This window comes from Microcaecilia unicolor, chromosome 13 (assembly GCF_901765095.1).
Source record: "Microcaecilia unicolor chromosome 13, aMicUni1.1, whole genome shotgun sequence".
Lineage (NCBI taxonomy): Eukaryota > Metazoa > Chordata > Amphibia > Gymnophiona > Siphonopidae > Microcaecilia > Microcaecilia unicolor.
The window spans coordinates 52,851,917-52,960,917 of record NC_044043.1 but is presented as its reverse complement, the minus strand read 5'-3'; the positions used below and the strand labels follow the sequence as shown (position 1 = coordinate 52,960,917).

Genomic DNA, 109,001 nt, shown 5'->3' with positions numbered 1-109,001 from the left:
GGTTGGCACCGAGAGCCTTCCCTCAGTTGCATCCTGCCTCCTTTGATGCAACTTCTTGTTTCCGTGAGGATAGAATGTGGTTGAGGGAAGGCCCTCAAGACAGCCAGAAACAGCCTGCTTGCATTGCTGGCACTTCTGGTGACCCAGGGCAAAGAGAGGGGGAAGAGGGGAAGGAGAGAGCAATGCCAGACCAAGCAGAAGAGGGAGAGGGTGAGATGCCAGACCATTGTGTGGGTGGTGGGATGGGTTGGAGAGACAGATAGATGCTGGACCCATGGGAGCGTGGGAAGGTAAGGGAGAGATAGCCCAGCACAAGGTAGCATGCCTAGTGGCAGTTTTTTGTGCCCTCCAAAGTTGGTGACCCCCCTCCCCCCACTACGCTTACTGTGTTTACTGGGTTGCAGTAGCCCTGGGCTTAGGTACAGTTTAGGTGTGAGAATCTCTTTTCCTCTCACTTCAGCTGTATAACAACTTTTTTTTTTTTTTAATAGCCAGCAGCCTTTTGTGAAACTGTCAGCAGGTCTGTAGCAGGGCTTCCAATCTTAAGCACTAAAACAGCTTTAGAACACGTTCCACACAGAACTGTAAAAATTATTTAAAGTAAATTCAAATTTTCTTTATCAGTAGCTCACTCTCACAGATACAATACTCTGTGGTTTTGAGAACTGTAATGTTGGTCACCAGCGACACAAAACCTCTCAACTGGAAAAAACGTCACTTTCTTTCCCACAAAATCTCACTAAAGCACTAAACTCTCACATAAAATTACATTTCAGCATAAGTTCTCATACATTCAACCAATTGTAAGCTCAAAAATCACTCTTTCACCAGAGTCTCTTTCATACAAGTCTTGCCTGCTCACTGTCTTTTGTCTTTCTCCAACTGCAAAAATCTGGGGTGTCTTACTGTACACAGAGCTGCCTGCAGTGTTCCCTCTGTGAACTGGGCAGCCAAATTCATGCAATTATTCTATACATTCTGACTCTGCATGCGAACAACCAAAATGCCCAGCACATTTCTCAACAATTTCACTCTTCCTCCTAAGAAATCACTGTTACATATTTTTCTTTTTAAAACATTTACTCCCCATTCCATTTCTTAATTCAGTTATGACACAGTCAACTCACCACTTAACACACCATCCCTGTGCACCCTCTTACCCCTAACACCAAAACACTGATCTGGGAAGATAAAAACAAAAAGTATCCAATCTCAAGCTAGTATTCAACTATAGATCCTATATAACTACAGTTCTAAATTTATCTAACCAAAACTTCACATACATCTGTAGTTGATTCTACTCAAACATCACTTATTACTTCAAAACTAATGAGGACCTTCAGAGATGGACTTCCTTGAGAGAATTTTCTCTCATGAATGAGAAGTAGGTGTTATACCCAGTTCTTCATTGGTCCAAGTTCTTAAACTTTTGCTATTTTTAGTATATTTTAGTATATTTTATATATATGTTTTCTTTGAACTGAGTACTGTACTTACCTTATTCACTTCAGTAAAGGGAGATTCTGTGCATGTTATGCGTCCGTCTCTCCATTGTAGGGGAAATTGCTGTGCCAACACGTGTTTCGCCAAGCTGTATCAAGGCTGCCCCTATGAGTAGAATAATATCCATTTATCTGATCATTGTCTTGATCCATTTCATTTATACATGTCAATACTAACTAACCGTCTCGCCTCTATCCCCATGCCTTAATTTGCTTGTTGCTGACTTCTTGTCCTGCTGTTATGCTTAAAAGAGAGACGCTGGGAACACAAGTCAAAGATTGCCACTAAATCGGAAGAAGCCCCGTCAGTGAATCACTGGTGGGAATTTAATCACTGAAGTTGAGATATTAGATAGAGAATCATTGATATAGTATGGAGCGGGTGGTAGGAGGTAATTTAGAACGAAGATTGAACTACAAAGAACAATATTGGATACACAGATTAAACACAGTTGAATCCAGTGGGTTAAATAAGGAAATCAAATGGATGGCATTAATATAATCCAATGAACCAGGGTCGGGAGGTCAAAAGGATCATGTGACCCGGCGTCTCTCTTTTAAGCATAACAGCAGGACAAGAAGTCAGCAGCAAGCAAATTAAGGTATGGGGACAGAGGCGAGACGGTTAGTTAGTATTGACACGTATAAATGAAATGGATCAAGACAATGATCAGATAAATGGATATTATTCTACTCATAGGGGCAGCCTTGATACAGCTTGGCGAAACACGTGTTGGCGCAGCAATTTCCCCTACAATGGAACAGAAGGAGACTGAGCATAACATGCACAGAATCTCCCTTTACTGAAGTGAATAAGGTAAGTACAGTACTCAGTTCAAATAAAAGAAAACATATATATAAAATATACTAAAATATACTAAAAATAGCAAAAGTTTAAGAACTTGGACCAATGAAGAACTGGGTATAACACCTACTTCTCATTCATGAGAGAAAATTCTCTCAAGGAAGTCCACCTCTGAAGGTCCTCATTAGTTTGAAGTAATAAGTGATGTTTGAGTAGAAGCAACTACAGATGTATGTGAAGTTTTGATAGGATAAAAAAAAAACTATACTAATATTTTTTACCTTTAGGTTACATAAATAGCCCATTTTCTTCTCCAGCACGTTATATTTATTTATTTGGATTTTGCTCACACCTTTTTCAGTAGTAGCTCAAGATGAGTTACATTCAAGTACACTGGATATTTCTCTGTCCCTGGAGGGCTCACAATCTAAGTTTGTACCTGAGGCAATGGAGGGTTAACGGTTTACTAAGCCACAGCTAAAAGTGGCCTACTGCAGTGTGAGCACATCTTTTGGGTGCACGCCAGGCCAGTTTTTGCAGCGTCCTGGAAAAATGACCTTTTTTTCAGGGGCCAGAAAATGGACGTGTGGCAAGATAAAACCCAGCGTGCATCCATTTTCATCTTGAGACCTTACCTCCACCCATTGACTTAGTGGTAAGGTCTCAGGCGCTACCCGGGTGGTAGGCATGCAGCATGCATTCACTGCTGCTTACTGCCGGGTAAGCAGCACGCAGTAGAAAATAGAAAATATTTTCTACCTCAAGTTTTTGGCGCACACCAAATTCAGAATTACCGCCCGGGGCTCACGGTAGCGGGGTGGTAATGCTGATTTAGCGTGCCCTGGTATAGGCCTTTATATGCAAAAGGGCCCCTAAGTGACTTGCCCAACGACACAAGGAGCAGCAGGATTTGAACCAGCCACCTCTGGATATCAAGACAAGTGCTCTAACCACTAGGCCACTCCTCCACTCCTGAACCAACAGCTGCCTCCAGTCACAAGATTATCTGCCAGCCATTAGTCTAATCAATGACAACTGAGAGTTTTACCAAAATGCCTATTAACAGCACAGCAACAGCAACCATCACGGTGATTCCCCTCCGATATAGCAAGTCTCTAAATGGTAAAACCTCCTCGTCTGTAGCAGCAGCACAGGATAAGGAATCAGCTGGCAATGGCAACTGGTCCACAAGGTGTTCGTTCTTACTGAGATCAAACAGGTTCATACCATCCTGGAAGCCAGCTCCCTCTGCAAAACATTTGGTCCTTCATCAGTACTAGTTAAGACCAAGGAAAAAAATCACGAAATGGTGTAGCCTGCAGACTACAATGTCAATTAATATTTACCCTCAAATCCCGGCTTTATAGTGCCTTAACCCAACTTTAATTATACAAAACTTCCATCATCACCATACCCCCCAAATTTCCAGCTTTTCTAGTGCAGGATGCATAGTTCTAATAAACGAAAGAGATCTAAAAACTAAATCTGCTGTGGCAGCCTTTATACTGACATAAAATGTACTCTTACGGCAGCTAAATGCAAACAGAATAAGAACATAAGAATAGTCATACTGTGTCAGACCAATGGTCTATCAAGTCCAGTATCCTGTTTCCAACAATAGCCAGTCCACGTCAGGGGCGTGGCCAGACACCCAATTTTGGGTGGGCCTGGGCCCAAGATGGGTGGGCAGAAGAACCCCGCCCCATTCCACAGGTGATTTGGTCTCTCCTGCATGCCATATGGTCTCTCAAACATCCCACCTCTCTCTCACATCTTTTAAATAACAGATTTTCACCAGCGGCGAGCAGCAATTAATCCACACTGCTCATGTTGTTCCCACAGCCTTACCAGTGATGCAACTTCCTGTTTCCGCATAGGCGGGAGTACGTCAGAGGGAAGGCTGTGGGGGCGATGCGAGTAGTATGTATCAGTCACTGCTTGCTGCAGGCAAAGATCGGCTATTTACAAGGTATGCAGGAGGAACAGTTGTTGGGAGTTTTCAGCTGGTGGGACCTGGGAATCTCTGCCACCACATCATAAGTGTGCTGCTACTGGGTGGGCCTGGGCCCACCTAGGCCCACCCTTGGCTACGCCACTGGTCCAGGTCACAAGTAACTGGCAAAAACCTAAATAGAAGCATCAAGGTGAAAAGTGCTACACGTACCTGAGGGAAGCGTTGTCTTATCTGAGTTAGGATCTGAGTACAAATCGGTGGTCATTGGCCACTTCAAACCCGCTCGATGCTGAGCCTAGAAATAAATACATCTCAGTCAGTCTCAGTGGTGTAGCTACAGGTGGGCCTGGGTGGGCTGTGGCCCACCCAAATTGTACTCAGGCCTACCCAAAATTGTGGCTGTCTTGCTGTGGCTGGTGGGAATCCTCAAACCCCACAGCTAAAGATTTCCTCTCATCAGGCAGCCAGTGCTCTTCCAAACAGCAGCTAGCACCACACACCAGCCCCTCTGCACATGCTCAGTTTTCACTAGGCAGAAGCACTGAGCATGTACGGACTACTGGCAGCGGCATCAGCTCAAGTCAAGTGCTGCCAGCTTCTGTTTGGAAGAGCAGTGGCTGCCAAAGGAGGAAGAAATCTTCAGCTGGTGCTGTCTGGGGATCCCCACCAGCTCAGGTATTTAATATTTTGTGTTTAAAGATAGGGGAAGAGCAGAGAGCAGAGGGGAGGGGGAGCCAGGAGGGGTTGAATTCTGTGCCCATCCATGTTAGGCTCAGGCCCACCCAAATTGGCTGTCTGGCTACACCCCTGGTCAGTCTGAAGGTAGAGGCATCTGGGGACTGTGTTTCTCATACCCTGCAGAATTCAATATTTGGGGAGGGGGAGCCAGTCCCAAAGTTAAGTAAAAGTTTGGTGTGTCAGCCAGGAAAATCAAATAAGGATGGACAGCAGACTGCAGAAAGCACCTAATCCTCAACACAGAGCACCAAAAAAAACATTCTGATTGGAATTTTAAAAGTCATTGGGAAGGTAATTTTTAAAATCTTTTATGTCGTTAAGAAGAGACTTACCCAAATGACAAACGACTGAAAATTGCAGTTCCCCCTCCCCTCCGTGTGAGTAAAACATGTAGGGTTAGGTGAGGGGAGAGACAGTATGCACAGGGATTTCAGTTTGAAACCTTCAATTGTACTTTAACTTGCATAGTTTGCACTTGCCTCAAAAGCAGGTACAAATCATATGTAATGTAATGTAATATGAGTCTTCTGGCCTGCTAACTCCCACATAATGGTTCAAAGCAGGTTACAGTATTCTAAAAAAACAAAACAAAAAAAGCAAAAACATAATAACAGAACTAACTAAGGGCTTTTGGGAAAAGATAGCTCTTCAAGCTTTTACGAAAAGACCAGTATGAAAAAATCTTTTTAAGAGAAACAGGTAAAGAACACCAGAATTTTAACTGCCCGATGAGGAGAAGATAATTGTAGAGATGGGTACAATGTCAGCACCATCCCTAATTTACAAAGTGAAAGGTAGCTCATAGGCCTTGAGCGTCAAAACACATCCTGCAAAGTGATAGACAAAGAACTTTGTCATTTTGTACGTCTCATCATACTTGAGGGCCATTTTCAAAGGTATTTCTGCAGGTACAATAGCTTGACTGAAAATTGCTTTCCTTCAATGTGGCAAGCAGGACACATACGTTTCATAGTATGCTTTCATTGGTATAAAATGGATGTGCATAGTTTTAGGAGCTGGGATATCAACTAAGCGTATTCTATATACCGCGCCTAAAGAATACGCTTAGTCGGAAATGTTTTCCGTGCTGATTTTATAGGTGCCATATATAGAATCTCCCCCTGTGTGCCTGCTAATTTTCAAAGAGAAACAATGTAGGAAAAACTGTTAAAAGTGCCTGTGTCACTTACAACAGTATGGGTTATTTGAATATGAGAAACAAATTACCAAACAGTAGGGCCATTTTAATAAAAATTAGCACACACCAGCAGAATAAGCATGCACTTAAGGCTAAAAAGCCCACAGGTATAAAATGGGCTTCTTAGTATTTTAGAGTGTGCTAATGCCAGGGTCTTTTACTAAGGCACACCAAAAAATGACCTGCGCTGGTGTAGGCGCATGTATTGCACGCGCACAGGTCCATTTTTCAAGGCCTTTTTTTTGTGGCCGAAAATGGATGTGCAGCAAAATTGAAATGAGAATGAATCCATTTTGGGCCTGAGAACTTACCACCACCCACTGACTTAGCGATAAGGTCTTGCGCGTGGCAGTAATCCTCAGCGAATGTACACTGCCGATTACTACCCGGTTAGTGCTACACGGTACAAAATAGAAAATATTTTCTGCCATGCATTTTGGACATGCATCAAAAATAGAATTACTGCCCGGGGCACACAGTAGGCAGTTCTAATTTGATGCGCCTTGGATGAGCATAGGCACCTACATGCCTTAGTAAAAGGGTCCCTCCATTAGAATGCACTAAGCATTAGTAAAAGGGTCCCAATCAGTGGTGTAGCTAGGTGGGGCCACGGGGGCCTGGGCCCCCATAGATTTGGCCCTGGACACCCCTGCCAACGACCCTCTCGACCCCCCTCCCGCCGCCAACCCTCCCCCGCCACCTACCTTTGCTGGCGGGGGACCCCAACCCCCGCCAGCCGAGGTCCTCTTCTTCCAGCGCAAGGCTTCGTTCTGTTTCTGTGAGTCTGACGTCCTGCACATTGTACATGCAGGACATCAGACTCACAGAAACAGAATGAAGCCTTGCGCCGGAAGAAGAGGACCTTGGCTGGCAGGGGTTGGGGTCCCCCGCCAGCAAAGGTAGGCAACGGCGGCGGTGGGGGAGGGTTGGCGGCGGGAAGGGGGGTCAAGAGGGTCGTCAGCAGGGGGGGCAAAGTTGTTGTGGTTGGTGGTGGTTGTGGCAGCGGCAGCGGTGGCGGGGGGGGGGCTAAAATATGCCCTTCACCTCGGGCTTTGGACCCTCCTCCCGCCAAAGTCTGGCTACATCCCTGGTCCCAATATGAAACATTTGTTTGAAAAACATCTGTAATTTCATTAAAAACTCACAAGACTTAACAAATCTTGCCTTGTATACAGGTGACTTTGTTAAGCCATCAAGCAAATGAAATAATTCAAATGGGTTTGGCAATATATTTGTGACCAACTGAGCAAAAAGGTACCAAAGGTGAGATAAAGGCTATAAAAGTTTGGAGGGAAAACTTGCATATTTGAAAGTTTTGTGTACTATAGGAAATGGGACTATGCAATTTTTTTTTCACAACTTTGATGGTTTTCATGTTCTACAGCCTAAAAACTGCAGCTAGCTAAAGTGGGGTATGTGATTTCTGGGGTTAATTACTTTGTTATTGATAAACCTTTCTTATTTTTAAAGATGTAATTAGTCCATACCTGAGGCTGAAATTTTGCAGGATTATAAAGCTGATATCCCTCTATCTTGGGGTATAAATAGGTCACATACCCTAATTTCGGTACCTTTTCATTCTATGGGTCACATTTTGAGACCAGATCCGAAAGCTCCCATTCCCATGCAACTAAAGCTTTTTACTAAGGAATTATCTACGTGCTGGACATAAGAAAAAGTAAGTTTACCTGCATTGAAGCTTTTTTCCAATTTATTCTTAAAATATACACTACAAAGACGATGGCTGGAAAAAAGCCACAAGTAATCATTCCATACCACAGACCTGAAATGGAATAAATATTATTAATAGAAGGCTCTTATCACCAGTAATGCTAATCTGGGGACTCTGGGTTCAACTTTCAGACTTGACTGTGACTCCCTTCTTCAACTCCATGGGTTCATAGAGACTGGAGGTGCTGTAAAGAAAACCCTAGGTGGGCAGGAGTGCAATTCTATTCCAGGCTCAGGAGCCCATTCTTCCTGGGGCTACCCCAGTGGCTCAGATGATAACTGCAGTTCAGTACTAATCAGAAGGTCTCTGGTTCAGCTCCCAGGGTGTGAGCTCCACTCACCAGGGATGGGCCATAGTCACTGCATGGAAGTGACACCTAGAGGATCAGAACCAGGGCCCATGTTTCTAAGGCTCCAAAGGGAGCCCTTGCCCACCATAGCAGGTAGCATATGTGGAAGCAAAAATATTAAATTAGGAGAACAAATCTGTCCTGCAACAGCAGAAGGAATTAAGTCCACTTATGCTGGTAATCTAGGACGTATGTCTCATCATAATGTATATTGGGCTTCTGCATAGCCCCTTCAGGATCCTTAATATTTCAGAGGCAAAAGGCTATAAGTTCATTGTAGAGAATTTTTCACAAATCAGCCAGAAAGAACATTCTTCCTTCTGCCATTGCTGGGCAGAAATCTCTGGGGAGTGGAAATGAAGGCCTTGTTGCCAGATCCTGGCTTGCTTCCAGCTGAGTTGGAAACAAAAAGAAGCAGGAGAGAACTGCCATTTAAAAGTCAAAGATCACATTCTTGCCAATTTTTGGAGGGAACTATGATCGTGCCCACCAGCTAGAGAGGTTGTCCTGTGGCGACTGGAATAACTGGGAGGTCATGATAGCTTCTGGCATCTCAGCCCAGATACGACAGGTTCCAAATGAACTGAAAGTACAAAGTTGCAGGAGGAAGCCTTCAGGCTGAAAAACATACCATGATTTTCTAAAATACATGTAACCCACAGGGCCACCCTTGGGGGGATTGGGGGTGGTGGTGAGGCAAAGAGATATGACCACCCTGCACCCTAACCTTGCCCCAGTACTCTAATTTCCTTTCCATTTGGGGGAGGGAAAAGCTGAGAGGTGAAGTCATACACATTACCCATTCAGAGCCCCATTTCAGTTGATTCATCATGGACCCTATAACCACTATGGGCAGCCCTGATTATCCAGGCAGGATTCCAAAATGCTTTAGGAAAGCTTTCAAGGATACATGGGGATCAATATTAAAATGCCACAGTCAGCATTTACTTTAAACACTAGCCACGGTATTTAAATATATTGCATATATTCAGCTCTGCTATCCAAATAGCTGCACTAAATATACAATAAAGCATGGTGATTGCCACTTTCTCTATGGATAGCAGTGCTATTCAGCCACTTAAACTGCATAGCTATATGGACAGAGGATGAATAAGACCAATTATCCATACAGTTAGATGGAATGTCCATACTCCGTTGCGGCACTATCTGGATAGAAATAGGGCAGTCTCTAATGATTTTCTGTGGTGCATCACTGCTTTTGAAAAATCGGGCCCTTGCAGTTTTAAAGCCCCATAGTAATAGCATGCTAAAAAACTGCTTTGTTTTTTTTCAACCAGCATCTCTTTCTGGTGAAATCTCCTGAACATATCCGATGGGTAGATGACATTTAAGGATCGATCAACTGAAGATAGCAGCCCAATGGAGGAGTCATGGAGTCAATCCATGGCTTTGTTTTCAAACACTCAGATAAGCAAGTCCATCAAATGAATGCACATACCTTTTCCTCTGAAACCTCTTGTCAACCAATCCCATAGCAGATTGTGATCGCTTGGATGGTGATAATGTGACATTTGTCATGAAGTACCCTAATGATTAATGGAGGTACATCAGTGTTAATCCTAGTATTGATGATCTGCTTTGTGATACTTTAATGCATGGGGTACCACTTGCCCAGGCATCTGTGCTGTAGTATATGAGGGACTGATCTTTAACTGCCTTTCTCCACTGAGAAGGGTCAGAGTAGAAACTGATGATGTCACAGAGTTCATAAATTGAAGTGTTTAGGAAGGAAAATTGTCTTGTAACTCCTCTCTGCTGTAGGGAGCGGAGCCCAAGTTCCTGTGGACTGGACAAGGCCTTGGACAAAAAGAACAGGAGAAGATCTTATGCTTTTTTTGTACCCCTTCCTCCTCCTCCTCTCCAAAGTAGGCTAAGCAGCAGAAGTCTCAAGCCTTGTGGAAGATCAGGCCCTAAAATACCAAACCAATCTTGGGGAAATGAAAGAGAGAGGAGTTTTGGGCAAACTGAAAGCCAATACTCTATATCTGGGGATTGAGTTATAAGAAAGCAGGAAGAATAGAAACAGGCAGAGAAAAGCAATAGAGGACTCTACGTGCAGTCTAATGCTGTTCTAACTGTGCATATCATTACCTATTACACCCAGTTTGGCTGCGAATATGAGGGAAATTGCTATTGGGAGTCCAATAAGGTAATATCCAATGGCGTTCACCAGCGCACCAATCCTTTGCTTCCCAGCTCCTCTCAGGACTCCACCACACACACACTGCAAGAAAAGAACAATTAGAAAATTCCGGATGTGATTTTATAATCAGATCTCCGAATTGCCATGTGGAATAGTTAGAGACAGAGAACTCAACCTTTTTGCATACTCACAGCAGTTGATTCAAACAGATGGAAGATGATGTAAATTGGCATAACTCGAGCAACCAATGCAATTATGTCCCTGTTGGAAGAACAAAACCGAAAAGAAGTCCTAGTATTTTACACAATGGTGCCTTCGTACCTTAATCACAACACTCAGAAACCTTTTGCAGGGCCACAGAAGCAGCTGTTGTCCTGATCTGTAATTAACTTTGTCCTGATCTGTAATTAACTTACAAGCTGCTGAGTCTCTCTGGCATAGCCATGGGGAGGCCTCGAGGGCCTGGGCCCCCTCACCTTCAACTTGGATCCCCCTCTGCTTTAATGGCTGGTGGGCATACCAAGCCCCACCAGCTGAAAGATCTCCTCCACAAGTCTCGCCTATGCTGCTAGAGCAGCACTTCAGTCAGCAGGCACACTTTGGCCTCTGATGCCAGCTCTCAGCGACTGAACTGAGCATGCACGAGAGTGCTGACGTCGTCAGCTGAAGTGCGTTGCCAACACTGCTCTGGCAGCATAGGTGGGACTCACAGAGGAAATCTCTTCAGCTGGCGGGGCTTGGCAACCCTGCCAGCAAAGGTATACCTCAGTGTTGTGGTTATGGCTGCAGTTGTAGTGGTGAGGGGGGGGGGGGGGAAGAATACCTGGCCTCCTCAGACCACTTTGGGGTACTTTCTGTCCCCCAAAAAATGCATTTATGGCTACGCCCCTGCTCTCAGACATAAAAATGGACAGGTGAACAGAAAAATTTCCTTTCAAACAACCAAAAACACTATCAATAGAAAGTATTTCAACCACTTATGTGACCACTGATTCCATTTTGGATTCACTCAATTTCTTGCAACTGAAATTCAGCAAAGTAAGAGACAAAAGCTCCTGCTCACACCAAGAGCAACTCAAAAATTACTATGGTCACTTGCTAATATGGAAACAGGATTAGTCCATTATAGCAACCTCCCAAAGAGGTGCTGTAGCAAAGACGTTACACACCGAGGAGGTTTGACAGGAAACGGTATCAGCCTATCTAGCCCATTATCTGGGCTGAAGCCAATAGGTGGAGCTTGCCACCATATTGGTTTGTCCAAAACAATAGTTTTGGACAAATAGTTTTATTAAACCTCCTTGGTTTTGCATTCCCCTGTTGGGAGGGGATCAGGTGGGAAGAGATAAGGGGTGTTGGGGAGTTTTCGAGGGGTCTGTGAAGGGGGGAGGCTTATTTTCAAAATGATTCTGTCAGTGCTCCACAGCTTGCTTTGATATTTGCAATGCTGTATTGTGGATTTCAGTGCTGTGGGGTGTAGTTATCGTTATTCTTCTTACTGGTCCCCTTAAGGAAAGGAGCGATTGCTGTTGTTGGAACTGTGGCTGAGGTGCATCAGGTTGGGGTCCTAGCTAAAGCTTCCCCTTTCGGTGTCCATATTTTCTTGGTGTGGGAAAAACTGTGCCTTTATTATCGCTTTCTGCAGCAGCTCAGGTTCTGCACCAGTTCCACTCACAGCGCTACCATGCAGCCCAGCATTCCGCCACTGGGGAAGGACGAGTCACCGCCGCCAGAGATACAGGGCAGGCAGGGCTCGATGCCACACATGTGGTTGAGGGTGGAGATGCAAGCCTCACTGTACTGACTGTTCCTCTGTATACATCTGTATGCTGCACAAGCTGGCATGTTTCTAACTATAACTGAGATAAATTAGCAATGCACAACAACAATGTGGATGCAGCAGCTGATTGTTTTGGACAAACCAAGATGGCGGCTGCTGGGGGACCCGCCATCAGCTTTTTGACGTCATGCAATCTCTTGTCATTAAACCTGCTTGGTACACACCTCTGTCTCACACTGTATAATATGGGCCCTGTGACAAAGGCACATTCCTTCATAGCATTCCCAATGATGGCACCCACTACCAATATGATGGGAACATGGGGATCTGAACCAGAGATTCAGACTAATATCAGAGGTAGAGGAGCAGCGAGAAAGCCACAAAGACAAAAGGAAGTAAAAATCTGTCTTCTGAGGAAAGGATTAAGAAATGCCCTCATAGAACAAGGATTCCATCAGGGAAGGGCAGAGCCTTAATAAGGAGCAGAGAGACCGTTATTATGACTGTACGCATTGTAAACTGCCTAGATGTGTTACGATATGTTGAATATAAATTTGATGAAATGAAATGTGTCTAGTTTAGCTTCTCTGTCCCCCATTCCATGCAACTGAGCTTTCTTGCCTTGATCCTGACTGCTAGACTGTCCCCCTGGATTACAACATCTTATTAAGAAATCACCAGGTTTGTCACCAGTCCAAATTCTTTGGCTCTGGGGACTCCAGCCCCAACTCCAAATATGCTGCAAGAACTTCAAATTCTTAGACTCCATAGGAGACATATACATAGTTCCATAGGAGATAACGTTTCAAAACAACAACTGGGATTGCTAAATTCAACATAGGTTATCTTCCCAAGACACAGTGAAGGAGTTTGCTGGATATTCAGGTTGCTCAAGCACTCTGAACCCACACAATTGGCACCAAAGCACTGTTCTAGGTGTACATTACCAGTACAGGCACAAGCTAAATCTACTCTCAGGCAGGGCTGGTTCAAGAGGTTGTGGCGCCCTGGACCAACATTTATTTTTGAGCCTCCCTGCCCACCATGCCCCTGCCTCCCACCAGTCACACCCCCTGCTCTGCCCCTATCTTGGGGCCAATGTGGGGACATGAGCTGCACAAATTCCTTCCTTATCCCCCTTCCCAGAGCAATTTTCACAATTCCAGCCTCACCTCCTCACTGCAATTTTCACAATTCCTCCTTATAATTCCACCCTCACCCCCCCCAGCAATTTTCAGACTTCTGCACTCACCCCCCCCACCTCAGCAATCAGCAAGATTCCTTATTGCTCCCCCACCCCCAATAATATTCATGATTCCACCCTCCCTCTCTCCTTCCACCAATTAGCAAGACAAGCATCTAGGTTCCCCCCTTCACCCTTACCACCACCTCCACCCCCAAACAGCAACTTCAACAGTTCCACCCTCACAGCTCTGAACAAGATTGGGCCCCTTACCTGCCCAAACACTAAAAATGCTGCCTCTCTAGTCCAGGCAGCAGTGATAGAGCAGTGGTGGGAGGCAGGGGGCCACGGTGGTGGTAGACATTGGTCACGAGGTGGTGGCAAGCAGGCATGGTAGCAGAAGGCTGGCGGTGGTGGTAGAGACAGGCAGCAGGCTCTGGTTGGTGGCGGTAGAGCAGGGAAGGCCAACCCCCCCCCCCCCCCCCCCCACGGTAGACACTGAAGCAGTTTAAATGCTTCAGCTTTCCACTCCTTTGTGCAAGGCATGCCTTGCATCAGCGTGTCTTCTGGGGTGGCAGGGGCTGTTCTATTGTGCTCTGTGCACTTATCAGAGGGCCTGGGAGTAATGGGAGTTGGGACCGGGGACAGCTGCTGCTGAGTAGAGCATAGTAAGGAGCAAAAAGCTAAGCTTAAACTATGGCCCAGTGACATCATGGACTCAGGCATTTGGCGCCCTGGGCCAGAGCCTCACCTTGTCCATAGATTAAAATGGCCCTGCTCTCAGGGTATCTGAGAACACACCTTAATGCACGCTGTGCCTGAAAACAGTCTGTGAGCACAAAAATTACACACTAAACTCTGCTCTGATTATGTAATAGTTTAGCCTAACAACCTTCATTTAATTTGCCTGATGACAAGCTATTAAAGAAAAGCAAACTTCTTCTAATTTTCAGTTATGGTTGTTTATTTTCTGAAATTGAATTACCTACTTGTCGCTGGTGAAAATGTATGCCACCACATCCTTCAGGGCTGCTAGTACGATGCTGTCCACAATGGTGAAAGAAGCTGAAAAATACACCAAGTGCACATGTATTGCATGTGGAAACACACCAAGGACACAGACAATACATGTGAAAACACACAAATATAGTGGTACTGCATAAAAAACGTATCAAGTGCACAGGCTCTGTATGTAAAAATCCATCACGTACAGATACTGTATGAGAAAACACACCAAGTAGAGGCATTACATGTGAAAACATATCAAGCACACAGCCACTGCATGTGAGAACACACCAAGTACACAGGCCCTGCACAGGAAAACATCACATACACAGGCACTACATGTGAGAACACACCAAGTACACAGGCCCTGCACAGGAAAACATATCAAGTGTACATACACACCAAATGCACAGGATTTATACATGGAAACACTAAGCACACAGACAGTGCATTGGAAAACACACCAAACCCAGTGGCCCTGCATGTGAAAACTTATCACGTGCATGGGCTCTGCATGTAAACACACATCAAGTACACAGGCTCTGCATATGGAAACATACCAAATAAAAAGAATAAGACAAATAAAAATATATATTGATATCTTAGTTCCATTGCAGTATGGTTTGTGTGTTGGAGAAAGGGGCTTGGGTCATAAAAGAGTTCTCTGTCACAGGATTTTCTGGCTCTCCGAGTAGTTCAGCTGGTTTCAGTCACTTGCTTATCTCGATAAATAAATATGACCCGTTCCCTGGTCTGATTACAATATTGGGCCCTGTATACCAAAAAACGTATGCAATCAGCATCACTGTTGACCACATTAGTCTTTTAAATAATGTATTCACCCTGTTATGGGCATAATTTTATATGTACACTATACACATAAAACTTATATATGTACACTGGGAGGCGAGATTAGGGGGTGGGTGAAGGCCAATACAAAAGTTATACATAGGAGGGCTAGATTCTATGTATGGCGCCAAAACAATCAGCACCGATAAAAGCGCTATTCTGTAAGCTGTGCTTAAAGTTAGGCGCAGTTCAGGGGCGTAGCCAGACCTTGCGGTGGGAGGGGGCAAGAGCCCGAGGTGGGGGGGCACAATTTAGTCTGCCACCCCACCGCCTCGCCGCACCCTACAGCAGCAAATACCTTTGCTGTCGGGGGTCCCCAACCCTGGCCAGCTGAAGCCTTCTTCAGCGCCGGTCTCCGGTGCGCCATGTTCGCTGCCCTGCTCTTTGTTCTTGCTGACGTCCTGTGCACGCTTCTTTAAGTGAAACTGAGCATACTCAGTTTCACTTAAAGGAATGTGCAGGACGTCAGGAGGAAGAAAGCACAGGGCAGCGAGACCGGCGCTAAAGGCTTTAGCTGGCGGGGGTTGGGGACCCCCGCCAGCAAAGGTATTTGGTGCTGTGGGGTGCAGCGGGGGAGCGGCGGCAGTGGGGGGAGGCAAGGAGACCGGCACTGAAGAAGACTTCGCTGGTGGGGGTTGGGGACCCCCACCAACAAAACCAGGGGCTCGGACAAAATCTGGGCAGGGCAGGCCCCTGTGGCCCCACCTAGCTATGCCACCGGCACAGTTTATAGAATAGCGCTTATGCCCAGAAATTGTGCCTAACTTTAGTCGTGGCCATTTGTACCAACTGAAGTATGATGTAAATGTATCTGCCTACATTAGACCCGTATCCCCTTTATTCTATAACAATGCGCATTAATTTTAGGAACAGCCCTATTACTCCCATGACCCTCCAATTTCTATGCCCTCTTTCTCAGATCACATGTAAATTTAATTTATGCATGCAAATGCCAATTAAATCTAATTAGTGACAACTGTTAAAAAGCCAATTTGTGCTAATTCATTATTCAATTAAATTGTATGCGCAAATTGAGCGTGTACCCAAATTTGTGCACGCAATTTTTAGCGATTTCTACAGAATTAGAGGGAGAGCAATGAAATTCAGCCACTCTTTGTATAAATTATACATATAAAATAGGCCTGCAAAAATTCAATTCTAATTTATGTGTACGAGCAGTGGCACAGTCACTAATTGTATGCACACTCAACGATGCCGTTCAAAGAGCCAGCATTGCTGAGCACATGGAGTTAAGCGCTGGCACTTAACTTTATGCAATGGTGATCACCTTCAATATCAGCCCTTTTACATCTGAACAAGAAAAGACCCAGTGGCAGGATAAATCAAATTGTAACACAGAGATCTGCAGGCTCATACAAGGCAGAAGCATGAAGGAGGCACTGACCTGTGACCAGCAGAGTAGTAATGGCACTTTTCTTGGCCTGTTCTATGTCTCCAGCACCCAATGCATTTCCCACTCGAACACTGGCAGCTATGCTAAACCCATAGGGTACCTGAAACACCAAAGAGCCAAAGCTTAAAAGGTTGTTTTGGGGAAGCAAGTCACTGTGGAGAACCAATACTTTACAGACGTGCCACTTAACTCCAAATCACTAGAAGCCTGGAAGCAGTCCTCATATCTGATCTTTTGACGTTTCCTGGACATTTGTACACCTAAATTATGAACTGGCACTAAGAGGACTACAATTCCCAGAACGCCTATATGTTAACCTGGACTAGAAGAAGTCCTCTCCAATACTTTTTATCCTTCATGCCTCCTCCATTTCTTATCTTTCATATGTCAGTCCTGCTCCGGGCCCTAATTAAAAATCCCTTTATTATACTGCCATTATCTCTCTCCTTTGTGCTCTGCTGGCCACACAGCAGATACTCATTCCAAGAAACATCAGGAAAGCACCAGAGGATACCTTGTTTTATGGAACCATATCCACATTTCACACTGAAAGTTTTATAGTGCTTACTTAAAGTGAATAAGCTAAACATTTTAAAAATAAATGTTGTGATGCTTGAGTTATAAAGAAATACCAAGGAAAGGGAGCATGAGTCAGTGAACAGCTGACGTGAAGGACAGCCCTTCCCATCCTCTGACTGTTACATCAAGGAGGCCTACTAGAGTGAGATCTCAGTGCCCATTTGCTGACACAAATGACCAAAAACTCTGCAGTACACAGCCCCCTGGTCATATGCCTATGGATGCATGCCCAAGGGATGTGGTCAAAGGGGCATGATTGGCCCCTTTAGAGCCACTGAGTAGCTACTGAAGAACCACAAGGAATACTTGGAGGAGTTGGTGGTCGACTCATTACTGATACTGTAAGTATTCTCCTGTCAACAACTTGGTGTGGAGTGTCATAAGGTCATCTGCAGGTACTATTTTCTGTTTCTTTTCTCTTCCTATGGGAACTAAAAAGGCAAAATCGCAAGACATAAACTAAAGCAAGGTGACCTGATTCAGGAATCTATGGATTCATTTCTGTTAAGAGCCCTTGGTGAGAGTCAGTTCCTGTGGCCCTGTGAGGATTTATTTTACTTATTTATTGATACCATTTATAGCCTGCTCGATCTAAAACTCCTCAGTAGGTTACAATTAAAACATACATAATCAAAAATATATTAAAACAGTTCAACATAAGAACAGTCAAACAATTTTACTTCTTCATAGCCATCAAACTCCATCTAAAAGACTCCATTAATAACATTAATCAATGCCTAGACTCTCGTTCACCGTCTCTACCAGTTGGTGAGGATAGTACAATGGATTCCCCTCTGACCAGTCCTGGGGACAAGATAAAGCCACAGGAGACTGTAATTCATATTTCCATGGACAACAGCAAAAGGGATATAAGAGACTGAGTTTTTCTCATCAGTTTCCCATCTTTCTAAAACAATAGTTGTCCCTGATGCTAAATCACTACTTTCTATCTGCTTCTCCCCCTGTTTTTTTTTCTAGCTATTATAGCTTTGAGATCTAGAGAACTGTAACCAAGATAGAAGCTGCACACTCCAGGTGTCTACCTCAATTCTGCAAATTTTCAGGAGAGGCAGTTCATAAATTATCTGAATTGGGGATGGAGTTGTATAATCAATGTCAGAGGCTGGTAGATCAGGGTAGGAGAACAGAGGTACTAGAGGCTGCAAACACCTCATTGGACAAGGGTAAACTAATATTAGAGATCAAGTTAGAAAAATTGGAGAATGTTCTATGCTCAGTTATTTTGAGTTTAGAACTTTCTGTAATTTGAGTTCTGCAAAGCAAATATTGAAACAATATATGATTAATATTTTACATCTAGAGCAGTACACCTAGCCAGTTAGGTTTTCAGGTTACCCACAATGAATATGTATAAGATAGATTTGCATACAATGGAGGTAGCACATAAAAATTCATCTCATACATATTCATTAGAGATGGACAGCCAGAAAATGTTTGTGCCATATCGTTTCTTGTCAGGAAGAGGAGGAGGTGGAGGCCTTGGTGTTTTCCTTCTTCCCCCCTCCCATCCGGTATTTTAATTTAGTTTTTTTTTCTTTCTGACGGTGTTTGTTTGCACTGCTTCTCTGGCCCCCTCCCCCTGGCTTCTTTTATAATCTGGTTTTCTCTGAGACCAGCTAAGAGCAGGCCACAAGCAACAGTGGAGAAAAGTGGAGAGGCGAGAAAAACAAGTGTATGTGACCCCAGAGAAACACAGTCACTTGTTGGGACCTCTTTATGTGAGGTGCTTTGTTTAATAAACATTTTACATCCACAACTGGCTTCTGGAGGATTTTGGTCCACCTCTATTACTCTGCACTTGCATATCGTTCCAAGAGTGCATGCATGTGTGAAACATCACACGTGCACGCTTTGTTGTGCATTCTTTTTTAGAGCACACGCTCCAGAGGAAGGGTGCACCCTCTTCCCAAATAGTGTGCTCTCTGTGCAAATAGGATTAGATTCTATATACAGCACTGCAGAAATTGGCACTGAAAAAAAAAAACCACCCACTTAGCGCTGTTCTATAAACCTTGCCTAAAGTTAGGCGCAGTTTATAGAATATGTGTAGCGTCTGTTCCTGCGACTAAATTTAGTCATGGCCATTTATGCCAACTAAAACCTGGTGTAAAAGTGCACAACTAATTTAGTCACAGATCGGGCATATTTCTATAACACTGAGTGCAAATTTTAAGAGTGCCCATGATCCACCCATGCTCCTCCCACGGCCATGTCCCCTTCTGAGAGCCTCGCAGACCGATTAGAATATGCCTAGCAAGCTATGCACATAATTAGTGCCAATTAGTACTCATAATTGCTTGTTAGCATCCAATTATCAGCGCTGATTGCCTTATTAACCAATTAAGTGCCATGCACAAATCAGCTATGCATGCGGATTTGCACGCAGAACTCTAATCGCCATATATAGAATCCGAGGAATAGTGTGTACTATTAGCGGAGAATGAAAAAACATAATAGGTGTTTTTCAGCTCATTTTCATTTAACGACTTGCAACAATATGGCATAAGTTGTTGACATTTCCTATGTCATTGCAAACAACAGCCCATCCCTAATATTCATTGTGGATATCCTGAAAATCTGCCTGGCTGGGTGTGTTCTCAGGACTGAGTTTAGAACCCCTGATTTAGACCCTGCTTCTCTTCCCCTGATAGTTAAATTGCGTTATATTTCGGTTATAGTTAAGAATATGTAGGGACGTACAGTGGATTTAGTTCGAAATGTGAATTTAACTGCTCTGTTTGAGATCACTACTCAAGAGACCACTTACAGAGCTATTATGGTGGCCTCCTTAGTCAGAGATTTGGTATTATTTGGTTATTTTAAGGAGAGCTTAACACATTTCCTTGGTCATAGTATTCGAGTCTATCCAGATATCTCTCCTAGTACTGACAGTATCACTAAGGGATCTTTGCACTAATGCTATTATTAAGGAGATCATATCAATAAGGGGATCCTTTCTTTAACAGATGTAATCAATAAGGGAATTCTTTCTTGCACAGATGTTATGAGTAAGGGGATCTTTGAACAGATGTCATCAGTAAGGGGATCTTTGCATTAATCATATCAGTAAGAGGATCCTTCCTTTCACAGTTGTGATCAGTAAGGGGATCTTTGCACAGATGTTATCAGTAAGGTGATCCTTCTTGTCACAGATGATATCAGTAATGGAATCCTTGTACAGATGGTATCATTAAGGGGATCTTTGCAAGACCATATCAGTAAGGGGATCCTTCCTTGTACAGATAGTATCAGTAAGGAGATCCTTACAAGATGATTTTGGGCAGTCTTTACAGCCTGGTCCCTCAGGGGAGCAGAGATCAGTTCATAGGGTGAAGGTGATCCCTCAATAAAACCCTCTTACCATATATATCATGCCGACCACTTGATAGATTACAGACTGTGCTCCCAGCTCCACCACACTGATTAAACCTGAAAAATAGTACAGCAGATTGTTTACATTTCACAAATTCAGAAACAGCCACATACTTTCTTGAAAACAGCATGCTCCAGAAATTTCTGTCCTCCTTGTTTTCCCCAGAGCTTTCAATAAATAAAGTATAAAGCACCGTGTCAAGGTGCCTTCCATAGGCCACCAGCTCACATTCAGTTTGCTTCACAAGCCTCTCATGTGAGCCTCAAATGTTTCTTTTTTAATAGGAGATTTAATCTTCTTGCTTTGTTATGATTATAGTGGCATCACATCCCCAGTGGATCGAGTAGCAGGACACTGATACTCCTACATTGTACAGCTTCTCAAGCTCAACTGAAAGACCCAAAATGGACTACCTTCAACTCACAACTCAAATTTTACATTTGATATTCACCAAAAGGCCACAAAGAGATCAGTGAGGTACCATCCTTTATATCATGAGAGACAGTACTCAGCTGTTTGTGGGAAACCCTTGGGCAGCCTGCAGACAATGTCATGCAAGACAGTGGAGCTCTCCACAGGAACGTATTCATTTGTAAAACTCTAAGGGTCAAATATTTAAAGAACCACCAATTCTATAATGTTATACAGATAAAGTCATTTGTATAAAATTATATGAATAAGTGCCACCACCAAATATAAACTGCCAACTGCTGAGTTATGCACAGGAGTTTCTGAGCGTCTTCATGGAGATCTTCAGCTGAAGGGACTTGGAGATCCCCACCAGCTCAGGTACTTAGTTTCTGTTAAAAGTTGAGTGGGGCAGGGCACACCTCAAGGGGGTAGGGGTGGAGGACATTTCATGCCCAAACATTTCCCCCTTAGGCCCACCCAAAATCTGCTCTCTGCTTACGTTTTTGAACTGCAGGCTTGTAAATGTGAGGCAGGCCATACCATACTATGCTAGTATTCTGGGCACCCAGAATACCCATTATAGGATAAGACCTCACCACATGGCATCAGGGTGCCTAAATGGAGATACCCGCTTACATAGTAAATGTCAGCAGATAAAGACCTGGTTGGTCCATCCAATTTGCCCAACAAGGAGGCCAGAGTTGTTATCTGGCATTCTGGGCAGGTTCCACTTCATGATTAAACACTGGCAACATAAATAGAGTAGTTAACATCTTGCCTTGACAAACTCATATGGGCAGTATGATGCTTTCAAACCTAAGAATGTCTTCCCCTCACCCATTGCTGACTAGATAATCACTCTCCATAGCAGCCTCCATCAATGTGAGTTATGCAGCTTAATTTATAATTCAGAACTGTTATCTTGTTTAAGCAAATTTCTCCTGTACCAAGATCCTTCTAAAAGATACCTCTCGCTTGTAACATGATTACATTACCTGTATTGTAAATAAACCCTTTTGAAGCTAAATATATGGTCTTTTCTGTTCTGAGCACATGCTTTTAAGTCTTGCAGTGCAGGTTAATGTAATTTCACAAATATAATATTTAATTCCCTCTTTTTCTTGCAATTGTAAATCTTATTACCTTTTAGGTAATTGGTGGAGAATAGAATCAAAATATATCTTAAAACTTAGAAATACAGCACATGTTGCGACCACATGCTCTGAGCAATTCCCTCTATTCTTAAATATTATATTAGAACTGTAACATATTCTGTTCCTATAGAGAAATATAATATATAAAATATTTTATTTCAACTCAAATAACATTTTAATTGTAACATTTTATTGAGTGGAGGAGTGGCCTAGTGGTTAGGGTGGTGGACTTTGGTCCTGGGGAACTGGGGAACTGAGTTTGATTCCCACTTCAGGCACAGGTAGCTCCTTGTGACTCTGGGCAAGTCACTTAACCCTCCATTGCCCCAGGTACAAATAAGTACCTGTATATAATATGTAAGCCGCATTGAGCCTGCCATGAGTGGGAAAGCACAGGGTACAAATGTAACAAAAATTAAAACAAATAATTTATTCTACCCCTCCCCCATAGAGATACGCAGCACCTGCAATCGTAGCATCATATCTCAAGCTCTCATTGCAAATTTTGGGGCACCTGAAGCACTGCAAGCCTGAAATTTGGGGTGCTGATAGAATTGCCTCCCAGTCACCTATAAAGCCAAAAGTTTGCATTTTTTTGAAAAGGTCCTTTAGTATTTCTACATGACTAACCTGTAAGGAACGTTCCAATCTCATAGGTCCACCATTCAATGCACAGCATTAGCATACTAGGAACAGCCAATCCTATGTAAGAACCCCATTCTTGAAGGCATTCCCATGACCATCCTGTGTGGAGAAAAACAAACAAGAATAATTTCTGGAGAACACAACAGAAGGGTGAGCCATGCTCCCCATTTCTGTGAACAACATAGGCCCGATATTTAGTAGGACTTATTTGGGTAAGAGCACTTCTACTCAGATAAGTGCTGCTCACTGGGGCCAGCCACTGATTTTTAGTGGCATTATTCAGATAAAATCTTTACTGGTCACCCCAACACTACCCAGATAGTACTGGGGCAGCCAGGAGGCAGAGCCAAGACAGAGCTGAAAGTTATTCAGGTTCCACCAATACACAGATAATCATCTGAATAAGTTAAGGCCGCAAAATGCGTATCTGGATAGTTAATCTGGTAGTGGAACAGAATATTTCATTTCATTTATTACCCAGGGCAGATTGCAAACAAACACACATAAGCATAAAACATATAAAGCAATAAACATTATATTGTAAACAACTATAATAGCCAGCCATGCCATCAATAAACACCCACAAATTCAATCGTCATTCAATCACCACAGATAATTTCTGGCAGCCACCTTATTATACCCAGGCATTCCATGCTGGTATCCAGGTATGTCACCTATAATAGTCCAAATGTTTAAACAGCAGGGGAAATAGCAAATCATTACATCAATGTCCCAATGCTAAGATTACTGGGGTCAATATTTAGCCACTGAACACAAGCATTTTGCTCACTGCTGATGAAGTTATTCCTGGGTATTCAAAGCCAGGCCCTGTCCTAGCTTTGACTATCTAGTTACTTTTGAGCCGGCGAACACATAACCACTTAAGTCAATATTCATCACTTAAGCGGTATCCAGGTATGGCCTGACATTGAATATCTGAGTATAAATTTAAACACCGTGGTCAACATTTGAGTCAATGCTGACCATGGTGTTTAAATGCTACCTCCCACACATGTGTTACACACACTTGCATACTGTTGTCAGAAAGATTCTTAAAGTCTCAGCTGTCTGCGTAGAAATATTCCCCCTAATTCCGTATATGGTTCGCAAAAATTGTGCATGCAAATTTAATTGAATGAGCCAATTAGCACTAATAATTGGGTGCTAATCAATTATTGGCACTAACTGGCCCTAATTTGAATTTGCGCATGCATCTTTGAAGTCGGTATTCTATAAAGATGCACATCTAAATTTTATGCATGGATCCAAAAAGGGGCCGTGAACATGGGCGGGTCAAGGGCCTTTGTAGAATTTGGGTGCGATGTTATAGAATAAGGCATATCCGCGCCTAATTTAGGCACGAGAATTGACACCAGGTATCAGTTGGTGTAAATCTTCATGCTTAAAACTGGGCACGGACCCTGGTGGTAACTGGTGGTAACTGCTGTTCTATAAAGGGTACCCAACTTTGAGCGCAGAATAAAATGATGCTTAGTGCATATTTTTTTTGGCGGCCAAATAGGGGCGCTATTTATAGAATTTACTCCATTATGGTTTCACATAACTGTCTATTTTTTTCTGGCCTGTGCATGATAAATATGTGCAAAAGATCCTTATGTTTTAAGGTGTTGAAATTAGGGGTGCTGCAGCCTTGCATTCTTTCTTCCCAAGAGTGCAGCCTTCCAGTATAGATAGTTAATACACTAAAAACAGGATTCCAACTTCCCCTGATTATATTAGTATTACAATGCAGAAAACCCCATGTTCCAATCATCGTGACCTCAAACAAAGTGTTTAGTATTATATCATAGGCAGGGCCGCTGGGGGGGGGGGGGGGGGGGGGGGGGGGGGGGGGGGGGGGGGAGGGGACAAGGATTCCCCGGGCCTGGCCTCCAAAGGGGGGGGGGGGGCGGCACCAGCAAAGTTTCAAGGGAACAGAAGCTTCTTTCTTCCTGCCTGCTTCCGGGTCTGTCTCTGTCCTGCTCCTGTGTGCCAGGACTCAGATGATTGTGTTAATGTGATAACCTGGGTCCGAGCACAAAGGAACAGGAGACAACAGACCGAGGGAGGAGCAGACACAGGAAGGTAAGGGGCAGGGGCGGTGGCATGTGTGGGGCGCCGTGGTGCCGCAGCAGCCCAGGTGGGGGGGGGGCAGTCCTCCTGGGCCCCGGCTGTGTCTCTCGGTGGCCCTGATCACAGGTGTGGAACACAGCAGTCAGCAGAATGAAATTATAATGCAATCTGAGAGACAAGGCAATCTCCTTTCCACTAGTGAGGACTAGGCATCCTACACAGAGCAGCAAAAGATCCAAATTCATGCTTTACAGAAATATAGATTGTAACCAAAAGTGACAGAGTATATAAGAATGAGTGTTACTGTACCTCCCCAGGTCTCAACATGGAGTTTTCTTACTCGAATATATATAAACAGAAGAAGGGCCTGAGAGGACTGGGAAATGGTATTAGCCCAAGCAGATCCTCTGTAAAAAAAAAAAAAAAGAAGTGGGAAAAAATTGGGCTTGATTACTTTTCTTTGTGAATTAACCCCCTAATTCTATCAAACACGCCTTGAGATATGCTTGCAAATCTGGGCACGTACCCAAATTGACAACACATCTTAGCGCCAATAATTGACTTTTTTACAAGCAATTATTGGCACGAATTGGAATCAATTATGATGTATGTGCGTAAATTTAGATATGTGATCTACGCCTAAATTTTACTTGTGCCCCAGAAAAGGGGAGCACAGCAGTGGAAAGGTCACAGGTGGTTCAGGGCAGAGTATGGTGTGGATTTAGGTTACATGCGCAATTGGGGCAATGCGCCTAAATTTAGCTGCCGGCATCTGCACCACAGTTTCCTTGGTGCAAATGGATGCGCCTGAACATAGGTGAAACCCCCTATGCTTAAACACTATTCTATAAACCATGTCTAACTTTTAAGCATAGCTTATAAAATAGAACGCAGCATATTTTTTTGGCACTGATTTTATTCAGCGTCATATATAGGATTTATCCCTAAATGTGTATATATAGGATTTACCCCTAAATGTGTTGTAGACAAAAATTGTTAAAATTAGAGAACCTTACAACCTGTCTATAACTTTAATCATGTGATTAATTGAGATTACAATGTTTAATCTTCCTGCAGCCCTAATACTACTACTAATAAAATTATTATCCATAGGTGCTCATTTCAAAGCACATAGACTTACAAAGTTATATGTCAGGGCATTTTCAATATGACTTCTAAGTCTGACTTTGGATGTTTTGCTCAAAACATCCAGAATCCAAGTGGTGAATATAACCATTTTTGAAACAGCAAAATGTCTATATTTTTTCTGAAAATGGCCACATGCTTCATGTTTTTGTGCTCTGTGTGTTTATCTTTTTGGTCCATTTTTGAAAAAAAAAAAATCCAAGTGAAAAACGCACAAAATCGAGTCATTGGGTTGTAGGAGGAGCCAACATTCTTAGTAGATTGGCTACACAGACATCCCAGCAGAGCAGTGGGGCACCCTAGGCTGCAGTGAACTTCACATAAAAGGTCCCAGGTACACATCTCTGTTACTCCCTTATATTGTATGGTGAGTCCTTCAAAACCCACCAGAAACCTACTGTACCAACTGTACACCACTACAATAGCCCTTATGGCTGCAGGGGTCACCTATATGTGGGTACAGTAGGTTTTTGGTGGGTTTGAGAGGGCTCACTCTTTCCATCACAAGTGTAACAGAATGTTATATGGGCCTGGATCCCCTTCTCTACAGTGCACTCCACTGGCCTCTAGGCTACTCCAGGGACCTGCTTGCTACTCCAACAGGATTGGCTATAACATCTGCAAGGAGAAAGAGAAGAAAAGAGGGAAGAGAGCAGAAATAGCAAGCACTAATGTAACTACTCCAAAGAAAAGAAATAAAGGAGGGAGAGTAAAGTAGACTACACAGAAGAAAATAGAATAACACAGCCAGAAAATAAATCCAGAGACTCCCATACATGCTTAGGATAGGATTGTATTTGCTTATATAAGCCGCATTAAGCCTGCCATGAGTGGGAAAGTGCGGGGTACAAATGTAACAAAAATAAAATAAATAAATATAAATGTTTTAGGTATATCATTAAGAGGCTCATTTTCAAAGCAGATATGTAACTTTGTAAGTCTATCTGCTTTGAAAATAAGTTCCTAAGTCTCTTGTATGTAGGACATGTCCGCCAGGCCTAATGCCATTCACTGGTGTAGCGGGTTTAGAAATATTTTGTCCTAAGAATGTGCGTTCAGATATATTTTAAGAGTATTTTACTGTAATTTTCCATGGGGACAGTCCACTAATCAATAGTCCCCTTCCCTCCAAATGAACTTCATGCTCATTAATTGTAACACGAGGAGCACATAAGTGTCCTAGATGCACCCACTAGAAATCTGGAAGCTTTACTCAACTCCACCACACCTGTAAATGGTATTAGATACTCCTTATTGGGACAAAGAAGAAGCATCAGAATCCATGTAGAGGTGTGTGGGGAGGGAGCAGGAGGAGAGCAATCTAATCATTTGTACAGGGCAGCAACGGCGGAAGCGTTTAATGATACCAAATTGGTCAGAGATTTGTTATCTCAGTGTAATTGACACTCAGATATGTGAGCTCATACAAGGAGTATGATTCATTCTGTTTTTTTAACATTGCACCTTCTTTATGGCTTAAAAGAGTGTGAGGGTTTTATAACAATATAATATGCCATTATTTGTCCTATTCTGGATTATTGTAATGTGCTATATCATGGTTTACCTGATTCAGCGCTGAAGAGCACTATAATTGGTTCAAAATGCACATGCACATCTTCTAGTTGAACGTCATTGCCCATAAATTTACACTTGCAGTCCCTATTTTACCAGTGGACCACACAGTAGAGAAAAAGAGAGGAGTTACTGGGCTACAAGGTTGCAAGAAGGGAGGATACCGAGCATGGTGGAGCCATGTGGGAGAGACCATGAGGGTTGTCAAGGAGATAAGTGAGAAGAGGATGGTGACTACAAAGGGTAGCAGTGTAATAATGGGTGGGTGGGTGCAAGGAGGTTTAAGAGGAGATGGCAGGAGTGTGCTTGGCCCATTATCTGGCCTGAAGCCAGTAGGCAGAGCTTGTCACCATGTCAATTACATTGGTTTGAGTGTACCAAGATGGTGGTGGCTGCATTGGGGAAAATTAAAGCCTGCTTGGGTGGAGTGGCTTCAGCCACGCTATCTCATATTAATCATACCTTCTTGAGTGGGTGAAAGAGAAGGGAATAGAAGGCAAGGGACGGAGTGAGATAGGAGAGCTAGGGGCTCTACCACAAGGCTCTAAGATGATCTGTATTAGTCATAACAACCTCCCCTGAATTCTGCCTCCTTTACTATGGGGGGAAGAGGTGGAGACTGGTAAGACCTTATTAGCAGAGGTCCATTATTCTTTTGCAATGGTGTAAAGAAGACAGTTAAGTATGCCTTTTTAAAGTTATGCCTGCTCAGACGACTGTTATACTCTATCTTCAGGACTTTCACTCAGTCCTTCCGTCTCTAGTTTGAAATGGTCTTGATTATTATAATCCTATTTTTCAGTGAGGTCCAGAATGCAGCTGCCCATCTCGTGCTGGGAGCAATGATGTTTGAATCTATCACTCTGAAATTGATAGCTATGCACCAATTGCCAACAAAGCATTATGTAAAATTTAAAATAGACATACTGTCTGCATACATACTAGGGACCAAATATTATTATGTTTTCCGGAAGCAACAAAGCTAAAGTCAAGTAAACATCATTCTGCATCTTTACAATATCAAATGACATCAATACGAAATGGGTTACCTTTCTCACTTAGGACCAGTAGACATTATTTGAAATTCCGGAAACATTTGAAAGCACTGGTTTTTTTTTTTACAAATCTGGCCTTTCAAACTTTGATTCTAAGTAGTATGAATTAATATGTAGTTTACTTTTAGTGCCATAAAAATTCCACCAGAACAGCGCAGAACAACGTCCTAATGCTTAATGCTAATGAGATGCACTCACAGCATTGAGAGTTAAGGAGTTCGGAGGGAGGATTGTGTTTGATGCATGTGCAGAAGAGTTCCACGGTAAACTCTGCTCCTGTGCCTGGTAAAACCCAAACGTGAAGCACACATTGGCATTTGTTTTCTGCGGCCTAAATATATGCTTTTTTTTTTTTTTTTAGCTTGGACGCTTATATTTAGACACAAGAAACAGACGCCAATGTGTGTTTTCACTTTGGGTGTTTAAAAATTTTTTTTAGCATGGCTGCTTTAAATTTAGATGCAGCCAGGAAATAGACGCCAATGGGTGCTTTCATTTGGATCTGCTGTTTCTCACAACCAGCGCTTAAGGGCTTGCACTGGCTTCCTTCTGCTTCCAAAATCAATCAAAACCGAATCATAAAAAATCCTCTTTTCCAACACCGTAACGCCTGCTCCGACCTGGCATTATTTTTTGCAGCGGAAAGGCAGTTTTGTTTCGGGCAAGGAATACATAATGAGCTCATTTACATGAGCTTGACCATATTAGCATGCTACTTGCGTTGTTCATCTGCTCGCTCGTTTGTTCCCGTGGGCCTCTGAACATTCTGTGCAGGTAAATGCGGACGGTAGTATGGCACTAATGGCCTCTGGTTTATTTTAGCGCATCAGGGCCTGAGCGTTTTATTGCATGAGAACAATAGTCAAATTCAATTACAGGAATGAAAGGACTGTCCAAAATCTGCCCTCCCTCAACGCTGCTGAAAGTACTGCTGTGTTCTCAGGGCTGTTTAGGGTAGAGGAGAAGAATTGTATCTGTATACTGCAAGTTCTAATTTGCACGCATTATTTTCCATGAAACATCTACTCTCAGGAAAAGCAGTATGCCCATGCATTTTTTTTTTGTACCGCAGCAAGTTTTAAAAGGAACGTAGGCGCGTATTTTTACTTTGAGAATTGGAACAAACCCTAGGGGTATAAAAGTATGCATGGGTTTCATGCCAATGTGCAGTTCTTGAACATCACCCCCAATAAAGTCTGGTTGTACTCACACCACTCCCAGCTGCAGCTGATACAAGAGGACATAGTTCACAACGGCATTCATGATGTTGGCTACAAAGCCGGTGATGATCTGAGGCCAGATTATTCCCTAAAATAAACAAGCATTAGAAGAGAGACAGCAGGTTTGCTTCCAGAAACATTTTCCCTGAATTTCACAGCATAAATTTCCCTCATTATTTCTACTTATTCTCATTTATACAACAAAACACATTTTAGGGAATCTCTGCCCATGCATTGTGTTAAAAGGTAGTGAAATGCTACACATTTGAACAGGAAGCCAGGGCAGTCCATGACTAGAAATGTAAACTGAGCTGAAAATTACCTTCTCCCCCCCCCCCAATATGATTGAATGTGCATTTCATGTCCCACAAAGTACCTGCTTTTAGCCGCATTTAGATGGGAAGTTGCTAAGCTGTGATAAAATACATGCAATACCACAGGTTAGTGACTCCTATGGTAAAGGAATAATGTTATTTGTGATTGACCTCACAAATTGCACTATTCTGCTCCCACAGCCCTTCTTAAAAAGAGGCCAATGCTGCGCTCCTCTTCCCACATCAAAGACTATGCCCAAAACATACCCTCAACCCACCCCAGATACCCTACACCCTACACCCTCCTGAAGATGTATTTACGGCATGTGACTATGCGGTTTACAGACACAAATATTCGTACAAGTACTTTCTGTCCCAAATGGGCTCACAATCTAAGTATTATTTGTACCTGGGGCAATGGAGGGTTAAGTGGCTTGCCCAGGTTCACAAGGAGCTGCAGTGGGAATTAAAGTTTGCCTGTGGTGGAGTTGGGACAGAGAAGTGAATTACTAGCTGCTAGGAACATGCATGTGGTGTGAGAAGGAGAAAGGTGACAGCAGCATCTGACATCATCTAGAGTCGCTGGAAGAACTCAAAATGAAGTAGGCCTTGGGGTGCACAGCAACAGGGGCATGGCCGAAGAGGCGTGCTCAAAGGGCCATGCCAGACCTCTTTGGAGCCCCTTCAGGGCACTGCAGGAGCCGCCCCTGCCTATTTCTTCCTTAGTTCCCTCTGTTGGAGTGTTTTCTCATGAAAATTTGTCCTCCTTGGAGGTGGTGTCTTCTTCACCTATGACTAAGCCTTCTACACTCACCCAAGATATAACAAATCCAATATCTGAAGCTGTTTCTTTTCCCCCTTTTTCTGGAATGACTGTGGAACCTATCCCCCTCCTCTATATTTGGGGGGTTGTGACTAGAATTGAGGGCTTGCTCAACTCATCTATTTCACAGCTTTGTGATTTCTCACAACAACTATGGAGAAGTTGATGGAAGTTGATAACAGATGTTCTTACTTTGAGAATGTTAATTTGCAAGCTGCTAGTGTATCAGCTATTAAGGATAGTTTAGTTATCCACAGGCAAATGGGATTGTTGGAAAACATGCTTGTAAACAAAAACATTGTGTTTCTTGAATTTTCCTTTCTTTTGTCTCCAGAGATTTTATTGAGAAGTATTGCTTTTGGAAAATTCTGATGAAATAATTATACATAATTGTTACTATTTTGGGAAGTCCCGAGTTGAAGCTGTGAAGGTGGCCAAAAGGGTGGCTGATGTCGATTCCCTTGATTTGACAGCATTTTTAGAAACTTCTCAGGATGTCATTTCCTTCTCATCTATAGGGGAGAAAATGTAACTTTTGGAAAAAGAATGTTTCATTTTGTGGTCAGCCCATTCAAGTTTTTCTTGATGTGGCACAGGACACACAAATGTGTAGGGAAGGGTTCCTTCGGTTAAAAAAAAAACTGGGCTTTTACAGCAGAAGCCTCTTTTTCTTTTCTTTTTTTTTTGCTTAGGTGTCCAAGCAGGTGCCTGGTTAAGTACCGTGATGTTCAACATATTTGTTTGGATCCCACACAACTTAAACATTTTTTTTTTTTTACAAAGTAGTGTTCCCATGGGGGTGGAGAGATAATTAGGGTTTGTTAAAATGTCTGGTAGATTGGAATGGATTATATCCTTATTCTTGTTGCATAATTGATAATATTGGGGAGGGGGGTGTCACTTCTCTGCCCTTGTTAATACGGACTTTGTCCAAATGTGGACAGTTTGAAATTCTCTCCCCCCCCCCCCCCCCCCCCACTGGTGTCAGTGCTTTACCCAAATAGGCTTCTACAAAACCCCTTCCCCCTGTTATTCTGAAAGAAGTATGCACATTGCGTGTACGCTTGTTCTTTTAACTTCAGCCAGCAGGGGGCAGGTGCAGGGTTTGTATTTACACACATACCTGTGAAAATTCCAATGTATGCATCTAAACTAACTTTGTGCACCCCCAAAACCAGGTATAAAAGTGTGCAAATAAGGTCATTTTCAAAGTGTAAGTATGCACAGATTTTTGCTTTGAAATTCTAGCAAAATCCACATCGAAAGAAGTATGTATGTGCTGTTTACCCATGTTGTAGAAATCAGGCCCAGAAGTGAAAATTACATTCTGCACAGGCCATTTTTCGGTGCAACTTAGTAAAAGGACCCTTTAGTTCTTAATGTCCTCAATCATTTATTGTCCAACACTTGCAAACATCTATAACTTTAGAAACCAAATTTATTCATAGTTATTTAAAGGCATCAACCTTACAATGTCTTAAACATCAAAAATGCATCAAAACACAAACAGCGATCAAAGAACAAAAAGGAAGCACTTAGCTTTCAACAAATGGTGGCTGCTATCATGTAGATAAACTCTGATACATTTTTGATATTTAAGGCATTGTAAGGTTGACTCATTTAAATGATTACGAATACATTTGATTTCTAAAGTTATAGATGATTGCAAGTGTTGGAGAGTAAATGATTGAAGACCTTAAGACCTAAGGTTGCAGGGCTTGGAAAGGGATGTCCCATAAGAGGCTCCATAACCTAGCCGAGGTCTTCATGAGACTGTTGATACTCTGATGCTCTCCACATTTTGCTCATTTTGGTATTTCGCTGAGCAAGGTGGATGCATGTTGTACCGTTATCCAATTAATTATTGTGAGTATTGCTGGTTGTTGAGTTAAGCTGTTTACTCTTATTTTCTGGAAATATATAAGTTATACATCTGCACAACCCACAAAAATAGAAGGCACAACCCAAAACATCTTATTTTAAACATTTCAAGTTATACATGGAAAATGTGGAAGTTAAATATCTCAGGGATAATATTCAGGTCATGACGATAGGTAGCTACCAGCCGTGGGCTGATCTAATCCCAGATATTCAATACCAGTATTGAATATCTAGGTATGTCCGCTAATTGGAACGTTAATCAGGCACCGGCCAATGTTCAGATTGGTGTAAAAAGTTAAGGCGGCTGTTTTTCTATCCTAACTTTATTCACTTGGGGGGGGGGTCTTTTACTAAGGCACGCTAGCATTTTTAGCGCACGCTAATAATTAGGACACGCTGAACGATAGAGATGCCCATTTATTCTTATGGGTGTCTAGCATTTAGCGTATCAATCATTATCACACACTAAAAATGCTAGCACACCTCAGTAAAACACCCCCTTACTTAACTGGTTAACAGACTGAATATTGCCACTAACCAGGTAAGTTGCCCCAGGCCCACCCCTAACCTAGCTGGCTAGGGTATGACCGGTTAGTGGTGATATTCAAGGGTACTACTCAGTTAAGTGCTGCTGAATAGATCAAAGGGCTTTAACCAGACAGGAGTCTCTTTTGAATATTGACCCATTCAATTATACATTTGCATTTGCTATGTTGTCAAAGGCTTATTACTCGCTAACTCTCTTAATCAAGATTCGAGGTGAGTTACGTTAATTAATATAAGAAACTGATACAATCAGCAGCGAAGGGCGACTAAAATGATAGCGGGGATGGGACGACTTCCCTATAAAGAAAGATTAAGGAGGCTAGGGCTATTCAGCATGGAGAAGAGACGGCTGAGGGGAGACATGATAGAGGTATATAAAATAATGAGTGGAGTGGAACAGGTGGATGTGAAGCGTCTGTTCACGCTTTCCAAAATACTAGGACTAGGGGGCATGCGATGAAACTACAGTGTAGTAAATTTAAAACAAATCGTAGAAAATTTTTCTTCACCCAACGTATAATTAAACTCTGGAATCCGTTGCCGGAGAAAGTGGTGAAGGCGGTTAGCTTAGCAGAGTTTAAAAAGGGGTTGGACGGTTTCCTAAAGGACAAGTCCATAAACCGCTACTAAATGGACTGGGGAAAAATCCACAATTCCAGGAATAACATGTATAGAATGTTTGTACGTTTGGGAAGCTTGCCAGGTGCCCTTGGCCTGGATTGGCCGCTGTCGTGGACAGGATGCTGGGCTCGATGGACCCTTGGTCTTTTCCCAGTGTGGCATTACTTATGTACTTACAGTATGTAATCAGAAATTACATTTAAGCTGTAAAAACATACTGAAAATCACAATCCTCCCAATCTAGAAAAGAGATGAGTCTTCAGAGCTTTTCAAAATAACAAATAATTATTCATTAATCACAACTCTGAAGGAAGATTATTCCAATAGCGAACAGCTGAAAAAAAAAAAAGAGTGAGAAAAGGCAGCTTTAAGCTGTATAACCCTTAGTTGAAGGAAATGCCAACATCAAATAGTTACAGCTACTGGAACTTGTCCTAAAAATTTTAACATACATAGTAACATAGTAGATGAAAGCAGAAAAAGACCTGCACGGTCCATCCAGTCTGCCCAACAAGATAAATTCACACATTTGTATGTATCCTGGCAGCTCCAGGGTTAGTCAAGAGGAGGAAGACCTGCTGTTCTGCTCCTCTGAATGTGACAAGAGAAAGAAACAAGGACAACCCCTAGTGCACAGCAGACAATGAAGCCATCCCAGTATCTGTACAGGAAGAACAGGTGGAGGGGACTGTACCTGATTCACTAAGTATCTTGTCTCTAGCTGGTAAAGAAATGTTGCCTGCCAGAAAGACAAAAAAGTAACTTGTGACAAACTGAATTCATGTTTTTATTCAAATGACATTAGCTGGGCCACATTTGTATTGTATGAAAATAAATGCTAGCTCAGCGGTAAAGAATGACACGAGACAAAGTTTGTCCCTGTCCCCACAAGCTCAGACCATAATGGCCAATCTTATATATATATATATATTTGGATTTATTAACTGACTCTATAAAATGATTCACTCAAGGCGGTGTACAGTAGGTACAGTTTAACATAAAACTTATAATGTTAACAGCATAACAATTTTATTTTTTATTTATTTATTGCATTTGTATCCCACATTTTCCCACCTTTTTGCAGGTTCAGTGTGGCTTACAATATGATTTGAATGTTGGAAATACAATTTGTTACAGATAGTTAGAGATTATATTATGCAGGGTTAAGCGAAGCAGTTGAGGTGTCGTTAGGGATGTACTAATGGGACATAGGCATTGCAACTTTGGAAGGAAACAATGGTAGTTTAGGGGCGATAAAAAGACATGAAGTCATTTGGTATATAACTTTCTGTGAGTAAAGGTATGAGTGATGTGATAATTTGGGAGTGGGAGTTCTGAGATGAAGTAAAATAACCAAGAATAAGCATAAACACAATAAATGAGGTAAACCTGAAAACAGTAAACTGAAACCTAATAATAGAACTACCGTGAAACAGTATCAAAAATATACACATTTAACTGCACTGGAATTCAAATACCAGCGATATTAGCATAATACTAATGATACACCTAATAAGCATGCATTAGAACATTCAGCTAACATAAATACCGTATTTTTCGGACTATAAGACGCACCGGACCATAAGACGCACCTAGGTTTTAGAGGAGGGAAATAGGAAAAAAAAATTTTCCTCTTTCCCTCCTCTAAAACCTAGGTGCTCCGGTGCGTCTTGTCCGGGTTTTAGACCTCCGTCCCGTACTTACAGGATTCCATGTTCCCTGGTGGTCTAGTGACGTCGGGGCAGGAAAGAGCCCCCTCTTTCCTGCCCATCGCGCTGCTCTCCGTGCTTCTCAATGCTTTCTGACGGTCTCGGCGAGATTCAAAATGGCCGCCGAGAATCTCGGCGGCCATTTTGAATATCGCCGAGACCATCAGAAAGCATTGAGAAGCACGGAGAGCAGCGCGATGGGCAGGAAAGAGGGGGCTCTTTCCTGCCCCGACGTCACTAGACCACCAGGGAACATGGAATCCTGTAAGTACGGAACGGAGGTCCAAAAACGCTACCTTCGGACTATAAGACGCACCCCCCATTTTCCTCCCAAATTTTGGGGGAAAAAAGTGCGTCTTATAGTCCGAAAAATACGGTATGTATTAGTATCTCTCTCTCGCGCACTCTTTCATACACACATATAGACACGAAAATGAAAACAATAAGAAATGATAATACTGTAAACAGAACTCAAATGATTCAAGGATATCTTGTACTTCATGACCATGTAACCCAAAGCCTTCTGTAAAACCAAATGTATATCCTTTTCTATTTCCAGTATCCATGATATATTGTAAGCCACATTGAGCCTGCAAAGAGGTGGGAAAACGTGGGATACAAATACAATAAATAATATTAAATAATATGAGTGACCTTCAATGAAGCACACAAATACATATAAACATGAGTCACAGCATTTTGCTGACTTTTCTTGCAAATACATTCATGCTGGCATTTCAATTATTTAAAAAAACTATACATTTGTTATGTACAATGACGAGAAAAACATATCATACAAAACAAAAAAAAGAGAACTCTATTAAAGCTCCAGCTGGTTTTCTGGCCCATTGGTTTGCAAAGTTCATCAGTGGTCTTGTTCTCAGATTTTTCCACACATTTTATCTTACTACCATCCACCAACAGAATCACCGCATTACAGAAGAATTACTAATGGCTTCGGGAAAAGATCGATCACCAGCAAGTGAAAACACTAACCACACTACACACTGTTTAGCCCAGAGAACTCTGGGCCCCTTTTACCAAGCTGTGACGAAAGGGGGGCCTGCACTGGTGTCAGCATGTGTTTTTGACGCACCCTGAGGCCCCCTTTTACCGCAGCGGGTAAAAGGTAGGTCTTTCAGGAACTGGCCACGTGCAGCCATTTCGAGGCGCGCGGCACTGCCCTATTACTGTCGGGCAAACACTGGCGCTACAAAAATGAAAACTTTTTGTAGCACCGGATATGATGGTACAGGGGCATAGCCAGACCTTGGCTGGAGGGGGGTCCAGAGCCCAAGTTGGGGGGGGGGACATTTTAGCCCGCCTCCCCCAGCCGTCAACCCTCTCCCACCACTTTCGACTCCCCCGCCACCGACGCCGACCATCCCCCCCTACCAGGTAACTTTGCTGGCGGGGGTCCCCAACCCCCACCAGCTGAAGTCTTCTTCAGCACCATTCTCCGATGCGTTCACTGATCTGTTTCTGTGAGTCCTGACATTCTGCATGCACATCCTGCACGTTCCTACGGCACTGAAGAAGACTTTGGCTGGCGGGGGTTGGGGACTTCCGCCAGCAAAGGTACCTGGCTGCGGTGGGGAAGGGTCGGCATTGGCAGTGGAATTTTCCCCAAGTCCATTTTAATAATGGTCTATGGAATTTTCCTTGATTTAATGGCAGTTTATTAACCCCCTCCCCCGTTTACAAAGCTATGCTAGCGGCTGCCGCATGCGGTAATACTGACACAGCCCATTGAAATGGGCTGTGTCAGCATTGCCGTGTGGCTTTGTAAACAGGGGGATAAGGGTGATACTCATAATTTATTAGTGTAATGGCAACCAAAATCCAGGAGCATAAAATCTTACTTCTCCATTTAGTACCAATTAGGTGATTAACAACAGGTAACTGAGAACAGGGATACTGTCAGAACTATGATTTATTTTATTTTATTTTTTATTTTTGTTACATTTGTACCCCACGCTTTCCCACTCATGGCAGGCTCAATGTGGCAGGCAATGATATACAGACCACTGCTTATTCCCAGAAGGAGCTATCCAAGAGTTTTGAATCTAAGGGCATCTAATCATTGCTGTATTTTCCTCACCTCTGTGCCTCAAACTGCACATGTGCCTTACAGGGAGGACCTGTGACCACAACCTGAACTACAGCAGTTATTAGAGGGCTGTGAGTGGCACAGTTATCACACCTTTCCTGGCACTATGGCATCCATTTCTGAACAGCTTATTGTACATATAACATGACGGTCCTTAAAGATGAGAAAAGCCACGAAGGGTGGGGTTGGGGGGAGACTGGATAGGATGTGAAGGTTTGGAGTAAGTTCATCAATGCACAGCCTTGTCTGGGGTCGTCCTGGTGGATGGGAAATGTGTGTCAGAAGGAGTGACTGACAGGAGTAGGAGCTGCCTAAGGAAGGTCACCGCATGTTTGCAGACCACTGGAAATACAAGACCAGAGGCAGTCGCCCCTGCTCAGCGCCCCCTGCAGTGAGGAACGACACACAACATATCTATTCTATTACAGTGTGGAGAAAGGGGAGATAGATGAACAGTAGCATCAACTTACCGGAAGAGCAGGAATGAAAATCATCACATAAACCTGAGTTAGTCTGGGGGAAAAAATGGAAAATAAAAACCATATACATGTATACATATATTATAGCCTCAGCTTTAAAAAAAAAAAAAAAGCCAAACCTGCTTGCCTCTACATGCCTTCCCCCTTCCAGGGCAACCCCCCTCCCCCAACCATGTTAGAATGGCACATAGCACAACTGCTGGCAGATGGTGATGTATCACTAGAGCTTAGCATCACATCTAGTAACAGTGGCAGCAGAACTTATAGCCATGTGACTACAACCAAGAACTAACATGGCAACTTCCAGACCCCAAACCAGCAGGAGAATCAGAAACCCTTAGGTTTGCTGCCGATTTCCCTCCATGAATTACTTCAACCCTGCCTGGTCTATCAAGGCAGAGTTAGGATAGACCAAGGGCTAAACGACTAGCTATACAGATAGCAGCGATATTCATCCACTAGTCATAGAGCTTAAGTGATTTACTTAAGGCCTGTAAAAAAAGTAGGCCGCTTAGCTATATGTATAATGGCTGAATATTGCCACTTTAAGAGCAATTCCATAAATGGGTTCTACCATTTATTGTGCACTTAAATGGTTAGAATACTAGCACTTATGCATGTATATGTGTTCATACCTGTGTAAGTGCTAACTGGTTGTCTAAGTGCTATTTTAAAATAGTTGCTTAACTTAAATAGTACATATTTGCAAGAGGGGGTGGAGCATGGGCAGGGCTTCAACTTACGCACATAACTTACAGGACACTGTAAGTTATGTATGTCTCTACCACGTTTACATACTAATTCTCCCCCCTTTCTCTATTTCTGTGGATGGCACTCTTATTCTCCGTCTCACCTGCTCGTAACCTTGGGGTCATCTTTGACTCCTCTCTCTCCTTCTCTGCTCACATTCAGCAGATTGCCAAAACCTGTCGTTTCTTTCTCTATAACATCAGCAAAATCCGTCCCTTCATCTCTGAACACTCTACCAGAACCCTTATCCGCACTCTTATCACCTCCCGTGTTGATTATTGTAACCTGCTTCTCACCGGCCTCCCTCTTAGCCATCTCTCTCCTCTTCAATCAGTCCAAAACTCTGCTGCACGACTCATTTTCCGCCAAAGTCGCTATGCTCACATTAGCCCTCTCCTCAAGTCACTTCACTGGCTCCCTATCCGTTTCCGCATTCAATTCAAACTTCTCTTATTGACCTATAAGTGCATTCACTCTGTCGCTCCCCAGTACCTCTCCACTCTTGTCTCTCCCTACGCCCCCCCCTTGGGTACTCCATTCTGTTGATAAATCTCTCTTATCTGTCCCCTTCTCCTCTATTGCTAATTCCAGACGCCGTTCCTTTTATCTTGCTGCACCTCACGCCTGGAATAAACTTCCCGAGCCTGTACGTCTAGCCCCCTCTTTGGCCGTTTTCAAGTCCAAACGAAAAGCCCACCTCTTTACCACTGCTTTTGACTCCTAACCACTGCTTACTTGCTGTCCTTTATCCTCACCTCTTTATTCCCTTACCCTTAATTATTCTGTCTGTCTGCCTGTCTTATCTAGATTGAAAGCTCTTTGAGCAGAGACTGTCTTTTTTGTGTATGGTGTACAGCGCTGCGTATGCCTTGTAGCGCTATAGAAATGATAAGCAGCAATAGTAGTAGTAATTCTATAATGGAACCTGAGCACCCAGGTTCCATTCTAGAACAAGCGCCTACCCTGCAGCCTTGGGGCATCTAGATGGAGGCCCCTGTATTTACAGCTACTGGTGGGAACTGCATTATGGACTAGATTTATTACATGGTGCCCAAATGTGGGTATAAAAAAAATTAAAATGCGCACTGATCGCTATTCCATAAATGACACTCCAAGTTGGGCACCACTTATAGAATAACGGTTAGCGCCAGGATCCGTGCCCAAAATTTACACCAGCTGAACCCTGGTGTAAATCCCCATACCTAAATTAGGCGCGAATCCCCTGAATTCTATAATAGCGCGTGGATCTTTAGTGAACACCCCTGACCCGCCCATGCCCCACCCATGGCCACACCTTCTTTTCATAAAACTTTACGCATGCATCTTTATAGAATACCACCTAGCAAGATGCCTGCATACATTTAAATTGTTGCCAATTAGTGTCATTAACTGAGTACTAGCGCCCAATCATTGTGCATGCAAATTGGGCACACTCAAGCTTGCGCCATTGTTAGAAATTGGGGGTATATGCATTTTCAATGTGGCCACCAATCTGTAGTGAAGTGCTGAATATACGCATTCTTTTAAACATTGTAGACACTGTTTTTAAAAAAATGCGATCATCACTGCCACTGTATATGTTTGGTGGGGGGGGGGGGGGGGTTAGTGATGAAAGATGCTTTTTGTGATAAGGAGATCTGTGGGAGATTCTCTGACCTATTTAATTGACTTGGTTTACATGCTGAAAAATAATACCCTATCAATAATCAGCCAGTGGCAGCCAGTGTTTATTTTTTTTAAGCGCTGACTATGGCTGGCTAAATTAGCCTCAGATATTTAATGCTGGGCCATGCCTGGGCTTTGGCATTGAATATCCAGCTCTCACTGGACATGTGGTAGCCTCCCAAACTTATGCAAGTCCAAGTTGTATATCAGCTGGGACCCCATAAGTGGATCAGTCATTCTCTTTCCCATAATTCCAATCTTCTTTCATGAACCACCCCTTCCTAAGAACAGATCTTGAACCCTATCCATGTGAACAGAACCCCTCCCTGCAGGCAATCCCCCTAAAAACCCCTCTCCTGAACATCCTTCCCCATCTGTAGGCCCTCCAGGGCATTCCATAGGCTCCCCGATGGTCCAGTAGGGTAGTCCGGGCAGGAATGATCCCCACTCGCTCCTGCCTCTAGCATCTCCATTTATAAAATGGCCACCACAAGCTCTAGCAGTAGTCTTGTGGTACTGCCATATATTGAAGGCTGACCTCTAGTGGTAGTCCTGTAACACTACCACTAGAGTTTTTGACAGACATTTTACAGATGGAGCCACTAGGGGCAGGAGCAAATAGGGATCATTCTTGCCTGAGCTACCCCACTGGACCACCAAGGAGCCTAAAGATAGGACCGGTGGGGGGGGGGGGGGCTACAGGTTGGTGGGTGAAGGAGATTCCTGCAGGGCTGATCTGTTTGCAAGGGAGGGTTGGTAGGAGTTTGATGGGGTGTCTGACCACGTTGGGAGGGGATTTCAACCATATCTTTGACTGCTACTTTGAAGCTATGTGTGTACTGGCTTGTATTTTCCTTGTCCCTTATTGTACCCATCTGCCCCTACCTTACCTGACCCTTTTCTAATTGTATATGTTTACTACCTATCGTACTTGACATTCACCACTACGGTATTTTGTAAGCCACATTGAGCCTGCTAATAAGTGGGAAAATGCGGGATACAAATGTTACAAATAAATAAATATTCAGTTCTAGCACATGCCTATTATTTATGTGGTCCTATTTGGTCACTTAGATATGAATATTCCTGGCACTCGCATAATTCCCAGCTCCTCTCCAACACCCCTTTCCTGCCCACTTTTAAAATGAATATTGGACCCTACATTTTTACTGCTCAGTCCAAATAGATTATAATACTTAACCTGTACCCATCATTCAAACAACTGAGCTGGATTTTCTGAGGTACTCTACCACATTAGCATACTCTAATCCCATTAATGTACATTATTAATAAATATCTTCCACTGCATAAAATGCAACCTGCAGTAAATAATGTATGTTGATGCATGACAGCTGTTAATAAGCAAACTAGAACAGAAGAATCAAGTGAAAACCATGGTCGACCTGATCACTGCCGGGTCTTGTCTGAACAGTGAGAGGATGTGGCCGGTGTTAAGGAAAACAGCCCAGCAGGGGAAGCAGAAGAGGAGCTGAATAAGGATCCCCCTCTGCAGAATAACTCCCACAAGTTTCAGGTTCTTACTTCCAAAAGTCTGCAGAAACAAATGGACCAAAAAAGTACACTAAGATATTTTGCTGGATCCCACACGCAAACCCCATTCCAGCTCCTACCTACAAATTCTTACATTACATAGTATAAAAATGGCGTACTTTTACACTAGTGCAAACTCACTTTATTGTGTTAGTCATATTTAGTGGTTCCAACACGATGAAGCAACAAAATAAAAATCACCCTTAACTTCACATTGTATCACCAAAGAGAACAAATGAAACATCAAAACGATCAGAAAAGGCATCAGGGAAGTCAATTACTTAGGGGCTGTTTTATTAAGTATAGGCGCCTACGCGGGCCGAATGCATTCCAAATTGGAGTTACCGCCCGGTTGAGTGGCCCTTGCGATAATTTTAATTTTAACGTGCGTCCGCTACGCGCGTCTGAAAAACATTTTTTATTTTCTGGTGCGTAATAGACACACGTCAAGTGGCATTTGATGTGCGTAGGTCATTACCACCCAGATTCTTTACTGCTAGGTCTATGGCTGGCGGTAAGGTCTCAGACCCAAAATGGACAAGTGGCAATTTTCATTTTGCCGCACATCCATTTGAGGCCTTTTTTTACAGGCACGCTAAAAAATGGATCGGCGCACACCCAAAACCCACGCCTACACTACCGCAAGCCATTTTTCAGCGCGCCTTTGTAATAGGATGCCTTAGTGAACTGTTTGCAAATGACCCCTATGTAAGAAAAAGTTTTAGATGTGATGAGTGGATTTCTAGGACCCCCCCCCCCCTCCCCACACACATACACTCCTACAAATATGCTAACATAAAAAAATGTAGGTGTACCCCTACAGAACTCTGCAGGAGAAACCGTTTTAAAGAGTGGTTCCTCCAAGTCATTTTCAAAGCACCACAGATCATGAGCTACGTTGCTTCTCCTACCTGGGAGATAAGAGTGTCGCAAGCTGAGGACAAGCCGATTCCCACAGAAATACCTGTCACCACTATTACCTGAAACACAAGTTAAAATGGTGAAGATGCCAGCCAGCCACACAAGAGCACATGGCAGGGAAAGGCGGTCCAAGATGCAAGAGCTAAGCAATATTAACCTCAACATTTTGAGAGTTTTATGGCCAATTCCTCCCAGGCTATTTTCCTCACTTCTGTTATTATACAGTGCTATAGTAAAGGACTGATGTTTTAATCCTGCTACATTCTGTAGGAAAAGTAAAAGGGTAACCTTTTGAATGCCTAGCAGTAAATGTTTTGCTCAAGCTGGCAGAAAATCAGAGTTCTGTTAAGATCAGGCGGGGCTGGGAGCACTCTTACACAAGAACATAACATATGCGTTGCCATAATGGGGCAGACTGCAGGACCATCAAGACCAGCATCCTGTTTCCAGCAGTGGCCATTCCAGGTCACGAATTTTATGCTTCTTATCCTAGAAGTAAGCAGTGAATTTTCTCAAGTTCATCTTAACAATGGCTTATGGACTTTTCTTTTAGGAAATTATGCAAACCTTTTTTAAACCTTCTAAGCCAACTCCTTTTACCACATTCTCTGGCAATGAACTAAAGTTTAATTACATGTTGAGTGATTTCCCCACCCCTAGCTGTCTGTTCGTCTGTCCAATTTAGATTGTAAGCGCTGTTGAGCAGGGACTGTCTTTTCATGTTAATTTGTACAGCGCTGCGTAAGTCTAGTAGCGCTATAGAAATGTTTAATAGTAGTAGTAGTAGTAGTAGTGAAGAAATATTTTGACCAGGTTTGTGTTAAATTTCTACATAGTAGCTTCATTGAGGTACTTTATTCAGTCCTAGCTGGAGGAGGGAGAACAGAAGATGATTAGTACTGGCCAGGACTACTGTTAGACATACTGAAGCCCAGGACAGAAATTTGAAAAGAGGATCCAAAGTTTGACAACAGTCTGTGCCTCTTTCAGCATCAGAGAACAATTGCCCTGGTTGCAACCCTCTAATCCTGGCCCTGCTACCTACTGCATGGGTTACCCAGCCAAAACGTGGCCTGGGTTATAGTTCTTTGAAGAGCTGTGTCCATCTCTCTCAACTAAAGGAACTGGCTGATATGGTTGGGCTAAATAGGCAAAGGGTTCAGAGAGGATTGAAGGATAGGAACAATAATGCAGCATCAAATATACAGCAGTAAGAAAAGAAGTCTGACAGGAGAAAATGCACAAAAAAGAAAAAAATGGAGATTCAATTATTAGACTAGTACTTACAGATGTTGCAAGGGTAACTGCATCTAATTCCACCTTCCCCAGGTGTCCACAGAATATGGAGCTTACAGTAATTATCATGAAGGTCATTAGCTGAGACAGGAACTGAACAGATATAAAAGCAAAACCTTGAATTATCCACTTTCTGTAAAGAAGATGTTAACCGAGCTTTGAATATCTTATAGAATACACCAGTAAAACCATCAAGACCAGGGGATTTGTTAGCTATAATAATTTCTTTGCTTGCTATATCCTAATCTAGGTGGCAAAGATTATCAATTTGTATCCTAGAGAACTCCACCTCACTTAGATAATTTGAGATTATACCAATTTGTACTAGTTGCTTGATTTTTCCAGTGCATTCATAGATTGCAAACATTTACACTCTTTACACTCTCTCTAATACAAAGCCCTTAGGAGGAAGTAGTGTCTGTCTGCCACTGGCTGGCAGGGTGCACATAAGCAGGCTGAAGACAAAGTCTGTTCCTATAGGTGCAGAAGATGGGATGCAGGAAAGGAATGAGCAGCAGCAGTTACTGTGGGGCAGTGCCATCAGACTACCCCATGAAGCAGTGCAGGGCTGCCAAATTGACTTACTATATGAAACATGAGAGTGAAGGGTGTAAAATAGATGGGAATGAGTGGTACAATGAGATTAGTTTCATTAGGTGTGGGTGTCAGCTGAGCAAGCTGGGTTAATTTCACCAGGCATGAGTTAATCTATATAATAGTCTGTGTTCCATATTTCAATTTTCATTCATAGCATTGCTTAAGTTTGCAAAACTTATCTATTTTATCAACTTCCCCTCAATGTTTGCCCTGTGCTGTCACATTTTTGTTTTAACGTTTTCCTTGGTCCTTTGGCCACTATCATTCAAGATCTAGGAGTCAGTTCTTTCTTTCATGCAGATGACATTTTGTTGATCACATACACAGATCTTCTTGCTTCTGACTTGTGCCAAACTCAACAGTGTCTTAATTCAGTTACTATTTAATTGCAAGATAATGGTGTGGTGCTAAATCCTGAGAAAGCAGTGGCCAGTTGGCTGACAGATTGTGACACCTAGATGTAGTCCCATTTCAGCCTGGGTGTCCAATCACATTAGTTGATTTCAAATATTTGGGTGTGCTTATTTATTCCCACCTATCATTTGATCCTCAAGTTTCAGCAGTGGTTAAGAAATGTTGGCGGGGGGGGGGGGGGGGGCATTTTGTGCTAATTTCAGGCTCTTCACAATTCTTTAGACTGGATGCTCAACATGTCTTACTTCATGTTCCGACTATGGCAATGTTGCGTATGCTGCTATAATCTTCTCAGAGGTTAAACATACAGGTAATTCAAAAAAACCATTGCTCATTTGCTATGTTATGCAAATAAATATGATCATGTGACCCCTTTATTCAGCTTCATTAGCACCCAGTCTTCTATCAAATTCAATTTAACTTTTTAGTTCTGACCCATAAAGGGCTAGATTCTGTAAATGGTGTCTAAAAAATAGGCCTGTCAAAAAATACGCTTAGCACTATTCTATAAACACACAGTTTCTAGAATAGTGCATAGGGCTGGGGAATGCATCTACATTTAGGAATGGTCATTTATGCCACTGAAACCCTGGTGTAAATACCCACACCTAAATGTAAGTTCATTCCTCCGAATTCTATAATCACGCACGTAAATTTGAGAAATGCGTTGACAAACCCACACACCTCCCATGGCCACACCCCCTTTTCAGCTACACGTGATAGAATTTACATGCACTTCTTTTTAGAATACATCTAAAAAGATGCACAAGTACTTTCCAATTAGTTATTGGTTAATCATCACTGATTGGTTCATTACTCAATTAAAGGTGCATGCATTATGCATGACTTGCCACACCTTATATAGGATTCAGAGGAAAGTGTTTCACACTGGTATGTCAGTTACATGTCTTCTGCTGTAATTCCACACATATCTGCTCATGCCCTCCACTTGTTACACAATTATTGTCTTGTCTTTCCAGCCATTTCTTGGAACTACATAGAATTTACCATGCAAACTTACTTCCCTCACCCGTAACTGTCTTGTCTGTCTGTATTACTTAGACTGTAAGCTCTTTTGAGCAGGGATTGTAAACCACCTTTATATTTTTATGAAAGGCAACATATCAAAATGTCCATGACTAATAAACAACCTGAAAAGATTTCAATTGATCTCCAGCTCATCTCAGCAGGGCTGATACTATGGGGGAACAACCAGGGCTGTTGCCTTGGGCTCCAAGCCTGCTGGTGGGCTTTGGGAACCACCCTCAAATTTCTGCCCTGGGCCCCAGCATGTCTAACACCAATCCTGCACCTTAATCAGTAATTTTCTTCTTTTCCTTTTCTGCTCATCCTGTAACTTCAATACAAAATCTCAGGACTAAGAACCCAGAGAAAGAGAAGCTGCCTCTCTCTTGGATCCGGATTTAGCTCACACCTTTTTTCAGTAATACCTTAAGCCATTTTCCATTCAGGTATAGTAGTTATTAGAGAATGAAACGGTCCCCATGGGTTCGGTCCCCTTCCCCACCCAGTCCCCGCAAGTTCTGTCTCCATCCCCGCAGGCCCTGCTCTTTACCCCCGCCCCGTCCCCGCAGCAGGTTCTGTCCCTGTCCCTGCGGGCTCTGTCCTCATCTACAGAAGCCTTGAACATTTAGGATTTTATATTTAAATCTTTTTAATAAAAGTATAAAAAGGAACAATATGCTGTGCAACTGTTGTGTATAAATTACAAATAGAAAATAACACTGAGCAGCTATAATAACCCTCCTTTCCACCACCACCCTCTACCCTTTCAACTAGAAAATGACACAGGGACAAAGTTTGTCTCTGTCCCCATCCCCACCCCCACCCCGTCCCTGTGGGATCTGTCCCCATGAGCTCTGTAGTTATGTTCCTGTCTCCAGAGGGCACAGAAGCTATGTTTGTGTCTGAGGCAATGGACAGTTAGTGACTTACCTAAGATCACAAGATGCAGTAGCAAGATTTGAACCCTGGTTTCCCAGTCCACTACTCTAACCATTGGGGTGAGGGGGGGAGGATAGGATGAGGTTAAGTTCCACACTTTTATCCTACTCTTTTGGTTTTCCAGCTACACTAGAACCAGGGCTAGGATGTCATATCAGGATCCTTCACATGCAGCAACTGACCAAATCTCATTAATTATATCACTGCTAAATAATAAAAACTTATATAAAATTTAAGAACACAGTATACAAGCTACAAACTCACAAAACTTAAATACAAAATAATAAACTAACAATCAACATAACTACATTATAACTAATTAGATAAGTAGGAAAGCACTGAAACATCTTTTTTTCAGCCTTTTGAATAAGATCCAAGTGTAGAGAGTCTGGTTCATGAACTGAGGATAGTTCCTTCTAGGTCTTTTGGCTAAGACCCAAGCAATATATATCAACTATGGCCAAAGAAGGAAGCTTTACCCTCTTGTTAAAAGGTCCAACATCAGCAAGTGCTATGCTTATGCTGCATCTTCTCCATGTGACACTTACTACCAAGCCTTCTCTGGAGCAACCACCGCACAGGTACAAACTCAGACTTTGAGCCCACCAGGGACTGAAAAATACCTACTGTACCTGGAAGCTTCAATGACTTTTGGGCTTGCAGGCAGTATATAAGAAATTAAATGTTTTAAAAGCCCCACTCCCAGAAAGTCTTGGGTTAAGCAAAACCTCTCTCTAGCTCAGGAAGCAAGGACAAACTCAACTCTTCTCCCAAGCCCTTAATGGAAGAAAGTCACACACAAGGACTAACATCAGCTGCACATACTGTAGCAGAACTTGCTTTATCCACTTCTGCTCTAGCGGAGATCATTTTCCTGCACCTTATTTTCTATTTAACTCAGATTACTCTGTCTATATGGTCCATTTGCACCCTATGCTATTTAGCTGTTTTAATGCATATTATGTTGATATTGTGAGTACTATTTGAATATTTGTTCTGTCTTACTGCCTATGTCCTGGCTTATTCTGTTGTACACTTCCTCAGGTGAATTTCTCAGAAAAAGCGTAACTAGGCCCCCCCCCCCCCACCCCACCCCAAGAACTCCTGAGGCCCCTCCTTCACTCTCACCAGCGGTCCCGCTAAGGAGAACAGTGCCTTGACTTCTTCCCACAGGTGCACCGGCATCAGCTGCCAGAAGCGCAGAGAGCAGCGGGAGAGCCGGTCCTGCAGCGCCACCTTCCAGCAGCTGCTCTTCCTGCCTGGGCTCTGGCTCTCACCCTCATCCATTCTGGGAGACGTCCTGCGCCTCTGCTTGCCCTTAAGTGGCTGCTCTGAGGCCTCTTGTGCTATTTAGCCCCGTAAAGAAGGCAACCGTAGTGAACTTCAGTCAGAAGGCTTGTACAGCAGGCTGCTCTGCATCCTCCTTCCCTTCCTGGCATCAGTCTGTATTTAGTTTAATTAAAAGTTAACAAATTAATGTTTCCAGACCAGGAATTAGTCAAACTGCAGTTAGGAAAGAAAAGGGAAAGGGAGGCTATGAATATATTACTAATTCTGTTGCTGTTCTATCAGTTTCTCCCCCCTCCCCCAATAAATAAAGAAATCTGCAGCCTTCCTACAAATTAATTAAATCCACTGCCCACAGTTCCCTGGGAGATTAGGACATTTCCCTCTCTATTTGAACAGATTCCTGCTTAGATGCTTCCCAGCTTATTACTGTTCAGTTCCTATAATCATTTTTCTCATCATTCTGCTGTTTTGAGGTGCAGCTACCCAGTAGTACTTAAGTTGTGGCTTCATCATAAATTTTCCCGAGGAGTCTTTCATGTTGCCAAGTGCCTTTTGAAAATCCATATACAATATATTGACCGTCTTGCTTTAAGTTTTTTATTTACACATCTTACTGGAATATTACTGCCCCATCCTTGACCATCTTTAAATCTAGATTGAAAGACCACCTCTTTAACATTGCTTTTGACTTGTAACCACTCCCCCACATTAATTGATTTGCTTGCTTTATTTTTGTCTATTAGATTGTAAGCTCTTTGAGCAGGGCCTGTCTTTCTTCTATGTTTGTGAAGCGCTGCGTACGCTTTGTAGCGCTATAGAAATGCTAAATAGTAGTAGTAGTAGTAGTTTGGGGTTGTTCTGAAGCCCAAGTGGCAGTGTTAAGCACTGGTCTTAATATTTCCTAGCCACTAACTAGGTCCGGAAATCGAACAAGACCAGGTCCTTATTAAAGAACTTCCCTCATCCGTAGCCACTGTATGACAGCTTTTAACTGAAGTTCTGGTCTACTGTACCTTCTATTACATTTATATCCTGTCTTAACAATCGCAAAGGATGGTCCAGAGCAACTTACAGCAAATGCAGATGTAAATCATAAACTATTCTGATTCTGTGTAAAGACCACAGATTTGGAAGGGCAAATTGACCTTGTTAATATTTCTTCTACTATACAAATGCTTTCCTAAGCACTTGGCTTCAGTCTTACACCTGCAGGAAGAGCTAGTAGCAGCTGCACCTCAACCTAAACTAACCCCTGAATGAGCTCATGTGAAAAGTGATAGGAGCAATTCACAGGTGATGCCAGAGAAAGTTAATGGTTACTGACAGTTAGAACAGCAGTTTTATCTTAAGCCAAAATGTATAAAAGTTATAAACTAGCTTTTTCTGCAACCCCTGAACTCTTTATCCATTTATAATTGCATAACACTTTAGCCTGAATTTCTTAGGCAAAGTTCACTCCCCTGTGCGATGAAAGATTAGGAATGAATCAACAGAGGCTTGATGTGAGTAAAAGGTGTCAGCTTAAAGCCCCACTAACAGGAAACAAACTAAATCCTCCCATTACTACTTCTTGATAAAGCCTCAGGGACTAATGCAGAAAGCTTGTCCAGGGGGAAAGGGAAGGAGATGAACTGCCTTTCTATGGTTACAATCAAAATGTTTTATATTTAGATACAAGTAGCGAATGACACAGGGACAAGTAACCGCGAGGATGGGGCAGAGCCCACAGGGACGGGGACAAACTTTGTCCCTGTATCATTTTCTAGTTGGAAAGGTAGAGGGTGGTGGTGGGAAGGAGAGTTATTAAAGCTGCTCATTATTATTGTTTTCTATTTGTAATTTAGACACAACAGTTGCACAGCATATTGTTCCTTTTTATACTTTAATAAAAAGATTTAAATATAAAATCATAAAGGTTCAAGGCTTCTGTAGATGAGGACAGAGCCCGCGGGGACAAACTTTGTCCCCGTGTCATTCTCTAGATACAGGTACTTATTTTGTACTTGGGGCAATGGAGAGTTAAGTAACTTGCTCAGAGACACAAGGAACTGCAGTGGAAATCGAACCTGGGTCCCCAGCCTCTGTACTAACTAGTAGACAGTAGCATGAAATCCGTGCTCAACTTTCTGGGTGTTCATATAAAACCTTTTTTTTTAAGATTTGCACATAAGCAAAACATCACCTTAGACACCAGCACTGAGCATTAGAAAAGGGAGGCTATTACTTTTCACCCCCAAGCAGAGAACTGCAGCAGAAGACTAAGGCAAGTAGAATATGGAAACCCTGAACATCAGATTTGAGGAGAAGTAGAAGGGTTAAGATAGTTATTCCATCTTGATGCCACTGCTGAAGAAAAACAAAGAGCCCCTGATCCTCCAACCTCCCATCCCAGAAAAGACCCCCTGCTCCAATCCTCCACCCCAGACAGGTCCCATGTCCATTGTCCCCCTTCCCCAACACTACAGTGCAGGTCTTCTCAACCAAGGGCATACCAAGTCCCATTGAGCTTTCTGGATATCCACAATGAATATGCAGGAGATAAGTTCACATACCAAGGAGGAAATGCAGGCCACTGTTGGAAACAGGATGCTGAGCTCGATGGACCTTTGGTCTTTCCCAGTATGGCAATATTTATGTACTTATGTAAAAATGGCTCTTACAGAACTTTATCCTTTTGCTTCAGCATAGCTATGTGAAACCAACTTCTCTGATTTAATAGTTCTCAAATGTAAAATGAGAAAAACACTTTTGTCCAGCAAGTGCCCTGATTGTGGAAATCAGTACACCGAAACAGATTCAGAATGCTTATTTCATCCAAAAAGTCCAGATCTCTCATTAAAACTGTAAATATATTTAACCACATTTTAAAGACAGTCCACACTTTCAGTTACATAGTAACATACATAGTAGATGACGGCAGAAAAAGACCTGCACGGTCCATCCAGTCTGCCCAAGAAATGTGCCACTTTTTTTGTGTATACCTTACCTTGATTTGTACCTGTCATTTTCAGGGCACAGACCGTACAAGTCTGCCCAGCACTATCCCCGCCTCCCAACCACCAGCCCCGCCTCCCACTACCAGCTCTGTTATCCAATCTCGGCTAAGCTCCTGAGGATCCAGTTTTAATTGGCTGTAGTTGCATTCCCTGTGTGTTCTGAAGACAGTTTCTTCTTCTATGTCATTACTATGTGCTATTTATTTTAAATTTTGTGCATAGAAAGGTGCCTTGGTTCATTGGGGCCCATTTACAAAAAAACAAAAACTACTTCACAAAAGTGGAGAACTTGCCCATAGTGACCAGATTTCTTGTTTCATTTTCCCAGAGAAAAGATGAAACAGGATTGGTCACTATAGACAACGTTTGTGGAGAACTTTATTTTCTCCTGTTTTTATAAATAGGCCAAGCTAAGTCTCATTGTTCATTTTTACTCAATTTGTAAGAACACAGCACCTATCAAAGGGCCAGATTATGAGAATGAAATATAACATGCCAAGTGTGTCTTGGGCTGTATGCCAGTTACAGTAAGCTGTATGCGTTATGTATGTTGTTTAGTTACCTGTTTAACAAAATCTCTGCTGCTCGGAGTTCAGGGGTATTCGGTTTGAAATTTGTTTGGCTTAGGGGTACTCGGCTTGCATTACATCAATATCTCTAATTTATCTTAGCTGGCAGAAACTAGGGTGGAAACAATGTTAGGATTTCATAGATTCAGCAATGCTGACAAGCCATTTCCATCAAAACAATTATAGCTGCAGTAAATAAGGACAGAGGATTTATCATATATGAACGACAGAACAAAATGAGTAACCCAAACTTTTTTCCACAAAATAAAAAATAAGGTAAAGTCTAGAAACAATTCCTGTTTCTCCCATTGTTGTAAAAACGAGACAGCAACACGCTTCCTGCTGGTTAAAATCTCAGTGTGAGGACTGGGAGACAGGTGCCGTCATGCGGACTAATCTCCGAATAAGTGAGCTATTAAGAGAATTAAGTGATCGTCTCCTCACATGATAGAGCTCTGTTCCCTGGCACTAGTGTTTACTGAATTCATAGGTTATCTGATCCACAATTTATTACAAGGTTTATGTGTTTACAGTGGTGTTTCCACACTCAAGACTATACATAAGAATAGTCGGCTATAGTTGAAAGAGACATACTGGAACTAAGGCACTCTAGTGTGACATAGCTGTAGAGACGTTGATATTATGATGAGCATTTCTCTATCCCCTGAAGCAGCTGTGGTGAAACGGATAAGTTCTGGATTCTTTTTCTTTATTCGAGTTGTATAGTAACAAAAATTGCTATAACTGTTGGCTACATCAGTCAAGTGGTCACATGTATTGGAAGAAGGTGCTATAATGTATCAGTTGTAAATAGTCAGGTGCAATGACATTTTGCAATTTTTAAATTGTAAGTGGAATAAACTTGGATTAACGCAACTTTGGGCATGAAGTAACTTTTTGAATCACATATACATGTTTTGTAGGAGGTTTTTTGACCAATGATTATAAACGGGGTCTGAGTGTGAGCATTAGTAGATTCAGTCCAAATGCTTCCAGAGTTGAGTTTAGTGATCTGTGGTGATCTTCAGCATCACTAACCGCTTAAGTGTGGCTGAATATCAGCGGATAACCCAGAGCAAGCGATTTAACCATCCAGAAGTCATTTCTGTCTGGTTAAATCGCTTTGAATATCAACCCTTCAAAAGCTGAAAACTACCTTCCTCCATCAGCCATTTTAGCTTATACACACACACTTGTTTCTCAGTTCACACTGTTTATTTCATGATCAAACCTGAGAAGTGGACCAACAAAATACTGAATGAGCAAGAACAGTTAATATAAGAAGGAGTTAGAAAATGGGTCCAGTCTTCCCTACAGCACATACTGAAGGACATGAAATAAAACAATTTTGAAAAAAAGTAAAAAAGGCCCATCTCATCCACACGACTTTCCTAGTGGTTTCTGTGCAGCATTGCTTCACCAGAGCCCGCATATAGGGCTTCCTGGACACCAGTTGGAAGAGTCCATGCCAGCTTCCTGAAGTTTGACTTCTGTTCTTTCTGTGTCCAGTCAATGTTCTTTTGTGGCAAAAATGCCACCCTACGTCTTATTTTTCCCTTGCTCTGCCTTCAATCATGGTTCCAGCTACCCATTGCCAGTCACAAACCTTATCAAGAGTCCCGTCAATAGGGTAATAATAGCAGCCACCAGAGCGAGGAGCCGACGGAAGATGAGCTGACCAAGCGGTAACATTTGCCCCACTGTTGAAACCGTGCAAGGAGCAAAGGAGTCATGAAGGGCCATTTCGTCTGTGTGGCTCTCTCCAAGGGCAAAGTCACTCAACACTTCATCTTTTAATTCCTGTTCCACTGCACAAACATACAGTTACAGAAATATTATTACTGTATTGTTACACTACACTGAAGCGCTAAGAGAGATAAAGTTGTGATGTGTGTTATGGGATCAGCAAAAAATTATTCAAAGATGCTATTAAACTTAAAACTTTTCAGGGATACCTTTGAGATCACACATTCTGTTTGGCATCCAAAGCATGGAACTATTTATTTCAAATTCTGCTATTTAAAATAGTTGAGTTCAGTGTATTGTATTTTCAGCTATGTGTTAAAGGAAGCAAAATATCAATACATAACAAGCATCTTTGGCTAAATTTTCACAATGCACCAGAAAGTCAGTCCTTTCACACATAGGGTTAGTGAGGCAAAAAAAAAAAAAAAAAAAAAACGCCATCACTTGGCAGGGTTACTAGACTGGAGAGGGAACAGATCTAGGGCAAGGCAGAGTTCCATACTCTTTAATCAACAAAATATTGATCCTGCTTTTAATGTCTTGTGAGAGTGATCCAAATATCACTGAAGTATGGGTATGTACATATCAAATGTAAAAATTGATCAGCACACGGCATCACATACCTGAGGGAGTGGCTTCTACTGGAGTAGCAGCATTGGAGTTCTCATCTTTTGGTATCACTTTCAATCCTGCCCGAATCTGAGCCTACAATTAAAAAAAAAAAAACCCAAACATATACTATCAAGGACAAATCAAACTCTGGCATACATATCAAGTATCACATACTATGTAAAATGAGTTTATCTGGTTGGGCAGACTAGATGGACAGTACAGGTCTTTATCTGCCGTCATTTACTATGTTACTATCTACAACCAAATGAAAGTTCATTCAGAGTACAGAAATATACATTCACCAGACACTGCGTAGGAGGTAATATAATTATGCCGAATTCCAAAACACCTAACAAAACAAATCCACATTCAGAAAACCTAAATCAGAGAGTATTTTGCTAAGTCTTTGATCCAGATAATACTAACTTAAACAAGTAAAGCTACTTGAATTTGTGAATCAAGGCCTATTTTTCAAAAACATAATTTAAATTCCTCCCCACCCTGAAAAAGAGATTAGGATTCAATCTGGGATTTTCAGTAACCCACTTGAGGGATCTGGAATTGATTTTCTCTCTGTGGCGAATACCGGCATATGGTTAGTTTAGTACACACTGTGTCAATTCTATAACTGGGGACAACAATTTAGGGACCTACATGCCACCCCCAGCCCCAATTCTATAACAGAACGTGGGTGCCAAGATTCCAATTAGCATCAATGCCCCTACATTCAGGCACACTCACACCATGCCAATAGCAGGCATAAGTAGACCACGGCCACCGAGAGAACAAGCAGGACCTGGGGCAAACAATCTTGAGAGTGCCCCTTCCCCGGCACTAGCTTACTGCTCGCTCAGTCTAGACCAGACTCTATTCATACTTAAGTTTTTAGTGTGACTGCTCCCACCCTGTGGAATTCTTTAAAACTACCTCTAAGACTAGAGCTCTCTTACTCCACCTTTAAATCAGAATTTTAAATATTCTTATTTTGAGATGCTTTGCCACCTGAATAAATTGGTCTGCCTTGTTTGAATTGGGCACCCTCCTTCCCACGCTCCTCATCTGTAGGGTCACCATATTTGCAGAGACAAAAAACCCCACAAAAAATAAAATGCCACCCTGCCATCACCTTGATCCCCCCAAGAAATCCAGATTCTATAAGCAGTGAAAATATGGGAATAAAAGTAACAGAAATGCACTTTCTTCAGTACCCTGCTAAACACAAAATTAGAAAATATGTACATTTCCAAAAAAGCAAACATCCATGAGCAGCATGTCCCCCTCTCCTCGTATTTCCCCTTTTTTCTTCCCTCCCCCTTCCATATATGTCCCCATCACCAATTTTTTTTCTAGCCCCCTCCTTGCACCCAAACTCCCATCTTTTTTTTATTTTAAACAAGCCCCCTCCCCTCCACCCACCTACATATGACTCCCTCCATCCTCCCTGAACCTCCTGTAACGTCCCTGGTGGTCTAGTGGCCTCTTTGGGGCAAGAAATAACCCCACTCTTTCCTGCCGCCACTTGAAGTCACGGTAGCTATTTTCAAGAAGCGGCAGCAGCAGGCAAGTCAGCAGAAGCAGGAAGAAAAGAGGTTCTTTTCTGCCCCGAAGAGGCCACAAGACCACCAGTGTGTGTTATGGTAGGTTCGGGGGGGGGGGGGGGGGGAGAGAAGGAGAAGGCCAGCCTGCCTGTTCCCCCTCCCCCAAAGAGTCCTATGAAAAGGAAGATGATATGTCCGGGGAAATACAGATGTATGGTAACCCTACTCACCTCCTTACAGCTGCATGTTAAGCAAGTTGCATGCATTGTGTGGCGAGCATTCAGCTAGCACTTATGTGCATTATTTATTTGGATTTTGCTCACACCTTTTTCAGTAGTAGCTCAAGGTAAGTTACATTCAGGTACACTGGATATTTCTCTGTCCCAGGAGGGCTCACAATCTAAGTTTGTACCTGAGGCAATGGAGGGTTAAGTGACTTGCCCAAGATCACAAGGAGCAGCAGTGGGATTTGAACCGGCCACCTCTGGATTTCAAGACTGGTGCTCTAACCACTAGGCTACTCCTCCACTCCATTAGTGTGAACGTGTCCATGTAAGCGCTAGTATTCTATAAATTATGCACACAATCGGAATGGAAATTTAGGCACTGGGTTATAGAAAGAGTGGGATTCTGCTCAGAAGGAAAGAGCTGAAAAACAAAGTGAATTTACCTCCTCTGAAACTTTCTTCCAGTTCATTTTTAGCAGAAACGTTACATAGAAGGTGGCTTGAAGGAAGACACAGATAATCAGTCCTGCCCAGAGACCTGTGAACAGAGAGAAAGCTCTGCATCACATTTCCTCCAAGGATAATTCTGATAAAATGAACGCTGAAGTGTAAGGTACAGCACACCACACATATCACAGGGAAAGTGTTTTAAGATTTGGAATTATAAAATGGAAGTTATCGCAAATATATTTGAATTACAAAAGACCGATTCACTTTGGACAGCATTGATAATCATATAAAATATTTCAACTGTCAATCAAAACAGAGCTGTCACTGCAAGTTGGTGTATAAAAGTTAATCTTCTGTGATGAGCAGCAAAAATGAGGAAGAAATTGAGGTAAAGAGGCGTCACTCACAGAGCATTGCATTATCAATATTAAATCAAGTGAGCCAGATCCAAGTTAGAAACTACCTTTTACTCCGAGCTTCGCCACAAACATCAATGAAATCCCGATGGGAAAACCAACAACATAATATCCAACAGCATTTAGGATTGCCCCAATCTTCTGTTTTCCTGCTCCTCTCAGCACGCCCCCAGAAACACACTTCAAAAAAAAAATGCAAAATTAAGACAAGATGCTACAAGAGAAATTTTCAAGCAGCCTAGTGATCCAGTCAGTAAGATAAAAGACAATTTAAAAAGCACATATACTCTGTGGTAATAAAATACACTTGAGTTAAGATCGATATTAATGTATTACAAATTCTTTGCTAATTCTCACCACTCTCACTCCTACAACATGTGCAGTAAAGGAGACAGAAAACAAAGTTACAAATTGATCACAAAAACAGACATGCCAAAAATATCACCAAACCAGCTGAATTACCCTGCAGTACAGTTATAACTTTCCAATCCGCTCTCCTTCAGCCTTTGGAGGTTCAGTTTGGTTCTGTGAATGATAACAAGATGACCTAGGATAGAGACTGATGTGTCGATGCTCGAAACTAATTTAAACATCTGAGAAAAGCTCTTAGTCGTTTAAATCACTTCTCTAAGGTGAACCAGGCATATTCAGCAGCACTTAACTGAATACTGCCACTGAAAATGCCCTGTTAGCACCTAAGCTGAAATTCTGTGGGCAAAGTCAGCACTTAACTGACTAAGATAACTGCATAAATAAGACCACATAAAAGTCAGTACTATCTTTCTGCGATTCACCTTAGCCCAGTGGTTCCCAAACTTGGTCCCGGAGGCACCACAGCCAGTCAGGTTTTCATGATACCCATAATGAATATTCATGAGAGAGATTTACATGCACTGCCTCCACTGCCTGCAAATCTCTCTCAGGAATATTCATTGTGGGTATCCTGAAAACTGGCTAGGGTGCCTCCAAGACCAGGTTTGGGAGCCACCGCCTTAGCTGGTTAAGTCCTGAATATTGCTCTTAACCAGCTACATTTTATCCAACTGTGTATGCCCAGATATTCGAAGCCAGTATCTGGGCATGGCCTGGGTATAAAGTCAGCAGCAACCAAAAAAATGCTGACTGCCATTGGTTGAATATCTACTACTGACTCTCTAGCATGCCCAGGGCAGGGCGGGGTATGCAGATCAGGCTCTGTTGCTCCCCTGCCACCTCGGACATCAACTTCCTGTTCCGGGGCAGGGGAGCAGCAGAGCAGACAGCTGTGTGCCTGCTCCACTCACCCCCCTGCTTGGAGGTGGGGGTGTGCTCCGCCTGAGTGGGTGGGTGGGGGTGCGCACTGCCCAGGGATGTGTGCTCCGCCCCACCCTGGCTGGCATATAAAAAGGTAGGTACACCACTGATCTGACTTCATTTATGAAAACTGGAGCACCGAAACCCACTAGAAATATCCCTTTTAAGAAAAAAACACTCAACCAAGCACCCAAAATACTTACAGCAGCAGCATCAAACAGATGGAACGGAGCAAATATCAGCATGAGTTGTCCAACCAGTGCCACAATCTCTCTGATAGGAGAACAGAGGAATCACTCAGCAATGTAAATAACATCATACAATTCATTTAGGATAAGCATAAATGGAGGAAATTCAATAAACAGCGTTGAAACAATCCAGTGCTAAGCGCTGTTCTATAAATGGTGTCTGCCTTATGTATAATAGCTGTTTTTCTAGGCACTGGACTTACACCTGCTAAAACTTGGTGTAAATGCCAGCAACCGTTAGGCGCAGTTAGGTGGTGTTCTCTAACTCTGCAAGCAATTTTTCAGAACGCCCCTGACACACCCCCTTTTAAGATAGGTGCTGTGCCTTATAGAATAGTGCACATCCAGACACATGTACAAATTTTTATGAGTGCCAACTGACATCAATATTTGATTGTTAGCACCTAATTATTGATGGTTCAAAGCTCATTATCCAATTTGTGTGAGAATCTTGGAAGCACACCCAAAAATGGGTGCACAACTCTGGGTACCACATACATAATTCTGGGGAGTGTGGGTAATTTCTAGCAATATTATTACAAATTGACTTTTTTAAAGTGCAATAAAGTTTTGCATCCGTCATGATTTATGGTAAATATTAACCTGTGGTAAGTGCAAAGGCTGTGTGGCGATTATTGGGGGTGTGCGCAGCACATCCTCTACAGTTATGACACTGAAAAGTTCTTTACTGCACATTAAAACTATTCACAATTAGCGCACATTCACTTATCACATCGTCTTGTGGTATGTGCACCTGTGCGAACTGTGATAGTATGCAGTACCATGTGCTAACTACAATGTGCAGTCTACCCCATTTTCCGGCCATAACCTACCCAGGTCTCATCCCCTAACACAGCATGCAATTAAAGTACAAATTAGCATGTGCTCTCATGTCACCGTGTCAACACCACTTTAGTACAAGGGCCTCTATGCCTCTTAAGCCAGGGCCACTGGATCAACTTTTGTGGATAAGCCCCTCCCCTTGATCCAGGTCCCAGTGCTCCTCTCACCCCCCCCCCCCCCCCCCCCCCCCCCCATCCTGCAGCATAGCTTACTATACTTCCTGGAGAATAAAAAGTGACAAAGACATACAACCGCCATCAATCCACATCACTGATGACTCAAGTCCTGCCCCTCAGAAACAGGAAGTAACATCAGAAGGGGCAAGACTAGCAGAGCCATCAACAGCCCAGACTAACAGCAGCTATGCACTTTTCCACCGGTTTTTACTCCTGGGAAGTGGCTGCACCAGGTGAAGGGAAGATGCTGGGCCGCAGTGAGTCCTGTGCTCAGGGCCTCTTTTACTTATGAGACACCTGTTAAGCTGGGCCTGTGACAGTCGTCCCCTTTGCCCATTGGTAAAATGGCCCTGCTTATAGCACGGGATGGTTAACACTTGCATAGTCGGCAGAAGGGCTCTGGGCAAATAGTTTGAAATCCAAACATGGGAGAAATAATACTGTCACACAGCATGTACTAATTTATTACCACCCAGCTATCAGTTCCTCAATTAGAGGTGCTCTACAACAGCTGGGGTGTTCTAGTTTGTAAATATTTGTTCCAGGGACCAGTCCAACTGCTGCTCCAAGTACAAACAGGGACATTGTGCATGTCAACTGGCACCATAGAAGCTGAAAAGCCCTCGGTGCTCTACAATTCCAAAGGGAAACACACTTGGCCCTGAATATATTCTTGTGTGAAAAACAGTCACTATTTCACCTTGAAAGTACCAAGAAAACATATTTTATTAAAACTGAATATTTAAATCCCTCAACCTTTGCCACCTAGCATCACTTATTTACTTCCCACATACTACAACAAGTTGCAACAACTGTTCAATGGTGTGCCTCTTGCTGCTGGACAAGAAATAAGAAATAAGAATCACCCGGGAACTTTAAAGTGCATCATACTTTTCTGTTTTCCGATTACCTGTCACTGGTGAAAATATATGCCACCACGTCCTTCAGGGCTGCCACTAAACTGCCCATCAGTATTACAATACATCCTGGAAAACAATGAACACAAGTCTTTCTTTCATTTTTATCTTTTAAATGATACTTATTCAAGATATTCTTACAAGTGTGTGCAAATCTGACTGAAACCTATGTTTCAATCATCCTATCAAAGAGGAAAATGTTGTGAATTACAGGGTTATTTGTTAAATATTTAATCTTGAGCTTTGAACTGTCTTGAGGGAGGGATGGAGGGGGGAGGAGTTGGGTGGTAAGTTGTATCTTTATCTCCGTTGAATATTATGATTTTGACGTTTCAATAAAAAAAAAAAAGATTTTCAACATAATAATGGGCGATTTCAATTACCACTCGCACTAGGAATCAGTAGAATTTAAACCACCCCAAAAAATATAACAGATTCTACATAGATAATCTGTATCAGAAGGATTGCAAGTGTTCTAAAAGTGGAGAAAAAAAAAAAAGAACTCAGTGAACAAACAAGAGAGAGAGACACACACACTTGTAAGGCAAGCCTTCAATATATGGGCGGCTCACTATAATCATCAGTCATAAAAAAACCCTCCACTATTACATATAGACCAAGATTAATATAGTGATTACTTAATTTTTTTAATTTTAGTTACATTTGTACCCCGCGCTTTCCCACTCATGGCAGGCTTACATGGGGCAATGGAGGGTTAAGTGACTTGCCCAGAGTCACAAGGAGCTGCCTGTGCCTGAAGTGGGAATCGAACGCAGTTCTCCAGGACCATGTGGAGGTCGGCCCTTGCAGATCACCAATGTGGCCGCACAGGCTTCTGCTTCTGTGAGTCTGACGTCCTGCACATACGTGCAGGACGTCAGACTCACAGAAACAGAAGCCTGCGCAGCCTTCTACATGGAATGTTGCTAGTGGAATAGTAACATTCCAGAATCTCCAATAGTAGCAACATTCCATGTAGAATCTCCAATAGTATCTATTTTATTTTTGTTACATTTGTACCCCACGCTTTCCCACTCATGGCAGGCTCAATGCGGCTTACATGGGGCAATGGAGGGTTAAGTGACTTGCCCAGAGTCACAAGGAGCTGCCTGTGCCGGGAATAGAACTCAGTTCCTCAGGACCCAAGTCCACCACCCTAACCACTAGGCCACTCCTCCACTAGAGATAATGATGTTTATGTGGTTGGAGTAATGAGCTGCAGGTGAAAAGTCGCTATTGTAAGGGAGGGGTGGGAAGAGGGATAAAATAAGGAAATAACTTGAAGACAGATTGAGTATTTGCCTGTCATTGTAAAGTTGTTCCATTTTACTTTTGTATTTTGAGACAAATTTGTGTTGAAGTACCTAATTCTTTTGTACTGTTTTCAATAAAACGTTGAAATATAAATATAGACCAAGCAGTCCTTATATAGCAATAACACTTACAGATACAGAATATAACGCTCATTAACAAGAGTTATCAGTTGCAAGTATACATACTATTTCACAGTACTTATCCTGGGAAAATCCAAAAGTGTATCACTTCAATCCCTTAGGAGTCAGCATTCAAAATAAAAAAAGATCAAGGTGTCATTGTAAACAATACACTGAAATCTTCTACCCAGTGTGTGGCAGTAGCCACAAAAAGCAAACAAGATGCTAGAAATTATTAGGAAAGGGATGCAAAATAAGACTAAGATTATTATAATGCCTCTGTAGCGCTCCATGGTGTGACCTCACCTTTGAGTATTGCATTCAATTTTGGTCGCCGTATTTCAATAAAAGATATAGCAGAATTAGAAAAGGTTCAAAGGGCGACCAAAATGATAAATGAGGAAAGGCTAAAGAGGATAGGGCGTTTCAGCTTGGAAAAAAGAAAGACAGCTAAGGGGAGATATGATTGAGGTCTACAAAATCCTAAGTGGTGTAGAACGGGTAAAAGTGAATCGATTTTTCACTCTTTCAAAAAGTACATTGCCCAGTGAGAGAGATGGGTGCAACATTTCTGTTAGCCTATCCCTGTAAATGTGTTGTAAAATATATGGGTAATAAGTATATTTTCTATGATCCTAATCAATTGCAGATTTTCGTAGATAGGAAAAGCGGTATAAAGATATAACAAGGTAATATCAGATGTTAAGCCACTATAATGGACATTTTTGTCCTTTGTTTGAGGATTTCCTTTTTGTTTCTTTATTTCTAACCACTCCTCTCTTTTCTGTACATATATTGTGGTCTAAGAAAGAGAGCTATTGTTACCTTTTGGAGCCGAATTAGGTTCAAGATTGCTTTATGTTAATTTCTCTCTGTGTTTCAACAAGTATGATCTTTTTTGCAACTTGTATAAATGATTAAAGTTAATTAAAAAAAAAAGTACAAAGACCAGGGAACACTCAATGAAATTACATGGAAATACTTTTAACACAAATAGGAGGAAATATTTTTTCACTCAAAGAATAGTTAAGCTCTGGAACTTGCTGCCAGAGGATGTGGTAATAGCAGTGAGCATACCTGGGTTTTAAAAAAAGATTTGGACAAGTTCATAGTCTGTCATTGAGATGGACATGGGGAAGCCACTGCTTGCCCTGGGATTGAAAGCATAGAATGTTGCTACTAACTGGGTTTCTGACAGGTACTTTTGACTTGGATTGGCCACTGCTGAAAGCAGGATACTGGGCTAGATGGACCATTGCTTTGATCCAGTATGGCTATTCTTTTCTTATGACTTTTTTTTTTTTAACATACATACATTTTTTAAAGCATGAAGAGCAAGAATTAAAAGTGTCTGTAAGAAGTAAAAATCACTTAAATAATTACAAAACAGAAAAATGTGGATCTATGAAGAGTTACATTGCTGAATGCCTGCCAAGTTTTCTGGCTAGATGCACTTTGAGAACACGTCAAAAATTACTCTGGCTTACCCTACGAGCCAGACCTGCTCATGAAGCCTGAAGCCAAGGTGCTGTCTGCTCTTGATCTGAATTCGGATGCCAGAACAGAGATAGGAGAGATGCCTTACCTGTGCATATCATGGCAACCTTACAGGAGGTCTTCGCTTGCTGAGCATTCCCAGCTCCCAGGGCATTCCCCACTCGGACGCTGGCAGCCACACCAAATCCAAGAGGTACCTGCACCACAGCACAATTACTTCAACTCAGTTCACATCACTTACTTGATCTCGGCCATTTATTTACATGGCACCTGCACTACCTTTCCTCCTAAAAGACAGGCTGGTCTCAACCAAGCAGGGCACACTTTGGCATGACAGTGTAGAACAGATTCAAGTCATTCTGGCATTAGCAGGTCACTGGAACAGACCTGCTTGTTTCAGAGGCCCAGCTACACATTGCCCTTGTGCATCCAAGAACATAGTATCACAATAACAATTTTTCTCTGCATAAAATTCTGTTTATGCACTCCTAATCTGCTGTTCCTGCATTCTTAAGTGTAATGAAACATCTTATAACAGAGGTTAGGCTTATAGTTGAAATGTGCAGATTTTCTTTACATCTAGTTACTCGAGGGCATTATAGATAAATGTCTACTGCAACGCTGTACATGACATTTAGAAACGCAAAAGGTTCATTTGGAAATTTTTGCAAGGAGGCAGAATATTTCCAGCTGCCAATTGCCTTCTAACTGATTTGTGTACAAGGTGGATGAAGCACTCTGTTTACAATGGACCTTCAGGACTGTATAACATTCTAGGCTAGTATCTCAGTGTCTGCTGTCTTTGGGAGATTTTTCTTCTATTAAATTTTTTAAATACAACACAGAATAGAAAGTCACATAGAATGTGCATATGCCTATTCTATCTTCAGGGCTTGCAAAAGTACAGTTGACAAGCCAGGACCAGTAATTTTTATGTTAATATAGTCCACAGGGCTATCCTGGTTTAGAAGTGAAGGTCCAGGCACTGACTGACCGGTCAGAAAGAACCTCCATGGGTGAAACATCTGAAAGAGTAGAGATGGCACAAAACCTTCACCATTACAGGAAATAAGGGTTCCCAGCAAGCGTAAAAGAACTGTCTAGCTCTGAAACTTACCATTCATCCAGGAGACTATATTCATCTGTCTGGAACAGTGATCACCAAACCGAGTTCCACAAACTCTCTTCCATGTCATTCCACTGACAAAATGCCTGCCAGGACTTCCCGCAGCAGACTCACGAGACTGCCACTGAAGGTCCTGGCAGCCATTTTGAGATTGGAACTGACATAAGTATGAAACACTATGGATCGCTCCTACCTATGTTGGCTCCAATCTCAAAATGGCTGTCGGGCCCTCCAGTGGCAGTCTTACGAGTCTGCTGTGGGAGGTTCCAGCAGCCATTTTTTTCAGTGGGCACTGCTTCTGTCCCCTCTAGACCACCAACAATAAAATAGGCCCGGGAGGGGGGTGGGGCTTACGTGTGGCTCCAGAAAAGGTAGCTCCTTGGTGTATGAAAAATATTTTAGAGGTTTCGCCATAGAAAAAAAAAGTTTGGGAATCACTGGTCTGGACAATAAGCCCCCTTGACTTCTAAGCATGAACAGGGATATTTTTCATGGAAAGAAAAAACTGGTAACGCAAGTAAGTGGATTTTACCCTGGTCTACTATTCGAGAGACCTTTTCTAGGTCCATTAGCAATACTTGAATGCTTGCAAATACTGGAGGTCTGCTGTGACAGTCTAAAGGATCTTAGAGACCGATGATAAAGGTCACCTGGCTGGTTAAGAAACAGAGGACAATTTATAAATCTGAGCTTTTACAAATTAAGGGTTATAGACTAAAAGCACGTACCATGTAGGCTGCAGTGGCCAGTTGCAGCATTATAGCCTGAGCTCCCAGTTCAACCACACTCACTATGCCTGGAAAAACAGCAGAAGTAGCAAATGAAATTGTCACTTGAAAAAAAAATGTTTCTGAAACAGAACATGTGGGTATTCAGGATATAGTGGAACCAACCTGCCAAAAAGCCTCCTATTTCAAAAGTCCACCATTCAATGCACATCATGAGCAGGCTGGGAACAGCCAACTGAATAAATGCACCCCACTCCTGGAGACATTCCCTAGACCATCCTGGATAAACAAGAAACAGTAACTCTTTTTATACCTCTGTATTGGATGGCTCCAATGGTCAGCTATACCTGACAAAGAGAGCCCCCCCCCCCCCCCCCAAACAAACACTCACACATAACTTCCAGGTTTTGTAACAAGGCCTGACTGAGGCTTTTTAGTCATTTGTTTGTTTTGCAGGAATTAATGTTATTTTGTCATTTTGATCCAGCTATTTGATTCCGTACTGGACAAGAGCACAAGTTATAAAGAAGGACTCGTTTAACCATATCACTAACTATTACTAGAATCACCATGACTAACAGAAGGAGGAAAAACTTCAGAAGCTCAGCTTAATTAATGCACTTTTTAGACTTTTGTCCAACAACTGAGCTGTTTCCTCATTAGTCAGAAAAACATCCCAATGCATCTAATCCGTGATTTTTCTTCTTATCCCTCTATATTAACCATTCATCAACAATTGAATTTTCAAAGGCAAATGTTTTAATAATCAGATTTTCACAGCAGAATAGCGACTTAATAAAGATGGCACCTTGAACAGACATTCAAGCAGGAGCCCCGTTCTGGAACTGTGCCTGGCTGCCTGCCGAGAGGCAAGGCGTGTGGCCCCGACCAACTACCCTCCTGGATCAGTCTACAGGATCCCAAGCCGAACAATCACTCATTGGGCAAACTCCGAAGGGGAGCCGGTAGACAGGGACAGAACACCGGACTCTGAGTGAGCTTGCCTGCAATCGCCTTGCCCGGATCAGTTCGATACCCGGAGGCCCAATCGGAAAACCTCCTGCAAGAAGGGCTCAGGACAGGAAAAGCAGATCGGGCGCCGTGCTCGGGGCGGAGGAAAGCGGTCGAGCCGAGGCAGAGTCAGTCAGAGAAAGTTCGCCAAAGGCAGACCGTTCATGAGCCCAGACCCTACCGACCCACAGTTGCCGGATCACGTGGCCTCCTGGAGGCCCAATCGGACAGCCATCCAGGTGGGCAGAGATTCGAGACGGGAGAGGAGAAGCGGGCACAGAGGGAACAGTCGAAACGAGGTTGAGTCAGCCTGTAAAAAAAAAAAAAATAAAAACTCACCGGCAACAGGCCGAACCCAAGCCCTACTGACCCGTAGACGCCCAACCACGTGGCCTCCCGGAAAGCGTATACCCATGTGGAAGACTCCGGCCGCGTCCTGAGTCGCCGAGACAGCGATGTAGCATGGATCGGAAAGGAGACAAGCTACGAGGCACATCCGCCGCATAAGCCCCGGAACCAGCCAGCCATAGACAACAGGGCTCAAAAAACCTGAGACCCCAGCATCTCTCATCTCTCCAGCACTCCATCTAGAGCCTTGTCACCTGCAACAACGGGCTCCAAAACCCCAGCCAGCCTCAGAGAGCAAATAAAAATTACAATTTACAAAAAAAAAAAAAAAGGCTCAGCATGGATTCTGCTGTGCCTAAGACAAAATAAAACAAACAAAAAAGGAGTTCAATCACCTGTTGCCCAGGACTATTGGAGCCTTTACGCCTTGGATATCACACCCAATCCTCTAACTGTATTTACCAACCTCCAAACTGACACCAAAACGCCAATATGAATACCGCCAAGCTGCTCCTAATAATCTATCCCTAATTCACCACACACTAGCCACCCCTCTCACAGATTCCAACATTATACCCACATTACACATACCCTGCAGATTACCCAGACATAATACACTTCACCAAAAGAATAACAACCAAAACAACGGAAGACTTACCACACATGGACAAAACCAACACAATGGAAAGAAAGGACACAACAAACCCAGACCCAATGAGAATAGACAATTAATAAAAATTAACACAACTTCAAACCCAACTGAACAATTCAAGTGGGATACATTAACGCCAGATCAGTAGTCAATAAAACAACAACAGACTGGATTACGACAGACAATCTCAACCTTCTATTTATTAGTGAAACCTGGATACATGATCTTAAGGACCCCATCATTTTAGATCTATGCCCTCCAGGTTACAAAAATCACACACTGGACAAGGATTGAAAAAAAGAGGAGGAGGCATAGCTTTAATCCACAAATCCCACTTCACCGTAATAACAACAGCCGAATCCAACACCCCTACTTGAAATCGCCTCAGTTAGGATCAACCACACTAACTTGCTCGATCACCTAAACGCTGTCCTGTTTTATAGACCACCAGGCAATTGGCATGAATGCAACCTCACTTCATGGATTTCATAATTGAGCATATGTGTATCTAAACTCCAATTCACTAATAATAGGGGACATAAACTTACACCTAGAAGACCCTAACTCAACTAACGCACGTGAATGCAAGGACTTCCTCCAACTATGGGACCTTAATTGGCCAAATATGCAAACAACCCATGTCAAAGGACACACACACTTGACCTCTTCACATACAAATTGTCCTTTGACTTAAACCTTGTATTAACAGATACAAAATGGACAGACATACCATGGTCAGACCACTACGAATTAAACCTATCCCTACAATGGCGAAAAAAAAACCCCACACCACAACCAAGAACATTCAACCTATACCACGAGAGGCCAAATTGACGCTGAAACATTTTGGCAACAAATCTATAAGAATGAATGGACAGCACATACAGACTCGAAACACTATCTCCAAGAATGGGACAACAGATGCAGAAGTATACTAGACAACATTGCACCACTACAAACTAGAACCTCACGAAGATACAACTCAATACTATGGTTCAATGAAGAACTAAAAAAAACTAAAAACACTAGTTAGGAGGCTTGAACAAGCAAGGAACAAAAAGAAAGATGATCTTACATTCAACGCATGGAAATCAACACAAAGAAAATATAAATATACAATCAAACCAAAGATCATACTAGAAAACTAAAATAGGGCCAGACTACAAAGACATGCATAAACTCTTCCAACTCGTCAACAAATTAATAGATACCACACCGGTTATTACAACCAACACAGAAACTCCATCAGCAGACAACCTTGCTAAATACTTCAATGACAAAATCATAAAGCTACGACTTACTATACCACTCAATACCACCGATCATGAACAATTCATTGATTGTCTGGACCCAGCACCTGATGAATATCCAGCAGACCAAATTTGGACAAACTTCGCCATACTTACCGACGACACTATTTCCCAAGTGATCAACAGGTTCACCAAGTCCCAATGCAAACTGGACATCTGTCCCAATAACCTAATAAAATTTGCCCCTCAACAATTCACAACAGACCTCACGACGCACCTGAACTATATGTTGCAACACGGACTCTTCTCAAAAGACAAAGGAAACATTCTACTAACCTCAATACCTAAGGATTCAAAGAAAAAAAAAGTGATATAACCAACTACCGCCCGGTAGCATCTATCCCTCTGACAACCAAACTAACGGAAAGCATGGTAACTAAACAACTTACCAACTACTTAAACAAATTCTCAATATTACATGAATCCCAATCAAGATTTCGATCCAACCACAGCACCGAAACAGTACTAATCATAACCAAATTCAAACAAGTAATTGCAACTGGCAACAGCATATTTCTCCTACAATTTGACATGTCCAGCGCGTTCGACATGGTAAGCCATATAATATTATTAAACATCCTAGAGTACTTCGAGATTGGAGGAAACATTCTCAGCTGGTTCAAAGGCTTCCTAATCGCAAGAACATACCAAGTGATATCTAATTCGAATACATCAACACCATGGAAACCAGAATGTGGAGTACCCCAAGGATCACCGCTCTCACCGACCCTTTTCAACCTAAGGATGATACCTCTGGCCAAATCATTATCCAACCAAGGCCTCAATCCATACATCTACGCAGATGATGTCACGATCTACATCCCGTTCAAAAAAGATCTACAAGAAATCACTAATGAAATTAATCACAGCTTCGGCTGACGCATTTCAATTAAAACTTAACACAGAAAAACGCAGAAAAAACACAATGCCTCATCCTATCACCACAACATAACACAAACAAAACCACCACTATAAACACCCCAAAACACACCCTTCCTGTTTCAGATAGCCTGAAAATACTTGGGAGTTACAATTGACCGAAATTTCACACGAGAAAGTCATGCGAAAAACACTACCAAGCAATGTGGAAACTCAAAAGAGTAAAACCTTACTTCCCAATGGAAATATTTCGCAACCTAGTATAATCAATGGTGCTAAGTCACCTAGATTACTGCAACTCATTATATGCCAGATGTAAAGAACAAATCATCAACAAGCTCCAAACAGCCCAAAACACAGCAGCCAGACTCGTATTTGGAAAACCTAAATATGAAAGTGCCACACCCCTAAGAGAAAAATTACATTGGCTCCATCTAAAAGAACGTATTACATTCAAAATCTGCACTCTGGTTCAGAAAATCATTTATGGAGAGGCCCCAGTCTACACATCAGACCTCATTGACTTACCACCCAGGAACACTAAAGATCAGCACGCACATTCCTGAATCTCCATTATCCTAGCTGCAAAGGTCTAAAATATAAATTAACACATGCATCCAGCTTCCCCTACATAAGCACGCAGCTATGGAATGCCTTACCAATTGCCGTGAGAAAAATCCGCGACCTAACTTTCGAAGATTACTGAAGACCAACCTGTTCAAAAAGGCATACCACAATGATACAGCTTAATTACCAGTCAACGAAACTCAAGCCTGAACTACATAAAACCCAACTCTCTATACTAGACTACCAATGACTACTCTACCATGAATGAACTTTAACGCAACACCACCCTATCCCCAATTCCGAATATGAACTCTTTATACCTGACTGTTTAATCTACTATGCCAATAATGATCTTTAATCACTCACTCCGGAAATGGCAATCGCCATGATGGATTAATGTAAGCCACATTGAACCTGCAAATAGGTGGGAAAAATGTGGGATACAAATGCAACAAATAAGTAAATAAAATAAATAAAAACTTAGCTTTAAAGTTGACTTCTGTCAACAGGGTGCTTCCATTTCACTTTCTTTCTTCAAGAAGCTGTCAATCAATTGTTGCCAACTTGACTGCCCTGAAAGCTGAATACTTGTATCTCTCTCAGCAAATTGGAATTTGCACAGCAATATGCAAAATATGGAGGGATAAGAAGAAAATTCACTATTATATGGGTTAGATGCATTGGGAGGTTTTTCTCACGAGGAAGCAGCTCAGTTGTTGGACAAAAGTCTAAAAAGTGCATTAATTAAGCTGAGCTTCTGAAGTCTTTTCCTTTCTGTGTTAAAATTAGTCACGGTGGCTCTAGTAATAATTAATTGATTTCAGCTTGCATTTACTGGTTATGTGATATGATCAAATTAGCAAGTCTATAGCTATCCTATATGGCTATAAACTTGCTAATTTGATCATATCAAATTATCCTATATGTAGTCATTTAACCATATAACTTAACAATGCATGTCAAGTCATCGTAGTGTTAATACAAAGCAAGTTCTCAACACCAAACTTACTCCTAGCACTTTCTTTCCCCCCCCCCCCCCAGTTGATTCTTATCCAGAGAGGAAACAGAAGAATGCATCAAGTCCTACGTGCTTGTGTCACATTCTCTCTCCCCCTTCTTTAACCCCCCCCCCCCCCCAAAAAAAAACAAATCACTCCCACAAACTCAAACATAACCCCCCACTCCCCAGGAACATCTCTTGGTGATACTCAAGATGCATTGCCTTCATCCATACCCGACATAGCCAGGGGATTCCCATTCTAGAATGGGAAATGCATGTATAAATTTTTAGCCCACCCTAAACATGTCCTTTCGAATTCTTTGCATCCCAACCATATCCACATGTAAATAGCTGATTTCTCAAACCACCATTTACATGTGTAGCCTGCTATTTACATGTGGATATGCTTTTAAAATGAGCTCCTTTGTGTACTCAGCAATCGACACAAATGGTTCCCCCAAAAAACAAAGAAAAATATAGAAACACTTGGTTTAGTAAAATTACAGAAGTTGGAATATAAACGTACCTGCCCAGGTTTCAACGTATATTTTTTTCAAATAAATATAACAAAACAGGAGACCAGACAAGGTAAACTGAGAAATGGTGTTAGCCCAGGCAGATCCCCTACAAGGAAAGGAGCAAAAGCAATATTTAATTTTGCTTCCATCTGAAGCTCTTGACTTTCCCTTAGTCTTTGGGCCTTTAACATATAACAGTATGGGACAGAACAAAATTAAGACTGACAAGAAAGGCAGGAGCAGTTTACAGCTGCCATGTACCCTAAGTCAGAGGGCAGTTCTTCTTTAATACTAAGGGACCCTTTTACAAAGGCGTGCTGAAAAATGGTCTGTGATAGTGTGGATGCATGTTTTGGGCATGCGCAGAATAATTTTTCAAGGCGGGCGCCTGCAAAGAACGCCTTTTTAAAATTTTTGCCAAAAATGGACGTGCGGCAAAATGAAAATTGCTGCGTGTCCATTTTGGGTTCGAGTCCTTACCGCCAGCCATTGACCTAGCAGTAAAGACTCACGCAGTAACCGGGCAGTAATGAACTACGACCATCAAATGCCACTCGGCCAGCGCCCAATATGAGCGTCCAAAAATAAAATTATTTTTCAGATGCACATATTGGACCCACGCCAAAAATGAAATTACTGCAAAAGCCATGCGGTAGCCCGGCAGTAACTCCATTTTGGCATGCGTTGCGTGCGCGTAGACGCTTACGTGGCTTAGTAAAACAGCCCTTAAAAAGGTTGTTGGACACAGAATTACTTGTTGTTAAGTGGCAGTGTTAACAGTGCTGGGTTCTGCAGTCTAACAGATGTGCTAGTACTGCAAGACTACCACTAGAGGCCTGCAAAGGCAAGTTCTGGATTGGGGTCAGTGGTAAGATAATATATCTTAATGATAGCGCACATTAAACAGCTATCCTCCTAGCAGACTTCTATGGCCAAAAGTTGTGTGTAAGCATCAGTAATGTTTTTAGAAAAGCATCTAGATGTTTCTGCTTTACTTGAGACTTCAAATACTGAGGCGGCCCAGCCGACCACTCTCTTAGTTACTTTTGCATTGGTTTCGGACAAGACTGGGTTCTGCGTCTGTATTTCAAAACCCAGGATAAGACTTTGTTTGAATTATAAAGATTCATATCTTTCCAGACGTGTCACGTGACATGCAAAGGAAGAGGAAACAATTTCTGCAGATGAGACCTGCAGTTGAGAGTGTTTTTTCTTAAGTACACTCCAGCACTACAAAAATTTGGGCGCTACAAATATATATTTTTGTAGCACCAAGTATGACGGTGCACTAGGGATGGGAAGTACCGCTGGGCTGCTGCGGTAGCCCAGCGGTACTTCCTGTTTAGCGAGTGGTTGGCCCATGTTGGGCTTACCGCCACTTAGTAAAGGGGGGCCCTAAATTTGCGGAGGTTTTATAGGTAATGTACCTTTTATGTGAGGGCAGACTTTTTCTATAATAGCAGTAATTTTGGTCCTCTAGAGCTCTCTCTCCTCCTCTGCTCCCCACGGCTATTCTACTAGTAGTGGTGGGTTAAATTTAACCCCTCTCCCACTCCTCTTTGAAATCTTCTTGTTCCCCCCCACCCCACCACCCACAAGTTATGTCAGCTGGCCAACACAAGACCATGAGTGAGCTGTAGCAGAACACCATTTCTTTCATAGGGTGCTTGCCTTTAGGCCTCCTAGGAAGTCTGCCCTCTGAACTGTGGTTGGTGGTGGGGGGGGGGGGGCATGTGATACAAACCAAAGACATGCCAGACCTTCTACTTACACCACTCCGAGGTTCAGCACATACAGGAGAACTGCATTAACAACAGCATTAATGACATTTGCTGCAGCGCCAGTTATAACCTGAGGCCAAATGATTCCCTGAGAAACAAAGATAAACTGTTTTACACTCATGCCAGGAAGGCTCTTCCTTAATGTGACTGCCAAAACTTTTTTTTTTAAAGGGTGCTAATATTCAAAGCAATTTAACTGGCCAGAACGACTCCTAGATAGTTAAAATCGCTTGTGCAGGCTATTCACTGATATTCAGCAGGGAGGTGGTGGAGAAAAAAAAAAAACTATGGCAGAATTCAAAAAGGCGTGGGATGAACACAGAGGATCTCTAATTAGAAAATGAATGGTATAAAACACAAAACTTAAGGGTTGCATATGTGTTTGCATGTCAAATGGTGATTAGATGGCAACTCTGGATGTATCAACTAAGGCCAGTACTGGGCTGGTTTGTATGGTCCGAGTCCTGCATATAGCAATCTGGTTGTAGGATGGGCCGGAGAGAGCTTTGACAGAAACTCCAGTAATTTGGAACGCGAGGACAGTGCTGGGCAGACTTTTACGGTCTGTATCCTGCAAGTGACAAGATGGATTCAGATAGGCTGAAGTGGGCTTTGACGGCAACTATGTTAGGCCACATGCAGTATATCAAGCATGTGAAAAAAACAACAAATAAATAAACAAACAAACAAACAAACTCAAGTAGTGGAACATAGCCAGGCGGACTTCTACGGTCTATGTCCCAAAACACCAAGGAAAGACCAAGATCAAGTATATAATATCACATTGTCGATTTAATCTTGAATTGATAATGAATGTGACTATTGGGCAGACTGGATGGACCGTTCAGGTCTTTATCTGCTGTCACTTACTATGTTACTTAACCAGTTAGTCCTGCTCACTATCACAGACTGCTAAACTCCAAGACAGCTATTCTGTGGGAGGTCCAGGGACAGAGTCGGTACTTCTGTGGTTAAGGGCTGATATTCAGCTAAGTGGTCATACTGGACCACATAAAACACACAGTCCTATTTTTACACAGTGTCACTTAGGCGGTTAAGTTGTGAATATTACACTTAACTGCGTAAGAGATAGCCAGCTGCAAGAACCTGAATATTCAATGCTGGTACCTGGACAAGGTCCAGCACTGAATATCCGGGAATAACACCCGCAGCAACTACAAACACTCGCCGCTGAATAATCGACCCCTTAGTTTCTTGAAACCAGGCATCAGCCAGAACCTCTCTGAGGCAGGGACCTGTAGTGTACAGCACTGATAAATGTATATATTGTGCGTATAGAGATATTCCATCTGTCCCATGAAACTCTGCTGCATGTCTCACCTTTATGAAGATGACAGGAGGCATTCAAAGATTTGTTCCCCCCCCCCCCCCCCAACTCTTCTTTCTGTCAGCATTTGACTTACCAGGGTCAAAACTACCTTGAGAGTTAATTATATTTGGGCCCTAGGCAAGGCATATGCTTAGTTGCCTATGTCTTAATCCCGCCCTGCTGAGGAGAAGAAAAAGCTACAAAAACTAAGGGGATCAATATTCAAAGCAATTTAACAGCTGGATAAATCACTGGTGCGAGGTTATCCATTGATGCTCAATGTTACTTAACCAGTTTGTACCGGTAAATATCACCACTAACTGTTAAAGCTGTAGCCGGCTATTTTGTGGGCAGTCTAGGGGCAGAGTCAGCACTTATGCAGTTAACTGCCGAAATAAAACTCTGTTCTATCTTTTTTTTCAGTTTCACTTAGGCGGTTTAGAGCTGAATATCACACTTAACCGGGTATGGTTAGATGGCTGCACAAAGCCGGTGATTGGACATAGCCCAGCCAAAAAAATGGAAGCCACCGTCAGCTGAATATTTACCCCTAAAACTTAGCAACAGCAGTAAATAGGGTTAGGGTTGGGGTGGTATTAGTAAGTGACGGAGCAAGGCTGGCGGTGGACAGCCTCGAACGCCTCTTGTCCAAGACAATGGTACTCCCAGATTACTGCTTGCATCATTCCATACTGGAAGAACAGGATAGGCAAGATCACTTATCTAGATCCAAAGATCAGTGGACACTCAATGAAATTATATGGAAATACTTCTAAAACAAATAGGAGGAAATATTTTTTGACTTGAGTAGTTAAGCTCTAGAATTCGTTGCTGGAGGATGTGGTAACAGTAGTTAGTGTATCTTAAAAAAAAAAGATTTGGACAAGTTCCTGGTGGAAAAGTCCATAGTCTGCTATTGAGATAGACATGGGGAAGCCACTGTTTATGCCAGGATTGGTAGCATGGAATGTTGCTACTATTTGTTTCTTCTGCCAGGTACTTGAGACCTGGATTGGCTACTACTGGAAACGGCTAGATGGGCCATTATTGGTCTGACCCAGTATGGCTATTCTTATGTTCTTCACCAGAAGTGTTGTTGAATACTTAGAAGTTCTGGGCTCAACTCCTCCTCTGAAGATGTAGGAGTAGGGCTATAGATTGGCTCTCTTCATACACAAACGCTTTCTGGCTCTGTCCAGTAGTACTCTCAAATGAAGTACTCAGCCACATAGTCAGCTGAGTGGCAGTGTCCCATCAGACCCAGTATCTTAAGGGCCCTGGTGTAATAGACAGTAGCATTTGGGGCACGAGTCCCCATATGCCAGACTAGTAATGCTCATAAAAGTCAAGTCATAAAAGTTGGTCAAATGGCAGTGAATGGTACCGCCATATGGAGGATTTGGTTAGCAGGTCAGGTTTCCTGGTATTGGTGATACTACAGAGCAAGTGTTCATAGACCCTAGAAGAGGGAATCCATCATCATCATACAAGTGGCATTTTGTGGCCAGAGCCAGGGCCCATGATTGCAGGGTTTCACCATTTGAGTACTGTCACTGTAATGAGTGGACTAGGCATAGTGAGGGTAGGAAGGGGATGTTATAAAATAGGGGAAATTGTTGTATTATAAAAAAATGTTATATCAGTGGCATTCACTTCCAGTCCAAGAGCCACAATGGAATAGAGATTTGCATGCATACTGTCACACATTCCTTAGAGGTATCCTGAAAACCTGACTCACTGGCAGCCCTTGAGCCTGAATTCAATAGGCCTGCTTAGACAGGGTGCACTTTGATTTGGCCGACATAACATATAGTAGGATGACGGCAGAAAAAGACCTGAACGGTCCATCCAGTCTGCCCAACAAGATAACTCATATGTGTATACCTTACCTTGATTTGTGCCTGTCTTTTCAGGCACAGACCGTATAAGTCTGCCCGAGCACTATCCCCTCCTCCCAACCACCAGCCCCGCCTCCCACCACCCGGCTCTGGACACAGATCATATAAGTCCTGCCCAGCACTATTCCCGCCTCCCACCACCGGCTCTGGCACAGACCGTATAAGTCTGCCCACCACTATCCTCGCCTCCCAACCACCAACCCCTCTTCCCCCCACCGACTCCGCCACCCAATTTCGGCTAAGCTTCTGAGGATCCATTCCTTCTGCACAGGATTCCTTTATGTATATACCACGCATGTTTGAATTCCGTTACTGTTTTCATCTCCACCACCTCCTGCGGGAGGGCATTCCAAGCATCCACCACTCTCTCTGTGAAAAAAATACTTCCTGACATCTTTTTGAGTCTGCCCCCTTCAATCTCATTTCATGTCCTCATCGTTCTAAACCGCCTTCCCATCTCTGGAAAAGATTTGTTTGCTGATTAATACCTTTAAAAATATTTGAACGTCTGTATCATATCCCCCTGTTCCTCCTTCCCCAGGGTATACATGTTCAGGTCAGCAAAGTCTCTCCCCTCAGACTCCTTGGAACGCAAATCCCATACCATTCATGTTATCACCTTTTTTAAAAGGCTGTCCAGGTCAATTTTTAGCCAGCAGCGGTCAGCATTTAAAAATCGTTGACTGCAGCTTGCTAATTAGACCCAGATATTCAAGTGCCAGGCCCTAATTCAGGCACTGGCCCTGTATACCCAGGTCTTTGCTCAAAAGCTATCCAGGTTCGGGTCATATTCATTGCTAGTTCGGCAGGGCCAAAATGCCCAGTTAGCGTATGTGAGCAGTGACTAACACTAGTGCCCATACAACTCCTGGTTCTGCCCTGGCACTAACAGCGAGTGCACAATGCTCAGAGGCAGATACTCAGGTGACCATTATCCAGTTAGGTGCTGCTGAATTCCAACTCCCAACCTACTTAGCACAATTTAACCATGCAGAAGCCGCTCCTGCCCGTTATGAATGCATTTCTTCTGGGGCAGCTGTGAATCCCAGCCCTGGTTCTAAAGGACATGGAAGCAAAAGCAAGTTGCTAGGCTCAGACAAAAAAATATTTCTAGTTTGTAATACAATAATTTGGTTTAACCACAACTCTTTATAAAGTCTGTATGCATCTAACAACTGGGGTAACTAGAAAAGAAAAGATTTTACAGTAATTAAAACAGTACCTGATTCTGTAAATCTCTGTCTGCAGCTGGAAAAAGGAAAAACCCGCCTGTGGAGCAGAACCAACATAGGATAAAAAACCCAGAATCAATGCCATGGAATGGTCTTAAAATGACCAGTTTAAGTGGAGTGCTGCCAAAGGACCTAAGCTTTGAATATTCACATTGTTTGGCTTTATTCATAGATTCTCATCTGCTCTTACCTGTGCTCCATCTCTTAATAGCTCCTTGATAATCTGCTTACTTTACATCCATCTATTTTATAAAGGAAAAAGAAAGGGGGAAAAAAAACCCTTCCTTTCTTTCACTTGCAGAGCTTCTGGCCTCTGAAAGTTGTTATATCTCTGTCTTCATCCTGACTAACTGCAAAGGTATAATTGCTCACTTGCACTGTGTTTAAATATTTATGCTTTTTATTATCAGAACTGTGTTTTTATAGCTTCACTCTACTGCAGTGTTGCCTATGATTTTAATCTAATCAATTTGGTTCCATTGTGTCTGGTGACTAATAGATTGTGTGCCTTTAAAGGTGGGGCAGCTCTGTAGAGAGTTGGTAAATCCTGAAAAGAGAACACTTTTTTGCTTTGGAGTGCTGCCAGAAAGCTAGGCTTTGAATATTCAGATTATTGTTTGGTTTTGATTTATAGATTCTAATCTGCTCTTACCTGTGGTCCTCCTCTTAATATCTCCTATCTACCTACCTTACCTCCATCTATCTATAAAGGGAAAAAAAAAAAGCCTCTCCCTTTCTTTTCATTTGCAGAGGTTCTGGCCTCTAAAAGGTTGCAATATCTCTGTCTTCATCCTGACTCTATAGTCCCCACCCTACCAGTGGTGTGCTGGAGCCGGCTCGCAAGAGCCGGTTGTTAAATTGTCTTCCAACTTGCAGCCGGTTGTTAAAAAGCGTGAGCTGGCTCTCCTCCCTCCCTCCAGATCTGGTCCCTCACCGACTTGACTCTGAGGAGTCAACCCTTGTCCTTCGAATTCTTTGGGGCAGGCAGTCTTGCCTGCCTGCTGCCAGCGCTGACTCTCCCCCGCTGCCGTTCGTGCTTTAAAAATGGCCACCGAGACTTCCAGAGGCAGCCCTCGCGAGACTTCTGCTGAAGTCTTGGAGGGCCGCCCTTGTAAGTCTCGGTGGCCATTTTGAAGCGCAATCTGGTGGCGGGAGAGAGTCAGCGCTGCAGCGGGCAGGCAACACTGCCTGCCCGAGGAATTCGAAGGACCAAGGCAGGGTGACTCAGAATCAGGTCGGTGAGGGAATGGATTCGGAGGGAAGAGGGAGGAGAATTCGCTGAACAACTCGGAAGGGGGTGGCAGGGGAGAGAAGGGAGTCGCTGGGCATGGGCTGATGGAGGGGAGAGAAGGGTCACTGCTGGACATGGGTGGATGGAGGGCAGGAGAAAAGGAGGATCACTGGACATGGGTGCACGCAGGCAGGGGAGAGGAGGGTCGCTGGACATTGGGTGCATGGAGGGCAGGGGGAGAGTGATGAAGGAGATGAGGGAAAAGGAAGAGAGGAGAAAAACTGCACATGGATGAAGAAAATAGGCAGAAGCTGAGGACCAGAATGAAGAAGAAAGGAGGAAAGGAAAGAAATAATGGAAAGGAAGCCTGGAAACGAAGTTAAGAGGACAGATAGCAGCAGAATCGGATACTGGGCCAACATGATCAGAAAAAAACAGTCACCAGACAACAAAGGTAGAAAAAAAATCATTTTCTTTATAGTGTTTGGAACATGTTCACTTTGAGAATCAGGTGCTCAACATTAAAAGTTTATTTATTATTTATGGCATTTTATCGCACATTAAACATGAATTAGATTGGAACCTGGGATCATTTAAATTTTCTTTTCCTGGAGTAATGCATTGCCAACCCACCCCCCCCCCAGGCTCTCTCCCCGGCTATAGCCAGCTCTACAATTTGGGGGGGGGGGGGGGGGAGGCGCAGAGGGGGACTGGGGAGAGAGCCTGTTAAACATTTACCAAGCACCCACTGCTCCTACCACCCCAGTTAACTCTCCCTATATAAAAAAAAATCAAGAGACAAATATCTTCAATACACCTCACACTGATCAATCCTTACTATTCATATTCATTAACACATTTCCACCTTTTCACACTGGTGAATCACAAACAATATGACCTTCCCCCATTCAATGCAATTCGTGTTGTGCTTCAGTCCTAGGGCAAAGCACCTGGAACCTTAGAGCTTGCCCCATCTGTCTCCAAATATCATTTATGAAAGATGAAAATCAACAACTTTAAGAAGGAATTGGCTATGATTATCCAATTCCTAGCCAATTTTCCACCAGCCCTACCACAGAGAATAAAGCACAGAGGAATAGATGAGGCACAGTAAGCTCAGGTAGATTACGACCTATGACACAGAGGACACTCAACCCTCTAACCTTTGCCCCCTATATAATTCCTTTGCCTCATTGGATCATTATGATGCTGAGAAACTATGTACTGATGTGGAACCAGAAGCAATGAATCTAACACAATCCACCAAAATAACTATAAATTGGTGCAAGCAGAAAATTCTTACTGCTAGGAGACTCCATTATCAGAGGCATTAACTTTGGGAACATAGGTTCAAGGGTCCCAACCTAGTGAAATGCCTTCCGGATTCTTAGCTACGAAAGTACCACCAAATACGGAGCATTAGCAGAGAAGAGAGCAAGCATTCTAATACCGATGATGTATACCACCCGGGACAAATGACCTGTCCAACATCAGCAAGTTTAGAGCACAGAGAGCATTCCCAGAAGCCAAAGATAGCCAATAGAGTGGATACCCTGGAGGGAGTAGAAACCATGAGAAGGTATCTTCAAACAGTGGACGAATGGTCAGGGTTGGGCAGTTAAAATTTAATATATCTTGTTTCTGAAGGTGTCTCTGATAAATACCGGTTTCTTGTACTTAAAGTACCAAATATAGAAACCTTCCACTCTTATTATTGTTGAAATAAATTTATTTATAGTGTATAGTGCTCAGAACAGAGTGCATACCTTGATCTGGAAACCAGTTTTATGACAGCTATCTACAAAACTGGTTCCCTAATCAAGATACGCACTCGGTTCTGAGCACTACACACTATACATAAATTTATTTAACAATAATAAAAGAGTGGAAGGTTCTATATTAGTTTGGTAGTTAAAATTTAATCAGCAGGAGTGGTCTATTTAATTTAAGTGCCCCTGTGATCTGGTCTCACATTGATCAAACGACTAAGAGTCGTAACACGAGAGCTGATCCGAGCATCGTTCCTAGCCTTAAGCATTGTAAAAGGAAGCTCCCCTATCATTCATACTGAAGACTCAACATCACCAGTTTTGACATGTTACAGTGTATTGTACTAGAGCAATCTCAGCGGAGTAGTGACGTTGGTCATGCTTTAACGGCAGCTGGAGCAAAAAGAATCTTTTACTTTAATTCAGTAGAAACCTGATGGGCTGAATGTTCGGTGTGAGTGGTCCGTCTTTTTTTGAAACTGGACTGAAGTGATGTCATACTACAGAATCTTCAGGGATTGGTGGTTTTGTACAGAGTGGGTGGTGCTTTATTTAAGTGGTGTATCCTTTTTTTTCAGTGTACCCCGACTTAGTTTTGGGATATAGCGGATTGGACAAAGGATCGTTACCCCTGATGCAGCTCTCGTGAAACGGGGCCTTCCTGTTGGGTATTTGGATTAGTTGACCAGCTGGTTATGCTATCTGTATTGGAGTACTACATGAAGTGAAGAAACAGAAAATAAGAGAGGTGATTTTGGTTTTGTCACCAGCTTGGTTGAATTGAACTGAATTTAACTGAACTGATTTGTATTCTGTGTTCTACGGTGTGTACACACGTTTGCTACTTTGTCAGAGTTTTGGATTATTTAAGCACGTTGGATTAGTGGAGGTTTTTTTGGAGCCGTATGATGGTGAGCTGGGCCCACGCTTATAACTTGATATTTCAGGTTGGCTGGGTGGTGTTACTGAGGCTTTTTTTCTCCACTTTGATTGCTGTAATGGGGTCCTCTGTCAATGTATCAGCATAATTGCAGATTTTGAACTGTTTCTTGATTGATTTTCTGGTTGAAGTTGAAAGCTTGGGTGGATTTTTAGTTAAAATGTAATGCCAAGAAGTGTAAAGTGATGCACTTGGGGTGAAGTAATCCATAACAGATAGAGAGATTGGTAAACTCAGCTCACGAGAGGGATTTGGGGTGATGGTGTCCGAGGATCTCACGGTGACGAAACAATGCGACAAGGTGGTGGCTGCGGCCAGAAGGATGCTAGGCTGCATAGAGAGGAATATAACCAGCAGAAGAATGGAGGTGTTGATGCTCCTGTACAAGTCATTGGTGAGGCCCCACTTGGAGTACTGTGTTCAATTTTGGAGGCCGTATCTTGCTAAGGATGTAAAAAATTGGGAGTAACACATGGATCTGCCCTATGCCCTATTCTAACACGCATGCCTAAATTGAATAGTGCGGAATTCCAAAAAGGGGCATTCCCAGAATTTAGGCACGATATTACAGAATACCTTCATTTGTGCACTCAACTGCCATTAGTAGCCATTGGCAGGAGTAAACCCTTGCGCCCAAGGTTAAGTGCAAAATGCGCACTGAGCTAGTATTCTATATAGGTCATTCCACACAGAACACCTTTGACAAGGTACCTCATGAAAGGCTACAGAGGAAATTGGAGGGTCATGGGATAGGAGGAAAAGTTCTATTGTGGATTAAAAACTGGTTGAAGGATAGGAAACAGAGAGTGGGGTTAAATGGGCAGTATTCACAATGGAGAAGAGCAGTTAGTGGGGTTCCTCAGGGGTCTGTGCTAGGACCGCTGCTTTTTAATATATTTATAAATAATTTAGAGATGGGAGTAACTAGCGAGGTAATTAAATTTGCTGATGACACAAAGTTATTCAAAGTCATTAACTCGCGACGGGATTGTGAAAAATTACAGAAGGACCTTACGAGACTGGGAGACTGAGCGGCTAAATGGCAGATGACGTTTAATGTGAGCAAGTGCAAGGTGATGCATGTGGGAAAAAAGAACCCGAATTATAGCTATGTCATGCAAGGTTCCACGTTAGGAGCTACAGACCAAGAAAGGGATCTGGGTGTCGTCGTCGATAAAGCGAATGCTACATACCTGTAGAAGGTATTCTCCGAGGACAGCAGGCTGATTGTTCTCACTGATGGGTGACGTCCACAGCACCCCCTCCAATCGGAATCTTCACTAGCAAAGACGTTTGCTAGCCCTCGCGCGCCCATGCGCACCGCGCATGTGCGACAGTCTTCCCGCCCGAACCGGCTCGTGTTCGTCAGTCCCGTATGTAGCAAGACAAAGACAAGGGAAGACACAACTCCAAAGGGGAGGCGGGCGGGTTTGTGAGAACAATCAGCCTGCTGTCCTCGGAGAATACCTTCTACAGGTATGTAGCATTCGCTTTCTCCGAGGACAAGCAGGCTGCTTGTTCTCACTGATGGGGTATCCCTAGCCCCCAGGCTCACTCAAAACAACAAACATGGTCAATTGAGCCTCGCAACTGCGAGGACATAACTGAGATTGACCTAACAACTTATCCAACTAACAGAGTGTAGCCTGGAACAGAACAAAAAATGGGCCTAGGGGGGTGGAGTTGGATTCTAAACCCCAAACAGATTCTGAAGCACCGACTGTCGCATCGGGTATCCTGCTGCAGGCAGTAGTGAGATGTGAATGTGTGGACAGATGACCACGTCGCAGCCTTGCAAATCTCTTCAATAGTGGCTGACTTCAAGTGGGCCACTGATGCTGCCATGGCTCTAACATTGTGAGCCGTGACATGACCCTCAAGAGCCAACCCAGCCTGGGCATAAGTGAAGGAAATGCAGTCTGCTAGCCAATTTGATAATGTGCGTTTCCTCACAGCCACTCCCCTCCTGTTGGGATCAAAAGAAACAAAGAATTGGGCGGACTGTCTGTTGGGCTGTGTCCGCTCCAGATAAAAGGCCAATGCTCTTTTGCAGTCCAATGTGTGCAGCTGACGTTCAGCAGGGCAGGAATGCGGACGGGGAAAGAATGATGGCAAGACAATTGACTGGTTCAGATGGAACTCCGACACCACCTTCGGCAAGAACTTAGGGTGAGTCCGGAGGACTACTCTATTATGATGAAATTTGGTGTAAGGGGCATGGGCTACCAGGGCCTGAAGCTCACTGACTCTACGAGCTGAAGTTACTGCCACCAAGAAAATGACCTTCCAGGTCAAGTACTTCAGATGGCAGGAGTACAGTGGCTCAAAAGGAGGTTTCATCAGCTGGGTGAGAACGACATTGAGATCCCATGACACTATAGGAGGTTTGATGGGGGGCTTTGACAAAGCAAACCTCTCATAAAGCGAACAACTAAAGGCTGTCCTGAGATCGGCTTACCTTCTACACGGTAATGGTATGCACTAATTGCGCTAAGGTGAACCCTTACAGAGTTGGTCTTGAGACCAGACTCAGACAAGTGCAGAAGGTAGTCAAGCAGGGTCTGTGTAGGACAAGAGCGAGGATCTAAGGCCTTGCTGTCACACCAGACAGCAAACCTCCTCCATAAAAAGAAGTAACTCCTCTTAGTGGAATCTTTCCTGGAAGCAAGCAAGACACGGGAGACACCCTCCGATAGACCCAAAGAGGCAAAGTCTACGCTCTCAACATCCAGGCCGTGAGAGCCAGAGACTGGAGGTTGGGATGCAGAAGCACCCCTTCGTTCTGGGTGATGAGGGTCGGAAAACATTCCAATCTCCACGGTTCTTCGGAGGACAACTCCAGAAGAAGAGGGAACCAGATCTGATGCAGCCAAAAAGGAGCAATCAGAATCATGGTGCCTCGATCTTGCTTGAGTTTCAACAAAGTCTTCCCCACCAGAGATATGGGAGGATAAGCATACAGCAGGCCTTCCCCCCAATCCAGGAGGAAGGCATCCGATGCCAGTTGGCCGTGGGCCTGAAGTCTGGAACAGAACTGAAGAACCTTGTGGTTGGCTCGAGATGCGAAGAGATCTACCAAGGGAGTGCCCCACACTTGGAAGATCCAGCGCACTACTCTGGAGTTGAGCGACCACTCGTGAGGTTGCATAATCCTGCTTAACCTGTCGGCCAGACTGTTTACGCCTGCCAGATATGTGGCTTGGAGAAACATGCCGTAACGGCGAGCCCACAGCCACATGCTGACGGCTTCCTGACACAGGGGGCGAGATCCGGTGCCCCCCTGCTTGTTGATGTAATACATGGCAACCTGGTTGTCTGTCTGAATTTGGATAATTTGGTGGGACAGCCGATCTCTGAAAGCCTTCAGAGCGTTCCAGACCGCTCGAAACTCCAGGAGATTGATCTGTAGACCTTTTTCCTGGAGGGACCAGCTTCCCTGGTTGTGAAGCCCATCGACATGAGCTCCCACCCCAGGAGAGACGCATCCGTAGTCAGCACTTTTTGCGGCTGAGGAATTTGGAAAGGGCGTCCCAGAGTCAAATTGGACCAAATCGTCCACCAGTGCAGGGATTCGAGAAAACTCGTGGACAGGTGGATCACGTCCTCTAGATCCCCAGCAGCCTGAAACCACTGGGAAGCTAGGGTCCATTGAGCAGATCGCATGCGAAGACGAGCCATGGGAGTCACATGAACTGTGGAGGCCATGTGGCCAAGCAATCTCAACATCTGCCGAGCTGTGATCTGCTGGGACGCTCGCACCTGGGAGACGAGGGACAACAGATTGTTGGCCCTTGTCTCCGGAAGATAGGCACGAGCCATCCAAGAATCCAGCAGAGCTCCTATGAATTTGAGTCTCTGTACTGGGAGAAGATGGGACTTTGGATAATTTATCACAAACCCCAGTAGCTCCAGGAGTCGAATAGTCATCTGCATGGACTGTAGAGCTCCTGCCTTGGATGTGTTCTTCACCAGCCAATCGTCGAGATAAGGGAACATGTGCACTCCAAGCCTGCGGAGCGCTGCTGCTACCACAGCCAGGCACTTCGTGAACACCCTGGGCGCAGAGGCGAGCCCAAAGGGTAGCACGCAGTACTGGAAGTGACGTGTTCCCAGACGGAATCGGAGATACTGTCTGTGAGCTGGCAGTATCAGAATATGCGTGTAAGCATCCTTTAAGTCCAGAGAGCATAGCCAATCTTTTTCCTGAATCATGGGAAGAAGGGTGCCCAGGGAAAGCATCCTGAACTATTCCTTGACCAGATATTTGTTCAGGGCCCTTAGGTCTAGGATGGGACGCATCCCCCTGTTTTCTTTTCCACAAGGAAGTACCTGGAATAGAATCCAGCCCCTCTTGCCCGGTGGCACGGGCTCGACCGCATTGGTGGCTGAGAAGGGCAGAGAGTTCCTCTGCAAGTACCTGCTGTGTCTGGAAGCTGACAGACTGAGCTACCCGGTGGGCAATTTGGAGGCATGGAGGCCAAATGGATGGGCGTAGCTTGCTGGACTATTTGAAGAACCCAACGGTCGGAGGTTAAGAGGCCACCTTTGGTGAAAAACTTTCAACCTCCCCCCGACCGGCAGATCGTCCGGCACGGACACTTTGATATTGGCTATGCTCTGGCTGGAGCCAGTCAAAAGCTCGTCCCCTGCTTTTGCTGGGGAGCCGTGGGGCCTTGCTTGAGGCGCACGCTGCTGACGAGAGTGAGCGCGCTGGGGGCCTTAGCCTGGGCCGCAGGCTGTCGAGAGGGAGGATTGTACCTACGCTTACCAGAAGAGTAGGGAACAGCCCTCCTTCCCCATAAAAACGTCTACCTGATGAGGTAGATGCTGAAGGCTGCCGGCGGGAAAATTTGTCGAAAGCGTTAACCCGCTGGTGGAGCTGTTCTACCACCTGTGTCGACCTTTTCCCCAAAAATGTTATCCGCTTGACAAGGGAGTCCGCAATCCGCTGCTGGATCCTATTCTCCAGGTCGGAGGTACGCAGCCATGAGAGTCTGCGCATCACCACAAATTGAGCAGCGGCCCTGGATGCAACATCGAAGGTATCAAATACCCTCTGGTCAGGAATTTCCTACATGCCTTCAGCTGCCTGACCACCTCCTGAAACGGCTTTGGCTTGCTCAGAAGGGAGTTTGTCCACCAAGTCCGCCAGCTGCCGCACATTGTTCCGCATATGGATGCTCGTGTAGAGCTGGTATGATTGAATCTTGGCCACGAGCATGGAAGAATGATAGGCCTTCCTCCCAAAGGAGTCTAAGGTTCTGGGGTCTTTGCCCGGGGGGCGCAGAAGCATGCTCCCTTGACTCTTAGCCTTCTTCAGGGCCAGATCCACCACACCAGAGTCGTGAGGCAACTGAGTGCGCATCAGCTCTGGGTCCCCATGGATCAGATACTGGGATTCAATCTTCTTGGGAATGTGGGGATTAGTTAGTGGCTTAGTCCAGTTCGCCAGCAGTGTCTTTTTTAGGACATGATGCATGGGTACTGTGGACGCTTCCTTAGGTGGAGAAGGATAGTCCAAGAGCTCAAACATCTCAGCCCTTGGCTCATCCTCCGCGACCACCGGGAAGGGGATGGCCGTAAACATCTCCCTGACAAAGGCCGAGAAAGACAGACTCTTGGGAGGAGAAAGCTGTCTTTCAGGGGAGGGAGTGGGATCAGAAGGAAGGCCATCAGACTCCTCGTCAGAGAAATATCTGATGTCCTCCTCCGCGTCCCACGAGGCCTCACCATCGGTATCAGACACAAGTTCACGAACCTGTGCCTGAAGCCACGCCCGTTCCAACTCCGTGGAAACACAGCCACGGTGGAAGCGTCGTGAGGTGGACTCCCTGGCCGGCAGCGGCGAAGCTCCCTCCCCCGACGTCATCGAGGAGTCACCTGGGAGGTAGCCGAAGCCGGTACAGCAAGCGGTACCGGTACCGGGGACCTCACCCCGGGCAAAGGGCCAGCAGACGCCTCACTCGACGGCACCGGTGGCGCAGGCACCCCCATACCGGAGGAGAAGGACCTAACAGCTCTTCCAGGATGCCTGGAAGAACGGCCCGGAGACTCTCGTGCAGAGCGGCTATGGAGAAAGACTGAGAAGCCGGTGCAGGCGTTGAGGTCAGAATCTGTTCCGGGCACGGAGGCGGTACCAGGCTGTCCGGGGTATTAGACAGCGCACCGGAACACCCTCCTGGATGGAGGTCGTAGCGGGTTCCTCCCATGTCGTGCCGATGCCTGCTGGTGGCCGACTCCCTCGGCGACCCAAGAGATCCTACCCGGTGTACCAAGTCGGGAAGGTGACCCCGGTGACGATGTTTCTCAACTTCTTCGCGCGGAAGCATATCACCGGAGCTCCAACGCCTCCGGTACCGATGCGGAGCGACATTGAATCCAGTACGTCCGCTTCCTCGGGGCCGGGTCGAGATGCGTCCGATCCCGGGGGGGGGGGGGGAGGGGGGGGGCTGTACGCAGGAGCCCTCAGGGCAGGAGGAGACCCACCCGAAGGCTCACGCCCACCAGCAGGGGAATGGACAGCCCTCACCTGCACTCCCAGACGAAAGCACCACCGTCCGACGACATCAGCACCAGCGGGGGTCCCGGTACCACCGACGCCCTCTTCCGAAGTCTCAGTACCGTCGATGCAGGAGGAATACGCCTCGATGCCGTCGACGCCGATGCACTCCCCGAAGACTTCGGTGCTGCTGACGCCGATGCACTTGACGAATCCCGAGATGCTGTTGCCGTCGAAGCACTGGAGAACAGAACGTTCCACTGGGCTAATCTCGCTACCCGAGTCCCCTTCTGCAAAAGAGCACAAAGACTACAGGTCTGCGGGCGGTGCCCAGCCCCCAGACACTGAAGACACAAAGCGTGCCTATCAGTGAGCGAGATTATCCAGGCGCACTGGGTGCACTTCTTGAAGCCGCTGGAAGGCTTCGATGACATGGGTGGAAAAATCGCGCTGGCGAAATCAAAATTTGCGATGATGACAATAGGCACCGAAAAAAAAAGGGGAAAAACCCGTATGGGCGGCCAACAAGGCCACTCCCGAAAGCGAAAGGACACTTACGCTGGGAAAAAAAACTAGAAATACCGGGAAAAAGGGGAACCTCTTTTTTTTTTTTTTATTAAACACAGAAAAAAGTAGAAACGCAAAAGACGCGCGAGGTCTTCTGAGGGGCACGAAACGGCGGCAAAACACGACCGTCCCAAGCGCGGACAAAAGAAGACTGACGAACACGAGCCGGTTCGGGCGGGAAGACGGTCGCGCATGCGCGCGCGAGGGCTAGCAAACGTCTTTGCTAGTGAAGATTCCGATTGGAGGGGGTGCCGTGGACGTCACCCATCAGTGAGAACAAGCAGCCTGCTTGTCCTCGGAGAATACACTGAAACCTTCTGCTCAGTGTGCTGCTGCAGCTCGGAAAGCAAATAGAATGTTGGGTATTATTAGGAAAGGTATGGAAAACAGGTGTGAGGATGTTATAATGCCGTTATATCGCTCCATGGTGCGACCGCACCTTGAGTATTGTGTTCAATTCTGGTCGCCGCATCTCAAGAAAGATATAGTGGAATTGGAAAAGGTGCAGCGAAGGGCGACTAAAATGATAGCGGGGATGGGACGACTTCCCTATGAATAAAACCTAAGGAGGCTAGGGCTTTTCAGCTTGGAGAAGAGACGGCTGAGGGGAGACATGATAGAGGTATATAAAATAATGAGTGGAGTGGAACAGGTGGATGTGAAGCGTCTGTTCACGCTTTCCAAAAATACTAGGACTAGGGGGCATGCGATGAAACTACAGTGTAGTAAATTTAAAACAAATCGGAGAAACTTTTTCTTCACCCAACGTGTAATTAAACTCTGGAATTCGTTGCCGGAGAACGTGGTGAAGGCGGTTAGCTTAGCAGAGTTTAAAAAGGGGTTAGACGGTTTCCTAAAGGACAAGTCCATAAACCGCTACTAAATGGACGTGGGAAAAATCCACAATTCCAGGAACAACATGTATAGAATGTTTGTACGTTTGGGAAGCTTGCCAGGTGCCCTTGACCTGGATTGGTCGCTGTCGTGGACAGGATGCTGGGCTCGATGGACCATTGGTCTTTTCCCAGTGTGGTATTACTTATGTACCTTTTACAGAATACTAACTTAGCATTATAGTGAATTTCATGCTAAAAATGGTAAATGTCACTGTTCTAACACAAGCATCACTTGGGAATGAAAGACATCACTTTTTAGCTTATGATATGATGTTATGTACTTATTCTCTCCTATTTTTATCTGGTAACTTGTTTATAAATTAAGGCAAAAAAAAAACAAATTAGAACTTACGGGCAAAGCTGGGATAAAGATCATAACATAAAGCTGTGTAAACCTAGGGAAGAAAAAAAAAATGTATCTTAATTACTAAGGCAATCAACAAGAACAGTCATCCTACTTGTGAGCCATAAGCTAAAGACTGGGGCTCATATTCATACCACAGGTGGGAGCTTGGCTTACTCCCGCGGTCAGCCCAGATATTCAATGCCAGGCTGTTTCCAGTGACTGGCACTGAATATCTGGAAGATAGCTGGTTAAGTTTAAACCAGCTAAAAATATACCAGCTATTTACATGGCCCAACGTGGCCGCTTACAATAGCCAGCTATGTGCTGAATATTCAGGAATAGCCGGCTATATTGCATGATATAGCCAGTTATCTCCTAGTCGCAAGCCGGGAATATTCAGTGAGGAATAGCCTTATTCTCCACTAAATATAACCAGGTGCCGTTTCTGGCTGGTTAAATAGTTTTGACAACCTTGGGGGGGGGGGGGGGGGGGATCTGTACAGTGATAATCAAGCATAGAGGCTCCCACCAAAAACGACGCAAAACATATATTAGAAAACATAAAAAGGAAGAATTCTTGAGAAAGGTTGCTATGAACACCATTCTACAGACAAAGGTACAATATAGGCACAAGTCAAACCTGGCCACAGTTGGGTCCTGTCTGAAGAGAAGCAGGATGGATTCGGTGTTGATGAAGAAAGCCCAGCAGGGGAAGCAGAAGAGGAGCACGATAAGGATCCCCCGCTGCACAATGATCCCCACACGCTTCAGATTCTTACCGCCATAAGTCTGAAAAAGGGAAATACAGTGAAAGGTCAACAGTCCAAATGTATGTCCCTAGATGAGAGAAACCCCATGGAAAAGGGAGCCGAGGAGAAGTACAGCAGTTCTTTTTTTGTGGCAGAAAATGTACTAGGGGGAATTTATTTATTTTATTTATTTAGTGGCACTGTCTCAAAATGGGCTCACAATCTACGTAGTATATTGTACCTGGGGCAATGGAGGGCTAAGTGACTTGCTCAGGGTCACAAGGAGCTGAAGAGGGAACTGAACCTGGTTCTCCAGGGATTTCAACCCACTGCCAACTATTAGGCAGCAATGGGAATCGAACCCAGTTCCCCAGATCCACAACCCACTGCACTAATCATTAGACCACTCCTCCACAATTAGATTTCTGGTTAAAAAAAAAAAAAGCAGCAAATTTTTTGTTATCACAGAGATGGTTATTTTGGGAGCTGCAAGAAGACATTTATATGGAGATGCCTCAGGCACTGAACATTTTTCTCACAGAACAAGGGTGGGCAACCTGCAGCTTGTAAGACCGTATGAATAGATATACTGGATCAGACCAACGATCCATGTAGCCCAGTATCCCATTTCCAACAGTGGCCAATCCAAGTCACTAGTATGTGCAGAAAACAGCCTGCAAATATGTCATTAAGCAGAGTTTTGTTGTCAGCAAAACCGTTGAAGGATACAATGGGACAAAACTTGTTTAACAGTTTTAGCAACAGTTTGGAAAGACAGAAGTCTGTGGTAACAGCCCATCCTGGTAATAATTTATGCTCATCCAGTCATCCCACTGAGTTTTGTTGGCAGTGAATTATATGGCACATTTATTCATTTTGTCTCTAGTGGGTCACAGACAGAGTACCAACATTAACGCGGCCCTCTGTGTATAAAGGTTGCCCACCTCTGTCATAGCAGAGTAGACAAGTCTTCACTACATCTGGTCCAATGTCAGGTAGTGCAGTTGACAGCAGTGAAGAAAACAAAATAAGACAAGATGTCAAGAGCGTTAATGATTTGTGGCTGTAGCATGCTACAGGATGGTTTCTGAAGTGAAGATAAGGGAAACTCACAAGCCAAGCACATCAAGACCTTCCCATCAAGACAAATGGATGAAACCATGGCTACACCTGGCTCGAGAGCACTTTTCAACTTTGGCCCTACTAAAAAAAGTGTCCTTGCTTTATATCAGGCTGAAGTCAGTAAAGGGAGATGCCAGGCCCATGACCAGAAGTCAACTACCCTGCAGACTGCTCTCGGATTAGATCAAAGGCTTCTTGTATGAATAATTTAACTTTCTAGCATGGAGTTGAAAATCCATCACCACCAAATAGCAAAGTCTGTGGGTGAGATTCGACACAGATAAATAGCTCAGGCTGCTACACTCACAATATGGGGGTAAATTTCACACCAGAGATTAAAAGATTTGTTCAAAAGTGCTTATTTTAATATGTGCCTATATACATATACTTCAATAAAGTTTATGCTAATAGTTATGCGCCAGTTATACATGTAATTCATTAGAATGCAGGATAAAACAGCGAGGCAAAATAAAACGATAAAGACAAGCCAACTGCAGAACCAAGGAAACTTTAATACTCAACAGTGTCAATCAGAGTCCGTGGCACAGGAATAGCGACTCGACACTGCAGTGTTTCGGCATACAATACCTTCGTCAGGAGTCATACAATTCCAGGCAGGCAAAAAAAAGGGTGGGAATGACCAACGCGATGAGCCAGGGTAAAAGCGCAAGTCTTTTATTCCAGTGTTTGCTTGGAGACAACACATCAATGGAAAGCAACAAGCTTTTCGGTCCAAGTTTCAGCCTATGCTTTAAAGAGTCTGGAGCCTTAGGCAAAATGAAAATGTGCTAGAACAAGCAAAAACGCTAAAGACTTGGCTTGAATCCCTTTATGGAATGGCTAGACATTCCAAACAAGTGTCACTGACAAAGCGAGATGGAAACACCAATCAACAGGTAAGCCTTGGTTAGCTCACGTTAAGCAAGCAATCACAATTTTGCTGACCGCGTTCAACGTCTTCAAATTGCAGCAGAATGTCTTTCAAATTGTGATTAATTGCTTAGCACAAGCTTTATAGCAGAGGTACTCAATGTCAGTCCTCAAGGTCAGGTTTTCAGGATTTCCCCAAAGAATATGCATAATCACTGGGGAAATCCCAAAAACCCGACTGGATTGTGGATCTCGAGGACCGACGTCGAGCATCCCTGCTTTATAGAATAGACTCCTATCAGGCACTCCCCCTATATGTGCACACATCACAACTGTACTCCCCCACCTCCCAGTGCCCAAACTACAGTCCTAGGAATACTTAAAAAAAAAAAAAAACCCACATAAAAAAAAAAAAAAAAAGACAGCATTATCTTTTGATGTCAACCTTTTATGCATATATGTCCGTACACAATTATACTGTAATAATTTTCAACAAATGAAACATGCTCTATACACGAAAAGGCTGTATAAAAATTACCCCCCTACAAGGCCAAACATCAACAAAGAGCAGACTAAACCATCTCTTACATACCTGTGATATAAGGGTGTCACATGCAGAAGATAAACCGGAGCCCACTGAAATGCCTGTAACATTTATAATCTGGAAACCAAAGCAGAAAACAGGAAGCAAAGATTATAAAAATGGTCTCCTGAACATAGTCTTATTCTCAAACTCTTAAATCAAATAAGCCTCTCCACAGAGCTTCCAGCCTACAGAATTTCCCTTTGAAAAATCAGTGACCTTAGTGGACAAACGGGCTGTAAAGATATATACTTATTATTTTTGTTTCCTAATGTTAAATAATGCCGATTGCATATTCACTTTAAGTGGTGATGTATTGGAAAATTTAAATAAATAAATAAATAAATAAATAAATAAAAAGAAAAATCAGTGACCTGGCAAGGGATGCAGGTGCATCGGTAGATGAAGGGTTTACAGGTTCAAAATTCCCCATCAGGAAGTATAATCCCAATATTAAAAAACAAGTTCTCTGCATGCACGTTCCTTAGTCAGCCTCAGTACTGGTCCAACCCCATCCCTAGTCTTTTCCCTATAGGCAATTAGTAGCACCAATATTTTCCCTTGGGGTTTTTTTTTTTTTTTTGGGTGGGGGGGGGAGCGAAGAGACTTTTTCAAAGGGTCTTCCTCTGTTGCTAAATGTATATTTATCTACAGAGAATCCCTTTGAAAATAACCCCCTTAATATAGCTTATAAAGATGAATGAGAACAAATAGCCACAGATACATCTATGAGGCAATTCTGGATAGCAGATGGCAATAGTTACCTTGAGAATTAGTTTATTGGGTCATCAGGTATCAATACCAAATTGATAGCATTTAAAAATCACAAGCGAGGAGGTCACGTGATGGTCTGAGAGGGGAAGTCACGTTTGTCTTCTCTCTGGGGTTCCCCCTTCTACATTCCCCGTAAAACGAGCAAAAAACCGAAAGAAATAGCTGCAAAACGTAAGCTTACCTAGCGCACACATATGGATCTCTTTGTAACAAAAGAAACCCGGGCTTCAGCGGCGAAATCGGCGAAAAAAAACGGCCGAGAAGCATCGAGGGACGGAAGGATCCAAGATGGCGCCTAGCCCGATCCCCGAGCGCCCTCCACAATTTCACCCGCTACAGCTCCAACAGATTACAGAAGCGGTGAGAGAGGCTTTGAAACCGGAGCTGACAAAGTTATCCGACCAGATAGCGGGAGTAGAATCGCTACTGGGAGAAACAACGAGGAGGACGGGGGAGCTTGAAGTACAGGTTTCAGAGCTGGAGGATTCAAGCACGGGCAGAGGAACACAGCTGCAGGACTTACAGAATTTGCTGCGAGCCCAGGCAAAACATTTAGATGACCTAGAAAACAGGTCTCGCAGGTCTAACCTGCGCCTGATTGGAATCCCCGAATCAGTATCAGATCGAGCTCTGCCCATGCAATTGGAGAGTTGGCTTAAATCTGAGTTTGCTCTTTCTGATAGCAGTGGGCCACTGTGTTTGGAGAGAGCACACCGTCTGGGCAGGAGAATTGAAGGGAGAAACAGACCGAGAGTAGTCATCATAAAAGTCCACAATTTCTTACACAAAGAAGAAATTCTGAGAGGTGCAAGATCCAAATGGGACTCACTTACATTTGATGGATCAACAGTAAAAAATTTTCCAGGATTACTCCGCTGCCCTACAGGAGCGCAGGAAAGCATTTGGACCTCTGTGCCGCCACTTGGCAGCGAAAAACCAAAGATTCATGCTATTGTACCCAGCTCAGCTTAAAGTATTGGAACAGGGGGGCTGGAAGATGTATCACTCTCCAGAAGAGGCCCAGTCCCTCCTACGGGACAACTCTGCATCCTCCCCTGGCCATAATGGCTGAAAGGGGAACACATGAGCAGGTAGCAGGTTGTGATGGTATCAGGATGCAGGAGCGCTACAGCTGTAATGCAGCGAGAGCAAAGTTTGCACAAAGTTGTATCATGGTTAAATGTTGTGGAGTTAACTTGAATCTGTATGTTTGCGGATTTGTGGATTTGATGTATATTACTGCAGCTCTGACTCAGCAAAGATGAGAAGATTGTAAAGAGGAAAGGGGATGGGGGAGGGGGGCCCCTACCATTAATTGACCGGAGCTCTCCTAGTAGATGTTGCGAAAGGAGAGGTCAAAGGTGATAAGGGGGGGAGGAATAAGGGGTAGGGGGAAGTTATAGAACAGAAGGGGATTGGATGCACGGGGAATGTCCTTGAGATGTTCAGTGATGGAGCGGGGAGGCTCGGGTGGAGCTGGGCACTGGAGTCTCCCAATCTCTTAATGCAGTTTGGTAAAAATGGAAATAACTTTATTCAGGAAGGGGGGGTGCCCGGACTAGATTTATAACATGGAATGTAGGGGGCATTACATCCCCAATTAAGAGGGCAAAGATTTTACAAGCCTTAAAGAGACACCATGCAGACGTGGCTTGTATCCAAGAGACGAGACTATCTCAAGAGGAGTTACAAAAGTTGAAGAGAACTTGGGTGGGTGAAGTACACGGTGCAGCGGCCGAGGGAAGGAAAGGAGGGGTTGCAATCTTAATCCGAAAGGGAGTGGTGGCGAAAACTCATCTGGTGGGTAGTGACCCAGGGGGGAGATATGTGGTGGTGCGTCTTTGGTTGCAACATGTGGAGTATCTAGTAGTAGCGCTATATGGTCCGAATTTATATGACAGATCCTTTTATGACCATCTAATTCAAGTGTGCCTCCCTCATGGGTCTCTGCCGCTGCTTGTGATGGGGGATTTCAATTTAGTGGTTGACCCTAGTCTGGATTGCTCATCCCCTAGAAGGGCAGTCCGGGGAGGCCCGGAGGTGAGGGCTCTGACACAGTTCACCCAGACACTTGGAGTGGTGGATTCTTGGCGCACGCTACATCCAGAGGAGCGAGAGTATACCCACCTGTCTAGGGCCCATGGGACTCTCTCACGTCTGGATTACATTTTGGTGGATCAGAGGGTGTTCCCTTATGTGAATAAGGTAGAGATAGGCCCGGAGGAGATCTCGGATCACTCCCTGGTATGGTTAGACTTAGAGGATGGGGACCTGGGGGTTGGGGGAAGAGGGTGGAGATTTCCCACGTACTTAGCATCAGACCCAAAATTTAAACTGCATTTACAGAAGAGCTGGGGGGAATACTCACAATTTAATAAAGAACATAAGGATTCTCCCCTACTATTCTGGCAAGCGGCGAAAGCAGTTTTGAGGGGGGCGGTGATTGCGTTTACTGCACAACGGGAACGCAAAATTAACGGGGCAATTATACATCTAGAACGTAGATTTGGGAAAGCTAGACGCCGATTTGTGGCGGTTCCATCGAGCTATAATAAGGAGCAGATGAAAATAGCTCAAGTAACGCTAAACTCACTATTACATGAAAGAGCCTTGAGAGCCCTAGCAGTTGGGAAATTCCGCTTCCAGAGATATGGGAACAAATCAGGTGCCACGTTAGCAAGAGTAGTTAAAGTCTGGGGTGGCCCTAGAGAGATAGTGGCGGTGAAGGATAAGTACGGACATATTCAGAATGGGAGGGGAGGAGTAAAAAAGGTATTCCAGCAATTCTATAGTGAATTATATAAAAATATATCCCCACCATCATTGGAGTCGGTGACAGAATATTTGCGGAGGGCCAGAATGATGACACTGAAGGCAGAGGAGGTGGAGGTCCTGAATAGGCCTATCACAGGAAAGGAACTACAAGATATAATCAAGTCTCTCCCTGCGAATTCAGCTCCAGGCCCAGATGGCTTCTCGAGTGAATTTTATAAAATTTTAAATCCACACATAGTAGGCCCCATGCACTCATACTTTGAGGAGGTAGTAGCTCAGGGACAGTTTCCGGCTTATGCAAATGAGGCACTGATAACCTTATTGCTAAAACCAGGAAAGCCGGAGAATCAGGCTGGTTCTTTCCGGCCCATTTCCTTAATCAATGTTGATATAAAAATCCTAGCCAAACTACTAGCGAATAGAATACAGGAGTGCTTACCTAGCCTTATCGGTCAGGAGCAAGTGGGTTTTATCCGCAATAGGCACTCAGGAATTAATGTGAGACGACTACTGTTAGCTCAGGCTCAGATTCAGCGTTCAGGCGGTGAGGCGATGCTGGTTAGCCTGGACGCTGAAAAAGCTTTTGATAAAGTAGGATGGGATTATATGTTTGCGGTGTTGAGGCATGTGGGTGTGGGGGGTTGGGTTTATGGGGCTATCCAGTCGTTATACTCAAATCCTCGAGCGGCTGTGCTGGTTAATGGGTCTAGAACACAACAGTTTCCTATCGCGAGGGGGACTAGGCAAGGATGCCCCCTCTCCCCGCTCCTTTTTGTGCTATCTATTGAACCCCTGATTAAAACTATTCAACAGGGAGAGGGGGTGCCAGGGGTGACAGTTGGTGGAGAGAAAGTAAAGGTGTTAGCCTTTGCGGACGATCTATTGATAATATCAGAGTCCCCGAGGGTGGCATTGCCAGCGCTGCTCGAGGAGATAGAATGTTTTAGTACATTGTCAGGGTTTAAAATTAACCGGGAAAAATATCACGCATAATGAGGTTACCCGAGCGACTGGATGGCCCCGGCCCAGATGACTTCTCTCTGCAGAGGGCAAAGACAAAGATGAAATACTTGGGTGTCTTAATTTCTAACACATTAAGTGGTTTGTATGAGATAAATATTCAAAAATTAATGAAAGACACAGCGAGGAAACTTGAGCAATGGCGGGGTCTTCCTATCTCTCTGTCAGGGCGTATAGCATTGTACAATATGATGATTATCCCCTGCTGGTCATATATGTTTCAAACTTTACCCCTACACCTTACTAATAGGGACGAGAAACGAGTGAATGGAATGTTGAGGAAATTTTTGTGGAGAGGAAAAAAGCCGAGATTCCCACTGGAAAGTATGTATGTACCGAAAGAATATGGTGGGATGGGCTTGCAGAGTGTGAGACATTTAGGGATTGCTTGTGCAATGAGGCACGTTACAGACTGGTTCCGCAACTCTGCGGATTTCTCTGCCACCACAATGGAATTACGGCTATTTGCACCCACACACTTTAGCAGTTGCCTGCATGGGAGTGGAGGGGCCTCTCCAATACTAAGTATTTCAAACCTTCTACCGCAAGCACAAAAAGCATGGAGCTGGATTTGTAGATTACATCAATTTTCACCAAAAGTTACCCCACTGCTGCCAATCTGCGGGAATCCTGAGTTTCAACCTGGCTTGATATATAGAATTTTTGAACAATGGAGAACGCGAGGTATAATCTATATACTCCAGATTCTAACGCGAGAAGGAAAGCTGCAATCGTTTCAGGAGTTGCAGGATCGTGGACTGCTCCGCCCCAAAGATTACTTTCATTATTGGCAATTATTGCACTATACGAAGATTTTGACTTGGGAGGCCTTGGCGGAGGACGTGCAGGAGGAATTACCAATGGCATTCTCGTTGGGATCACAACAAAAAGTTCCACTGAGGTTTCACCTCCGACATATCAAAGACACAGCTGCAGAGCCAGATTTTGGCAAATATGCTGAGGCCTGGAGCAGAGACCTGGAGGTAGTCATTTCATCCGGTCTGCTTAAAGAACATGTGTTGGCCCTTTACAGAGTGTCACCTTTAACAGATCACTGGGAATTACAATACCGTTTTGTGTTTCGGATGCATATGCCGCCTCGACGGGCGTTCCATATGGGGGTTTCCCTAGATGGGGCGTGCCCCAAGTGTCATTTTGTGGGAGCGACCTTGGGGCACATGTATTGGACTTGTCCGGTAGTGAAGAATTTCTGGATGGCTTTACTAAAACAGGTTTCAACCTTGTGGAGAACTAGATGGTCGTGTTCTCCGATGCTGTTGTTCGGGAAGCCCTGTCTGCAGGCTCCCCGGCCAAGAGGGCTTATTCTTTTTGTACAGCGAGCCATTCTGATTGCAAAAAAGACTATTTTAGTGGATTGGTTATCCCCAAGAGGCCCCTCACTCCAGAATTGGCGAATGCGGATGGTGCAACTATTACGCTTTGAGAGAATGATGATAAAAGATGGAAATCCGATGGAGTTGGATAAATTCTGTTTGAGATGGGGTCCATTTTTGGACTCTATGCCCCCAATAGCTAAGAGTACCCTCTTGAACATTTGACTGGCTCATGGAGCCCCGGACATTCATTCCCAGATTTGATTAACGAGACACAGGGAGGGGAGGGTGGGATTGAGTTGATAATGATGTACCGCTTTGGGGGGTCATCTGAGTCCAGTCTCCTAGGGACTACCACATCCGGAACTTTGCTTTTAGGCATTAAGTTTGGACACTCAAGGGAGGGAAAGGGGGGGGGGGGAGAAAACTAAAAATTGATGATGTTGTTTAGTGAAAGCATAACCGTGAAGTAACTATGTTATTGTTAGAATGCTACTTACCTGTTGGTGTGGACTACTTTTGTGTGTCATCAATAAAAAATGATTGAATTAAAAATCACAAGCATGTTCAAGGGACTAAGCATCTACCAGATTAAATTTATATCTTATTCTTTCCCACCAATGGAAAAATCATCTACCTGAAGACATAACAAATTTGGTTTTGGTAGAAAACTGGTGAAAACACACACACACAATTCAAAAATGATCTACAGTGGATTGAGGGTTCCAGAGAACCAAGGTGCACCCCCCCCCCCCCAAAAAAAAAAAAAACAGAAAAAAAACTACAGCTTGCATTTCTATAAGAAATGGATTTGATAGAGAAAAGGTTCCATAACTTCTTGGTACTTAGAGCAAGAGCCATTTCTTTTCGTTTCTGCTTTAATTTGACATTTCCGTGTAATTGATTTGTTATGCTTGAGAGGAAGAATTTTTTTTTTCTGTTTTGATCTCAAACAGCTTGGAGTTTTTAGTGGCTAGAGAGAAGTTACACAAATAAAATAAAAACCCCACATGCATGCAGAGGGATTGGAAAACATTTTGCATTACACACTCAAAAAGACATGCAGTATAATCAGTCAGCTATATCGTAAAGTAATACAGAACAAACAAATGACACTGCAAAAGTGACTCTATGGCTGTTCAATGTAAATTTTTTATATGAAGAGAATTCTCTTCATATAAAAAATTTACATTGAACAGCCATAGAGTCACTTTTGCAGTGTCATTTGTTTGTTCTGAAAAAATTTTGTGTGCCATGCTCCAGAAGCTTACTCCATGTTTTTTATAAGCTCGAGTAGGAGACAGTATCAGAAAATAAGATGAAAAGATACATACAGCAGTGGCAAGAGTAACCGAGTCCAATTCCACTTTTCCAAGATGCCCACAGAATATGGAGCTGACAATGCTGATCAAGTAAACCATCATCTGAGACATGAACTAAGGGAAGAAAAGAGGAGACTTGTTACATGTGATGATATCACACATAATATGATGTTTGATTTTTGTGGACTTGTTAACTGCTTTACCACTTAAGTTCTGAACTATATGGTTTAACATGATATATGGAATTTGACATTTTGTGCTGTGCTATGTTATGGGGCTCATTTTTGAAACAGAAAAACAACCAAAAAAAGGCAGATGGAGCTTTTTTTTTGCCAAAATGTCCAAATTGCTATTTTCAAAACCCATTTTTTTAGACGTTTTTCTATGCAGTGCATCCGAATCACAAGGGAGTGTGTCGGGGTGGAATTTAGGCATTCCCAAAACTTGGATGTTTTTCTGCCATAATGGAACAAAGCAAAACATCTAGGGCTAAAAGTTAGACATTTTGGTCTAGACCTGTTTCAATCACGACTAAGTCACAAAAAGGTGCCCTAAATGACAACTGGAGGGATTAAGGCATGACCCCTCCTTACTCCCCCAGTGGTCACTAACTCCCTTCCTACCCCCCCCCCCCAAAGATAATATACCAGCCTCTATGACAGCTTCAGAAAAGATGTGAAAGAAAGTATATACCAGCCTCCGCTTAAGATGTTATGGCCAGGCCTATTAGAGCAGCAAGAAGGTCCCTGGAGTAGTCTAATGATCAATGCAGTGGAATGTAGAGAAGCAGACTCAGGCCCATATCCCACTCTAATTGTTACATTTGTATTGGAAAGAGTGAGCCCTCTCAAACTCACCAAAAATCTACTGTACCCACATATAGGTGACAACTGCAGCCAAAAGGGCTAATGTAGTGGTGTACAGTTGGGTACAGTAGGTTTTTGGGAGGTTTGGGAGGTAAGAGGGTAACGGTGAGATGTGTACCTAGAACCTTTTATGTGAAGTCCACTGCAGTGCCCCCTAGGGTGCCCCACTGCTCTGCGTATGTGGCCAGTCTACTAAGAATGCTACACCCCCCCCCCCCCCAATACATCCCAATGGCTTGTTTTTGTGCATATTTCCCTTGGACATTTTTGTCAAAAATGGTCCATAAAGATAGATGCATTGAGCACAAAAACCATCTAGCAAATGGCCATTCTTTAAACAAAAAGACAGACTTTTTCTGGTTTGAAAATCGCTATGATTGCCACTTGGACATTTTCAGCAAAATGTTCACAATCAGATTTAAATACATCGAAAATACCCCTCTATATAACCAACTTAATCAAAGTAGAACTCCGAGTAAACCAGGATCATTGCCTATCCATGTATAGTGCCCCAGTCCCTTCCAACACTGATCGGAAGGCGGTTAATCAAATAAAATAAACAATCGTTCTTCTAATTCTTTCATTTCTTACAATCCAATAAAATGTTAGGAAGAAACCATACATGCAGTCTGTTCAAAATACAATTGTTCAAATATTAGTTTATCTTACAAAATCTGAACTTGCATCATCCTACTTTTTGACCTTCATTGGCTTCCAGTGAAATATCGCTTTCAACGTAAGATGTTACTTTTGACCCACAGCGCTGTTCACACTGGTCTTCCACCTTATCTTGCCTCTGCCATAGTTCCTTACAAGCCAATCACTTGCCCTCCTCCATCGAATTTCTCCTTAGATTACATTCACTTTCTCAAGCATGGCTCGATTCAGTTCACCAATCTGATTTCTTCTATCTCGTTCCTTCACTCTGGAATTCCTTTCCTCATGCCTTTTGTACAGAATTGTGCTGAAGTAAATTTAAATGTGTTTTTAAAACCCACCTATTTTACTCTTGCTTTTAAACTAAATTCTTAGATGGAGTTTGGTCTGGGGGGCACAGAATAGTTGCTGTATCTTTTTCTATTTTTAGTATACGATTCTATTTCCGACTCTAAACCGCTATTGTCCTGTTTCTGTCCTTTTGTAAATAAAGATCCTTTTCTGGCTTATGTGCCGCTTTGTTTTAATTTTTAACTTGTATACCGCCATGACGCAATTGTGAAAGGCAGTATAGCAAGCACTGAATAAACTGTAAGGGGTCAAGGCTGGCAGCCCCAGGGCACACTAGCTCTCAAAAAACTGAATGAACAGGATCTAATTTGACACTGGAGACAACACGGGGGAAAAAGAATCATCAGGTTTAAAAGTGGGCCAGTTCAGACTTGCAGTTCCAGAGAAATAAACTGGTCTTATGTATTTCTAAAAGGGAGGGGCAGTTCCAGCAGCTGCAGCGCAGAAACACTGATACATTGAAACTTAGTAGTCAGGGAATTGATCCTCTCAAACTGCCCCTTCCACCAACTCATCCTTTCCTCTCTCTGTGACAGACACATACACAGCCATAACAAACACAAATGCACATACCAGCACACCCGAGGCAACACAGTTACTTATGCAAAGGGATTGTACATAAACCTTTGAGACATGCTTTCCTCACCTGACATCTCCCTCCCCACTGCCTAAATTTATACTCAAATGGGGACCTTTTCCTAAGCTGCAGAAAGCACTAGCGCATGTTTACTCCACTATGAAATCAATTACCAAGAGACATGCTCATTTCTGCATTAATAGTTAGGGTAGCTACATTATTAAGTGCTAACTGGTTAGTGTAGCATTACCGCATGAGTCCTTACCAATACCTATTTTGTAGGCAGTAGGTGCTCAGGCAGTAATTTCTTTCAATGGCTGTGCGCTAATGGCAACATTAGAACATGGCCATTAAATTTTTTTTTTTTTAAAGGAAAATCTGCCCTACTCTACCGCACATCCAGTCTCCTTCCCTACTCCCCCCCCCCCCCCCCCCCCCCAGTCTGATGCTCAGTATCTCTCCCCTCACTCCCACACCCAATATTCGGCATCTCTCTCTTCTCTCCCCCCCCCCCAACACACCCAGTATTCGGCATCTCTCTCTTCTTTCCCCCCCCAACACACCCAGTATTTGGCATCTCTCTCCTTTCCCCCCCCCCCAAACACACCCAGTATTCGGCATCTCTCTCCTTTCCCCCCCCCCCAAACACACCCAGTATTCGGCATCTCTCTCTTCTTCCCCCCCCCCCCAACACACCCAGTATTCGGCATCTCTCTCTTCTTCCCCCCCCCCCAACACACCCAGTATTCGGCATCTCTCTCTTCTTTCCCCCCCCCAACACACCCAGTATTCGGCATCTCTCTCTTTCCCCCCCCCCCCAACATACCCAGTATTCGGCATCTCTCTCTTCTTTCCCCCCCCCCCAACACACCCAGTATTCGGCATCTCTCTCTTCTTCCCCCCCCCCCAACATACCCAGTATTCGGCATCTCTCTCTTCTTTCCCCCCCCCCCCAACACACCCAGTATTCGGCATCTCTCTCTTCCCCCCCCCAACATACCCAGTATTCGGCATCTGTCTCTTCTTCCCCCCCCCCCCCAACATACCCAGTATTCGGCATCTCTCTCTTCTTTCCCCCCCCCAACACACCCAGTATTCGGCAACTCTCTCTTCTCCCCCCCCCAACATACCCAGTATTCGGCATCTCTCTCTTCTCCTCCCCCATCCCCAGTGTTCGGCATCTCTCTCTTCTCCCCCCCACCCCCACCCCCAGTATTCGGCATCTCTCTCTTCTCCCCCCCCCCCCACCCCCAGTATTTGGCATCTCTTCCTTCTCCCCCCCACAACACACCCAGTATTCGGCATCTCTCTCTTCTCCCCCCCACAACACACCCAGTATTCGGCATCTCTCTCTTCTTCCCCCCCCCCCAACACACCCAGTATTCGGCATCTCTCTCTTCTCCCCTTCTCACCCCCCCCCCCCCCCCCCGCCAACACACCCAGCACTCGGCATCTTCCCTTCTCCCCCTCCGCCGCCAACACACCCAGCACTCGGCATTTCCCCTTCTCCCCCCACCAAGACACCCAGTATTCGGCATCTCTCTCTTCTCCCCTTCTCCCCCCCACACCCACAGTATTCGGCATCTCCCTCCTCACCCAGTATTTGATATCTCTCTCTCGCCTTCCCTTCCCCCCCTCACTCAATGTTCAGTATCTCATCTTGCCCCAAGATGTTCAGCAGCTTTCCTCCTTTCTTTACGTCCTAATGGCAGCACGAGGTGGCAGTCACAGACATTGCAGTTGAGCATGTGCAGATGGTATGGGATTTGCATTGCAAGACGGACTTACTGGCCTGAACATGTATACACTGGAGGAAAGGAGAAATTGGAGTGATATGATACAGACGCTCAAATAGCTGAAAGGAATTAATCCTCAAACAAGCCTTTTCCAGAGATGGGAAGGCGGGAAGACTAGAGGACATGAATTGAGGTTGAAAGGGGGCAAACTCAAGAATAATGTCAAGAAGTATTTTTTCAAGGAGAGGGTGGTAGATACCTGGAATGCCCTCCCGCGGGAGGTAGTGGAGATGAAAACCTAACGGAATTCAAAACACAAAAGAATCCTATTCAGAAGAAATGAATCCAAAGGCGCCTAGCAGAGATTAGGAAGCAACGCCAGTAACTGGGAAGCAAATCCAGTAATCAGGGCTGGTGTTTGACATTCAGGGGCCCAGGGCAGGAACTGGGGAGAGGACCCAAAAGCTGGCCTTCAGCCTGTGCCTCCTTTAGCTTGAAGTAGGTTTGGGGTCCCTTAATGCCGGCCCTGCCAGTACTGGGCAAACTTCTACGGTCTGTATTCTGATCATGCCTGGACAGATTCAGCTTCAGAACAAGGCTAGTGCTGGTCAGACTTCTATAGTCTGTGCCCTCATCGTGGCTGAATAGATTTGGATGGGCTGGAGTGGAGCTTCAACGTTAATTTCAGAAAATGCAGAACAAGGACAATGATAGGCAGACTGCTACGATCTATGCCCTGAAAATGGCAAGGACAAATCAAGACCAGGTATACATATGAAGTATCACATACCATACGTAATGAGTACATCTTGTTGGGAAGATGGGATGGACCATACAGATCTTTATCTACAGTCATCTACTATGTTATTATGTTATGTTCAAGGCCCTGTGCCAAGGTCTCCCAGATCCCATTTCCTCCAGAACAGGAAGCTTAGAGGGGGTGGAACCTGGCAGTCCTTGAGCATAAACAAATGTATAGAAGAGAAGGGAAGCTGTAAAGCATCTTGGGGCAGAAGGAGGGTAGGGAAGAGAAGATACTGAACAACAGGCAAACAGGATTAAAGCACAGGCAACCTAGGCCTAGGGCCCAAATGTTTAAGAGGGGCCCTTACTGATGTGCCAACTCTATGGCCGCCAAGGTAGATGTTTGCCTTGGTAATTCAACTGCAGGCCAAAAGAAGTGGTAGAGGGAGGCCCAGAGCCACGATATACACACACTTCTATTTTCTCCATCACCCGTTCTTTATCTTCCAGGTGGCAAAAGGAGTTGGGGAGCACACTTACCTGCTTCCTCCTCTGCCAGTTTACTTCTATAGTTAGAAACATGTGGGGTAGGAGGCAGCAGGGGGTCCCATGTATACAATTTTAAAGAGTGTTTATATTATTATGGGTAGGAGGGCAACACAGCCTATGGCCCACTAAAGGGTTAATCCACCCTTGGCTGCCCCCCTTCTCCAAACTGTGCTGCTTTTTGCAGACACCTAGCCTGCCTAGTGGTCAGGCTGGCCTTGGTGGTACTTAGTAGATACTTGGTATTGACCTATTAATACCACACTCGTGCCTCTTTCTTTTACCAGTATGTGAGTTTCCAGCAGTTGGAAAAGATTGTTTCAGATCACAACTCCTTCGTACTCTGCGGTTCTGTCTAGGTCACACCACTAGTGGTTTTCTGGTACAGCAATTAATGAGCCTTTCTATTTTACTATGCTTTTATGTCTACACTACTAGGACACCCAGCATCAAGACAGACTGCCCTTGTATTTGATGTCCCCTATTTAAAATGATTGTTGTTAATCATATTGTTTTTAAGCTCCTGTCCTATGCTGGTGTTTGGGAGGCGGGGCTAGTGATGGCAAGACTTCTACGGTCTGTGCCCTGAAAATGGCAGATACAAATCAAGGTAAGGTATACACAAGAAGTAGCACATATGAGTTTATCTTGTTGGGCAGACTAGATGGACCGTGCAGGTCTTTTTCTGCCATCATCTACTATGTTACAATTATCCATCTTTTCTTAGCCATTTCTGGGTCAGTTGCTGATCTACATATGGTTGATGAAGTCTTTATGTTTCCTCTATGTTGTGTTCTTCTTCCTTGTTTGCTGGTCCAGCTCTTTCATGAGTTTTTCCACTTACTCTTTTTCTCACACTGCTTAGTCTATCTATTATGCAAAACAACTGTCCATAGTGGCAACACTGGTATGTGGCTGTCAGAGCCAATAGGTGTCAACACTAAATTCTGTTCCTCACCTCAAGCAGAGGTACCCATGCTACTTTCAAAAGGGTCAACAGTCCCAGACAGTGCTGGTTCTCCCAGCATGTCTCTTTCACAGGCAGCAACTTCCATCTCTTACCAGCTGTGATATATCATCTCACACATTTTCTCTCTCAAGGCAATGGATGCTCGGTTTCACTCTCTGACCTAACAACTATCTTTCCCATAGGTGCCAACTTTTCAAAATGATGGGTAGAGCGATGTGGTAACCATGTTAGTCCACTTTTAAAGGTAATCAATAGAAAGAAAATAAAATAAAACATAGAAAAGATTATAACTTTTTTTATTGGACTAACTTAATACACTTTTGATTAGCTTGCTCAGAAATAAGCAAAAGTTGGTAAATAACAGTATATATAAGTGAAACATCAAAGCATTCAAATGACAGCCTGACAAGATGGGGTGGGTTAGGTGAGAGGGAAAGATGGGTGGATGCATGGTGATAAGAGGGTGGCAAAAGCAGTAGAATTTTATGGTTCATAATGGGCTAGAAAACCCAGATGATGGGGGTACTAAACACAGCACAAAAATTATTCCTCCTTGAACACAATAAAGAAGGTTGCTCAATACAGGGAGTGCTCAGCAGGAGGTAGTGTATTTTAACTTATTTTCTTTCCCTCTTCGCCACCCGAGCAGAGACAGCTCTCAGTTTCTTCATCGGCCACCTCCCTCCGGTTACAGGTCACATCTCTCACACCCTCATCCCCAAGCAGCCTCAACTCTCCTACTCCTCTGTTCACCAGATCTAGCGGTTTATTTTCTCACCACGGGTCCAGCGAGCAGGGACAGCTCTCGAGCTTCTCCCCAGAAGCCGATGGGCAAGAGGCGGCGGAGGCTCCTACCCCAGCTCCGGCCTGGAGCGTATGCAACCGTCTCACAGCTCGATATCTCCATCCTCCTTTATCTGTCGTGATCCGGCGAAGACTAAGACTGACTGACCCTGACCCGTTATAATATGGGCAAATGAATAATACGCAAGCAGGATCCAAGCTCCGCCCCCCTCAGCCCGGCTTCTTCCACAGCGCTCCACCCCTACATTCCATCACGCTGAATCACGTCTGGCGCTCCGCCTCTCTGCTGCCCGGCTCCACCCCCTCTACCCCTCTCATGGACCGCTCCATGCACGGCTCCTCCCCTGAAATCCATGCTGTGTTCTCGCCAGCGGCATGAATTGCTCAATAAACAATAGATGAGTGGGTAAAAAAATGTGAACCTATAGCACAGAAGAAGCTGGCTTTTTTTAAGTTTTAGAAAGAAAAACTCCATTTTCAGTATTCCAATCCTAACTCCCCAAAATCCAAGGATTTGTGAACAAAGAGGGCGCTTCTGTGTCCTGTCCTCAGATGTGTTATTACACAGTGGGAATGGCGGGTAAAGATCCGACTTTGCTGAAAGGAAGATTTTTTTAACGTACTGAAAGTATGCTCTGACTAAATGGTTTCTTTTACAAATCAAGGTTGCTTTTGATTAAAACCAACACGTTCTTTCATAGAAAGGAAAAAGTACATGATATAATGTGCTGACCCTAGTCATTCTTGCCACTGCCCAA

General features: G+C 43.7%; 2 protein-coding genes across 2 annotated transcripts; both read right to left on the bottom strand.

Annotated features, from left to right (window-relative positions):
* Positions 1 to 3,068: 3,068 nt before the first annotated feature.
* On the bottom strand, positions 3,069 to 49,030 carry LOC115482533 (multidrug and toxin extrusion protein 2-like). The gene is made up of 17 exons (XM_030222396.1): positions 48,693 to 49,030; positions 44,580 to 44,681; positions 43,283 to 43,351; positions 42,224 to 42,372; positions 38,397 to 38,439; positions 34,802 to 34,846; positions 29,913 to 30,010; positions 25,239 to 25,336; positions 22,842 to 22,955; positions 20,635 to 20,702; positions 16,665 to 16,773; positions 14,395 to 14,470; positions 10,634 to 10,703; positions 10,391 to 10,523; positions 7,886 to 7,980; positions 4,472 to 4,556; positions 3,069 to 3,555 (listed from the first exon to the last, which is right to left on the bottom strand). Exons 1-17 carry the CDS (start codon positions 48,849 to 48,851, stop codon positions 3,329 to 3,331), a joined length of 1,740 nt encoding a protein of 579 aa, XP_030078256.1. The 5' UTR covers positions 48,852 to 49,030; the 3' UTR covers positions 3,069 to 3,328.
* A 4,593-nt stretch (positions 49,031 to 53,623) lies between these two features.
* Positions 53,624 to 108,471, bottom strand: LOC115456688 (multidrug and toxin extrusion protein 2-like). The gene is made up of 17 exons (XM_030185927.1): positions 108,218 to 108,471; positions 101,005 to 101,106; positions 93,777 to 93,845; positions 91,084 to 91,232; positions 90,446 to 90,492; positions 78,186 to 78,232; positions 73,726 to 73,823; positions 71,963 to 72,060; positions 65,835 to 65,948; positions 65,670 to 65,737; positions 63,904 to 64,012; positions 60,879 to 60,954; positions 58,905 to 58,974; positions 57,456 to 57,588; positions 56,986 to 57,080; positions 54,789 to 54,870; positions 53,624 to 54,227 (listed from the first exon to the last, which is right to left on the bottom strand). The coding sequence occupies exons 1-17, from the start codon at positions 108,344 to 108,346 to the stop codon at positions 54,004 to 54,006; spliced, it is 1,710 nt and encodes a 569-aa protein (XP_030041787.1). The 5' UTR covers positions 108,347 to 108,471; the 3' UTR covers positions 53,624 to 54,003.
* Between the last annotated feature and the right edge of the window lie 530 nt (positions 108,472 to 109,001).

Bases quoted from the DNA above. Each gene is read 5' to 3' on its own strand.
- LOC115456688 (XM_030185927.1), bottom strand. From the start codon at position 108,346: ATGGAGATATCGAGCTGTGAGACGGTTGCATACGCTCCAGGCCGGAGC. The intron at 78,233-90,445 runs GTTCTAATTTGT...TCTGCTCCACAG, and splicing joins TATCCCAGCTTTGCCCGTAA to GCGGGTTTTTCCTTTTTCCA. The intron at 72,061-73,725 runs GTAAGTAGAAGG...CTTTCCTTGTAG, and splicing joins GTGCTGAACCTCGGAGTGGT to GGGATCTGCCTGGGCTAACA.
- LOC115482533 (XM_030222396.1), bottom strand. From the start codon at position 48,851: ATGGATGAGGGTGAGAGCCAGAGCCCAGGCAGGAAGAGCAGCTGCTGG. The intron at 42,373-43,282 runs GTAGGAGAAGCA...TTGTTTCTGCAG, and splicing joins GCGACACTCTTATCTCCCAG to ACTTTTGGAAGTAAGAACCT. The intron at 30,011-34,801 runs GTACAGTCCCCT...TGTTTATTTTAG, and splicing joins CAAGATACTTAGTGAATCAG to GGAATAATCTGGCCTCAGAT.